The 144,179-nt window shown below is 40.3% G+C and overlaps 1 protein-coding gene across 1 annotated transcript; it reads right to left on the bottom strand.

Moving 5' to 3' along the window:
* Nucleotides 1-42,552: 42,552 nt before the first annotated feature.
* Nucleotides 42,553-141,042, bottom strand: LOC147419424 (uncharacterized). The gene is made up of 4 exons (XM_086505811.1): nt 140,144-141,042; nt 43,242-43,471; nt 42,926-43,083; nt 42,553-42,678 (listed from the first exon to the last, which is right to left on the bottom strand). The coding sequence occupies exons 1-4, from the start codon at nt 141,040-141,042 to the stop codon at nt 42,553-42,555; spliced, it is 1,413 nt and encodes a 470-aa protein (XP_086361937.1).
* Between the last annotated feature and the right edge of the window lie 3,137 nt (nt 141,043-144,179).

Below are 144,179 nucleotides of genomic sequence, written 5' to 3'. Positions count from 1 at the left end.
CTATGGCTATCATATTTCTTCAAATCTCATCAATTTACACAACATATCTTGTCTGCCTATACTGCACTGACATCCCTTATCATACTTCTATAATAATACTCACTTTCTCTACTTGCTTGGAAGTCTATGTTGGTTGTGCATATATTTAAGGACACAAAGTCAAGTAGTTTGTAATAGGGATAATACCATTGGACAATTTGAAAGCAAAAAGATCTTTTACTTCTTTGCATTTTTTAATGACATATGAAATCAAGAATCCCTAAAGTTATGGCGTGTGCTTGCACTGCATGTAATTTCTATTGAGAGGATTTGACATTAAGCTATGCAGCTACTCATGTGAGCTGTGGTGCTTTGAGTTAGTGAACAAAAAATTGTAAGTACTCTGCTACTCAACTATACTCCAACGTGGTGTCACACAGGTAGTACATGTTTTGTCTTTTTATGTCTTGTCTAGTCCATTGATCACATGCACACAGATCTGCTGATTTAGGCAGTGTGTAAATGCTCACCTTGGTGTAGATTCGCCGATTTAGGCAACACCAGATCCACCGATTTAGGCAGCACACTGACAAATTGCAAATTCACAATGGTAAATACAGATCAGCCGACATAGGCAACATTAGTGCAGATTTACCGATCTAGGCAGCACGTCTTATTGGTGTAGGTTTGTCGTTTGAGGCAACACCAATCACAAAATCATGCTGCAGTGGGGTTGGCCACCACTGTAACATAATGAAAGTGATTGGATTTGGACTTATATTGTGGAATTGGAATTGGATTGGGATTTGGTATTTGATGATTATTTTATCACTGCAGTGTTTATGTGATGAGACTTGACAATATGAGATTGATGATGAGTGTGACCAATGATATCCTGATTCATCAGGGTATGACATATACTGCTTATTCTAGTGGTATGGGACACTAGAATCGGTAGTATGTGGATGATGACACGCATAGACAATGTTGTTTAGTTTAATAATTTCTTCCTTTTATGGCAGGTTTCTAACACAGAATACTAATCACTATTTTTCCCAAGTACTGTTTGCAGATTCTTATCTTTGCAACTGAGGACAATTGCTTTCCAACAGAGAGGTATGTTATGGAATTGATATTCTACTATTTGTTTGCAGCTGGCAGGTGAAAAAGGCTTGACCGAGCTAGGCCTATGCGAGAAAATATACATTTTGTACATTTTATTATTCAAGTGCTCTTTTATGAGCTTTGGCCATTTATGACCGACTGGCCAGTTTGTACTCACAATTGACCATTTAAGAAATCTATAAAACAAATACGTGCAAGAGGGAAATGGTCACTCTTGCACGGGGGGGATCGCACCTAGTGTCTGTGTACTTATTCTCTCCTCTCCTCCCTTCTCTCTTGCCGTGCCGGCATAGCACTTTTCTCTAGGAGATGCGCCTGCACGTGCTCTCTCACTCTATCTCGCTCTCTGTACCTCTCTGCTCATGTGGTGCTCGATTATGGATTTGTACGAGTGGGCAGGTACGTAGATTTATTTGTTTATGTCTTGCTATGTGCTATTTTGAGTATTTTGCAGGGCTTTCTACACTTCCGTTTGTAGCACTTCAAAGAATTCCAGGTTTGAAGTGTGATATCTTTCACATCGTAGCTCCATTTGAGGTGCCATCTAGACTAGCTTATAAAGCATCTCAAACACCACATTTACAGTCACAATTTAAGCACTTTGGACACCTCGACTTTACAACATGCTGGCCCATCGTGGAGCCTTCTTGGCCTAAAACACCACCTTAAGCATACATTCTAGCAACCACTTGACTGCCTAGGGCGTTCAAACCTACTTTAGCACTCTAGCTTTCACCTATAGCTTTCACTTATAGACACCCATAACACTACCTTATCCACTTCACTTAATCGACCAACTTTAGTTGCACCAGCGTTCAAAGTTTCCAAAGGATGGTTCAATACGGGCTACATATAGGTTACAACTTGTGCACAATGATGTTTGTGGGCCTATGCAAAATCCATCCTTGGGTCATTATGTATACTTCATGACTTTTGTTGATGATTACTCCAAGTATAGATGGAAATGATGCACAATGCTCCCTACAGTGGGGTTCTCTGCATGCAGTATGCATGTGGACTCACAAGCTAGCTCAAAACCGTCAAGTAATGTGAAACATGAAAATAGAACTAACAATGAATTGAACAAGAACAAAAACAATATACTGAAAACCACAAGCCCTCCAAGGCAACACCATATACATAGCCAAATGATCGTACAAAACTAGTATGGTTGTGGCCATCTCTGCCTAGTCCACGACTACCCAACAAGGTACAATGGGGATGTAGAAGTTGTAGTGCAATGGAGGGTGCAATGGGTGCAACGGTACAAGACACAATTTAAAACCACAATATAGCTAGACACATGACTACAAGGGTCACAGGCCTGACTTCAGACAACCAAGGTGAAGTGCTCCAAGGCTAGTTCCAAACAAAGCAAGGAGAGTGCTCTAGATGGTGACACACAAAGTGGTAAGGCTATGGCAAGACTGGCAAGACTCACAAAAATTTCCGGGCTGTCCACATGATGTTGTATATATCCACAAGCTAGGGTTATCGCACGTCCACCACATATTTGTTGTTGCTACTCAAAATATCTAGCTAAGGCAACTCTTGGCAACAAAAAACATCTATTATTGGTGGCCTAGTGAACAGGTGAGTCTAGCCATTAGTCGCCTAGCTAGCCGCTACATGGCCTAGCTTGCTTTCCCTGGCTCACTATAATCCCGGCTATTAAAGAAGTGTTGTATGATAGCTCATGAATGCTCTAAAAGGGGTTGCCATAGGCAGGCCACACTCTGTATGGTGAAAGGTACCTCTCTGACCAAGGTGGCTTGAGCTCCACCCAAGGCGATTGGTGTGTCCACACTAGGCGCCTTCCAAGTGGGCCATCCAAGGGCGTCTGGGCGCCCAGACCAAGCATGGTACAACTTAGAGATGGTGTCCTCTAGAGCACATCCACCAAGGTGGCCATGCAAGTTGAGGCTTGTTTAGCCTTGTAGCCCGGCTACAAATTCCCACCACTATTCCACTCACCGTCCTGAGAGTGGTGGCAAGCCAAAGACAAGAACTGCTAATCCAAGAACAAGATTGCTCTACTACTGAAAGGAAAAGAGTACCAAGTAAAACCAAAGTCAATTGGGAGACTTCACACTCTCCTTGGAGCCTATCAACAAGCAAATGTAACCTAAGGATGGTGGTAGGATCAAAACTAAGCAAAGGTTTACTTGCAAAATGGTGAAAATTGCAGGATTCGTTTGTCTTCTCAACAGGATTCAATGTCTCGTAGAATTTGCCAAGGAGCCAGGCAAAGCTATGAACTACAGACCTAAATCATCAGAAATCAAAACAATGATAGATCTAAGGCAAAATATGAGTCCAAAAATGGTTGCCAGAAACAAATTGGTCAAAACAGAAAAAACATGGCCATAAACTGAAAAGTGGGGCAAACTAAGGGAAAACATGTCCAAGTTATTTCACCAGTGTACCAGGAAAACCTATAGGAACAAATGTGCACAAGAACTGTATCAAAAATCTCTCCAACATGGATCGCGATCCATGTATCTTTTTGCCCAATATAAGTAAAAACCATGCCATATGATTCAGTATGTTCAAGAAAGCCAAGCCATGGAGTTTCAAGGCATTTGAATCCCAAAATCCACTTCAAAATGCCAAAAACCTCTAAATCTGCAAATGGTTTCCAAAATTTAGCCCCTGTCAAACCATTGATCCACATCCCAATTTTTTTGGACCAAGGCATAATCTAATTGAACCCTACCAGATTGTATCATCATATTTCGAAAATGTTGCCCAACATGGATCGTGATCCATGTACCTCCAACCCTACATCCACAGAAAATTGCTCAGTAGCATCCCCATATGCCCAGGAATAACTTCCCAAAGTTAGAATTTCAAAATTCTTCCCAACAGGGATCGTGATCCATGTTCCTTTTTGCCAAAATTCATATGGTACATTACCTCCTTGTGCCTATAGTAATCCTAGATGCACTGGTGAAATTTGGTCAAATTTGGAGTAGTTTTGACAAAGTTATGCTCATTTTTCATTCTATGGTCAAGTTTACACTTCTCGACAATTCTGATCAATGGCTAAAACCTATTTTCAATGCTAAAATTGACAACAAGATGCCTCGAAGGAAAGCACAAAGGGAGTGGAATGCGGAACCCTATGAGATAACCAATATCTCATTAAATGAGAAATCTCACATCATTGAACAAGTACTTGAAGCAATTCCAGCGAACATCTTCATCGGAAGGTTTCAAGCAGCAGATGGAGAAATAGTAAAGGCCACAATCTTTCCATAAGAAATCTGGACTTTGCACCAAAAACCAAAAGTGCAAGTAGGGGGCAGGTGCCTACAGCTAGACAACTTCTTACAACTACCTCCTTGGGAAATGGACTTTAGACAAGGTCACGAGCTCATAAGTTCAATCCAGTACAATGGGGAAGTAGGTATGATGGACAAGGATGGGACAGTCATCAAGGTAAATATCACAGCCGCAATTATCAATGAATCCCTCCACCTACCACAAGGGATGCACAATCTCTTACAGAAGATGAAGGCAATAGACAAGGATAAAGCGTTCTTGAAGCAACGAGGCCACAAGCTGACGTATCAAGACCTGATATACTCAAAAATTGAAATGCCACTGTGCCTTATATTGCAAAATTTCAAGGTGCCAAAGACGCCTAGATATATCGAACCTTTGTTGCACATGGCAATGCTAATGGCAATGGGCTTGGCTAAAGGCAAGGTGGTCAATTGCGATTTTGGCAACTATCTTCTTGACACTATCATGGAAGAAAATCTGAAAGGGAGTCAAAGAAGTAAAGCTTACATGAACGGGGGACCAATGCTAACATGTATTGCCTATCAAGCACTGGGAATGATCGAGGATCTACCACCTGCCAAAGTGCATATAGATCTGATCCACAGATCTAAAAGAGCTGAGACCAGTGTGGCAGGCCCTTCTACAAGGCCAAAACTAGAAGTTAAACAGACGAGGCAAAGTGCACCATTAAGGGATTCTGACAGCAAGAAGAGCGAGTCAGATGCTCGGAGTAGCCAGGAAGAAGGAAAATACGTAGAGCAAGTAAATATTCTATAGACATACCCTCTTCCCATGGCATTATAGTCCAAGACATAACCACTCCTGTATAGGCATAATGGTTTTTTCTCCAATAGATAAACTCAAATGGCATAAAACCTGTAACAGAACTGTGTGTAGTGAGATCATCCCATAAAGAAAATGGTAGGAGTTTGGGCCAATCACCAATATGCCCTATGCATGCCTTTGCTAAAGCCTTAACAATAGGCGGATGACCTCTTTCTCTTTTACCATTATCCTCTAGATTGTATGTTGTAGAGAGAGCCAATTTAATGCCCAATTGCAAAACAACTCACGAGCTTCATCTGCATCCAGCTCTCCTCTATCAACAATAGTTTTACCAACACATTTGTATATGGAGATCACATGTTCAAGCAAGAACTGCGGCATATTGAACTTGTAGCTTTGGTACGCAAATCTCTGCCTTCAACCTGATTAGTAAGATCTTCTCTGGAAAGAACAATGTATCTCATTTTCCAAGCACCTATTGGTATTGTAATCAGGTCCACCACCCACTTGTAGTGCATAGATAGGGGATAGATGGGATGCAATCCATCTTTATGTTTCACATTAGAATATTGTTGGCATACAAAGCATTTCTCCACAAATTGAGACACATCTTCATACATACCTTTCCACCAGTATTGGTCCTTGATCTTGACAAAGGTTTCCCATACTCCTCTGTGTCCAGCCCATAATCTCTCATGAAAATCTTTTATAACGTGTTGTTGAGTTGCTCTGTCACAAACAACCCGCTACGGTATGCCTCCTAAATGCTTTGGCTACTTCCATAGATGTATATCCCATAGAAAGTAGCCGTAGGCCTTTTTCCTGATCGTCTCATAATCTTGGTCACTCCATCCTTCTTATCTAGTGAGAGTGCTAAGGTAGAGGCCAATCATAAGACATTCTCCCTTGTAGAATTCTTCAAAAGCCTGAGTAATAGCACCACAATCTGCATGTAAATAAGAAGAAATATAAAACTTCAAGCCAGCATCATCAGTTGTGGTAAGCATAGCTTCTTCATCTTCAAACCTAGCCCTTTATAACATATCTACAACAGGATTATCTGTATCTGCTACAATATGACAAAATTCAGGGTTAAGAGACTTAGTATAAGCTATCCGCCAAAGCATGGCAATGTTTGGAGTAGAGAAGTTTGAAATCATCCCTATTATTGGCAAGCAATCTATCTCTACCATGACTGGAGATCCAAAAAAATATTCTTTATCAGAGCTTAGAGCAAAGCAACTCCCCAAATTTCTCTCTTAACCTGTGGGTAACCTCATTAATGAGCATTGAGCACCTTTGCCCCAAATCGAATTGCATACCGGTGTCCTTCTGCATCATCTTGATATATAGCCCACCCAATCATCGGGCTAATGTCAATTGTTAAAATTACTGGCCTTCTGCATTTGTAGTCAACCTTTCTCAAGGTAGGAGCCTCAAGAAGCATCTTCTATAGTTTCCTGATAGCCTCCGTGTGAACTTATTCCCAAACAAACAACCAAATAAGGTAGAATATACATGCACCCAAACATCAACGAACTTCAATAACTGAAGAGCAAGTTTCCTTCATCTTTTGGATAGCTTAAACTTTAAAGAGACTTGTCATTCTGCCCTATAGATTGCACATATGCCCCACAATTAAAACCTCTTTAGCACCAAAAGATAACTTTTTCCCTGAAAGTGTTTAGTTCACTTCTTCAAGCCTGGATAAAATAACATCACAGTCAGTAATATGTTGAGCAACAAACTGTTGGAACCCCCTCTAATCTTTCACATCCTTTAATTGGTAGATCATCAATGAAAGTCATAGTAACATGAGGGATAAAGTCCCTTAATACCTTATTCATGTCATTCATCATATGGGCTATAGAATTAGTAGCACCATGTGGCAAAGTGCCAATCCTTACCAAATTGAGATGTGTGCGCATCGTAGTAAGATCCCTGCTCTCCAAAGCTAATTGAAATTGATTGTATCGAGAGTAAAGATCACCCATAGAGTAAATAAATCTACCTAAAAAGACTTCATTGAATTCATCCACAATTGGGCCAATACCCATATTGCGGTGTCGTGCTGTGACACTTACATAGTGGGAACGTATGCTACAAGATCTATCTTGCAACTTTTTAGATATATAATTATATTTCCTATAATGTACATATGCATATCTAAGTATTTTTCATATAGTTCATATATTTCTTTTTAATAGCTACTAGGAAGGAATCATGTCCTAGTGGAACACGTGGATGATAAAAATATGAGCTTTCGATTTAGAGTTTTTTGTTAGAAATTTAGAGCTATTTTGATTGCGAGCTTCATTTTACTTTTTTAACCTGTGTAAAGTACTTTTCTTCCATAAAAACAAATTTTCATTTTAAGATTCCATTCACTTTTTTACGCGTGTAAGGTATTAATTTCCAATAACATTAATTGATGTAGCTACATGTTTATTTGTTTCCGTTTACAAAATTGTGATAGAGAGACATACAAATTTTATCCAAGAAAATTGAACCATGTCATACTACAAATGACGGTTTGTTTACAGTCAATTATCAAACAGACAATTACAGTCTGTTTGATCTCAATGTCTATAGATAAACTTACGTTTGTGTTACAACAAGAAGCTCATTGGATAATTTAAAGACACAAAATTGAGTGGAATTTTGAAGGTTTTACTCTTCAAACATAAGTAGAATTTTTAAATTTTCAATACCTTGCCCTCTAAACTTTCTTTAATCGCTCAACATACAGTTGTAAAAAGATTCATTCACTCAATATTTGCAGTATTCACATTGAGGGGAATTTATTACCCATTAGCTAGTGAAGAAGATTGAGCCATGATGTAAAGACCATACCTATTAGTTAGGTATATTTTGAGAATAAGCATGCCAGAGCTCCTAAAAGTGATATTAGAAGTCACTATAGGACTAAAGACCATCTCATATCTGAGAGATTTTTTAGAATTGGATAGCGATGGGTTTTCACTAGCTAGTTAGAGGTAAATCTAGCCGATCAAGAAATCTGGGGACCAACTAATTAAGGGTCAATACACGAGTAAAGGGAATTCTACTAATTGAGAGGTTGTGGGGATTGAATGGGGATGGGCTTTTAATGTTGAGCTAGAAGCAACCCCTATGAATGAATAGGGATGGGATTTTAATGTAAATAGCTAAAAGCAACCCATATGAATGGCTACTATGAGAGTAAAGGGCCAATACAAAAATAAAGAGTATTCTACTAATTGAGAGGTTTTTGGGATTGAATAGGGATGGGATTTCAATGTTTGGCTAGAAGAAACCCCTATGAATGGCTATGTGAGTAAGGGACCAACGTATAGGACCAAAGTTTTAGAACTTCTAAGGCCTTGCATAGTTGTATAAGGCCTTGGGTAATTGCATGTAAGATAAATGCAATGGTGCATGTGTGACAATGCATGGGGCACAATTATCTCAAAAATAACAAACATTGAAAGACCATAGCTAAAGGGGTGGGGTGCTAGCCTCGAGGAAAAGTACAAGGCAATGGGACAAAGTGTGTGTGATTGCTAAGGAGGGTAACATGAATCATTATGGTAAACAAATCCTCAAAACATCACTTCGTTAACATTGGACACATTCTCTAAGGGATAAGCCATGTTGTGTGTGTCGGTCCACCTCCCTTTTGGCTATCCAGTCCAAGAGCTTATATGGACGCCAACCATATTGCTTCTTACGCGCAACCGCCAGTGCACCATGGCTAATTCCTCTCGCTAAATCTTCTTGTGTAGGGATTCCTTGAAGATCCTACAATTTGTCTTCTTGGCTGCAGCATAGAGCAAGCTGCCCGGTGTACTATAGAGCATGCATGGATGCGCCTCTACTGCTGCGGACTCTGAGATTAACTGATCAGGATGCAGCAAGAGTTGCGATTGGTAGGAAGGTAGCTGCAGGCCTGCTCATTGTTTCCATTGCAACCCCAATTACGCTCGAGTAGCTACATCAGAAAAAAAGCATGCGATGCCGAGGCGATGCCCATGAATGTTTGCACCCGAAAATACTTAGGTCGTCCTGCGCGTCTCTCTCTCTCTCTCTCTCTCTCTCTCTCTCTCTCTCTCTCTCTCTCTCTCTCTCTCTCTCTCTCTCTTTCTCTGATATTGAATCTTGATGAGCCATTACAAAACTTCGAGGGTGACTTGAGAAGCTCGCTGACCGTCAGTGCGCGTGCAGACGATCACCGAGCTTATGTTATGGGCTTTTCTAGTGCTTAGCAGAGTCATTTGGTTTACAATTCTAAGCCCACACAACTTCAAAAATTGAGATCAAGAGCTCGTAAACCGTTTGCGTGCTCTCATGGGCTCTTCTTTTTATCAGCAAAAAAGAGTCTTTTTCTATATATTTTTCTTAAGCCAAAAATTAAAGACGGTCACCCTATGCGTGTGGCATATTGTGCTAGCAAGATACATGTTTGGCTAATTTAACCTCTCCTTGTCGATGCCTTCAAGAGCCCAAGTCCCTCTGCGTGCACGTTGATGGAATGTGACCTCGTGAAGACATCAACATAATTTTGACTTCGCACTATTTATATCTATTTCCATTGCAATAAGCCCCACAATTAAAAAAAAAAATAGTTTCACCAATCGTGTCCTCTTGTAGTGAGCCCCGCAACAACAATATTGTTTTTGCTCATTATGTCTTTGAGAGCTCGCAGCTCGTCCGCGCGCGCGGACAAATTGCGAGCTCTTTCCCTATAATTTTATGGTGGATATATTAGATAATGTTGGTCAATTTGTGTGCGTGAGCTCTTCTCCTACAATTTTAAGGTTGATATGTTAGATAATGATAGCCCGTCTCGGTGAGTGAGCTCTTCTCTTACAATTTTAAGCCGGGTATGTTAAAGAATGATTTGACCCAAGTTAGGACAATCCTATTCTTTTGACTTTGGAAACCTTCAGGAATGGTGTTGCTACTTGCGAGTGGAAGGATTTGAAGTTGGATAATAGGTTTGGATGCCAAGATGGTGAGAAGCAATTGAGTATGGAGTTGGTGATACACAACTTATAGACAAATGAATCGGATTAAGCTGCACAATAGCAAAGAATCTAGCACAACCATGGTAGGTTTGGACATACCCCTAAAAATGAGTAGCCAATGACATCGTTAATGAACACAAATGCAGAGGCTCCTAGCTAGCATACTCTCATTGTAATCAAAGCCTTAAATATTATTTCTTGAATCGGATTAAGCTGCACAATAGCAAAGAATCTAGCAAAACCATGGTAGGTTTGGACACACCCCTAAAAATGAGTAGCCAATGACATCGTTAATGAACACAACTGCAGAGGCTCCTAGCTAGCATACTCTCATTATAATCAAATCCTTAAATATTATGTCTTGACTCACAGACTCTAAACATTTACTATTATTTCTTGTTCAACAGTTATGCAATATATTTTTGAGGTCTCTTGGAAGTGCTCCTACAATGTAAAAATTGTTGTTTTTCTAAGAGCACTTGTTATATAGAGACCACTTGATTTGTACTTGTTTAAATGATTTTAGGATTGTTTTGACCAAATTTCCCTACACTTGCCTATAACAAGGCTATTCTTATGCTTGTCCAATATGTGCATTTCAAGTATGCCCAGTTACCCTTTTAATTTGTAAACAATGTGATGAGAGGTATGAGGCCTGATAACATGTGTGACTCTCTCGAGGGATCCATTATATTAACACCAAGTTGCTCTAGTATCTTCTCTAAATTGTTCGAAATTTGAAAAACAGAAAACCCTTTCTATCAAATTCACTTGGTAGATTAACATGAACATACAGTGGAACCCACCAAGGTCACACTTGGTAATTCTTTAAATTAGGTGCGACACTAGATAGTGCTCCTATGTATAGGTATACCTTTTTTTAATGCCTCTAGTACCTTAGGAGAATTTTTTTGTTATTACAATGTTGTTTTTTATGATGCATTACATGTGTAGGTTATGCACTAGGAGGTATTTATTTTTTTGAGCTAAGATAGCATATGTACAATATATTTTTAAATGTATAAATATACTCTAGAGTGTTGTAGGCCCCACTCCTGACCTTTATATACACTCAAAATTTAGTAAAATATTCTTGTATTTATTTTGATTTTGTTGTATGTAAAGAGGAGCTTTCTCTACCCCCAACTTGTGCACACTTGCCAATAGTCAAAACCCTACATTCAACCCCCAAGGACATGTGCTTGATGATAGTACATTTCTATTGTATTTTTGTGCAACATAGCTTTACAATTTCTATTTATCCAAGGCTTGGGCTACTGCTAAATCACATGGAAAAATACAAAGCTTGTTGATATCACATGTACTAAGATTTTACTTTCCAAACCATGTTCTGTATGCACTCTTTTTAATCCATATGGTTTAAGGAAAATATATATTGTTCAATGGTTTTGATCACATAAGATAGGTAAAGTCTTTCTCTACATCCTAAAATAGGCTAAAATAGATTACTATCAATTTGGTACCTCCCTAGGATGATGGTGTCAAAAGTGCCTAATATCCTTATTGAAATGAATGTTGACTCATATATGAGAGATGAAATAAAATGAATAAATAAAGGTAGTAAACAATAAAGGGGCTCCTATTTTTTTAAAGGGTTGTGATTTTTCCTTAGTGCGTTCACCACTTTTGTTGGAAACTTGAATTAATTGAGTAGTTTTATTAAGGGTATGTAGCATCAAGTCAATTCTACACATTCCATGTATGGGTAAGACTTGTTGTTGAGACGAGAGAGCTCACATTTGTGCATCTTGCTAGAGGGGAGTTGAAAGAAATAAAGAGTGTAGAGAGAGATGAAGATAGAAACGTAGTCTTTAGCAAAAAGCCTAGGAAATTTCCTTAGCACACATTTGAACTCCTCTCTTTCATCCTTTGTAAGTGTTGTAGATAGCATACCTTCTAGCATTCTTTCATCTTCCACTTGTTGGTTCTCTTGAGTACCTACCTCCTCCAAACCTTGACAAGAGGTCTCTTGGTTGGTTGGCTTAAACCTTACCCCCATGACTTCGATGGAAGACTCCTCTTCAGTAATGCTGCCGCTACTTTCTTCTTTTGAAGTGTTTTCAGTCCAATCTTCTCCCGTCTCACTTTGAGATGATTCTTCATGGACCTCCTCTTGGCGTTGCTCCTTCATGTCAAAGACAACCTTCTTATGATTGTCATTCCTGCAAATTAATTTCCCACTCTCCCAATCCTGCAAAGCTCGCATTTTCATTAGCCATGGTCTTCCTAGGATAAATGGGTAACCATTTCCCTTGGTAGACATGACATAGAAATCCACTGCCTTCTTAATGCCAAAGGCCTCCACAAAAACATTTTTACAAATGCCTACGCACCTAGCCTTGCTATTGTTTGCCATTTTCACTTTGATTTCAGGTGTCTCATGGATGTGCATGCCTAGTCTTTGCATGAGCCCATCTGTCGTGATGCAAATTTGTGCACCCCCATCCACTAGACCTTTCCTAACCAATCTTCCTTTTATGTAACAATCTAGCACAGGTGTAATATCCTCGTTCATTTCAGCATGTGCAATTTTTACAACAAGAAAACTCTCTTTTACCTTTCTCCTAGTGCTAACTACCTTTGTTAAATCCCTCCTAACTTGTGGACATAATGCAAGAAATTGAGGCCATGAAATATCAGGACCCTTACCTCTCATGTCTTCCAACAAGTTGTACGGAGCCATACCATGTCCAAGAGGGAAGTCTTGGAGGTTGATACGACGTCGATTCCTCTTGGTTTCCTTGGTTTCCTTTGCCTTCTTGCCTTGTCCATGGTCACTCTGTGATGTGACTCCTTCTTTCTCTTTACCTTTTCCTCGGCCACGCTTAATGCCATTGGCTTCCATGTCAACCTCATTTGAATTTGTCACCTCTACCACATGCACATTTGGATCTGGCAAAGGTGGAACTCCTTCTACCCCTTGTGGAGGTGGTCTTGGTCCATTTGGCCTTTGTAGAAGCCTTGGTTGTTGACCAGCTCCTTCTCCTGCATTCATCACTGGGTAATTCATGTTAGGTCTCCTTGGCTCTCCACGGGGCCAAGGACAATTATACATCCCATGTCCAGACTCTCCGCAATTCCAACATTGCAAGACTCTCCTAGTTCGTGGATCTCGCTCTTCTGACTTCTTTGCTTGTCCCTTTGGACCTACAGCTTGTGCAAGGTGAATTGACAGGCTGCTTAAAGATTCGTTTAACTTCTCAATTACTTCCGCCGTTACCTCAGGAAGATCTATCGATGTTAATGCTTGTGACTTACCTTTGGGTCTAAGACCTTCTATTGGAACCTCTCCCCTTAAGCACTTGAGTTTCCTATATTTCTCAGCAGCCCTAGTTTCAGCTGCATCAAAGGTAGCAGGTGCACCCGCCTCAACTTTTACCTTAAGTTCAGGAAAGAGTCCGGCTATGAACCTCTCCTTCTTTAGAAATTCTGCACCATCACCAGGGTTAGCAACATTTCGTATCCATAGAGCCCAAAGACGTAGAAACTCTTGCTTGTACAAGTAGTAGTCATCAAAGTCTTTTTGCTTATGAGAAACAATGTCTTGCCATAATTTTTGAGTGTTTTGGGGATCAAAGAAGTATTTCTTGAAACGATTCAAAACTTCCATGTAATTCCCTTTAACTTCCTCAGGCAAAGAGTCAAACCAAGTGCTAGCATCTTTCCTAAGGACCACCTCAAACATTTCTACACGTTCTTGATCAGTTACTATCCTCTTGATACGGCAAGACATCTTGAAATTCGCTAGAAATAATTCTGCATCCTCTCCAGGCTCTCCAAAGAAAAGAGGATATCCAGACATTTGGCGTTGGCTCTCCATTGAATTGATTTCAAAGTGATGCGTTTTTGTTTTTTCTTTCTTTAAAAGATTTACACAATAATATTTTCTAAATTGCAATCTATTCTACAACAAAATAAAACTATTCACATCAAATGACCTATGATAATCAATAAGAGGTAGAATGACAGGGTTTGGTGATGCGAGAATTTCTCCTACTCTTTGGGCACCAAACATGAATACCATACGTTGTTGAAAATGGAGTTTTCTACTAATTGCGATGTTTATTCTAATGTGTGGAGTGAAATGGAAGGGGGAAACCTCTATTTCTGGGCCATTATCCATGGTCTATGCATGACCTAATGCTCAAAACAAAACAAAATATAGACGTCCAAACTAAGGTCGTACCTAATCAGAGGCAAAATAAAAGGGTTTACTGAAGCGTTTATCTCGGCCAACCTAAGAGGACCTAAAATCCTACGAATTACTCGCTGAAATTGCAACTTAGTACTAACAATTATGTGTACCTTTTGCCTTGCAATGGGAATGAAAGGATCATACAAATTCTCGTGATTCATGCAACCTACTTGACTATGCTAAAGGTTGAACCTACACAAAAAGATACACAAGCCTTTCCTCCGTGGGGGCACCAATTTGAGGCGGTCCGGGGCGGGCAACAAGAAGAGCAACCTCTAGACACCCTTCAAGGCTCCCGTGCTGCTCAATGGGGCTGGGGCACAACACAACACAAACCAAAACAACAAACCCACAGCCAAATCCCAACTACACAAGGGGCACCACCTAGTTTAAGAGCGAACTAGGACGCAAAAGAGGAGAATCGTTAGAGCAACCCACAAACAAGCAAGGAATTTACACTAACCCTAACACCAATGGAACACTCACACACTAAAACACGAGAGAGAGAGAGAGAGAGAGAGAGAGAGAGAGAGAGAGAGAGATGGTGCTCGGGCTGCTTTGAAGTGTATCGTTAATGATCAAGCAAACATAAATATATATATGTAAGAAAGAGAGAGAAAAGGGGAGGGGGTGCTTGTTGCATTAATACCTTCTTACAAATCTGTCATGACAAATCAAAGTGAGATTAGTATTTGTTCAACATAGCTTGCGTAAATTTCACTACAAAACATCACAAGAAAAGCCACCCCACTCACTGTCTTAAGGCCAGGGGAGTCCTCTCCACCCTGTTGCCCTCTTACAGTATGTGGGATTTATGGCTAAATTGATGACAACACTAGAGACAAGCTATCAAGAACTTTAAAAAAAAAAAAACACCAAGACACTTACACATCATTGTTGTCCATTACTTCACGTGGGAAGAGAGACAAAGTATCCAAGCTTAGTCCAAATCCACCCTCCTTGATTCAGCAAATGTTGAGCTTACACTAGTAGGAGAAATGATAGATTTCCTACTCTCAATTAAGTGATCACTGTCTCTCTTACAATGGCATAGAGTTCCCTTGCTAATCTCCTATTACAACACATGCACATGCATAAGACAATGAGATTCCACTCAAGAGCTCCTTCTAGAGAGATTGAGCTTGGCTTCTCAAGCTATAGCATAGTGCTCTTGCTGATGGCTCCCCCTTGTTGTGCTAGCTACACCCTCCTTTTATAAAAATTTTGAAGGCTAGGGTTACTCCTCTAACCATAGTTGGGTTAGATTTTCAGCAATTTATCTAATTTCTTTTGCTTGGAATTATCAAGAAGTTGGTGGGGAAAGAGAGAGGAGAGAAATGGAGGTGATAGGACTTTTCATAGTGGGTTAGTGTTAGTAGAGTTAGTATTAATTTACAAATGGAATTGGATATTTACAATGGGAGTATCCATGTAGGATACAAATAAGGAAGAAAAACTCTTAAGAGTTAAGAAAAGGTGGATTTCTTACAAGGTTGATGCTCCAAGTGTCTTGAGTAGGGCCAATTTTGATGCTTGTTGACGGTCCACTAGCTTTGACGGTACATTTTTTCTCCACTCTTGACCTTCCTTGAGAGACAAGGTAATTGAAGCTGAGTAATCAACCACCATGATGTTGTCTTTTAAGAGAAGAGGCTGAATTTTGTGGTTTTTTTGATAGATATGGGTAATTTGGAGGAGGAAAAATGAGACTAGGTGGTCAATTTTGGAATGGAATTGTGTGTGGGAGGTATGAGTTCACCATGGTTTCTCTTATTCTTCAAGGTTGAGGAGAAGGTGAGTAGGGTGCAGAGAGGAGTGGTGAGAGAGGTGGGGATGATGAGTGGAGAAGTGTGTGTGAAAGAGGAAAATGATAAAGTGGAAGAGAGAGTGTGGCTGCATAGCATGGGAAAACTGGGGTCCACTAATAAAATCATAGCTCACAGCTCGTAGCTCAAAAAAATATGAAACAATTTGAAGAAAAAGTTCAGCCCACGAGCTACAACTTTTGTTTGTATCACCTTTTCAAATTCGGAGAGCAAGTGAACTTTAAAAATTCAGCAAAACCGACCGTTTTGTTCCACTGCACAAGGTCCTTGTGGGGTCCTTCTTTGGATGATTCTTTTGAATACCTCCAAGAGTGGGCCCTCCATAGTGCATGTATGCATGCCACCTACCCTTGACCTTATTTGGTAGGTCTATAATTGAAGATATTGTTGAGATCATGATATAAGTGAATAGTACAACTAAGAAAATCAAATATTGAGGGGTCTAAAAAATATGTACATGTCAAATATAAATAATATAAGTTGAAAAAATATAAAGGGGTCAAAATAAATCTCTCTCATCATAAGTCTACCATAAAAAAATGAATATTTTTGATGATTCATTTTTGATGGTCTAATTTATGAGAGTAATAAAGAATAGATGTAGGAAGGAAAAAAAATCACAATAGTGAAAAAATATACACATAAATAGAACTAGTTTTTTTGGTTTTTTGTTGGGATGGAGTTACACCAAAAATAAGAGAAGCTTGCATGAGATTATTTTTATATGGAATAAAGAGTATGCAAAATGGTAAGGAAAAATATGGTAATGGTGAGTCAATGTACATAGCATAAATAACACATCCTACGTAGAAATATTTAAATAAATGCCAAAATAATTACGAAAAATCTTTTTATTTAGGCCCTATATACAATGCAATATTTACACACAAATGGGCCATAATATACTTATATTTTTTATTTTTTTATTTTTTTGGCTCAACTAGCCCAATGACTAGCTAATTGAAGGGTTTTTAAGAAGATATGAGAAAAGTCCCGTGACTCACGCACGCCTATGTACAGTGAAATGGTAGGGATAGCCACAGTGTTTGGGTGATTTTGGTCGGGTGAGGTAACTCACTGTGGCAATTACAAAGAGCCGAAAAACGGCTATCATTAGCCCTCCCCCTGGATGATGGTATATTCATGTACCATCATAGAGTATCTTTTCCAAAGAGAGTGCTTCAGAGTCCTTGACGAGATCTTTATTGTTTGGCCCCTTGGAATTTTGGTTTGTGTTACACTCATACTTCATGGAACAATACTTACATGGGATAGTTGCCTTTTGCTCTGGTAGATCCTTTGGTAGAAGGCGACTCAAATAAGGCTTCAAGCGATACCCGTTTACTTTCCTTGAGTGCTCTTTACCAGTCAAGTCCATAAGTTGATAGTAACTTGAATTGAAGGCCTTCTTGACTATGTATGGCCCTTGCCATCTAGTTTCAAACTTGGCATCAAAACGATTATCGAGTCGATTGTCATACCTTAGCACCAGATCTCCTTCATTGCTGCCTTTGTCCTTTAGTTTCTTGTCAAGCTTCTCCTTTGCCTGCGTAGCTTTCCTCTTGTAGCACTCGTATGCTGCTTCTCTTTTCCACTCAAGCTCAGCTAAGGTAAGAAGTCGATCCATCCATGCTTCTTGATCATCTTGTGCTACTTTGTCATGAAGTCGCATTGTTGGAATGTTGAGCTCAATTGGTTGTAAAGCCTCTTGACCATAGTCCAAGTGAAATGGTGTAAACTCCGTGGCTTTCCTATATGTGGTTCGATACGCCCACAAGGCACCATCCAAGAAGTCATCCCACAACTTTGTCTTGTTTTTCACCATCTTTCTAATGATGCCTGCAATGACACCATTAGCTTTTTCTACCAAACCATTTGATTGGGGATAGTAGGGTGTACTGTGACGATGTAGAATGTGAAGTTCTTCACAGACTTCTGTGAGCAATCCCTTTCTAAACCCTGGACCATTATCAGAAACAATCTCCAAAGGTGTGCCAAATCTACAACAAATGTGAGTGTAGACGAATTTTCTCACTGTCCTCTCATTTACCTTTGCCACACTTTGTGCTTCCACCCACCTAGTCATATAGTCTACAGCCACTAGAATGTAGAGTTTACCATTTTTTGTCCTAGGCAGAGGACCTATAGCATTTTTTGTCCTAGGGTGAGTTTACCACCAATTGGAGTAAGGCGCACGTGATGGCTCCTAAATACCCATTTGTATCTTGTGATTAAGCAAATCAGTAAGCTTTGGCAAGTGAGCCTTAGGAACTAGAATAGGATGTAAACTCCATGGCATGTGAGGAACAATGAACATAACCAAAGGTGAAACAACACTTGGATCCACACAACCAATTTCACCCAGCTCAAAAGAAAAATATTTACCGTGTTTTTTGAGCATACCTTGAAAGCATTTAATCTCCTATTTGTTGAGGAAACCATCCTCTCCAATCTTCAGCTACTCCAATGTCTCCTTAGTAAACTTATGTCCAATATTCTTTGGATCTCTAAGCATAGGCTGTTGAGAAGCTTTTTTCATCACCCAATCACTTCCTTTTGGTAGCGGTGTAGCCACTGGTCTCACTTTCTTTGCAACAATCTTGTACTTCTTCTCTACCTGTGCTTCAACTACTTTACTCAAATCAACCTCAATATGCATAAGTGCCTCATATATGTCCAACTCTTCATACATGTCCATTGAGTGCACTTAAGAACTTTAGTTCCACTTTGTAACTTGTATTGCCTAATATCCTCAAGCTCTAACATAGTGTCAACATAAGAAATCTCTTTGAAAGTTCTTGAAATCACATCATCTGGTTCAAGCACATCATATCCCTGCAGTTCACTTACTTGAAACGTATTATTTATCCCACTTAGGTAAATCATTAAATTTCTTGTAAGATACTGCAACCTTAGATGTCAATCCCAAAAATCCTAAAGAGAAAGTTTCTTTTTGCGAGAACTCCTCCTCACTTGTACCACCACAATCCAACTTTATAGTGGCACTTCAAGAAAATCCTATGCAAACATGTGTTCTTTAAACTCCCTGCATATCTTTGACAATGGATGATCACGCATATTGTCCTTGTTCTTGGCATGGTCAACACATACAATCAAGAATTGAACCACTTTCTTACCATTTCAGTTCCAAACCCTGGCATAGGTCAAGCCATCATCTAGCACCTTGGTTTCCATTTGCACATCATTAATGTACTAGGGTTGTCCCAAAATCGGTGGGTAGGAGGAATGATCCTGTATAAAGAAGTTTTGCTCATCACATACATCCCCAATACCTACATTGACATTTGCACATGCACCATAAAGATTGCATGGAAGCATTTTGGCATATCATATTCGCCAACCGTGGTCCACATCAATAGGCCACTTTCCCTTTTGGTGCAAGCTCTTTGCCATAAGATTGATTTCTGAACCATGGTCTATAAGTGCTAAGACCGGCTCCTCAATGTTGCCAAGCATTACCACAGTTTCAATCATCGCTTTCGCCCAATGAGTACTTGAAAAATGACTCCTGGGTATAGTATCACTATCTCCCTCATCATTAAAACGCACATTTCTTACCTCGGGTACAATCGGTTTTGAAACCACCACATCCCTTGACTCTTCATTTTCAAGCTCTTCAAATTCTTATTCATAATCACCCAGAATTGCTTCAATGTGTCAAATCATCTGGATCTTTAATAATTTAGGCTCCTGCTCACTTCGTATTTGCCGCTTCCTCTTGATAATGTTGATGATCTCCTCATGGAACTCGTACTTGGCAATTTCCAAAATATCACCCAATGTGAGCTCCACTTTACTATTCAAGATGCGCTCTTCAAAAAGCTTCTTTAGATCTGTAGCCGATTCAATATCAGGTTCAAGATTATACGAGGGTCCCCTAGGCTTACCTTGCTTTTTGTCCTTTTGGGCCTCCTCCATAACCCGTTTAAGAGCGGGCTTAGGAGCAGGCCCTTCTTCTTTCTTGTTGTCGGATCTCGTTGCCCATTTTGATGTCTCGACAACTTCTTCATCCCTTTTCTGTTTATCTTCCACCACAGCCTCATTAGCTTGATACATAGCAGTAAATGCATATACTAAGAGGGAATCCATTGGATCAATCCACCCTGTGGTTTCTCGAATAGAATTCCCTACTTCTTGTAGTTTTCCATAAGTTACCTTACCCGCCCTTGTTTTCTTCAACGCATAAGGCCACAGTTGGCCCTTTGCACCTGCACCTTCATCATCTCCTTTTCCATAAACCCGTAGTCCATATGTAGCTGATTCCACAAGAGCAACATTATGTTGTATTTCTTCTACTAGCTTTTTCATGCCACCCCTACCCAAGTTCAAGTGGAGCACCTCACGTGTTTCCTTGAGTTATATCTTCTTGTCTTTCCAAAAAAACCACATTCCTTTTGTAATCTTCATCAAACTTATCATGCTCCTTAACATATCTACGGTCTTCACTATTGCACCATATGCATCGATCCCAATTTTGTGCGGAGGTTGCTGCTTAGGCTCAGAAGTAGACCCCTTTATAGATAATCCTTCAAATTTTATAGTTTTAAAATTCAATTTAACTCTTAATACCTTTTACCAGTTTGTTGAGAATTGACTTCTCCACTTTGGGTATTGTTGAGGAAGATTTCTCCTTAGTTTCCTCTTTCACAACATCCATGACATCGGCCACAATCAGCTTGTCAACCCTCATCTTTCACCACTTCAATGAATATTTTCCAATCAAATGTTAATTTCAATTCACCTGTTGAATGCTCCAACATTTGTACCAAACTCTTTTGAATTCGTGGATCAGCAACATGAATAAACAATTAAACCTTCTGATCCTTCATCAAAAGTTGCTTTGCTGAGGATAATTGATCAAATTTCTTCTTAAATTCCCGTTAGCAGCTCTCATGTAGATAGATTTTTATTCTTCTTCTACACCCACTTCATGAAGCTTTGTCTGGTTACCCTCTGTAAATCCTCAAGAAAATATTCATCCTGTAGTGCCTTCTTGAATTCCTGCCAATTTGGTACTTGAGCTGCATGAATATCTTTAATTTGGTCCCTAACTTCTGACACCGCAATTAAATAAAATCGTTCAACTATATTTCGATCATCAATTCCATTATCTTCCATTTGCTGCTCATAGATATTGTAAAATTTAGAAATATCTCAACCTTTAGACCACTGTAATTTGTATGTAACTATCTGTTGGGCTTTACAAATCCACTCTTGCAGATTACATTGCTGCTGGGTACCCTGTGGTTTTTGCATATACGCTGCAAACTGATGCATCATCTATTGCATGGCTGCCTCCAGCGGTGTAGACATCTTTCTTAGTCAAAATTTCCTACCCCGGCTCTGTTCACGTCGGGTTCACCAAGTCTGTCATGGGATATAAGGTTCAAAAGGCAAGTTGGCTGCTAGCTATGGAAAATAAGAGAGAAAGAATATATCACACTGCACAATAGAGTAATTATTGTTTGGAAATGCAAACAAAACACGAAACCAATTGAATTTGATAACACTATCAAGAACATATGCAAGTTTGTCAAGGAGTATTGTTAACAGCACAATTAACTCAATTAATTACATATTCTGGAGTTTAAATCCCTTTACAAAATCTAAACCAAATTAATTTATCCTGCACTAAGTTCGAGCGTTCATCGATGCTCGGTATTGATGAATGTAAAGTTCTTTACAATTACAAAGAAGGAAGCAACGACAAAGCTCTCTTGTTGCCTTTCTTGCTTGCAAAAACTCCTCCTTGTTTGCTTCCTTGCTGTCAAAATCTCCTTGTTGGCAAAAGACGACTCCCATCCTTGCAAAGAACATCTCTGGACTGCAAAAAATCCCTCTTTCTTACCAAAATATCTCCCTCTTACTCAAGAGAGAGAGGCCTCCTTCGTTGCCAAAAACTTTCCTTGTGACATCTCCCCAAAAGTTGTGTGTTTTTTCTCCCCTCCGGCATGTGTGTTGTTCTTCCTATTTTTGGACTTCTCTTGCTATCGTTAGCTTGCTTTTTGCATGTGCAAGCACCTCTCTATTTAGGCTTGCTTGGAACTCAAGATTATCCCTTGAAAACTCCTCATGGGTTTAGTCCCCTCAATAAAAACGGATGGCCATTTGATGGTAGGTGTGTGAACCATCACTTGGGTGGATGCACCATGTCATCATTTGCTTCCCATAGCCGTCGATGGTAAGACCGTCGGAGCTCATCCAGGTATGGAAAGACAGAGTCACAAGTAGTACCTCCGGCTAGCCCATCATAGCTAGGACAGGAGAGGACTCCCTCTCTCTCTCTCTTGCTTATCAAATGGAGGCCAAAATTTTTGTATATATCCATGGGTGGCTAGTTCTTTGTGCCACGTGGCGGTAGCTCATGGAGTGGTCCTCCAAGGCTCCCCAAAATCACCAAATATATATTAAAAAACTTAGTTTTCCACCCATCTTCAACCATCTTCATTTTAATGCTCAGAACTCCGTGACAAAGCCATCAAGCCTCCGTGAAACTCCATCACCCTGACTTCAAACCACTTGGCCTTTTCTAATTTCCAAGCTTCCCAGATGCGCCAACCGACTCGATCAAAATTGAGAAAAGTAATTTGGTACCTCATCGTTAATAAGTGACGTTGACTTCAACTCATACTTGCCGATCCTCACTCCGGTTGACAAGCCAGAAATTCCTATGGCCTTCATTTGCCACATACTTTGCATACAAACCCTGAAAAGGCTACAAAACCTCCAGATGACACATTAATGGAGGCAATCAATGTTGTAAAGAACTTGCCCTAATTGAAACTTAAAGTGGCAGTATCTTGGCAACCATAACCCCGATTGCCAATCCGAAATGATCTATGTGCTCCACAACATGAGCACTTCAGGCCCATGAACTTTCTTTATTCTCATCCCTCATCTACAATTGCTCAACCAAGTACAGATATGCAAACCGCTCAAAATTCAAATGGACATAACTTCCTCACCATAGCTCTAATCTACGAGCCATAAAGACATACATGTAGAGCACCTCGAGTACTGAAATTCTAGTCTATAAACTCCCATCTGTGATCACTTCAAGCATACTCTCTTTTAGCATTAATGAAGATATCTTTTGGCCCTTTAAAATATAAAATTAGCATAAAATTAATACATTTAGCATAAAATTAATACATTTAGCATAAAATTAGCTTGTTATCAAGCCCTGACCATTGGTCAAAAATCATGTAGACTTCAATCAAGCACAATGTGCATCCTTCTGATATTTTTTCCATCATGGAAGCGGAGCTCCACAACATTGTGATTTTCTTATACTTAAATACTCAAGGGTGGTTTACACGTGGCCATGTCCCCTAACTTGAAGTGTGAATGCCTTGTGTAGTTCCCCAATATAAATTATAAGGCAAGTTCACATGCTACCATGTCCCCTAGCTCAAGGTGTGAGTGCATGTACAATGGCCCAATATAGGGTACATCACACTGTTGTGCTCATATGTGTTTGTCTTTTAAGGTTTTTTGGGCCAAAGAGCAGTATTGTGGGGCTTATCAAGATGGCTACTCAAGGTTCTCAAAGTACATAAGTTATGATACAAAAGATGGTCTTCAAATTGCTCTTCACACTAGTCCAAATGACTTGTCAATCGAAGACGGATAGCTCAAGATAAAGGAAAAATTACTTTTTAGATTCCCACTAGGTTGGACAAGTGCAACACATTGATCGAGATGTATGTGAGTTGATAGGATTGAAGTGATTGAATTATGGAGCACTCAAGCCTTTTAAGAACAGCAATCTGGGTTTGAGTGATCAAAATATGAACTAGATTTTCCACTTTGGAAAGCATGCTGCCGGTGATTTTCTAGGGCTTGCCAGGGGTCACAAAGCTAGAGGGCAGTGTATGAAGAAAACTGGAAGTTATGGCTCATTAAATGGAAGACCAAACCCCAAGATATTGTAGTTGAAAGCTGGAGGTCCAAAGAGGAAGAGCATGTCCAAGTGTTTTTTTCAAGTTATTGTCATGTCAGTATGGGGAGCTCTAGTGCTTGGATCCAAACTTGTAGCATGGGGTTAGTAGCCAATATCACGGGTTATCGGTTGCATTTTACAAAGTTGAGAATGGATAATCTGACAAAAAAGTTTTCAAATGGAAGATGGTCAGAGAAGATGACCTTTGTGGCTCTTAATTTGCGACTAGAGCAAGAGATGCAAGTCGGAGAACTTACCTCTTGGATGTTTATGGTGATGTTTCTGGCAGTAGCACTTCGATGAAGGTGGTTAATGCTTCTTCAATCTCCTCCTCCTCCATTCTCTAATTGGAGAATTCTTGCAACCATTCGTCCATGATTGATGATGTGCATCATTTCAGTCTTGTAAACTAAAGGTTTTTGAGAAGCCCTCCTCAGTGGGGGCACCAAATGACGGGCGCAAAGTGCAAAATGGATCCCGATGGCCTCTACTCCAGGACCGTGCATGCCGAGCTTGTCATGGGAAATGAACAAGGGGAACCACCTAGGTTTTGACGGCTAGGACACAGACAACGGTAATTTAAAATAGCACAAATACTGCACATAGAGAGAGAGAGAGAGAGAGAGAGAGAGAGAGAGAGAGAGAGAGAGAGAGAGAGAGAGAGAGAGAGAGAGAGAGAGAGAGAATTAGGTGATGAAAACCCCACGGGATGTGAGGGAAACTTGGTTCAAAGCGATATATTATAGTAACCTTAGTTTTGGCAACTATGGTGATAGAGAGAGATAGAGAGTGTACAGTGCGTTCTCTCGAGAGAATTCCATATACATGGAGATTCTACTCTTGTGTGTGGAGACTCTTGGAGTCAGTGTGTGTGCATGGCTTCCTTCTCCAGTGTTGACTCCCAAGTGCCCCCCTGATAGTGACCTCTCAGTGCCCTTTTATAGGTGCAGGCTGCATTAGTTTAGGATAATCTGATTAGGTTAGGGCCCTACTGGGAGAGACAAAGTAAGGAGTTGGGTCCTAGATGGTTGACGCTTGCTTTGTCTTAGGAGAAATTTTAAAATGATATCTCCTAGTTGGGCCTTTGTGACCATCACCTAGAGAGAGATGGTAATATACAATTGGTTTTTATACAAGATTTTTTAGCTTGAAAATGGGGAAAATAGGTTACCCTATTGATATTTACTGCGGAGATGTGTCGTGGACAAGATGTGGGTGAATCACGAGCTTCGCTAGTGTGTCAGGGTAGCGCGTTCGCCAGCCGGCCGGGGCATGCCTTTGTTGTCACTTCTTGATTCGTTGTTGCCATCACGTTGTGAGCGGGATGAAAACACACACAGCGCCTCTATAACGACCCGACACACACTCTTGGGAAGATACACACACACACTATGGGGCACCACTCGGCTTACACAACACACCTAGCCGAGACAGGGAACACACCTCTGGAGTGAGAGGAGAGAGACTATCCACTTGCCCACTCCACACAGAGACACATACACACACACACACACACAAAAACTCAGCTCAAAAGAGGAGAACTTCTGATGTTTAGATACAAATGAGCTTGGGTCAACACCAATGGGGCAAACAGCTCACACAATATGGGTAAAAGATACCAGATACAATCACAAATTGGAGAAGAAGCTTCACTCACCAGAGAAGATTACACAGAAAAATAGCAGAAAAAGAGTGAGGAATTTGGCAAAATGGACAGCGCCATCGCGTCCGGAACGGCCTAAAACCCCAGTCTACAATGTCAAAGTGCTCAAATCCGACATCGGATGAGCAGTTTACGGCCAAAACAGGCTCCAAAAACCCAAAAAACACACCTGCGGCTGTTCCTCCTCTCTTCTCCACGTTTTTTCTGGTCTTCTCTCTATTTTTTCAGTTCCCACACTTAGCTTTATTAGTTGGGCACCCTTGGCCTTTTAGATGACCTCAAACAGACCCCGAACAGGCCAAAAACTGACCTCGCAGTGCATAGTTGTCACCTTTTTGCATCATTCGCACACCTGGCACTCAGCTTTTTCTAATAATGCATCTCGCAACCACGTGAAGTGGCCCCAAAAAGCGGTCCTCATGATGACCTTTTTGCATAATTATCACAAGAAAACACCCAAGCTGTGTCCGTCCTCATCTGCGTGCAAATATTGACCTCGTTCGCCCTCCTGACGCCACTAGATGCCATCTGACGCACCTGCTGACCTCATGTCGTCGGCCCGCGGATAGCTTCCTCGAGAAGTTTTACGCGCTATAAACTCCTCATTATTGTAGAAAAAACACATTGGTACTGTTAATAGTGAAAATTGATGCACTATGTACATGCTGTCGTACCTGTACACATGTGGGCCCCACGTAACCACCTGGCTCTGGAAAATGGGCAATCCTTTATTCGATGCACCATGCATGGATATGTACATATGCGCAATTCCTTGCTCCAAAAAACTCCTGACATAATTTGCCCACCCCCTAGCCTGCTAGAGCATTCATGCTCAGCAGCAGCAGTAGTAGATGCTCATTGCACCTGGATCAAAAGGCCAAAGACATATCGCCTGATTCACAAAAAGCATCATAACACCACACATATATTTGTCACCAATCAACCAAAATGCACCTAAGGCATATCCAACTAACGCATCCGCCCTGTCTGGAGTTCCAAAAGCATAAATATTGCATGCCACATTCAACCCAACCGATAGAGACAACTCAAGTGACTCATCACCTGGCATCTTGGCTTCACCAGCCATAGAAACAACCTGCAAATCATGCACCCAAGTAGCTAAAAGCATTGTGTGAAGGTAAAGTTGTTGATATCCAAAGCACAAAAGTATCCCCGCAGCACACATATCCCTAGCATAGGCATCCACATAGCTGAGATTGGACTCATATATGCCAAACCCCTTCTCCTCATCATTAGCATACTCATCATCACACATAACTTCATCCACATCATAATCATGGCTATCACCACTATCCATAGCTTCTAGCATGGGTTCATCAGTCTCCAAGAATAGAGATCCCTGCTCTAAACCACAATCATGCTCATAAATCGGTTCAATCACTGCACATACATCAAAATATGGCTTCAAAACAGGCTCCACATCCAACAAATCCACAAAATGGCTCTCAACCTTGTCCTCTTCCCTAATTTCCAAGGAACTAGTATCCAAAGATACGTGCTCATCACCAATAACCTCGACCTCACACTCACACCCAGTATCACAAGGTACACAAGTAGCCAATGCATCCTCTTCAAGACTTTTCAATCCTGTATCCAAAGAATTACTCACCTCTTTAGGCTCTTCCATAAACCTGTCAACGTGCAAGACCTCTTTACGCTTCACAATAGACCTTGGGAAGAAACGAGAAACATCATAGGATAGGCTACTTTTCACCTGCTTAGGCTTAACTTCATCTTCCATGTCAAATCCATCTTGCACATGCATGCCTGTACTGATACCATGTTCATCAAGACGCTTAAACTTCCATTCCTTGTGCTTTGCAATGCATACCGCATCTTCAAAAGACTCGGGCCTCTTCAACTCAACCTCGAACCGCAACCAAGGTGACAAACCATCAACAAAAAAACTTTTCTTCAATGAATAAGGGGGGGTCTCATCCTTAAGAGCAACACACCAACGAGTCCATAAATCTGTAAAACCTTGTATATAGGCATCAACACCTTGACAAGAACCTTGGTTAAGAGCATTGAGCTCATTCCATATTGCATTTGCATCTTCAAAAACCTGGAAACGCTCTAAAAAAGCTTCTATAAACTTGTCAAGACTCAAACCATAAGAAGAAGCCACTGCTTCTTTAGCTTCCAAATCCATGAACCAAACACGGGCCTCATCTTTCAAAAGCAATCCAAATAACCTCAAAATATTATCCTCATCACACATATTGTTGCTTATGCATGCGACCTCGACTTGCTCCAGAAAGTCTTCCGCATCTTCACCACTTCTTCCATGAAATTCCGGATAAGAGAAAGCCATGGCTACCCAAATTATGATGCTTTGAGAACCCCTTCGAACACACGTGCAAGAACCCAAAACTTTTCACTACCCAATCCCCAGAAACTTCAATGGAGCTCAGCTTTAGATAAGGACAAACACATTCACATCAAATGAGTTTTCATAGTTGATCATCGGAATTACAACAGGCAAAGGACATTCCAGTATCTCTCGTAACCTTCTTGGCCCAAACATAAAGACTATGCGCTGCTGGAAAAAGATCTTCCTGGACACATGAACATTAATCTGAATCCTTTGAGTTAAATGAAAAGGAGTGAAATGAGGGCCATTTTGATCATCCATTAAAGCCAACCATGAAGCTCCCAAGGAAGCACACCTGTCTTATCCTCTGATTTTGCCAAAATTTCAGCAGCATAACAGCATAAAATGGCTCAAAAGACCAAAAGACCAGCCATCATAACTTGGAAAAATTTTGACAGAGTTTCCCCAGAAGTAGAGCAATGAGAACCCAAAATATAGACTGTCTATGTATGCATAAACTATCAACAATAGAACCCGAGCATCAAGTAGGACTCACTAGTACATAGCCTATGGCGAGGTCACAAAAAGGGTGCTCCAGCTACCTGTATCACCGAAAGGATCTCCACATTTGAGAATCTCCCACCTCAATAAAAACCTCACGCTATCGACCCTCACACGAAGGATAATGCAAATCGCGTATAGTCAAGTCTCGAAAATGACTATCTTCTAGACCAAGTCTCAGAAATGGCTGGGACTGCCAAATACAACCAAGTATGGCTCCACAAATGCGTACAATGGCAGTTTCCACAAGTAACGTACAATCCAGCAGACAATGCGCTCAAATAGGCGCCAAGTGATGCATACCCACAACAACTGCAAGTGACATCACTGCTAGTATATCACTGTACTCCAGCTACCTGTACCTGTGTGAATAACCTATACCTGTCCCTGTAACCTGTAACCTGTAATCTGCAACCTATAACCTGTAATCCCGAAGCTCGAAGCTCGAAGCTCAAAGCTCGAAGCAGAAGGTACTCGAAGAAGATCCTCCGTGGGGGGGCCAAAAGAATGTGAGCGGGATGAAAACACACACAGAGCCTCTATAACGACCCGACACACACTCTTGGGAAATTACACACACACACACACTATGGGGCACCACTCGGCTTACACAACACACCTGGCCGAGACAGGGAACACACCTCTGGAGTGAGAGGAGAGAGACTATCCACTTGCCCACTCCACACAGAGACACATACACACACACACACACACAAAAACTCAGCTCAAAAGAGGAGAAATTCTGATGTTTAGATACAAATGATCTTGGGCCAACACCAATGGGGCAAACAGCTCACACAATATGGGTAAAAGATACCAGATACAATCACAAATTGGAGAAGAAGCTTCACTCACCAGAGAAGATTACACAGAAAAATAGCAGAAAAAGAGTGAGGAATTTGGCAAAATGGACAGCGCCATCGCGTCCGGAACGGCCTAAAACCCCAGTCTACAATGTCAAAGTGCTCAAATCCGACATCGGATGAGCAGTTTACGGCCAAAACAGGCTCCAAAAACCCAAAAAACACACCTGCGGCTGTTCCTCCTCTCTTCTCCACGTTTTTTCTGGTCTTCTCTCTATTTTTTCAGTTCCCACACTTAGCTTTATTAGTTGGGCACCCTTGGCCTTTTAGATGACCTCAAACAGACCCCGAACAGGCCAAAAACTGACCTCGCAGTGCATAGTTGTCACCTTTTTGCATCATTCGCACACCTGGCACTCATCTTTTTCTAATAATGCATCTCGCAACCACGTGAAGTGGCCCCAAAAAGCGGTCCTCATGATGACCTTTTTGCATAATTATCACAAGAAAACACCCAAGCTGTGTCCATCCTCATCTGCGTGCAAATATTGACCTCGTTTGCCCTCCTGACGCCACTAGATGCCATCTGACGCACCTGCTGACCTCATGTCGTTGGCCCGCGGATAGCTTCCTCGAGAAGTTTTACGCGCTATAAACTCCTCATTATTGTAGAAAAAACACAGTGGTACTGGTAATAGTGAAAATTGATGCACTATGTACATGCTGTCGTACCTGTACACATGTGGGCCCCACGTAACCACCTGGCTCTGGAAAATGGGCAATCCTTTATTCGATGCACCATGCATGGATATGTACATATGCGCAATTCCTTGCTCCAAAAAACTCCTGACAACGTGATTTGGTCGTCTTTCTCCTTTTTGTGTTAGGCGTCGATTGTTGAGTTTCTTTGTTTTCTCTTCTTGTGTGTGCATATGGCGTCCTCTGCATATGTTTGCAGAGGAGGTCGAAGTGATAAATCTTGAAGAAACCCTAGATTTTGAGACGGAAGATGAGATAGAGATGGAGGATAGCAATTATATGGATGCAGATATGACTCGGGAGACTGATTCATCGCATTTGAGGTATGTTGTGTTTGATATCTTGTATGTATGTAGAGATGTGGTGAATATGTGTGCATAGGAGGGAGAAGTACAAGCCGATATGCTGGTGGACATAGACCCAGTGGAGGAGCTCAGACCTACAAGTGAAGATATGTAGGTGAAGGTGATGTGCGGTGCCATGCTAATGACTATGCTCATTAAGGTTGCAATGGAGTGTGCTATGGTGGTGCAACAAGTGCAAAAATCGTCCAGAAGGGATAGAGTAGCCTTGGTTGTGAGAGAACAATAGGTGGAAGTGGTGGTTGCTGATATACCTTGTGATTGTGGAAAAATGGATCTATATTCAAGTTTGGTGGAAACAAATAGTGGTGGAGTGGGACAAAGTGAGTATACATGATGTTATGAGGATGGATATTCTATCGATGCTATGCCCCAAGGTGATGCAAAATGGGATGAATATCTCTCTTTATTAGTTGAGGATGTGATAGTAGAACAAGTGCTTGAACAACATGTAGATGAAGTGGACCTGCAAGAGGTGTTGATTGACTCTATGAGCCAAGTGATGCAGAAGGGCCTGACGATGTTGGGTTTGAGGATGTTGCAAATGTGGAGACAAGCATGGGGTTAAAGGTGGAAGAGTGTCTAGTGTATAAGGTATATTCTATGGTGGATGAAGGGGAATACTAGGATTTGATTTTATCCAAGCTCCCAAAGGAGCTATGTGAATCATGGTTAAAAGGTATGCTGGTGAGTGTAGCTATGCAGTGGGTGATCCATTGAATACAGGGATAGTTTGAGGAGGACTTTAATCTACATGGCTCGGATGGAGGGCCAGGTATGTGCCATGAAAATGATGGTATGTATCTGGAGAGGGGTGGAGTGCTTGTTGGTGTTTTGTTGGGAAATAATTGAAGATGAAGGTATGCCATGGACAACTTATATGTGTGGATGGCTATGTGCTAGGATACAACACTATGAGAAGGCATTGTAGGTGGATGGATGTGCTTAGAGTCAAGTGTTTGAACCAGGTGGTATCCATGCAGTGATACAAGGGGTTGGGTAACCCACTTGAGAAGAAGCAGCAGGAAGCGGGGACGAGACTTTGTACATATGACAGTGGGTTATGGTTTGCTCATAGTGTTGGTTTAGTTGTGGAGTTGTTAAGTTCAATAAGCATGTTTGTGGTTGAACATAGATGTTCAACAAGGGGTTTGGGCAGTGATGGTGCATACAAAGCTGGTTGGTGATATGAAGTGGACAAGGTAGTGTTATGGGTGTGTACGGATGCAAGCTAGAGTGCTGAAGCAAGTATGAAGGCCCTGTGTAGGCAAGTGGTTGCTGAAATGTATGCTTGAGGTGGGTTTTTAGAAAAGCCAAGAAGGCTCCATCATGGGCTAAGCAAGTTGGAAAGTTAAGGTGTCCAAAGTGCTAGGATTGTGCCTGGGAATGTGGTGTTTCAGGTGTTTTACGAGACGATCTAGATGGCTCCTCAAATAGAGCTACAGCGTGATAGATATTGAGGAATCCCAAATTCCGAGCGAACATTTTCAAGAAACGATAAAATCGAGCGAGTTAATGAGAGGCATTTTATCAAAACGCACAGCTGAGAATTCCTATAAGTCACTCATTTCTTCACTTGAGAGACTAAATAAATTGGACCTAGACTTCCTAAAGACGGCGGTTAAATTTAAGAATGGATATGCTAAGCAAGAGAGGAGATAGCAAGTCTAACATTGGATAACTCTTGAACTTGTTATTTCTTGTGCTTTGTGCTATAAATATAACCTTATCCCTTCCTTACTCTTACCAGACGTTCACTTGCAAAAACAAATAAACAAATTATTTACCATACAAAATTCTCTTGCACCGTAGCAATCTTAAACTATCTATAGCTAAATAGAGCATTCTTTAACTATCTAGAGCTAAATAAAGGATATTTGTGGCTAGCTTAATCATAAAAATAAACAAAATAAAGGGTATTGGTTTCGATACTAATAATACAAAAAAATGATATTGTGTGTTTAATTGTTCATTATTTCCTCTTTAGATCTTACAAAGATATTGACTCTAGCCACTTGTATTGCTGAAGATGGCTACATAGGGGTTATCAATAATTATTTTGTTGATTTTCACTTTTAAAATATCTTTACAAAATTTAAACTCAACTCAAATCATCTTTGACAAAGGGTTCTAGCATTTTCCTCTAGCCATTTTTGCAATGACACGGTTGGTTGCAACAAGTGCTTCGTCAATTATATCAAGCAAGAGATCATTGCATTAGAAATTTTATCGAAAGAAATTCTACGTGAAAGACATGAAATCTTAATGATGCACAAGGCAATGGTTTAACAACAAGCAGTGGAGCACGGAAAAATCGGTAGATAGTCATTGGTTCTCATCACACAGAGACAAACTTGACAAGAAAAAAACCTCCTACAATCACTGAGTCTATGAGAACAACAATGGTTTGACGACAAGCCGTGGAGCATGGGGAAATGGGCGGATAGTCATTGCTTGCTTATCACCACATGACAAACCTGACAAGGAAAAAAGCTCCAACGATTACTGAGTCTAAGAGAACTTGTTGGAAGAGTGTTATACACAAGGATAAAGGATGAAAGGTGTATATTAAAAGAGATTTCCCTAGGAATTATGAGTTTGCTGCAATCTATTGTTCTAGGAGCCTTTTGGTTATAATTTTAGATGCAGGTTTTTGTGTGTGCATATTGTTTGAATGCCACACCCTCCAAGTCTGACATCGCATTATTGATAGCACCTGACATTGCACAATTGTGATTTGTAGCATCAAGTTTATGAGGATGATGTAATTTGTATGAGATGAAACTTGTGAATATGGTTTTTAACCCCTCTAAAATAATTGTATCAAGGGTGCAAAATAGTGCAAGGGTGATTTGTAGCATCAAGTTTATGAGGATGATGTAATTTGTATGATATGCAACTTGTGAATATGGTTTTTAACCCAGCTAAAATAATTGTATCAAGGGTGCAAAATAGTGCAATGAAGTTTCTGTAAGAGAATTGTGTTTTCATCATCCCTTACATTACAATGAATAAGACTGTTCCAAGACCAAATGGATGAAGCAAGGGTGTGTAGCATTGCCCACTTTGCAAAGGTTATTTACACCAAGGTCCAGATCTATGTCCAGATGCACAAAGACGGTTGATAGTCCGCTAGAACTATTTTTAAGGCTGCGGGATAATGAGATGCACAACCCAATTTATTGACTAGAATCACCTGTAGTAGCGATCAGATGGCAGTGACAACATTATGCATCAAAGAATATAACCAATCCAGCGGTAGCTTGGACACATCACCACTCTTAATGTAAGCACCATGCAATGCCTCAACAGTAAGAAGGAAGGGGTTTATCCACAACATGTTTAAAAAAGAAAATTTTTAATAAGCAAAGGGTTGTTGCAGATAGCTTGTTGTGGCCATCTGCACCGCCCACAAGAAGATTTAGAAATTTTCTCACGTAGGAAAACGGAGTCTCCTACAATGTTTTTCATACAATGCACAACATCATGAGCTTCTGCTCGTGAGGCACCGCATACCTAGCTAGGTATGATTGGGGGCAGGGGACCGCTGCCCCCCCCTTTGGGCCGGCGATCCCCTCCCCCCAATCGTACCTAGCTACTAGGTATGCGGTGCCTCCCTCACCGAAGCTCATGACGTTGAGGTAAAGTCACAATGTGGGAATTATTGTGAGAATTTGTCCTAAACTTCTTGTCTTCACCCAATTCCCCCTTCCCTCATGAGTCATCTACAAGTCGTTTTCAAGCTGCGCATGCATACCACCCTTTGGTTATCCCCCTCGTGGCCAACCGTGCCGCCGCAAATGGCTTGGAGAAGGTTTAGTACATCGTGGTTGTTGAAGGCTCACAAAAAGCATAATGGGGAGCCAATGTACACACTGTTTAAGAGTTATGAGAAGGTTGTTGAAGGCTCGAAAAAAGAATAATGGGGAGCCAATGTACACATTGTTTAAGAGTTACAAGAAAAGCTACAGGCGTCACGTGGGCAAGCACTCCGTCACCTTCTTGCTTGGCTTGTAAAATTACAATTATCATCCAATTACAAAACTTTAATGAGAAGGTCTTGCTATTTTTTCAAAATGCTCCCTACTTCTAATGTCATCCCACTTCTTTAATTTGAGATTTGCCTTAATTTATAAGTTTAAAAGTGAGGTAACCTACAAAATTTAGAGAACTTTTCTGTAAAACATTTCACTATAATCAATGTGAAGGTTTTATAAAAACACGCTTGTAAGCACTCATGTGATAGACATAGAAGTATCAAAATTTTGCATTTTTAAATTATTTTTCAGGAAACTCCCAAAATAGCCCTCAAATTTCAAAAATTACCAAAATTCCCTTGTGTCTGTTTCGGGTGGGTTGCTCTTGATTTTTTTAACTTTATTCCTTTTGACAATTGAGATCCATTTTTGGCTACTTAACACGTACTAGTATGTGACCCGCGCGTTGCTGCGGCTAAGAAGAAGCAATCATGGCACTCTCCTCCCTCACCTTCCTCCAAAGGTGGCAACATGTACATATATACAATAGTATTTGACCCATGCACTGCTGTGGTTAAGAAGAAGCAATTGTGGCACTCTCCTCCCTCGCCTTCTTTGAAGGTGACAACGTATATATGTGTGTGTGTGTAAACACACACACACACACACGCACGCATGCACGCATGCATGCCCATCAATGGCCTAACCATGATCTTAGAAGATGATTCACACAATCAACTGCACTCTTGTCAAATCCAATAATGGGCTTTTCACAAGCCTCCTCTCTTTACTCTCTCTCTCTCTCTCTCCCCCCCCCGCCCCGGCCCCCACTACAAACTTAAACTCTCCCTCTCTCTCTCTCTCTCTTTACTCTCTCTCTCTCTCTCTCCCCCCCGCCCCGGCCCCCACTACAAACTTAAACTCTCCCTCTCTCTCTCTCTCTCTCTTTACTCTCTCTCCCTCTCTCTCTCTCTCTCTCTCTTTACTCTCTCTCTCTCTCTGCCCCCACCCCGACCCCCACGACAAACTTAAACTATATTTGGAGTTGGCATGTGGATAAATTAACTTTGCCATAAGCAAGCGAGTCTCCCTCTATTCATAGAAACATACTCAACCTTTGAGTTTTTCTTAGTCTTTCGCTCATGTACGCATGCATACACACACTCATCGCAACAATCAACAACTTGGTGGGGGAGGGGAGGGTGTAGCAGTATTGCTCGTGACACATGAAGGTGTCAATTTCTTAATAACTTTAAGAAAGAGTATAAGAGTGACTCTTTAGAGAATTTTTTTAAAATTTAAAAATATAAAATTATAGAATAATACCAATATTGGTCTTGAAAAAATTCCCTTGATTTTTTCTTCCCAAATATATCTTCAAAGCAAAATTTGCAGTGAGGAGCAAAATCCCCCTCAAAATTCATATTTTTTCTATGATTTACCCTAGTAGAGTAGAAAGTCTTTTGTATTTTTATTTATTTTTTGTTTGGCTTTTCATTGTCAAATTTTTTTTTATTCATATAGTCTTACCCTTTTTACTTATATATACATACATACATATATAATAATATATATATATATATATAATAATATATATATATATATATATATATATATATATATATATATATATATATATATAACACACACACACACACACACACACACACACACACACACACACATATATATATATATATATATATATGTATGTATGTATGTGTTTGTGTGTATATACACACATACATAGAGAGAGTTTTTGCAGAGTGTGATTTTGATGGAACCGCCTATTTTTCAAGGTTGTTATCATCCTCACTCCATTTAACTTACCATGGAAAACTTTACTATATTTAGGAGAGTCTTTCCATGTAGTTTTTGGTTTTTTTAATTTGTGCATATAACTATTTGTACTTGGTTCTCACAGCTTCAATTTGTTGCTTTAATTCTGTCAAATTTGTCATCATCAGGGCATTCTAAGAGATTTTTCAAGTAATACAAATAAGCCTCTTTTGAGAGAGAGAGAGAGAGAGAGAGAGAGAGAGAGAGAGAGAGAGAGGGAGAGGGAGAGAAAAAGACACAAAGCAGTTAAAAATTCCTTTTTATTGCTTACATATAGTAGTAGGTTATCCAAATTTCCTTTTAAGGAACAAATTCAGAGTCCCAGATTTATTGGAGATAGAACTAATCTTCTTCTTCTTCTTCTTCTTCCTCTCTCTCTCTCTCTCTCTCTCTCTCTCTCTCTCTCTCTCTCTTTCTATGTTTTACTAAAAGCTGAGGATACTTTGATGTGAGTAGTTGTTGAAAATCAACGTCTTTGTGATCTCTCTCTCTATCTCTCTTTATTTATTTTCATTGATTAGTGGCTCTATACTGTGTGATCTCTCTCTCTCTCTATCTATCTATATCTATATATATATATATATATATATCACACACACACACACAATCTCTCTCTACTCTCTTCTTCTCATCGATCGATGTCCTCTCTCTCTCTCTCTCTCTCTCTCTCTCTCTCACACACACACACACACACACACACACACACACACACTCACACACATACACACAACCCCTTTAGAGTAATTTTTTATAATTTTAAAATACAAAATTACACAATTTATTAAAATAATATCAATATTGATCTTGAAAAAATACTCTTTTAAAAAATAATCATAACATACTTTCAAATTCAAAAGTCAAATTTATATCAAGAGGAGTAAAATTTCCCTCCAGTTTACCTTTTTTTTATGATGCATATTTAACATGATACACTTGTTAGGAAATAAGACGTAGCTAAATAGATAATTGAGTAAATTACTTAATGGAGAGAGACAGATTTACATACACGAGATTATAGAGGAGAGAGAGAGAGAGAGAGAGAGAGAGAGAGAGAGAGAGAGAGAGAGTACACACGATATACGTGGTTCACCCAATGTGGGCTACGTCCACGGGAAAGCAGCCACTCAATGGCTTTAGTACTTCAAAACAAGAAGTAGTTTACAAAGGGATTATACCCTTAATGGAGCTCGCGCTTTGCTTCACTCTCACCACCTCATACTCACCTTGTTGCATCAACTTCACACTATGAAATGTGTGTAGAAATGGCCTCCTTTTATAGGCCAAAAGGGCTACCCTCTCTCATGAGAGGCAGCCACGTGTAGCCGCCCTTGTGTAGATAAGTCCAAATCGGACCCTTCAATCTGCCCATGTGTGGCCGCCCTTGAGAAGACAAGTCCGATTTTGAATTCAGCCACCGGCCACCAGCCATAGACTTTCGATTCACCAGCACCGGCCATTGACTACCGGCTACCAGCCAACCGACCGGTCGATTTCCGACCACTTTCTGGGCATAATATTCCGGCAAGGGGAAAAAAAGTCTCGGGGACTTCCATCCCCGAGGTCCCTAAAGTTGCCCCTGATTTTTGGCCAGTGAAAATTTTGGTTTCCAGTGAGTGATTTTCCTTCATGCACGATGGCTTCTCCTCATAATGGGGGCTTTACAAATGTGGGATTCTACCACAGAAAATAACAAGGGGTAAATCAGGCTCCATACTTAACAACACTTATCCCATGTAGAGTGAAAAGTCTTTTGGCAAAAGAAAGAAAGTAAGATATTCAAGCACTCTTATCCCTTCACTTTTGCACTTTAGATTAGATGTTTTGTAACTTTTTTGAAGTGAAGCAGTGAATGACACATGGAGGGTCTCTCCTTCCTTGAAAAATTTAAGCTGCTTCATATATAGTATAGATTTTCTTATGGAATAGCTAACAAAAAGGGGCCTTTTTCTCTAAAAACAATGAAGCAATTCATCGTCAAAGCCTACATAACCAACCCAAATTCTAGTTTTAACATCTTACAATAATAGACAATCAATCTTCTTATGAAAAGCTACAAAAAAATTTGTCTTTGGAGATGTTTGGTCTCCTATCGAGGGGTATTTTGGGAATTTTGGAAAATTTAAACAACACTTTGGGAATTTTTGACAAAATATGGGGGGTATTTTGGGAATGTCCACAAATTAGAGAGGTATTTTGGTAATTTTTCCTTATTTTAAACCCTTAACAAAATAATTCAATGAGTATTCGACTAGAGTTTGATTTGATGTTATATATTTGTGGTGGCTAACGTTGAAGTTTCACATCATGTAGAATTGTGGTACTCTTGGTAAATACAAAATAAAACCTTGGAATGTCATTGATAAAACCACTTCTCTTGGATGTTTTGAGAATTGCACACCTTTAGCATGCATGAGTTTTGGCCTAAGAAGGCCATATAGAGGAGTTGGTAGAGAAAACATGCAAATCTCTCACCATCAAAAGTTTCACTATCACATTAAATGTGATGTACCTTTTGTTTGCACTGTAGTCTTTTCATCACCATTTGATTACATACAATATGATTTTTCCTTCATTTTAGTGTTTTTAAAAGGTGTCTCTATATTGGTATTCATGTGAGTCGTTAAAAATTTATAAGGAAGATCCTCTCCCTCTCTCTAACTGATGAAAATAAGGGTAAACTTGAGGTCAAAATTTGAAGCTTTTGCCAGTAATAACACTAAAATTTGTGTAAATTTCTCAATTTTTTTAAAAGCAATCTCAAAATATAACGGAGATTTTACAATTTTAGTCGATTAAAATACATTGTATCCTGATTTTTTTCCAATACTACCCCCCCCCCCCCCCCCCCCCCCCCCCTCTCTCTCTCTCTCTCTCTCTCTCACATACACACACACACACACTCACACACATGCATGCATGCATGCACACATACCAATGTTCGATTTTTAAAATAAAAATAGAGTAAAATTACAAAAAATACCGATTATTTTGTAAAATTTCTTCTTTGAATCTACCCAAAGGAAATTTTGTATGTTTTTCAAAATGATTCTTTGCGAACTTTGATGTATCACACACACACACACACACACAATTTATTAAAAATATTGCTTTCTTGCGGCCACGGTAAAAACTTTACCTTGTTATATAATATTTCAATTCACTTTTTCTCCTTTTTACAGAGGTAGATAGTTACATAAATTTACCTTTCCTTTAATAATATTTTAGTATGTAGGAGTTGCATTAATTATACAAGGTGGATATATTTGGTGAGGACCAACCGATGTCAAGTATGGCAGGGAGCAAAAGTAATAGGGCACCTGTTCCACCCTCCTTTTGAAAATGGCCATTAACACTACTGCCACACTATACTTGAAAACAAAAGCTACGCATTTTTCTCAGCAAATGGGAGTAGCCGGGTGGTTAAAGCTCCGGCTTAGACACTATCTGTTAGGGCTCAATGCCTCTGAAATGAACTCCCGTGTGCAATTTTTGCATTTGGCTGCTCCTTGGAGAACTTAGCTAAGGGTGTGAGGCCGTCCCATTGACAAGGGGTAGAGACCAGCTTTTCCTTTTTCATATGTAAATGACTGGTTACCACCTCCGCATGGCCTTTGCTTCCCTGCCCTAGTGTGACATGGGCCAAAGACAAATCGGTCTTCTCATTCAAGAGTACTATGAACTCTCTCTCTCTCTCTCTCTCTCTCTCTCTCTCTCTCACACACACACACACACACACACACACACACATGGAGAAGAAGGCTCAACAATTAGGCCTTTGATAATTTTAAGAGTCTTAGATATGTATAGACATCAGCACTTTTGTGTATTTTAGAATTCAATATCGCTCAATAATTAAGGTTCTGATACATGGCACTTCTCAAGCCCTCATTCTTCCTCTTCTTAGCGCCCTCATTACCTGTCTCTCTCAATTGTAAGAGTTAGATACTATACATATTATAAAGATTCTCTCCCCCCCAATTTTTTTCCTAATTAATAACCCTCACCGACACGTATGTCTTTAGCCTACTAGGGTTTTCCCTTCTTCTCTAGTTGCTTCCACCTTAGTCTACGCTCACAAGCACATGTGCCATGAGAGAGAGAGAGAGAGAGAGAGAGAGAGAGAGAGAGAGAGAGAGAGAGAGAGAGAGAGAGAGAGAGAGAGAGAGAGAGAGCAATATGTGAGAGGAGACACTGTGTTATGTGCTATGGTCAAAGAGAGAAGAGAGTGAATTTGTAGCAAGAGAGGAAGAATGAGGGATGCGAGAGGAGAGACAAAGAGTATGCGGCATTTTTGTTCTCTACAGCTCATGTAGTCATGAGTCACATCTCTTGAATAAGGATGTGAAGACAAGAATCAGCACACATAGATCACTGTTATATTAGTCTTTGAGGGTGGTTTTCCACATGCTAGGGGGGGGGGGGGGGGGGGGGGGGGATCTAGAAGAAAACTATGGACATGGTCCCTAAGTGGGATACCCCCCTCTGCTTCATCTTTGATGTTGAGGATGGGGCTCAAACCGTACCACATAGAACAACATAGGTCCATGTCATATAAATATTTTATCGGACATTGATTCGCTCAAAAAATGTCGCTTGGTGTATGGTAAGACTCACAGATATCACAATTCAAATGTTGGAATGCTTTGTAGATACCTGATGGACTAGGCAAGTGCAAGTGAATGGTCAAAGTTGATGTCAATGGATAGATTTGGAGTGCTCAAATGGGAAAATTATGGGCCAACAAAGTTTTCAAGGGGGCTAGCTATGTGTGAAAAGAGATAGAGAAGGAGAGACCTTGAGCTCTTGCAAGCGCGCGTGCACACACACACACACACACAAAGATAGAGGCAAAAGACTGTATTTCTTCTTCTACAAACTTAAGATAAGAGGTCTACAAAACACAAGGGAAAATACAACATAAACTGGAAACTAGTACAATGGTCTAGTATAAACTGCTAGTAAGTGAGGTAAGTAGATAAGTGTGCCATCACTCCGGTAGATAGACTATAGTCCAACTATAGTATCACTAGCAAAGATTTGTGTATCCACAAAGGCGGCGGGCTAGTGATGAGATGATTTTCGATGATGATCATCTAGGAGTCCTACATGTTGTGCTGGACATCTCAACACTCCCCCTCAAGATCAATGCCATCTTTCGTATGCCAAGCATCACTCAAAACCGTCGTAGCTTCACCGCTCCAAGGGCCTTTGTGAAGATATCTACAACCTGCTCATTTTTCACCACCTACTCAAGGTTGATGTTGCTTGCTAAGACCCTCTCTTTGATGACGTGGGAGTGCATCTCAAATTTTGATCCAAGGGCATTGCAATTGGCTTACAATCAGCCATACCATACTTTTCAACATATCCAAAGCATATTGCCTTTGTGAAAACCATACACCTTCTTCTATGCGAATAATTTCAATACCCAAGAAATAACTCAAGATTCTCAAGTCTTTTATGTCAAACTCTTGCATAATTAGAGCCAGCACACCCTCTACGTCAGCCACATTATCACATGCAACAATCAAATCATCCACATAGATACATATTACCACAATTCCTGCCTCATTCATCCTCACATATAATGAATGGTATGCATCGAAAATCTCAAAGCCCAATGAAATGAGGAATGCCACAATCCTCTCATACCAAGCTCTAGGTGCTTGCTTCAACCCATACAATGCTTTCTTTAACCTGCATACAAGGTCACGCAGCCTCATGTTTTCATAACCTTGTGGCTGATCCATTTACACAGTTTCCTCTAAGTATCCATTAAAAAATGCATTCTTTACATCCATTTGTTTCAACATGCATTTTAATGCAGTAGCCACTGCAATAAACACACGAACGTAGCTATTTTAGCTACGAGGCTGAACGTCTCCTCATAATCAATCCCATAATTTTGTACAGAATATTTGGCCACAAGTCTAGCCTTGTACTTGCTCGCACTGCCATCAAATTTATGCTTTATTTTGTAAACCCATTTACATCCAATTTCCTTGTTATCCTTTGGTAATGGCACCAATTCCCATGTTCCATTTGCATCAAGTGCATCTATTTCTTAATCCATAGCCTTCCACCATTTTTTATCCTTGACAGCATCCTCAAAACATGTGGGTTCTACATCCTCTGTAATCTTTGCCATAAATGCACAATGACGAGCCACATAATTGTCATAAGTCAATCTCTGCACATGATTTCTTGCGCTTTCTGACCTATGTGGTCCATGATTACTTCCAAGTTCCCTGTTCCCTTCTTACATTCTTCTTGCACCCGAAGTATTCAAAGAGGGTATGCCAAACTCCTCATACAAATTTTTCTCGAAACCACTGCTATTGCCATGATCATAACCAACAGCAAATATGGAAACTTAGGGGCATCATCAAATTTTTTCTTTCCTTTCCTTCATTGATTTGAAGAGTTTGAGGACTCACTCTTTCATGTAACCTACCACTCCATGGATTCTCACCATGACTTGCACTAGCGAACCCTTGCGACCCACTAAAAACTTGTGGCTGCACACCTGTATTTTTTGCATCTGCAGTCTCTCTTACATCAGCCCCCAGATCATCCTTTATATCAGCATACCAACCTGCCATTTAATGAAAAACAACATCCTTGCTCACCCTCACTTTACCCATGACATGATTGTAACACTTGTACTCATGGGAATAGCCAACGAACACACTTTTTTTTTCTTTTGGATCAAGCTCACTTCTTAGCTCATCCCTCACATGTACATAACAATACATCCGAACACTGTAAAATCTAATACATCTGGTTTTTCACCATTGAATTTTTCTTCAAGTGTCATATCATGTACTGCAATAGTAGGGGTCATGTTCATAATGTAGACATCTTTAGCAATAGCCTTATCCCAATAACGATGAGGCATGTTCTTCTCATTCATCATAGCTCTAGTAACCTGTGCAATGTGCTTGGTCTTTTGCTCAGCAACACCATTTTGATGCGGAGTATATCTGCATAAGAACTGGCTCTACATTCCATGTTTTTTTTAGAAAACCATCAAATTCATTGGAGAAGTATTCTCCCCCTCCATTTGACCTCAGACACTTTACATCTTTCCCACTCTATTTTTCAACTATAACTTTGAAATTCTGAAAGTGCATAAACACCTCACTTTTTTGCTTCATGAAGTAGATCCATATCTTTCTCGTATGGTTGTCAATGAAACTCATACAGTATCTACATCCACCCATAGATGCAGTCTTTGTCGGACCCCATACATCTATATGCACTAAATCCAATTCATTCCTGATTGCATGCTTATTATGAGGAAAGGATTCTTTTTCTAGGTTTCCAAATTGACAAGCTTCACATACTTTCTTCATTTTAGCAACTCAAAATGTAGGTAGATTTGTAACCATCTTTTTTATCTACATCATTTCAGCCTCTACAAATTTACATGACCAATACATTTGTGCCAGATCTCTATATCTAGAACAATACCTACACCTCATGCAAACATAGAAGCATTCACTTCGGGCACATTTACATCCAAAGTAAACATTTTTCGCACTTTCTTTCCTTGTGAAACCAACCTTCCATCCTTCTTATGCTCTTTTACAAAGAGACCATCGGAGTTAAACCTGACGCCTAAACCCTACTCAACCATTTTCCCAATAGCAACCAGGCTCTTTCTAATTTTGGGTACAAGTACTTCACTTTACCATCTATCATAGACAATGACACATTTTGTGTATGCATGATAGGATGTGTAGTATCATCCCCAGTTTCTACATAACCAGGACTTTGTAAAGTCTGCATTTCCTTAAACCATTCACCATGGCTGGTCATGTGATTCGATGCACCAAGATCCACGTACTAGACATTATCACTAGATTTTGCCACATTTACAGACATAGTATTCAGCATGTGATACATCACAAATAGCCTCTTGGGCTCATTTGTTAGTGGTTACATAATTGGCTGCATATTATCTTGCTAGTGGTTTCATAATTGTTTTGCTGCCTCCTGTCTGGACAATCACGTTCAAAATGACCATGTCTTCCACAAACCCAACATACTACATTTTTGTGTTGACCCGCATTATTACGCTATGCATTTCCACGACCTCTTGGAATCCCCGTGACTCTAACGTTTCCTTGACCACTACCTCTATTTTGACCATGATTGTTGTTCTTCTGTTGTTCTTGGTGGTTGTCCCTTCCTTGGTCTTATCCACAACCTATACCACGTGCTCTTCCTCTTCCTCTGTTGTTGAAAAGGACTTGTTCAAAATTGTTTCCACACTGCATTGAGGAGTCTTCCTCAAGTTCCTTCTCTTCCACAATCAATAAGGACACCAAATCTATAAATGAGGGAATGTTCTTTCAAAGATGGATGCCAGTTTAAAGCTATTTTTACTCAGGACCCAAATCTTGTAGATAAATTTCTACCTTATCATCATCATCGACTGTAACACCAATCAATGTAAGTGACTCACATATGTTATTTTTCTTCAACGAATAGTCATTGATGGACATGATTTTTTTCAGAACAGTATTCAGCTTAGTCTTCAACTGCAGCTTCCTTGCCTTTGTGTTGATCACATTCAAAATATGACGATAAAGTGTCTTAAGCCTCCTTAGAAGATTGAGCATCTTGTATATTCCTAATCATAGTGTCTTGTACATTGACAAAAGCCAATACACGACCTTTTGAGATCCGTGATTCCAATCTTTAAATGTCTTAGTTTGTGCATCATGAGCACCTTCCTTTGGTAGTAGTGGTACTATCTCATGCTCTCCATCAATGTAGCCCCAATAACCTTTGCGTATAAGGAAATTGGTCATTCTGAACTTCCAAGCATGGAAGTTGTTCTTGTTTAACTTCTCACTGACAACCTAGTTAAGCCCATCATTGTTGGATGCCATGTTTCCAACCCTTCACACGATCTTTAGGCAGCCTGTTAAAAATAGTCGGCTATTATCACCTATCACCTATAACCATAATCTACGTACATACACCTATTTCACTCTACTAAACAGTATCTGTGCACACTGTAGCCAAACCAAATATTTTTTCACCACCTATATGTAGATATGTAGAATACCGAACCTTAGCATTTCTGTATGCGAAGGAGCTCTAACTCCAAAACGAGGTCGAAACACGTCCAAAATGGAAATCTAGGTGCACAGTCTTAGTTCAAAGGATGTTATAGAAACCTGAGATGCACACTCTCCGAAAGAAATCACCTCAATTGGATATCATTGATGATTGCTCTCGCGAATATCAAAGCCGCTTCCTAGACTTCTCTTGCTTGCTTCTCTAAGCTCCTCAGACACAACCAAGCTTCGATACCATGTCAAGAGATAGAGAAGGAGAGAGCTTGAGCTCTTGCAAGTGTGCGCGCATGCACACACACACACACACACACACACACACACAAAGTTGGAGGCAAAAGACTGTACTTCTTATTCTTCACAAACTCAAGATAAAAGGTCTACAAAACATGAGGGAAGATACAAGTTCATAAAATGGGAGCTAGTACAATGGACTAGTATGAACCGCTAGCGAATGAGGTGAGTAGATAAGTGTGCCATCACTTTGGTAGGTAGACCAACTTGATGTAGTCCGGCTATAGTATCTCTAATGAAGATATGTGTATCCACCAAGGGGTGCCAGTGATGTGATCTTGACATCTCAACTGTGTGGCAGTCTGCTGACCACCTTGATAGGCATGCCCTTTGGAGTTTTTTTTGTTGCTAGCTAAGGTTCCAAGGGACAATGTGCAATGTGCAGAGTCAACTAGAGTTAATAGTTTGCTGATTGGAGTCACGATTGGCAAGATATGCCCAGTCAAAGTCGAGTACAGTTGCCAAAGGCATGATGTCATATACTTTTTTCATGTTTTCAAGTCAACGGTTTGTGGTCCCAAGAGCTTCAAAATGTGGATAAAATTGATGAATTTAGAGCTGGCATAGAGGACTTTCTGTCGGCTTTTGCAATTTGGGCATTGGGTTAGTGAGTAGTGTATGAGGGCACTCTCGAAAGGTACAAAAGAAGGATTTTATTAGGAGAGTTCAAAGGGATTTTCAACCCCTAGGAGGTGCCTCCACCACGGGCTACCACATGGAGCCCCAAAAAAACCCACATACAAGCGTAGTCTTGTAATATTCATGGTATATATGTAGGACCATTGGCCCCATTGTAGACAAGGAGAGAGAGAGAGAGAGAGAGAGAGAGAGAGAGAGAGAGAGAGAGAGAGAGAGAGAGAGGGAAGGAACTCGCTCTTATGGTGAGCAATGGCCCCTGGGAGGTCACCTAAGAAAAATGTAACTTATCACGTGAGTTCAACAGAAGGGTATTTAAAGTTCTTGAAACTTACAGAAATATATATACAGAAGGATATTATATTTTCAAATCTGATCAAAACTTATAGATTCTAAAAGAAAAGGGTACATTATATTTCTAACAAAATCCATAGATAAGGGGTTTTAGAAACATGTCTTGAATGCACATGATATGGTAGTTTTACTCATAGTGAACCCCCCGAGGCAATGGCATGGGCACCCTGGGTGCTGCATGTAGCATAGTCGGTGGTCGTTGGGGGTGATTTTAGTCATCGATTGGTGTGGACGGTACTCTGGTAGTCTTATGTGTTGGCAATTGACAGTGATGATGTGGAAATCCCCATAAGAGCCGGTTCTCGCGATCCCATGGGGATCCAAATTTTTTGAAGTCAAAGGATCTCCCCCAAAGCATGGCAAAGGGCTAGAGAAGCTATGAAGATCTTGAGTAGGCAAGTAGCAGCGGATATGTATGGTTGATGTGGTTTATAGGCCGAGAAAGGCTTTCAAAGGGGCTAATTCGGGGAGCAGATGAAGGAGGTGCAAGGTGCAGTCTTTGGGTCTAGGAATGTAGAGCTTGAGGTGCTAAAGTAAAAGGAGTTGATGGCTCATCAAACAGAGCTATGGAGCCCAAGATATTGGAGTTTGAAGGTGCAGAGCATTGTAGATCCTTGCCAAGTAGGGCAGCTAGGGATAGGTGGCCCGAGTGCATGTTAGTATATAGACGCGTAGTGCTCGTGTTAAGAGCATACTCGTCTTTCTAGATTGTAGATCAGAGCTATGTATTATTGGATATGGCCATTTGAAGTTTTACCGGGAACCGGGTTGGTGCCCACTTGATTGCATGGGGAGTCATGTCATTTGGAATTTTTTGGGCCTCGACAGAGTTTGAGAAGGTGCTATGCAGTGTATGGCACTAGCGAGAGTTGACTACTTGTAAAAGTTGTAGCAAATGGAAGGCTGGGTGCAGTCGCTCAGAGTTGGTTACATATGATTTTCTCACTTTTGGCAGCCTCGGTTTGGGGTCTCAAAGAATCTTGAAGTGCGACAACAGACGGGGGAAAAACTTCACTATGTCGACTTGAAAGCCCCCGGCTCTTGCCGCACTAAGATTTCCAACAAACAAATGAGGTGGGAAAATTTTCCGAAAAGCTTAGTTTGCTTTGGCTCTTGCCGCATTAAGATTTCTGACAAACAAATTTTCCAAAAATTTTCCCACCTGATTTGTTTGTCGGAAATCTTAGCTTGGGGGTCCGACATTGGAGCCACAAATGGAAAACCTTGGAAATTGGAGGGCACCCAATGAGGTTTTTTAAATCGAATGAATTGTTTTACTAAGGCTTGGAGGTGAGGGCTCCATAGGCTGCCACCACGTGTCCGGATAAAACCCACATGGGAAGCTTGAGGTAAGATATAAGGATATAAGAGTAGGGGCGTGACCCTTTGAGGGATATTCAAGCGAGAGAGAGAGAGAGAGAGAGAGAGAGAGAGAGAGAGAGAGAGAGAGAGAGAGAGAGAGAGAGAGAGAGAGAGAGAGAGAGAGAGAGATTGTTGGCTATGGCCGACCCGTTGAGTGGCCTAAGGGGAACTGTGTGCGCACCTATACACGACGGTGTAGACCCATCAATCTACACCAAAATTGTAAACTTTTAACATTAATTTGGGAACCTGCATGGGCATATTAGGAGCATATGCATGTAAATTACTGCATCATAATGCTTGTTTAGTATGATTTTATGACTGTTGCATATAAATGTCATTGAAATTTGAATGCTTGGTCATTGTTTTGCGGGAAGCTTATAATTAAAGTGCCAAGCGTGAGCGCCATATTGACAGAGAGGACTGTGGCCTGCAAGGTTACTGAATATGAAGTTTAAGGAGAGAGCAAGTGAAAGAAGCCAACTTTGTTTTGGGCAGATAATGAGAGAGAAAGACGAGCCGTGAAGAAGGGTTTTAAGTTTCTTTGCCAAGTGGGTTGAAATTTAGAGGAAAGGTGAGCCCTGCTCTGCAGTGAATCGAGGTGAGAGAAGAAAAGAGTTTTAACGTCCTAGGAAACTATCCCAAGAGACCTTAAAGATCTAGCAGACGAGAGTTGAACTCAAGATGAGAAGAAGTCGAGAGGGGCCGAGTGCAGTAGTTTAGGAAATAGCCAAGAATTGTGAGCAACATGGGAAGCAAGAAAGTTTGGGGACCGCCAGGAGGGGCTGAGTCGAGAAGGAAGGCGAGTCGAGGTTGCTCGACAGGAGTTCGAGAGCAAAGGTGAGAGTAGGTTTTTAAGGTAAGAAGTCATTAAAAAAAATGATGAATTTGAAAAACGTTTTTTGCTGATCTGAAAAACGACGATGCAGTTGGGAGGTGGGGTCGCCTGGAGGAGTGGAGAGTCGCAAGAAGTAAGAGGAGTTGGTTGGGTAGCGGTTCTGGCCTGAGGGGAGCACTCCAGACAGAGATTAGAGAGAGAGAGAGAGTATAGCGATGGTTGCTTAGAGAGAGAAAGTAGGAGAGAGAGAGAGATTTCGGTTGATTGCCTGTGTGTATTGAATGGCTTGAGAAGGTCTCTCTATGTGTGAGTGTGTGTTATCCTTGCTTGCATAATATAGCAATACACAGAAAGAAAGTAGAGAGAGAAATGGGTAGCTCTGAAGAAAGACAGAGAGAGAGATTCTGTTTTGTGATTATTTGAGTGTGTGTGTGTGTGTTGATTGCATGGAGAATGTATGGAGAGCCGCCTGAAGCAAGCGTTGCCTGGTGAGGTCGCGAGCCCGAGGAGGAGGGAGTCGAGGAGGCTTCCCTGTATACTGTGACTGTGTGTGTTCCATAATTAGTAAGAGAGATAGAGAAGGCGCTACAGGCCAATCCGAGTGCAATTGAGATCAAGAGGAGTCGCCAACGGGAGCCATGAGAGGTGAGGAGTTCTAGAGATTGAGTCTGTGTGTATGTGCCGAGTGAAGAGAGTCAGAGAGAGAAAATCCTATTTGTAGCGCTAAGTGGAGAGAGAGAGAAATAGATTTTGTTTTCAATCTTCTGTGTGTGAGTGTGTGTTATCTTTGCCTGCATAATATAGCGCTGCAGAGAAGATAGAGAGAGAGAGAGAGTAAGTTTTCTGTTTCTATATCGCAAGATTAGTGAGAGAGCTAATATGTAAGCTTGCGAGAGGAGCCGCAGAAAGGGCTGCCATCACCTTTACACTACAGGCATAGCGCTACAGTAAGCAGGCGCTAAATATCAACCGAAATGTAAGCATTGTGGTATAGAAAGCCATATTGCTAGATCGTGTGAAAAGAAGAAATTATCCCGAACAGATATCGGTGCAAGATAGGAGATAATGTGCGTTGTGGATAGGGCATTTTACATGTAGGACACTACATATTTCCAGTGGAAAGTAAGTGTCTGTAGCATGTATATATGTTTGGAATCCATAGCATAATAGAAGAAAGTGGATAGGGTTTGACATACATGTAGGGAGCTGTAGCTTCTTGATAAAAGTAAGTTTTTGGACCTTGTATAAATGTCTTTAACCAGGTCATGGTTTACGAGTAGGATTCTGAAGCTTTTATCGAAAGTAGGTAAGTGGACCATGTATGGATACCTGTAGTCCATAGCGTGTAGCACCTTTTGGCTTAGCCAATGCACCTGCACTATTCCATCATATGTAGCGAAAGGGTTAAAAAGAAAAACAAAAACAAAACCACAAAAACATAAAAAGAAAAAAGAAAAAAAAAGTTTCACAAAATCCAAAAAGAATCATTTCTTTTATGCTTGATTTCTTTGGTTTTATTGAAAACAAAACACTAAAAAGGAAAAAACACCAACAAAAGCAAAACAAAACAAAAACCCATAAAAATTAGGAGTAGGATAACTACATTCCTTTAGGGGGAGTGTAGTCTAATCTTTTTGCAGAACCGAGCAATTTTGCGGAGAAGTACCTGTTACAAATTGGAGCTGACTATCAAAGCTATTTCTGGGGAAGTAGCTCTAAAGTGGAGCATTTTCAAGCAGATTAACCAGGTGGTTTACTTCTACCTATACTGTTCAGTTATTTAGTTTTTATTATTTGTGTGCTCGCTGTAATAGATGTGTCAGTGACAAGTTAGTACAACACTATTCATAGTTATATTAGACTTGTTAGCTTAGGGGGTTTATATGTTCTTTTTAACTTTCCTTTATCTAGACTTAGCAATCATTGATCGGTGACCAAGCTGTAGTGGCTGAGAAAGGTAGTCAAGGTGATTATTTAATAGAATCACTTTAGCTAAACTAGTTTTGGGCAATATATCTATGCTCTTAATGGTGATCTAACGATCCCTTATAAGTGATGTAGGTCTCTGTGGTTGGGACTATAGACCTTTAAACTCTAGATTATGGCCGGTATGCTAGATTATTTACACTAGTGATGAGCCAAGGGAAGAATAAAACAAAACTTATATGTTATATGTTGTGTGACCGTCGCCGTACAAGTTTGGTAGGCGGGTGGGTCCACTTTGTCTCTAGTGACAGAGCCACGAGCGGTAGCCCGGTTTTGTACGGGGTGGAAGTGTAAGAGCTAATAATTCCTGCTCAACGCAGCAGTGAGAGTGGAATGTGTGAAGAAAAAAAACAATCAAGTCTGATGTGACTTACTTAAAATCAAAATAAAAACAAAAACAAGAAAAAGAATGCATGAAAAAAAAACACTAAAAACTTGGGAATTCAAAAGAAGGGAAATAGATTATAGGCGATGAATTCCACTTAGATGTGAATACTGTATAGTGTCTATAATATCGTGCTTAATTGGTTTACCTCTATAGAGATCTAGCACCATGGAGGGGGGTCATTCTTGCTATTAAACAGTAATAAATTTATGGTCTTGCCTAGGGCAGTTTATAGTTATTCCATTAACTAGTCACTTTATTATTAATTTTAGTTGCTATTGGTGAGGTTTAGGTTTGTGATTTTTAAATCTTTGTAAATGCTAGTTAGTGAGGGTATATACGTTTCCTGGGCCCAACATGTTTATATAACTAAGTCTAGTGTTTATTAATTTGTCACTGAGTTGTCACTGACTGACTGATTAATGGTTTTATTGTTGAAGAAAATCCTTGTTTTAAATCAAGTAAAAATGGACAGACTATTGGTGTTAGTGTCATGTGTTTCAGATTTTATGCTCACGAGGGCGTTCACAATTAAGGAGAGGGGCCACTTATTTTTCAAAGTGTAGCTGCCAAGCTGGGGAATTGCAGCAAGTCAAGAAGGTTTTGGCAATGTCCAAGTTGTTTACTTTTTCGTCAAGGACGACTTCAAATTTTAGTGTGGGGGAAATGTAGACCCATCAATCTACACCAAAATTGTAAACTTTTGACATTAATTTGGGAACCTGCATGGGCATATTAGGAGCATATGCATGTAAATCACTGCATCATAATGCTTGTTTAGTATGATTTTATGACTGTTGCATATAAATGTCATTGAAATTTGAATGCTTGGTCATTGTTTTGCGGGAAGCTTATAATTAAAGTGCCAAGCGTGAGCGCCATATTGACAGAGAGGACAGTGGGCCGCAAGGTTACTGAATATGAAGTTTAAGGAGAGAGCAAGTGAAAGAAGCCAACTTTGTTTTGGGCAGATAATGAGAGAGAAAGACGAGCCGTGAAGAAGGGTTTTAAGTTTCTTTGCCGAGTGGATTGAAAATTAGAGAAGAAAAGAGTTTTAACGTCCTAGGAAACTATCCCAAGAGACCTTAAAGATCTAGCGGACGAGAGTTGAACTCAAGACGAGAAGAAGTCGAGAGGGGCTGAGCGTAGTAGTTTAGGAAATAGCCAAGAATTGTGAGCAACATGGGAAGCGAGAAATTTTGGGGACCACCAGGAGGGACTGAGTCGAGAAGGAAGCCGAGTCGAGGTTGCTCGACAGGAGTTCGAGAGCAAAGGTGAGAATAGGCTTTTAAGGTAAGAAGTCATTTAAAAAAATGATGAATTTGTGTTGTGGATCAGGTACATACGTCTTGAGCAAGCTTACGTGAAAAACATCATGTACTTTTATGTGTTGTGGTAGCAAGAGTCTGTAAGCTTGATCATTAATCCTTTCTTGTGATTACAAAAAGTCCACAGTATCAAGCACTCAACTTTTTTCATTTATCGATTGATAAAGAGCTGCGTTTGGGTTTCACTCTTAAAAATACCATATCTCCCTCTTCAAAGAGTCTGATAGGTCGTTTAGGGTCAGTATAACTTTTATGTTTATCTTGAGCAGTCTTAATATCTTGCCGTATAAGATGGGTTTGTATTTGCATGTCATCCAACAATTCTTTGGATGCTTGAACTCGTATGAAAGGGTATGTCTATTTGAGTGGAGTAAGACACTCTTGTCTGAAGAATTATACGTAAACTTAACCAAATACAAATATCTATTCCATTTACCTTCCTCATGCATGCAATAAGCTCTTAACACTAGGTTGGTAACCTAACAGGACATAAAAGTGTCCTTTTAGGGTTTTGAAAAAAACCTCCAAAACCATAGTAGATCCACTCATTTTGTAAAATCCTTTCATGAGGTTATAGTTCAAGGCCTACTACACATGGAAAAAATAAGAAACTTGTAAAATTTCTCATCTTTTGGTCACACCAAGCCTCCAAAGTTGATGGACCAGTGCATTTTCATCAAAACAGTCTTTTCTTACGTTTTGTTGCATAAAAATAAGATTATGGATTTTTGTAGGACTTGAGATAAATTCCCTAGTTAACCTCAATGGGTTGGTGATCAGAACATATGATTGCTTCTCACTCACTATTTTTGGTTTTTCCAAAATAAACAGGTACAAAAACGTTGAATTTTTACCATTCTGCAAACCTATCATCAAAGTTTCTATACCCACGCTCAATACAAATAATATATGCATGTTTTCTTAGTTCCCTATTGTCCTTTATGTTCATAAGGAGCCATGGAGCATGTCAAAAGAATAATACATTTCTTACTAAGGGGAATCTTGGGGACAAAGATGAAGTGTTAAATACAGCAAACATGAAAAAACTGGGTTCAACATTATGAGTTGTAGAATCCCATAGAAACTATTCAATATCTAGCCAAATTTGATCCTTATGACTAGATATGGTTACTACCTACAAATGCATGTAGTTGTCACAAGAAACTAACAATATTGAAAAGGCTATACTTGATATACTAGAATGTTTCGTTTTCTTCTATAATTGAAAAAATCAACCATCGTTGTGTACTATGCAAAATAGGGTATTAGGTGCCCCAAAACTCAAGGAATATTAGCTTTATGTTACAATATGCGACATAGAAAATCAAAAATGCATTTGGATATCATGAAATCCACCAAAAAATCATAGAAGAGCTAAAATTGGCTAAAAAACAGGATTTGACAATTTTTGTAATTTGGTCATAACTTACAACTTTAATATTTATTTCTCCCTAGAAGCATCGGGACATGTTGAGGACTACTAAAGATAGTTCTCTAGCACTATAGACCTCACAAACATGAATTCTAGAGTGTTATAGTTGCAAAAAGTTGAAAAACGCCAAAGACAGGGCCCGTTTTTTCACACAGTTTAGGTTGTGAAATGTTGTGCAAGGACAATGTTAAAGATGGAATTGATATTCCAAAAAAATGTCGAGTTTCTTTCAGCTCATGAGACAACTTTCTAGATAGATAGCACCTCAAAATCCTATTTGAAACTCTTGACATAATTCATGGAAAATGGTCACTTAACAGGACATAAAAGTGTTCCAGGACATAAAAGTGTCCCATTACCAACCTAGTGTTAACATGTCTTCAATGATTTGATTGGTCCTTTCTGGTTACCCACCATCAGTTTGAGGGTGATAAACGGTACTAAAGGCCAACTGGGTTCCTGTAGCTGAGAATAAAGCTTTCCAAAAATCTGAGGTGAACTTTGCATCACGGTTTAAAATTATCCGTCGAGGTAGATCATGATACATGAAGACATCTTTCATGAAGACTTCAGCTATATCCTTAGTTGTAAATGTTGTCTTGACTGGAAACAAATGGATCATTTTTGTAAGCATATCAACAACCACAAAGTCATATCCTAGAGATGTAGGAAGTCCTGTAATAAAATCCATGGATATGTATTCCCATTTCATTTGTGGTGCATCAATAGGTTGAAGCTAGCTAAGTAGATTGCTCAATGAAGAGAGATAATTTTCACACACAAGAGATTATAGAGTAGAGAGAGAGAGAGTACACACGATATACATGGTTCACTCAATGTGGGCTACGTCCATAGGAAAGCAGCCACTCAATGTCTTTAGTACTTCAAAACAAGAAGTAGATTACAAAGGGATTATACCCTTTTGAGCTCCCGCCTTGCTTCACTCTCACCACCTCACATCAACTTCACAATGCACCACAATGCTTCACAATACGTTTTTGTGTGTAGAAGAGGCCTCCTTTTATAGACCAAAAGGGTTGCTCTCTCTCATGAGAGGCAGCCGTGTGTAGCCGCTCTTATGTTGACAAGTCCAAATCAGACCCTCTAATCCGCCCATGTGTGGCCGCCCTTGAGAAGATAAGTCCATCTTTGAAATCGGCTACCGGCCATTGACTTCCGACCACTGGCCACCGGCCAACCGATCGGTCATTTTTCGACCACTTTTCGGCCGCCGTCCGGCCATAATATTCCAGTGAGAAGAAATATTTCGGCCGTGAAAATTTTGGTTTCCGACGAGTGATTTTGGTTTTCGGCGAGTGATTTTTCTTTGCGCACGATGGCTTACCCTCATAACAAGGGCCTTACAAATGTGCGCTTTTAATACGAAAAATTACAAGGGGTAAATCAGGCTCCATACTTAACAATCTCCCACTTGGAGACTGATCTTCACACCAAACCTATGACTACTTTCCATCGTGTCTTCTTATTCTTGAATGCCGATTGAAGATACGTAAAAGATGAGCTTCTCCTTGTTGACCACTTTTGTAAACATGTCTGAAAGATTTTCCCTTGTATGCACCTTTCCTAGCTTTAGCTATCCTTCTTCCAAAAGAGTGTGTATGAAATGATTTCTTACCTCAATGTGTTTTGTCCTTGAATGAAAAGCTGAGTTCTTCCAAAAATGGAAAGCGCTTTGGCTATCACTGTACAAGACACAATTGTCTTACTTGAATCCAAGCTCTTCTAAGAATCTGTGAAGTGACAGAATTTGTTTTCTTGCCTCTGTTTCTACATACTCTATTTCCATGGTAAAAAGTGAGACCACTTTTTGAAGCTTTGAAGCCCAGTTTACTGCTATGACTCAACCGTGAAGACATAGCCAGTAGTGCTCCTTTGAGTATCTTTGTCACCTACCATATCTGCATCAGCATACGCTTGAGGAAAAATATCAGTTCCTCCATAATACAAAGCATTTGTTGTTGTCCCTTTCATATACCTAAGTATCCACTTCACAACTTGCCAATTCTCTTTACCTGGGTTGTCCATGAGCCTACTTACAACTTCCACTGCATGTGCAATGTCTGGCCTTGTCCAGACCATAGCATACATAAGAAAAGGTACCACTGCAACATATGGAACTTTAGACATATAGGCTATCTCCTCTTGTGTCTTTGGACACATATCCTTGGTTAGTTTAAAGTGACGAGCCAAAGGATATGTGTCTTTGGACACATATCCTTGGTTAGTTTAAAGTGACCAGCCAAAGGTGTAGAAACCGTTTTTGCATTTCTCATTGCAAACCTCTCTAGTACCTTCTTGATATAATCCTCTTGAGATAGTTCTATTGTCTTCTTCATCCTTTCCCTTGATATATTCATACCAAGTATCCTCTTTGCAACACCTAAATCTTTCATTGAAAAAGACTTAGATAGCTGTTCTTTTAGGTCTTTGATGTCCTACATGTTAGCACTTGCAGAATTAGCATGTCATCAACATACAACATTAGGATGATGAACTTCGCATCTCCAAAATTCTTTGTGTAACAATGATCTGAGTTGCACCTTCTTAATCCATGATCAAGCATCCATCGATCGCACTTCAAGTACCATTGTCTTGATGCTTTCTTTAAACCATACAAGCTCTTCTTTAATCTGCAAACCATTTTCTCCTTATCTTTTACTTCATACCCCTTTGGTTGAAGCATGTAGATTTCCTCCTCTAAGTCACTGTGAGGGAATGCCGTATTTACATCCATTTGCTCGAGATTTAGATCATGAGCAACCACAAGGCTTAAGACAAGCCTAATTGAGTTCATTTTTACAACAGGAGAAAATATTTCATTGAAGTCAATACCTTTCTTTTGAGAAAACGCTTTTACCACAAGCCTAGATTTGTACCTTTTCTTCCCACCTTATTCTTCCTTCAGCTTGTACACCCATTTGTTTTGAAATACCCGCTTACCTTTAGGCAGCTCAACCAACTCCCATGTTTGGTTGTGATGTAGTGAGTCCATCTCCACTTGCATGCTCTTCGTCCATTCTTCTTTGGATTCATGTTGCATAGCTTCTTCGTATGATTCTGGCTCTCCAAAATCTGAGATCAAGAGATGGTTGAAGGAAGGAACAAACCTTTCTGGAGGTCCACTTGCTCTTGTAGATCTTCGGGGAATAGGTTGAGGCTCCTCATTTGGTTGACGTTGTTGCACATTGTCACCGTTTGCAGTCCTTGAGTCTTCATTGTCCTCAAGCTCCATGTACTCATCACCTGTTTCTTTTGTTTGTTTTCTTTCCAAGTAATCTTTGTACATATTTTTTTCGTTAAAAATTACATCCCTACTCCTTAAAATTTTACCATCTTCAGGATTCCATAGGCGATACCCAAAGTCACCTTCTCCATAGCCAATGAAGAAACACTTTTTGGACTTTGCATCTAGCTTTGATTTTTGGCTTCTATCTATGTGCATGAAAGCCTCACACCCAAACACTTTGAGAAATGCATAATTCAGCAGTTTACCTGTCCATGCCTCTTCTGGAACTCCCCCATCCAATGCCGTTGAGGGTGACCGGTTGATTAAGTACACAGACGTACTTACAACTTCCGCCCAAAGCTCAAGCGGTAGGCCTGCATGTAGCCGCATGCTTCGTGCTCGCTCCATGATTGTCCTGTTCATCCTTTCCGAAATCCCATTTTGTTGAGGTGTCCTTGGGGTTGTCCTTTGCCTCCGAATGCCATTGCTAGCACAAAAGCTTTCAAAATCTTGGTTGCAATATTCACCTCCATTGTCGGATCTGAGGCATTTAACCGTGGTACCTGTTTCATTCTTCACAAAGGCTTTCCACTTTTGAAATATGGAAAATACATCGGATTTATTCTTCATGACATAAACCCATGTTTTTCTAGTCACATCATCTATGAATGTTACATAGTACAATGAGCCACCAAGTGATGGTGTACTTGCAGGACCCCAAACATCAGAATGAACCAGCTCAAGTTTTTATTTTTTCTTTAATTTCCTGATTTTTGAAATTTTACCCTCTTTTGTTTACCATAAACACAATCTTCACAGAACTCTAAGTCCACTTCTTTCAAACCTGGTAGAAGCTTCTTTGTTTGAAGGATTTGCATTTCTTTGGCACTCATATTCCCAAGTTGGTAGTGCCACACCGCACTGTCAACTTTTGTAGTTGCTGCACAAGCTGAAGGTTGCGTGCTAACAGTACACAAGTAAAGTGTACCGACTTTTTCTCCCTTGGCAACCACCAAAGATCCCTTTGAGATCTTCCACCTTTTGCTTCCGAATGCAATGTTGTGACCTTCATCATCCAATTGTTCTGTAGAGATCAATTTTTTGCGAAGAGAAGGAACATGCCTAACATCTTTAAGCTTCCACTCATTTCCATTAGCAGTTTTGACAGAAACTATACCTTTGCCGACAATCTCACAAGCTTCATCATCTCCCAAGTATACATACCAAAAATTACCTTTGGTGTAGTCTTGAAAATGTTGCTTGTGTGGTGTCGCATGGAATGAAGCCTCGGAATCTACTATCCAGGAATTAGACACATTGTCTAATGAGAGAATTAGAGAATCTTGCTCTACTTTACCTGCCACATTGGCCTCCGATGTTGGCTTGTTGTCTTGAGATTGTGCCTCCTTCTTCTTCTTGGACCAACAACCCTTCTTGACGTGGCCCTTCTTGCCGCGGTTCCAACATTCAAGAACTGACTTTGTGCGTGACTTGCTTTGCCTTGAGCGATCACGACCCTTTTGGTTTTTGAACCTTTCCTTAGGCCTTCCTCTTGTTTCCACTGACAGTGCAGCACTTGATGATTCTCATGTGCTTCTCCTTCGTGTTTCCTCACTTAGGAGAACACCCACAACATCATCAAACTTAAGAGTATTTGTGCCAGAAATAGAATTACTTACAGCCATCACAAGGATGTCCCAACTATCCGGTAGAGATGATAGTATAAGGAGAGCTCTCCCTTCGTCATCAAAATTGATTTTCACCGATCGAAGTTGACTTATGTTTGTGTTAAAGTCATTTAGGTGTTTTGCAACTGAACCATTCTCTGCCATCTTTAGATTGAACAAGTGGTTCATAAGAAATACCTTATTGGATGCCGATGGTTTCTCGTAGAAGTGGTCAAGTGACTTCATCAAGTCCTCCGTGGTCTTCATCTCCGAAACATTGAAGGCCACCGTTGACGCCAAGCTTAACCGGATTGTTCCCAGTGCCTTTCGATCAGGGACAATCCATGCTTCATTTGCCATTGTTGCGGGCTTCTTCGCAAGACCTCCTAGTGGTAATTAGAGATCCTTCTGGTAGAGATAGTCTTCAATCTGCATGTTCCAATGTTGGTAGTTTTTTCCGTTGAAATTCTCAATCTTGAGCTTCTCTTCCTCCGCCATAACTACCACCCAATTCAAGGAATCCTTTCCTTGAGATAATTTAGCTACGAGCAAACCTTGCGCTGATACCAGTTGTTAGGAAATAAGACGTAGCTAAACAGATATTTGAGTAGATTACTTAATGGAGAGAGATAGATTTCACACACAAGAGATTATAGAGTAGAGAGAGAGAGAGAGAGAGAGAGTCATGAGGAGAAATATGAACCTTGCATGGGCCTTGTAAGGAATCCTAATTTTTAGGGATTAAGGCTAATGTTGTGTGGGGTCTAGGGGGCAAGGGCATTGAAGAAGGTAGTTTTGAGTAGGCTTTTCTAACCTTTATTTTAGACAAATGTAGGATGTGGACCTAAAGGGTTGCTTTCTCTCTCTAGCTTTTTTTAAAGTGAAGGAAGCATAGGGGTGTGTCCACATCAGCAATTCCGTGAGTCAAAAAGAGTCAAAATTTGACTTTTTTAAAAAAAAAATCATTTTTATTTGTTTTTTACTTAAAATTCCCTCCCAACATATATACATATCCAAAAATCATTTTTTGACCCATTTTTTAACCCAGAAGCTTAGAAAGTCCAATTTTTCAAAAATCTTTTCCCCCAAAAAGTAATAAACATTTTGTTCTCTCCTCCTCCTCCCTCCTCCCTCATCTCTCCCTCCCCCTCTCCTCTCCCTCTCTACCCCTACCTTCCTCCTCCTCCCCAATCTTGAGGGTAGTTAAAAGTCTTGAACAACAAATGCAAGAAAAGGAGTCCCACATCCAGAAGCTTACCAACACCATCACATACTTGAAAGAAACGCCCCTTGGTGCAAGGGAACGCAAACGCCCGTATTCATCCATTAAAACTCTTGCACATTCCGGAGGAGTACGTAAACGACGAGTTACAGCCACAAGGTGATTTGGTCTTTACTTGCATGATGCATTCTTACTTCACACTATTTTCTAACATTTATGTTTATTTGTTGCCAGAAACTTCATCCAGGAGGCATGCGGTGGAACAAGCCAAGATAATCGAGTCAACCTTCTCACTAGTTGTCTCAATACCGAGGACGTGATTTCTATCTTACAATCACCTGGAGGTAAGCACATTAAGGATGCAGTCACCAAGGACCTTATGCGTAAATTAAGAAATGTCGTTAGTGATGATGATATTCAACAAGCTTGTGATGAGGCTGGAATCAGCACCAAAGCCTATCAGGCTATTTTCAACTCCTAAAGGATGCCCTCAAAGAACATGGCATTGTGGAAAACCTATTTCCCGTTCCTCACAAGGTCAAGCTTGCAAAGAAGGCCACAAACGAAGATGTGTTCTCCCGCATTGGGACATACCTACACATTGAGGACACAATGCCAACTTCCCTTTATGCTTCGTGCGCAACAAAGACAAGGGGAAAAGGTAAGAAACAATCCATAAGACCTTCGGAGAAGGGCTTTCCTTACACAATGTGGAACAATATTTTCGTGGATCTTAGAAGGCTTCAAGAATCCATGCTTAGATTTTACGAGTTACCTGAAGAAGGTGACACACTTTACTTTTTTCTTTGGTATTATTCTTATCATAGACGCTGAAGTTTAAGGTCTTAGCACTATTTATTTTGTAGTGCTTGGCACAAAAGTCGCTTTTGTGCTGAAACTCGATGAGTGTCAAATAGTGAAAGGCCGAAGGTTAGAGAGGCTAAGTGTCACTCTAATGAACGAGGCTCTTCTGCAAACCAAGTGAAGGGATTCAGTCGAGATATCCCACCCTATCTTTTAGCGTGCAATGAGAGAAAGACATTTGGTGGTTGGGTGCTATTGAGGTGCCCAAAGAGACCAATGGAGTACTTTCATGGATTTTTGAGAGAACTCCATGGATCACAGAAGTAATACACTCCCAAATTGTAGGTCAGAAGTTGGAGATTGAGGGCTTTCGTAGTTATGATGTGGAGTGGCACTTAGGTCGGGATTTGAAGACCATAAAGTGTTTGCTTGGCTGCAAACAAGGGGCTTCTTCTCTCATGCCTTGTCCATTTTGCACTCAAGGGTACAAACCTAATGGACAAAAATCACATAAGAGCACTGCAAAGGCCGGTTATATGCTTCCATGGCAAGGGCATGGAGAACAAGGGTTAGATTGTCGTGATGTCGGAGATGAAGGTAGAGAATGGGAAGCATCTATTCTGAGATGTCCCATGCTCAATGCCCTAGACCGTGATCAAAGGACCACGCTTGGAATCCAATCTTTTGATTTCCTCTATCGAATGTACATTTTTGTACATTACACGCATTCATGCACATTTTTGATAGGCTATTGAAGCTCCACATTGACTATGTTTTCACAATGAAACCATTGGAAAAGTCCCAGGAAGCGATCGAAAGAGTGGAGGTACACTCTTGAATTCCATTGGCTATCACGGTGGAAATGTGTCTATAGTTGCTGCAAAGAACATAGGGGAGGCCCATGAAATTGCTCAACAAGTGTCAATGAGTGGACAAAAAGCTAGACACTTTTTGAAGAGAGTTTCGCAAGGAAAGCCAAGTCGATATGATACTCAAAACAGCTCCAACCAGCAGACAGGTAACCTTTGGGAGCTTTGGAAGGAGTTATGCAAAGCTACTACTGACAATGATTCAAATGGCGAGCTTGCAAACAAGCGCAAGAAAGTTTGGGCCCATTTTGATAAAATGGTCAAGCTTATGGGACTTAACAACACAACAGAAGAACAACATCAATCATTTCAAGAAGCTTTGGCGGATTTTACCAAGGTCTTCACCCTTTCTTGGGGTGAAAATAACATCACACATTACATGGTAAGTCATTCATGGTGTATTCATTACTAGGGATTGTTTTTATTTAATAATGTGGATCGTTTACTCATGTGAACAGCATATCTTGTTTGCGCATGGTGCATTTTTTATGCACAAGTATGGATCGCTTGAAATTTTTAGCACTCAAGGCATGGAGAAGTCCCATTATCGAGCAAGGGGAGTATACTTCAAAAATACTCCACATGGTGGTGGAATGGTGCAATCCAATTATTTGGAGGAGATGTTCAACTGGTTTTTTCGCACAACATTTGCTCGTAAGCTCACAATGGAGCGTGCACGACAATCCAAGATTGCTATTGAAGTGCGCAAATGGAGTCCTCAAGAGCATAGCAACAAGTGGCAAATGTCGCAAGGTCCCACCAAGCATGCTGCATGGCGGCGATGCAGAGTGCGACAAGGATCAAAGTGGATACTGCGCGAGTCACTAAACGTGAACACAGGGTCCAACTCTTAGCGACATGTTTATTTAAAAAATAATACTTCTTTTAAAAAAAATAGTGTGAACAGGGCCCTTTTTAAATGGGCCCTTATAAATATTGCATGCTCTCATAAATCACTCATTTCTTAAGAATAGGTGAGCTCTTACCAACGAAATGGCGCGCACCAAACAAACCGCGAAAGAGAATCCGCCTGCCAACAAAAACACCCTCCAAGGATGTGAGAATCCGTCATGGCTTAAAGGCAGAAGAAAACGGCCACGAACACCCGGCCGTTCCAGGAACTCTTCTGGTAGTGGGCATGGTGGTAGGGCACGAGAGTCATCAAGGACTGTTGAATCTCCACCTCCTCAAGATATAACACCTAGAAAGAGAATGAAGCAACGTGCCCAGCGCTGGAGAGAAGTAGAGGGCCAGCAAACATCAGAGTCCGATAGGGAGCAGCCATCGCGCCCCCAATCACAAGCAGGACCATCGAGGACTCGGGTGGTCCATACAGACACCGAATCAGAGAGTGAGCCACCATGGATGCGAGAAAAAATACCGCGCACACATCGGGTGGCCGTTGGGGGGAAGACATTGCCTCAAGGCCACGGAGCTCTCCCCACACGACAAGATCGACAACCAAGGGAAGAAGAAGAATCAGAAGAGGCTGCAGAACCAGCCCCTAAGCATGTAAATAGGCGCAATTCTAAGTTTTTCAAGAAGCCTAAATGTCGCCCGCCAGCAAATGTGCAAGTGCCCCCAAGACAACCGCAGCGGCGCCGAAAAATAGCAAGGGAATTTGCAGAAATCCGCCACTACCAGAAGACGACAGAGATCTTGATTCGACGGGACCCCTTTGCTAGTACTGTGAAGGAGGTGCTTCAAAGCTATGGAAATCAGTATAGAATGCAAGCAATAGCGCTAGAGGCTATTCAAGAAGCTGCAGAGGCCCACATCATTTCGGTGTTGGAAGATACCAACCTATGCGCCATTCATGCAAAGCGAGTGACAATACAGCCAAAAGATATGCAGCTTGCACATCGATTGCGACGAGACTTCGAGCATTAGCCGAAGTTATCCCTCTTTTTGTATTGCACACCTTTATCTTTGTAATGATTTGACTTTCCAATGACAATATGATCAACAATTGTGTTTACTCTGTCTATTATCTTTGTAATTTCAAGTTCTGTATGTAATTGCAGTCAATTTGTGCATTTTAAGTACCCTTGGGGGTAGATAAGCCTATAAGGGGCCAAAAAAAGCCTGGCCACAAGGGCGCGCAAATGGCCCATCCAAAACTGATGGATGGGCCATTTGCGCGCCCTTATGGCCAGGCCTTTTTCTGTCCCTTTTAGGCTTGTCTACCCCCAAGGGTACTTAAAATGCACAAATTTACTAAAACCTATTGGTTTTGCATCAATATTTTATATGGATCCTTGTGGACACCTTTTTTTGGTCATTTCAAGCTTTGAATTCCTTATAGGATATCAAAACAAATAACGTATTGTGATACCAAGTGTCTATGCAACATTAATTTGCATTTTTTAAGTATCCAATGTAATTGGACTTTTTGGTAGAGGGGTGTACTAGGTAGAGCTAAAGCAGGTGATAGTGTTCTGGAAAATTCATTTCATAATTGATTTCAGCTTTTCTAGTGTCCTTGAGTCTGAACATATGCTGGAATTGCCATAAAAAGAGTGCATTTAAATGAATGATGCAAAACCAATCCATTGCAGTATATTTGTGCTTTTTAAGTACCCTAGGGGGTAGATTGGCTTATAAGGGGCAAAAAAATGTCTGGCCACAAGGGCGCACAAATAGCCCATCCAAAACTGATGGATGGGCCATTTGCGCGCCCTTGTGGCCAGGCCTTTTTCTGTCCCTTTTAGGCTTATCTACCCCCAAGGGTACTTAAAATGCACAAATTTACTAAAACCTATTGGTTTTGCATCAATATTTTACATGGATCCTTGTGGAAACCTTTTTTTGGTCATTTCAAGCTTTGAATTCCTTATAGGATATCAAAACAAATAACATATTGTGAAACCAAGTGTCTATGAAACATTAATTTGGATTTTTCAAATGTCCAATGTAATTGGACTTTTTGGTGGAGGGGTGTACTAGGTAGAGCTAAAGCAGGTGATAGTGTGCTGGAAAATTCATTTCATAATTGATTTCAGCTTTTCTAGTGTCCTTGAGTCTGAACATATGCTGGAATTGCCATATGAAAAGGGTGCATTTAAATGAATGATGCAAAACCAATCCATTGTAGTATATTTGTGCTTTTTAAGTACCCTAGGGTCTAGATTGGCTTATAAGGGGCAAAACAAATGCCTGGCCACAATGGCGCGCAAATAGCCCATCGAAAACTGATGGATGGGCCATTTGCGCGCCCTTGTGGCCAGGCCTTTTTATGCCCCTTTTAGGCTTATCTACCCCCAAGGGTACTTAAAATGCACAAATTTACTAAAACCTATTGGTTTTGCATCAATATTTTACATGGATCCTTGTGGACACCTTTTTTTGGTCATTTCAAGCTTTGAATTCCTTATAGGATATCAAAACAAATAACATATTGTGAAACCAAGTGTCTATGCAACATTAATTTGGATTTTTCAAATGTCCAATGAAATTGGACTTTTTGGTGGAGGGGTGGATTTTTCAAATGTCCAATGCAATTGGACTTTTTGGTGGAGGGGTGTACTAGGTAGAGCTAAAGCAGGTGATAGTGTGCCGGAAAATTCATTTCATAATTGATTTCAGCTTTTCTAGTGTCCTCGAGTTTGAACATATGCTGGAATTTCCATAAAAAGGGTGTATTTAAATGAATGATGCAAAACCAATCCATTGCAATATATTTGTGCTTTTTAAGTACCCTAGGAGGTAGATTGGCTTATAAGGGTCAAAAAAATGCCTGGCCACAAGGGCGCGCAAATGACCCATCCAAAACTGATGGATGGGCCATTTGCGCGCCCTTGTAGCCAGGCATTTTTTTGCCCCTTATAGGCTAATCTACCCCCTAGGTTACTTAAAAAGCACAAATATACTGAAATTGACTGCAATTACATACAGAACTTGAAATAACAAAGTCACCAATCAAAAAACAATTCATATCACCAATTGAAACAATTTTCAAGATTGACAAATCAGATTCAAAAGAATTCGCAATATAGAGAGACAATTTCAAATATTTTTTATTCCTTCCAGCACGGTGATTTTACATCATGTATCTGAGGAGTTCATAATTTTTTTGACCATTTCCTGCGCCTATTTTGCGCGTAAGGAAACTCCCCAGTCAAGAGGGACTGCGCTATGGCATTTGGGTCAGTTGAGCCAATGGAAGCATGTATCCCTATCTGGGCAAGCACTTTACCACGAAAGCCAGTGCCAAACGCTGTGCATACAAGGGATCTACGCACTAGGAACACTTGATGCGCAGTTTGAGCAATGGTGCTCAAACACAAAAACTTGCTCAAAGCTTTTAACGACCAAGTCATAAAATGGGCTTGGGGAGTAAATTCATTATGGATAATGGCCAAATCGCTAGGGGGGGGTTTTCCTAGTGAGTAGCGTTAAATGGTAACCTTGCATTTGCACTACATTTCTACTCAAATGTATATATTTTTTATCAAAGTTTTAACCTAGTGTTCATTCTCTCTTTCCGTAATAGCCTTTTTCCATACAAACACCTTACCCTTCTTAGATCTTTATGCATTTACATCATATTTCTCTCTTCATGCTAAATGTAAATAGTAAACTTAATTCTACTCTCCTAGTTTTTTTACTGTATAGTCTTTTAACTAATTACCTTTACTAATTTAAATAGCTATCTACATCCCATAATTTGTAAATAAATAATTTATGGGCACTTATCTTACTCATCTTCTCTCAAGGGTAGGGTTAACCTTGTAGGCCTTCCCTTCCCCACCACTATATGACCCAAGTCTTGGATCATTTACTTGTGTTGGTCAACAAATCTTAAATATAATGTATATCCCCAATAAATCAAAATTTATTGGATCCTACCTCATTTGTTTAAGGTGGTTCCCTTTTGAAAAAAGCATGCTACACCTTGGATGCATGCTAAAGGGTCCCCTACAAGGAGACTTGGTTCAAAAGGTGTTTTGGATGCATCTTGAACGCCTTAGCTCATGGGTATACTTGAGGAACACTCCAAAATCAGCTTAAACACTTTGAGAAGGTCAACTTTGCCTTTTACAGCACCCAATTCTGAGTTACAGGCTGAAAGTTATGGTGAAAACAAGGTGCTGCGGACACCGTTACTGCAGGTCAAAGTTACAATCAGGTAAACCACAAAGGTGAAAAGTTTTCTTGACTTCTCCAACATTCTAAAATACCAATGGGGAGTTAAAAACCACTTGCATGTGGAGGGTTCGGCTCAAGATGCTTCCAGAGACACAACAAACAAGATGGGGACACTCTGCAGGAGCCACTGGAGGGACGTCATGGTGGGGCCCACATACATTATCAACCCTTATGGAGCCTCCACGACCTAAAAGGCTATTTTTAATAAAAAAATTAGTCCCTTATTTGCATAATTGAAGGAATGGTCAAAAGGGAACCTAACTATGGTTAATCACGTACCCTAGTCAAGTTTAACCTAACCCAAGGTCTTGTACAACTATAAAAAGGCCCTTTGGCAAGCACAAAAATACACACACCTACTCCATTGCTGCAAATAAGCTCCTCTAAGGTTAGGGAAGCCCTAATCTCTCTCTCCTCTGGTCTCGCTATCCATTTCCTAAGCTCGCTATCATAAGCGGCACCATAGAGAGAGCATCAATATGCTATTGCTACCATTCTCTTGCAAACATTTCTGTTATCATACTCATCCCTAAATAAGGATTGTAGATTCTATATGAGAGCAAGGATATCAAGTTCAATGATCTATCTCATGGTTTGATCAACAAATTGTTGCAATTGGGGTGTCGTCGTCACACTTTTGCTCTAAACGCATGTAAAATTGGTAAGCCTATCTTGACAGCTTCTCATATTTTGTGCTCATTGGGTTTCTTGTTTGTTGAGAAAGTTTTTTGTGCACCATGGTGTCTATTTGCTTGGCTTCTCTCCTTATGTTGTGTGTAAGTAAGTCTTGGGGCTGCATAGATGGAGAAGAGCTCTCTATGCATGCCGCCTTATGTGTGTAAGTAGTCTCTTCTTTTGGGAAAGGAAAGGAGTTGTCAAGTATTTGTGCATTATGGTGTTTTGAGTTTTGAGGTTTTGTGCTTGCTTTTCTTAGAAGTATATGAGCACTAATATGGTGAAGATCAATCTTTGCATGTGAGTTTGTGAGTGTTCAAAGGGATTGCTTAAGGAGTGTGTGTTGAATGGTTGAAGGGCATTTTGTGTTGAAGCACATAAGGAAGGTGTGAGTGTGTGTGTTGTATATGGTTTGTTTTTGTTTCCTTCTTTCTCCATAAAAGAGGGTGGTGCCCCTAAGAAATATGCGTGTGTAGGATCTCACGGAGTGGTTGTCTGGTGGGAGCCTTGAGTTGAGCCCCATCTCAAAAAATCCGCTCTCATAAAGTGGTGCCCCCACTAAGGAGCTTTCCTAATTGCCTTCTATTCTCCTCATGAACAATAGAGTTGCACCATATGCTTTTCATTTTTCACAATGCATCAGAATTAACATTTGTGTAGATCGCAAATTTTTTTACCAACAACGCATTGTTTTTATGTTTGGAGCAGAAAGAATTGGTGAAATCTTGGCATCTCCAAATCCCATCATTCTTCCATTCATTAATTATGATGATTCATTTGATGTCCATGTTTTTATTTTGTTTTGAGGCAGGGACAAGAGGCGCTTAGATAGCGATCCACTCAAAGGAAACTTTCTTCAAGAGAAAGAAAAAGGAGAACACATTGTCACATGAACCGACCTGGAGCTGCTTCTCCTTTTACACCCATAGCTCGTCAATCTGTGCAGATCATAATTGCTACAAAATTTAGATTTCAAGCAACCATTAGGAGAATTTTTGGACCCACTCGCCTTAATGAAATTAATGCCTCAATCAACCCTTTTATTTTGCCTATGATAAATTATGAACTAACACTTGATGTATATATTTTCATTTTGATGTGATCACTCATAGTAGTCAAAACTTTGTGGTACACAAGCCTCCTTGTATTGTAAAAATGTCAAGCACTTTTCCTACCTTTCATTCTAAAAATGGTGAGGATGCACAAGAATTTCTGGATAATTTGGAGATGGCACACCTCATCTCTGGGAGAGATCAAGAAGAGGTAAAGTTGCGTGCTTTTCCACTCGTTCTCAAAGGGGAGGCTAAGGCATGGTACGAGGCCTTGCAACCTCAAAACAAAACCAATTGGGAGAGGCCTCGTGCAATTTTTCTTTCCAAATTTGGGCAAGGAGATACTCCAGAGGGTCTTTGGAATTGTCTACTTCAACATAAACAGGTATTCCTTGAAGACTACCCATCTTATGAGGCCGTTTTCCTTAACCTATGGGATAGATGGGAGGCTACCTTACAAAACCAAGGTGGTGCACCAAACTTTCTAAAGAAAGATAGGTTCATGTCCGGCTTGTATCCAATTTTGAAGACCAAGGTAGAGTTAAAATTCCCATCAACATTTGAGGAAGCACGTGAGGTGGCCATGGTCAAATTCAAGAAGTTAAATTTTCAAGCACATAGAACAAGAGACCTAAATGAAGTCATTGAGAGGGATTCTTCACCAAGCATGGGAGCACAAGTTAGGGGCTCTCTTGCCCAAACTTCACAAATAGGGGAAGGATCACAACAAGAGATCTTGCAAAGATTAACTCAACAACTAGAGAGTCTCACCTTCAATCTAGTGCAGGGCCTACCCCAACAACGACAACCAAGAGAAGGGAATCGTAATCAACGACGTCAAGCACAAGAGTTGAGATGCTGGAATTGCAACGAAGTTGGTCATGGCATGTATAATTGCCCTCACCCTCGAAGGCTCCCAGGGGACATATACCCTCCTAGACCCCCTCCGCTCATGGTGCAGCAAGAGCATGCTCAAGCCCCGCAAATTCTTCGTCGACCACCACCACCTCCAGTGGCAAACATCCCTCCTGTCCCACCAGTGGAGGAAGAGAGGGGAGTAAATGTCATAAATCTGGAAGAGGAGATAGAGGTGAGCCCTATACATTTTGATGTTATGCCAGCAGAAAAGCGCACAAGAGCACACAACAAGGATGAAGACACAAGGAATGAAGAGTCAGAACCTGCAAGGAAGGAGAGGAAGAAAAAGTCAAAGAAGGAGGAAGGAGGCAAGAAGCAGAGGTCAAGGCGAAGGGAGATCGGCATCAACGATTTTCCATTAGGAAAGAATATGGAACCCTACAACATCTTAGAAGATCTGCAAACTCAAAAGCCCAATATTTCTTGGCCTCAACTCCTACATCTATCACCCAAGGTGAGAAAGCACTAGTCCAAACTTGTAAGCACAAGACTCCCAAGAAAGAAAGAAAAGGTGACAGTAAAGGCATTGACTTCAAAGCCACAACAAGATGTGGAACCTATTGTAGATGCTTATGTAAGGGGTAGGAAGGTATCCAATGTGTATGTTGATGGTGGAGCACAAATGTGTGTGATCACGGAAAGAGCCATGAATAGACTAGGGCTTGAAATCACTAAATCCTCTAATTGTCAAGCTAGGCTGGCCAACAATGCAAGTGTAAAAAGTGCCTAGGGATCATCGAGAATGTAAAAGTTTTTGTATGTAATATAGATGCACGTGTGGACATGTATGTTATGCCAGCCAAGGGGGAGGGCTATCCCATCATCCTAGGGAGGCCTTGGCTCATTGCTGTAAATGCAGATAAAAAATGGGGACGAGGACAATTGATTCTCAAAAAGGGGCAACATGTAGTATACGATTGGCATGAAGGAAAGCAGCTCGACATCAACTATGAGACCACGGCTGATGAAGAAAGTGAAGAGAGTTTTGGCTCAAGCGACGAGGAAAGTTCAACCACTACATCCAATAGCGAAGAAGAATCATCTTTGGAGGTAATGGGAATCATCTTCAACACATCAAAAACTCCATCAATAGAGGTTGACCCAACAAAGGAGCAAACAAAGGATGACAAAGGTGACCACAAGCACTTTGAAGACTTTGAGAGGATGCTTGCAAAAGATCTTACCCCTGAGGAGAAGCGGTCCTACATCGATATGCTCAAGAGGTATCCCAATTTTTTTATCACTGATTACTCACAAATTAGAGGTGTGGATGTTATAGAGCATGGCATAGAATTAAAACCAGGTACTAAACCTGTGGCTCAAAAGCTAAGGCGCCTAGGAAAAATACAACAAGAGGCACTTTTGACAGAGGTTAACCGACTCCTCAAAGCTGGTTTCATTTACCCTGTGTCTAGCTCTGAGTGGGTGTCCCCAATTGTAGTAACTCCTAAAAACAACGGAAAATGGAGGGTCTGTGTTGACTACAAACCGCTCAATGCTGCAACAAAGAGGGATCATTTTCCTCTTCCTTTCCAAGATGAAATCTTAAACGAAGTAGCCGGCTATGAATGTTACACAGTGTGTGATGGGTATTCAGGGTATTTTCAAATCAGAATAGCAGAAGAAGATCAATTAAAAACCACTTTCATCACACCTTGGGGTTGCTTTGCCTATAGAGTGATGCCATTTGGGCTCACAAATGCTCCTAGTACCTTTATAAGGTTTACAACTCTTGTCTTTCAGCCCTTCTTTGGAAAGTCAATTAGGGTTTTTATGGATGACTTCTGTATCTATAGTAGCCAAAGACTTCATTGACAAAAAGTTGAGGAGGGGCTTAGGAGGCTTCATCAATTTGGGGGACAGCTTAATCCTGAGAAGTGTCACATTGCAGAGTCACAAGTGGTATTGCTAGGTCATGTGGTTTCTTTGCAAGGAATTCAAGTGGATCCATCAAAAGTAAATGCTCTCTTGTCACTACAACCACCAACGACAACCAAGGAGCTCATGACTTTCAACCACAAAGTAAGGTACATGTCTCGTTTCATTCACCTTCTAGCGGAAGCTATTGCACCTTTGCACAAGCTAGCAAACAAACCCACATTTGAATGGAGAGAGGAACACGAATTATGCTTTACTGAAGTAAAGGGTATTCTCAACTCTCTTCCAACAATAATGCCACCAAATCCAAAGGATACATATTACATCACGCCAAGTGTAGGAATGGAGGCCATCGGTGTAGTTCTAATGCAAAAAGACCCAAAAACATGCTACATGAGGCTAGTATACTTTGCAAGCAAAGTCATGACCGCTGCAAAGAAGGGCTACACCGATATGGAGAAGGTGGTATTCACAATTATGTTTGCGTTAAGAAAGTTCCGATCATATCTCTTACCTGCACCATTTGTCATTCTCACCATGGAAAACAATTTACCATATGTTGTGCAACACATGAGCCTCTCATCTAGGATAGCCAAATGGGTTTTAGAACTTCAAGAGTTTGAATACACTTTTCTTGTGGAAGATAGCACAAGGGCAGGTCTTGCAGACATTCTCACATACAAAGTGAGAGAAAGGAAAGAGTCACCAAAGGCAGGAGACAAAGCTACACCACAAAATAATGAGGAGAAGATGGACAATGCACACATTTTGTGCTTTGATGGAGCTTACCGACGACAACACGATCAAGCAGCAGGGGGGGTTCTTATTCTAAGTCCACAAAGGGAAGTTCTTGTTAAGAAAGGTATCACCTTGGAAAATGTTCATTCTAATAATGAGGCTGAGTATGTCACCTTAAAGTTGGGGCTTGAAGAATGCAGAAAACTTGGCATCGAAAGACTTATAATAAGAGGTGATTCCTTACTAGTTATTAGGCAAATCCAAGGGATATGGAAGTGCAAGAACCCTACTCTAGTGGAGTGGCTTAGACAGGTGAAGGCTTTGATAAAGAACTTTGAAGCTACACAGGTACAGCATGTTGTGAGAACCCTCAACAAGGAAGCAGATTATCTCGCCAATGAGAAACTTCAGATCATGGTGGGAGGTGTGAAGCTCTACGAACCAAAGTACCAAGGCCAAGAGAAATTGAAGGACATCATATTTTTCCTCCAAACTGGTGAGTGCCCTAAACACTTGGATAAAGTGCAAAGGCATAGGTTGGTAAAAAAGGCAACTCCTTACCAACTCATAGGAGATGATCTGTATCATAAAGGGAAAGATTTGGTGCTAAGAAGGGTGCCCTCTGTTCAAGAAATAGAGAGAATCCTCTTTTCATGCCATGATGATGTCTGTGGGGGTCAGTTTTCTCATGATATTACAAACAGGAAGATTTTACAAGCAGGGTTTGTTTGGCCAAGTCTACACCGTGATGTCCAGCATTGGTGTAAGTCATGCAAAGGTTGTCAGATGGCTGGAAATCGATGACTCACTTACGAACCTCGAGTTCCAATAATTTCGTATGGTCCTTTTGAGAAGTGGGGTGTGGATGCAATAGGCCCCTTACCTCGCACATCTACCGGGAAGGTCTTCATCATTGTGGGAGTAGATTACATGACACGATGGGCAGAGGCAGCAAGTACAACACGAATTACAGCTGAGGAGGTATCAAAATTTATCTTTGATCATATATGCAGTAGATTCGGCACACCACTAGAGATTTTGTCAGATCGTGGTCCAAGGTTTAGAGCAGAGCTCCTAGATAATCTTTTGGCAAAGTTAAAAGTCAAACATTTGCATTCTACACCTTACTACCCTCAGTGCAATGGGTTGGTTGAAAAGGTGAATGGAATGATATGTAAGATCATTTCTAAGCAGGTTGCAGATCGACCAAACGACTGGGATCATCATTTGACCGCAGCTCTATGGGCATACAGAACATCTTTCAAGGTATCCACTCAATTCACTCCTTTTCATTTGGTATATGGACAGGAGGCACTCCTTCCTATTGAGGTGGAGATTGCAAGCCTACGCATTCTCTCACGGGGAGCAAAGAAGCCAAAAGAAGCTTTGTAGGAAAGAATTTTAGATCTTCAACGACTTGAGCTTGATAGAGAAGAGTCCATCGACTATTACATTGCCCAAGCCACAAGCCAAAGGGACAAAATCAACAAGAAGCTCAAGGGGAAAAGATTGAAGGAAGGTATGTTGGTTCTTCGCTATGATAACCGACTTGATACTCGATTTGACAAAAAGTTTTTGCAAAGATGGGAGGGACCTTTCATGATAAAAACAAAGTTTGGGAATGGTAGTTACAGATTAGCAGATTTATTAGGAAAACTCCACAAGACCAGAGTCAATGGATGGAGATTAAAGCCCTACTTTCAACGTATCAATCCGTTGATAGGAAGTCATCTACCTACATCGTCTAAGCTCCAAATTGGCATGGCTCCCTTCGGCTTGGCAAATGCTCCACCTATTTTTAAAGCTTTGATGTGCAAAGAAGAACCAGCCTTGGAATCTCAACATACCCAAGGCAACCCTCCCATCTCCGATTTATGGGATTGAGGTAATGAAAAGCAGGTCTAATGGAGTAAAAGAGTGTATATCACTCCTCCTTTTTTTTTAGAAAAATAAGAAAAAAAGAAAAAAAAAATAACGAAAAGAAGAAAAAAGAAAGAAAAGAAAAAAAAAGATGAAAAAAAAACTCTTTTGTTTCATCTAGGAGCATGAATGATCCTAGATGAAGGGGGAGGGCTAATATGAGTAGCGTTAAATAGTAACCTTGCATTTGCACTACATTTCTACTCAAATGTATATATTTTTTATCAAAGTTTTAACCTAGTGTTCATTCTCTCTTTCCGTAATAGCCTTTTTCCATACAAACACCTTACCCTTCTTAGATCTTTATGCATTTACATCATATTTCTCTCTTCATGCTAAATGTAAATAGTAAACTTAATTCTACTCTCCTAGTTTTTTTACTGTATAGTCTTTTAACTAATTACCTTTACTAGTTTAAATAGCTATCTACATCCCATAATTTGTAAATAAATAATTTATGGGCACTTATCTTACCCATCTTCTCTCAAGGGTAGGGTTAACCTTGTAGGCCTTCCCTTCCCCACCACTATATGACCCAAGTCTTGGATCATTTACTTGTGTTGGTCAACAAATCTTAAATATAATGTATATCCCCAATAAATCAAACTTTATTGGAGCCTACCTCATTTGTTTAAGGTGGATTCCCTTTTGAAAAAAGCATGCTACACCTTGGATGCATGCTAAAGGGCCCCTGACAAGGAGACTTGGTTCAAAAGGTGTTTTGGATGCATATTGAACGCCTTAGCTCATGGGTATACTTGAAGAACACTCCAAAATCAGCTTAAACACTTTGAGAAGGTCAAGTTTGCCTTTTACAGCACCCAATTCTGAGTTACAGGCTGAAAGTTATGGTGAAAACAAGGTGCTGCGGACACTGTTACTGCAAGTCAAAGTTACAATCAGGTAAACCACAAAGGTGAAAATTTTTCTTGATTTCTCCAACATTCTAAAATACCAATGGGGAGTTAAAAACCACTTTCATGTGGAGGGGTCGGCTCAAGATGCTTCCAGAGACACAACAAACAAGATGGGGACACTCTGCAGGAGCCACTGGAGGGACATCATGGTGGGGCCCACATACATTATCAACCCTTATGGAGCCTCCACTATCTAAAAGGCTATTTTTAATAAAAAAATAAGTCCCTTATTTGCATAATTGAAGGAATGGTCAAAAGGGAACCTAACTATGGTTAATCACGTACCCTAGTCAAGTTTAACCTAACCCAAGGTCTTGTACAGCTATAAAAAGGCCCTTTGGCAAGCACAAAAATACACACACCTACTCCATTGCTGCAAATAAGCTCCTCTAAGGTTAGGGAAGCCCTAATCTCTCTCTCCTCTTGTCTCCCTATCCATTTCCTAAGCTCGCTATCATAAGCGGCACATAGAGAGAGCATCAATATGCTATTGCTACCATTCTCTTGCAAGCATTTCTCTTATCATACTCATCCCTAAATAAGGATTGTAGATTCTATATGAGAGCAAGGATATCAATTTCAATGATCTATCTCATGGTTTGATCAACAAATTGTTGCAATTGGGGTGTCGTCGTCACACTTTTGCTCTAAACGCATGTAAAATTGGTAAGCCTATCTTGACAGCTTCTCATATTTTGTGCTCATTGGGTTGCTTGTTTGTTGAGAAAGTTTTTGTGCACCATGGTGTCTATTTGCTTGGCTTCTCTCCTTATGTTGTGTGTAAGTAAGTCTTGGGGCTGCATAGATGGAGAAGAGCTCTCTATGCATGCCGCCTTATGTGTGTAAGTAGTCTCTTCTTTTGGGAAAGGAAAGGAGTAGTCAAGTATTTGTGCATTATGGTGTTTTGAGTTTTGAGGTTTTGTGCTTGCTTTTCTTAGAAGTATATGAGCACTAATATGGTGAAGGTCAATCTTTGCATGTGAGTTTGTGAGTGTTCAAAGGGATTGCTTAAGGAGTGTGTGTTGAATGGTTGAAGGGCATTTTGTGTTGAAGCACATAAGGAAGGTGTGAGTGTGTGTGTTGTATATGGTTTGTTTTGGTTTCCTTCTTTCTCCATAAAAGAGGGTGGTGCCCCTAAGAAATATGCGTGTGTAGGATCTCACGGAGTGGTTGTCTGGTGGGAGCCTTGAGTTGAGCCCCATCTCAAAAAATCTGCTCTCACTAGGTAATGCGCAAGGGAAGCTTGAGGTCCAAAACCCGTCCGCTTGCCACCCGTCCTTGTAGCAAAATCATCAACCTCCACAACATCCTGTTATAAACCTATGAAGGTAAAGAAAAAAGACAATGAAGGATAAAATAGTAACATGAAAATTAGGATACAGTTTACCTGCTCCTTGTCGTCCTCCTCCCTGTTGCCCTTTGCATCCAAGTCAATGCTCCCATGTACCACATATACAAGCTTTGGATCATCAGATGGGAGGTCTCATAATGGCATAGGCATCCTAGCAGCCTCAACCTTGGCTTGGGTGGCTTGGAAATCTTTATCAGCCACCTGCAACTGCTCTGCTGCCAGGACCTCCGCACATACAACTGCAATAGTGTCAGCAACAGAGTCCCCATCTGGCAAGAGCTTGCTTTCTAGGGCATCTGGCGTATTGTCTAAGGGACATTTTTTGCTGTTGCATAGCACGCTCAAGCATTCATCCATGCGCAGGCCAAAGATTTTTCCAAATCATGCAGGAACACATACTCCTCCCCATCCACTAACACTGAGGAGAAGCGGTTGATTTCTACCTCTGGGATTGCCACATCCGTCAGTGGTAGTGGCACTGGAGTGTCACTAGGGCTAGCCGCAACTATGGATTTCTCAACCACTTCCTCAAGACCCCTAGGGTACTCGAGTCGGTGTGCTTTTCCTTCCGCTGCAGGGTTCATGGGGATAATCTGCTGCTCCTTTGTGTCCTTGATAAAGGACCCAACTTGAAGGTGTGGTAAGCGGAGCTCCTCCAAATCAGGTTCCTCGCTCACCAAGAAGATAAATGTTGCAAGCCGAGAAAGGTACTCCATCCCCAACTTGCGCTTCTTGAGCGCTAACACCCCAGGGGCTTGCTCGTCCAAGTAATGGCCTGGGCGATCACCCTTGTGTATATAGCGCAAAAGATCGCAAGGCACCCAGATCCCTGCATGTGGGGGGATAGATACAGAATATTTTATGATGTGATCCTCCATGAACGCAAAAATCTCCTCAAATGCATCCATGTGAAGGGCAACTATGGCGTCAAGGTCAGGGAGACGAGTAAAAAAGGTGTGGAGGTCCAACTTCCCTTTGTATTTGGTGTCCTCTAGGAAGAGGATGAAGCGTGACAAAGGGGTGGATGTGGGTGCAGATTCAGAGGCTGTGGTAGCATCCATGTCTAACCTTGGGTGTGGATAGAGAGTGGAGGAGCTCAAGAGTTGCAAAAGTAAAAATAGTGAATGAGTTAGGTGGCCCCCCTTTTATAATGGACCCTTTTTTTAAGACATAAAAAAAAGGCACTTTCACCAAAAAATGATTTCTCATCCCAATGCAAAAAATTATATTCAAAGGCATGATTTACGGAAGCAAATCATGTTGATTACAGCGGGGATCAATATGAAAATTGCAAGAGTTACAAAGTTATAAGATCGATAGCATAGTTCCATCTATCCCCCAGCCCTCCTCGACCTTCAATTTGTCTTCCATTCTCTTCCCAATATGCAGACATTCATTACAATAAGCATCTAATGATCGACAAACCATGATGTATTGAAAATGTGGTGGAAGGATTCTCACCTTGTGACCTTGTAAACGAAATTGTGCTTGTTGAAGGGCTTCAAAACCCATAATAACCAAATGTTCTCAAACATTACTGAGAGTCCAATGCTTGTTCACTTGGACTGCCTCCAAAGCATCGTTGGGCATCTTCACTGCAATGTCAAAGCTTGCAATATCGCCGTCTACACTCTGTAAGGGAGTCCACACTCCAAGCTTGCACATCCAACGATCATAGTGAAATCGTATGTACAAGGAGGTGCGGGATTTCAAATAGAGCATTCCAATACCTGAAGCTCCAACCTTACAACGGCACCGGTCCCCGTTGTGCATGCCCTCCACAAAACCCCAGTCCTCTTCTAAAAGCCTTCCTAATTCCTCGTAATGCGCATCTTTACATACAAGCATTATGGTAGTCTCCACAAATCCAAACTCTTTAAAAATGTGCACAAAACAATGAATAGGCAAACACCAACTCAAGCCCACAGACCTAGAAGCTTTAGAGTATTTCAAAGAGTTTTGGACATCCATTATCATCTTTTGCTTGAAAGATGCTACCGACCACAAATCTGGGACCGGCCACTCCATACTTAATAAGGAAGTTACTTTGATGGGTTCAAGCGTTCCAAATGCTTGTGTAGAAGTAGGGACAATATAGGAGTGATAATAGAAGAAAATCCTTCTTTGAACCAGTTTGGTTGGGCAAAGATATGAGAACATTATTGCTCCAATATCCGCATGTATAGCATTGAATGTGCCGGAGAGACTATGTAGTGGCTGCTCCTCCACCAACGTGGATGAAAATATGACTATAAATGCATGACAAATGTTAAGTATGAATCCATAATAACATTACACTGTGATTTCACACCTAGCTTTGTATTCTCAAAACATGTACTTATAATGTGTTGGAAATCAAGGTGGTTGTTGCAAGTGCGTGATTGACATTGAGAAAACATGTTGCACAATGGCTACGGTCCCCTTGTCTTTGCGGTTCTTGAAGCCAAGGAGCTTTCCTTTCCAATGAAGATCCAAGTTTGCACAATTCCGCACACGATGAGGGCCAACAACAGATGGTTGCATGTATACCCAAGCACCTTTGGTGAACTCTTGTGGCACCCACTCATCATCTACACCTCTAGTGTTGTGGCATGCAAGTGCTGTGACCTCATCCTTTGGCCGCCTTTGCGAAGTAGAGTTGGCCATGGTTGAGCAAAGCAAATTGGAGAAGGAGAAGAACCTTGCTTGTTGCTACAATGTAGGTGGGATAAAGTTATATGAGAAAGTGGTTAACCCTTGTGGCAATGGGAGGAGAAGGTGGACAACCCTTGCTTGGTGTGGCACTGGGAGGAGAAGGTGGATAACCCTTGCTTGGTGTGGCAATGGAAGGTGGTAGGGGAGGAGAGAGGAGATTCCTTGCTATAGCAATGGAGATGGTGTAGAGAGAGAGAGTGTTGGAGTAGAGGATGAGTGTGATGGTTACAACCAAGGAGGGGTTGGAAAAGGGGTTCTAGAGAGAGAAAATCACTTTTTGCCTAATAACTACTTTTGGGGGAGCTCTGGATAGCAAAAAAAGATTTTTTAAAAGTTTTTTTAAAATTTTGAATTTTAGGGTTTTTGGATGCACGTTTTGACTTTTTGAGATCGAAAAATGCTTTTTTGATCATAAAATAGCTTTAGGGGGGTTTTCAGAAGATGAAATTTGAGTTTTGAAATTTTTGAAAAATTTCAAATTTTTGGGATTTTTTCAAAACCGGATCAAAAAGGAGGGAAGTTGGAGGTTCCATATGGCCCACCCCCCCCCCCCCCCCCCCCCCACCTTCTCACTAGGTAAGAGCCCATTTAAGAAGTGTAATACTACTTTGTCTCCCTACATTTTTGAGGGCATAGAGTGTGTCCACCACCCTCTTCTCATTGGCTGGCCTCTAATTAACCTTAATCCCAAAGGGCCCCTAGAGGGTTCATATTTTTCCTAATGTACACACGATATACGTGGTTCACCCAATGTGGGCTACGTCCACGGGAAAGCAGCCACTCTATGGATTTAGCACTTCAAAAGAAGAATTAGTTTACAAAGGGATTATATCCTTAATGGAGCTCCCGCCTTGCTTCACTCTTACCACCTCACACTCACCTTGTTGCATCAACTTCACACTATGAAATGTGTGTAGAAATGGCCTCCTTTTATAGGCCAAATGGGTTGCCCTCTCTTATGAGAGGCAGCCATGTGTAGCCGCCCTTGTGTGAATAAGTCCAAATCGGACCCTCCAATCCGCCCATGTGTAGCCGCCCTTGAGAAGACAAGTTCGCTTTTGAATTCGGCCACCGGCTACCACCGGCCATTGACTTTCGACCACCGGCCACCGGCCATTGACTACTACCGGCCGGCCAACCGACGATTGTTTTTCGACCACTTTCCGGCCGCCGTCCGGCCATAATATTCAAGCGAGGGAAAAAAAAAGTCTCGGGGACGGAAGCCCCCGAGGCCCCTAAAGTTGCCCATGATTCTTGGTCGTGAAAATTTCGGTTTCCGGTGAGTGATTTTCCTTCACGCAGGATGGCTTCTCCTCATAATGGGGGCCTTACAAATGTGCACTTTTACCACAAAAAATTACAAGGGTAAATCAGGCTCCATACTTAACATCATTTTCTATAAGTTCATCATATTTTGATTACATGACAACCATCCAATTTTTTGAATTTTATTTCATAAAAAGAAAGAGGTTCCTCTTCATCACATAAATTAGAAAAATCCAAAGCATAGCAATCTAATGCATAAGATGCATGGCAAGAACCTGAACGAGTACGACTAGCCATAGGTGCATCCAATTTACTAGCACACAAAGTATGCACCAGCCATTTTGGCATACCTCTAGTCTCCTCATTCTCAGCCCTTTCCACATCAAGTACATCATGTACATCTACATCAATAACAGGCTGATCTAGTAGCATTTTTAGAAACCCCCATAGGCTGTAAACGTGCCTCATTTTTACATTCAAGTTTCCACCATTAAAAAGAGGTATGAAAGTTCCATAAATATCCTGTGAGCTGACATTATTGTCTTTGGTACATGATAACAAAGGTTGAACAGAATCTTCCACAAGCATAACAACTTGTGCAACCAAGATATTTTTTTTTGCAGATGGTATGACCTGTAACCTTTGCTTTTACCATGTTAGTTTCCTTTGCTCTAACCATTTTGATAGTTTCCTTTTATGATTTTATTTTTTACTACTCTGCCATGTTCTTCATCCCCTTCTAAGCCCCCCCTTTGGCAAGGTTGTAACTCCTCACATTGTACCACCTCAAAGGTTGATGGATTACTCTTTGATTTTGTGAAAACTTTGGCTTCTTGCATGATAGGTTCCTCTATGCTTAACATATATGGGTCATACCCTTGCTTTTCAACATCCTCAAACACTCTTTGAAGATTATCCTCACATGGATTCAACTCACACTCTTCTACTTTGTTTTGGAGTTGGCATTCCATGTACACAATCATCTCTTTATGATCAATGTGGTCTATGATCTCCCCGCCTATGATCTCATCTTCTTCTTCACTCTCTTCTTTTAGACAAGATACACTCTCAAAAAATTCCATAAGATCAAGGTTACCTTCAAGTTCTTCATTCTCCATAGAGTCATGTTGCACAAAAGCTTCGTCTGCTCGGACTAGAAATTGATCCTCCGCCAAAAAGTTGGATGTATCGATTATTGAATCATCAATGCCATTTGAGATATCTTGTGTAAATTTTTGCATGCTTGTGATAAAGGTAGAAGAAAGAGATTCCACATTTGAGTCTTGGCCACATACTTTAGCACTTGAATAATCAGTTGGCATGTAAGTAACTTCTTCAACATTTGTCGGAGTAGAAGGAGACAAGTATGGCAAAGGAGATGACTCCTTGATAGAAACACTTTCATGATGGTTGGTTCTTCAAGAATGATGGAAACCATTTTTGATGTATAAGTACTTGTGAAACTTCCTTCAGGCAATAGTGACCGCTTCTTCAAAGGTAGAGGGTCCACTACAAGTAACCTTAGTCTTTAGGAAAGGAGACAAACCCAAAATAAATTGCTCCATTTTTACATAATCTGGAAATGTAGAACTAAATCCACATCTTCCCCATTGACGAGAAAAAATATCCTCATAAGCATAGTAGTCTTCACCATGTTGTTGAAGTCTCCCTAATGAAGCCCATGCTGTCTCTGTTGTTGGAAATTTAGAGAATCTGGTCCTCAAAGCTTTGGAAATTTGGGTATATCCATCTTCAATCTGAGAAGACATACTCCAAAACCATTGCTCAGCGTTGCCTCTAAGGCATAGCAATAGAAAATCCCCTTTTTCAATGTCATCCCTTTTACCAAGGATACGGCAAACCATTCTAAAATCAGCAAGAAAATCATCAACATCTTCTTCTAGATTTCCGAAGAAGATTGGGATATCATCAAAGGTATAGCGTGTCATAGTCTCTCAATGCTAGAACCACACAAAGATTAGTTCCAAATAATCATTTTCTCTCATGACATCAACTAACTACACAAAGTTTTGAAAGGTCTTTCAACATGAATTCTAGATTCTTATGTGAAAATGTTTTTTCCTTTCTTATGTTATGCTAATCCAAACCATATTCTAGATCAATTTTTGTTGCCTTGAAATTCAACTCGGTCATACAAGTTTTCATGATTCATATAATCTACTTGATTATGCTAAAATTCAAGCATGCATGAAATACAACAACAATAAGCACAAAATCATTCCTCAGTGGGGGCAGCAATTTGAGGCAGTCCGGGGCGGGCAACAAGAAGAGCGGCCTCTAAACACCCTTCGAGGCTCCTGTGCTGCTCAATTGGGGCTGGGGCAAGCACAATCAGAGACAACAACAACCCACAACCAGAAACCAAACAAGAAAAGGGGCACCACCTAGTTGTAGATGCAAACTAGGACGCACGTGATATCTCCTTGTACTCAAACACACAAAGAGAGGGGAATGCAAGATAGCCACACACACCAAACACAAACATTCACCACGCCGGAGCGAGGTAAAGAGCACAAATCAACTTGAGCAACTCAGTCGTAGCCTTAAAGACTAGATGCACACAAAGCTTGATGAGAAATAGAGGGACAACACAAAACTTGACCTTGTTGCCAATACACAAATTGTCTTAGGGTCACGGGAGCCCTCTCACCGAGCACCCTCTTACAATTTACCTTTTAAGCAAACAATTCAACAAGCCCTCAAACCATCAAGCATGAAATGGCACAACAAACTTCAAGGACAATATACCTTCAACCACCTGATGAGCCACTTATCAAGTCAATTTGGAGAGAAGAGTCGTAGTTGCAACATACAACTGCACCCAAAACTATAAATCTTATTTATGCACAAGAGTAAGCTACAAGTGTGGTGAAGAGTATACTATCACTCAACTCCTCTAGATGGCATAACTAACTTAAGGCTTCTCCATGCACCTATGTGTAGTGATGGAATAGAGCACTCACAATGCACACACTCTACACAACTATGCTTGAAGAGTGGTGTTTTATGTGTTGAGAATGGTGTGGTGTAGTGTGATCATGTGATGATTTACAAGGGAGAGAAGGGCTCTATTTATAGGTTTTAGAAGCCCCGATTTGGATTAGACCTAATCAAGTTTATTTGAAGGAATAAAATATTATGCATATTTTTATTTATTTTTAATGAGGGTGGGTCTCTCTTGTCCTTTGAGTCACATGGATGTGGGCTCAAGGGAAGAGAATTATTGAGGATGAAAGGAGAGAGGATGGAGTGAATAATTTGAGAGTGCCTACTCTAGTAGAGGGTGCATTTTACAATAAGGTTAGTGGTTAGTAGTAAGTAATTATCACTAAAAAATATTTACAATATCATTCACCAAATGGTGAGATATATGATGAGAAACGTTAGAGGAGGGATGAGCTTGTAAAGAGAGGTTGAAGCTTTGACATTCACATCTTTACAGCACCGGAAGAAGAAGCGGTCAGCATGGCGACGTAGCGCGTGTCGGTGAAGCTATGTTATCTTCAAACCTTGGAAAATTCATGATAAAAGCCTTTATTTGCAAAGGTTATCCTTGGACTTTTGCTGATTTTTTTGAAGTTCTTTACAAAGCTGAAGAGAGTATGGTAATATGGACATATATGTAGAGAGAAAGGGGGACACATAGGGTGTAGAAAGGGAGGATGAAGGCTATGGAGGTGTGAGAGATGTGGCAATGGTGAAGAGGGTGAATTAGGAGACAAGAGTTGCAGGTTTGGGAGTGGGAAGGAGAGGGAGGAGTGTGTGTGAAAGAGGAAAATGATAAAGTGGAAGAGAGAGTGTGGCTGCATAGCATGGGCAAACTGGGGTCCACCAATAAAATCATAGCTCACAGCTCGTAGCTCAAAAAAATATGAAAAACTTTGAGGTAAATGTTCAGCTCATGAGCTACAACTTTCGTTTGTATTACCTTTTCAAATTCGGGGAGCATGAGATCTTTAAAAATTCAGCAAAATTGACTGTTTTTTCCACTGCACAAGGTCCTTGTGAGGTCCTCTTTGGATGATTCTTTTGAATACCTCCAAGAGTGAGCTCCCCATGGTGCATACATGCATTACACATACCCTTGACCTTATTTGGTAGGTCTATAATTGAAGATATTGTTGAGATCATGATATAAGTGAATAGTACAACTAAGAAAATCAAATATTGAGGGGTCTAAAAAAATATGTACATGTCAAATATAAATAATATAGGTGGAAAAAATATAAAGGGGTCAAAATAAATCTCTCTCATTATAAGTCTACCATAAAAAGATGAATATTTTTTATTGTCTAGTTTATGAGAGTAATAGAGAATAGATGTAGGTAGGAAAAAATCACAATAGTGAAAAAATATACACATAAATAGAACTAGTGTTTTTGGATTTTTGTTGGGATGGAGTTACACCAAAAGTAAGAGAAGGTTGCATGAAATTATTTTTATATGGAATAAAGAGTATGCAAAATGGTAAGAAAAAATATGGTAATGGTGAGTCAATGTACATAGCATAAATAACACACGCCTAAGTATAAATATTTAAATAAATACCAAAATAGTTATGAAAAATCCTTATATTTAGGCCCTATATACAATGAAATATTTACACACAAATGGGCCATAATATACCTTTATTTTTAATTTTAATTTTTTTTTTGGCTCAACTAGCCCAGTGACTAGCTAATTGAGGGTTTTTAAGAAGATATGGGAAACGTCCCCTAACTCACACACACCTATATACAGTGAAATGGTAGGGATAGCCACAGTGTTTGGATGATTTTGGTAGGGTGGGTTAACTCACTATGGCAATTATGGAAAGCCAAAAAACGGCTATCATTAGCCCCCCCTTTAGATAATGGTACATTTATGTACCATTTATCCGATCATACAACATGTAGATTGTGTAACGTCTGTGTTTGTCTGCTCTCATCTTTGAAGAACCTTTGTTGTATGATTAAAAAACCTTGTGTGATATGAAAGGTTCTCAGAGCCAATAGCAGGATGTAATGAAGTGAGGGAGTAAACCTCCTCCATTGAGAAAGTTTCCATAAGCACCCCCCAGGATCAAAGATCTTGAAATATCTTTCCCAAAGAGAGATGTATGGTATGGAATCACTTACTAATTTCGGTTGAAGAAACTTGTAGATTTTACTGTTGTCCATCATTGCATCTATCACTATGAATGTGATATAAAAGATTGGTTTCTCTTCCTCCTGTGTAAAGTTGATGTATCTACTACGATCTTCAAGAGCTTGTATGAGCAAATTCCTGAAGTGTTGCTCATAAATTTCATTCAACCTGGGTAGGCTCATCAAGTCAAAATTTCTATGATCTTCATGATTTAGGAAATCTTGATCCATGCTTCCAACTGCTATTGGAAAATATTGCAAATGGTTTACCACATAAGTAGATAATAGACGAAGGTTTCTATTGCTTCCAACACATTGGAAGAGAATAGATTTTGGTACTGATTCATGAAATATCCACATGTAGCAATCAACAAGTTTTTTATCTATGATGAAGACCAAAAGCATCACAATGTGCAACCTCCATACACCAAACAAAAAAATGAATAAGGTTTGGAAACATTCGTTCATAACCAAGTATTCATGTCCTCTTCCACTTAAGAAGGTATGGTGCCCCCGATGAAAGGTATATGTGAAGAGAAGAGAAGTTGACTTTGAAGAGGTGAAACCCAATGTGAAGATGATTGGGGCTTCAAAAACTTGGATTTTCTTGCTAAGAGATTATCCCATGAATGAAGAGCCACCCACTAAAACACCATTGGATAGAATGATACCATTCTGATAGTTTCCTTTTATGATTTCATTTTTTACTACTCTGCCATGTTCTTCATCCCCTTCTAAGCCCCCCCTTTGGCAAGGTTGTAACTCCTCACATTGTACCACCTCAAAGGTTGATGGATTACTCTTTGATTTTGTGAAAACTTTGGCTTCTTGCATGATAGGTTCCTCTATGCTTAACATATATGGGTCATACCAATGCTTTTCAACATCCTCAAATACTTTTTGAAGATTATCCTCACATGGATTCAACTCACACTCTTCTACTTTATTTTGGAGTTGGCATTCCATGTACACAATCATCTCTTTATGATCAATGTGGTCTATGATCTCATCTTCTTCTTCACTCTCTTCTTTTAGACAAGATACACTCTCAGAACATTCCATAAGATCAAGATTACCTTCAAGGTCTTCATTCTCCATAGAGTCATGTTGCACAAAAGCTTCGTCTGCTCGAACTAGAAATTGATCCTCCGCCAAAAAGTTGGATGTATCCATTATTGAATCATCAATGCCATTTGAGATATCTTGTGTCGTTTTTTGCATGCTTGTGATAAAGGTAGAAGAAAGAGATTTCATATTTGAGTATTGACCACATACTTTAGCACTTGAATAATTAGTTGGCATGTAAGTAACTTCTTCAACATTTGTCGGAGTAGAAGGAGACAAGTATGGCAAAGGTGATGACTCCTTGATAGAAACACTTTCATGATGGTTTGTTCTTCAAGAATGATGGAAACCATTTTTGATGTATAAGTACTTGTGAAACTTCCTTCAGGCAATAGTGACCGCTTCTTCAAAGGTAGAGGGTCCTCTACAAGTAACCTTAGTCTTTAGGAAAGGAGACAAACCCGAAATAAATTGCTCCATTTTTACATAATCTGGAAATGTAGAACTAAATCCACATCTTCCCCATTGACGAGAAAAAATATCCTCATAAGCATAGTAGTCTTCACCATGTTGTTGAAGTCTCCCTAATGAAGCCCATGCTGTCTCTGTTGTTGAAAATTTAGAGAATCTGGTCCTCAAAGCTTTGGAAATTTGGGTATATCCATCTTCAATCTGAGAAGACATACTCCAAAACCATTGCTCAGCGTTGCCTCTAAGGCATAGCAATAGAAAATCCCCTTTTTCAATGTCATCCCTTTTACCAAGGACACGACAAACCATTCTAAAATCAGCAAGAAAATCATCAACATCTTCTTCTAGATTTATGAAGAAGATTGGGATATCATCAAAGGTATAGCGTGTCATAGTCTCTCAATGCTAGAATCACACAAAGATTAGTTTCAAACAATCATTTTCTCTCATTACATCAACTAACTACACAAAGTTTTGAAAGGTCTTTCAACATGAATTCTAGATTCTTATGTGAAAATGTTTTTTCCTTTCTTATGTTATGCTAATCCAAACATATTCTAGATCAATTTTTGTTGCCTTGAAATTCAACTCGGTCATACAAGTTTTCATGATTCATATAATCTACTTGATTATGCTAAAATTCAAGCATGCATGAAATACAACAACAATAAGCACAAAGTCATTCCTCAGTGGGGGCACCAATTTGAGGCGGTCGGGGGTGGGCAACAAGAAGAGCGGCCTCTAAACATCCTTCGAGGCTCCCGTGCTGCTCAATTGGGACTAGGGCAAGCACAATCAGAGACAACAACAACCCACAGCCAGAAACCAAACAAGAAAAGAGGCACCACCTAGTTGTAGATGCGAACTAGGACGCACGTGTATCTCCTTGTACTCAAACGCACAAAGAGAGGGGAATGCAAGATAGCCACACACACAAAACACAAACATTCACCACGCCAGAGCGAGGTAAAGAGCACAAATCAACTTGAGCAACTCAGTCTTAGCCTTAAAGACTAGATGCACACAAAGCTTGATGAGAAATAGAGGGACAACACAAAACTTGACCTTGTTGCCAATACACAAATTGTCTTAGGGTCATGGGAGCCCTCTCACCGAGCACCCTCTTACAATTTACCTTTTACGCAAACAATTCAACAAGCCCTCAAACCATCAAGCATGAAATGGCACAACAAACTTCAAGGACAATATACCTTCAACCACCTGATGAGCCACTTATCAAGTCAATTTGGATAGAAGAGTCGTAGTTGCAGCATACAATTGCACCCAAAACTATAAATCTTATTTATGCACAAGAGTAGGCTACAAGTGTGGTGATGAGTATAGTATCACTGCATGTTGGAATTAGGGTTGCAGAGAAACACACACAGCTTGGAGAAGACGAAGGAAGCTCAAGGCACACAATAGAGAGTGTGTTACTTAGTGTGCAATGGAAAGATTGTTAGCCCTAGAGTGATGGGCGTATATACAATGCACGGGGGAAAAAACCTCCTAAAGAGGGAAAAAGTGCCCCGGCGGTCCTAGTGTGTTCACACACATCACTACCACATGTATATGGTAACAAATCCCCCCTGGAGTGATGCGGTGAACGAGAGCTGGCACATGAGTAAAGGGAAGTGCCATGCCCTGAGGACAGGATCAGTCCACAAAGGGGAGTAAGCCCAAAGCTTTGCGGAAAGCTTCAAGCTTCTCACGAGACAATGCCTTTGTGAAAAGATCTGCAAGGTTGTCCTGTGTTGGCACATAAGCCAAGCTGATCTCTCCTGCTGAGAGCCTCTCCCTGACATAGTGGTAATGCACCTCAATGTGCTTTGTGCGAGCATGAAAACCTGGGTTCCTCGCAACTGCCAATGCGCTCTGACTGTCAGTGTAGATAGTGTTGGCAGTGTCCTGTCCAACACCCAAGTCAGCCATAAGGCGTCTGAGCCATACACACTCAACCGTAGCTGTGAAGACTGCCCTGTACTCAGCCTCACAACTCGAAGTGGCCACAGTAGGTTGCTTCTTGCTCAACCATGATATACATGAACTGCCAAGCATGAAACAAAAACCACTTGTGGACACTCGCGTGTCAAAACAACCAGCCCAATCTGAGTCCGAAAAAGCATGTAAGTCTGGAGGCAATGATCCCCCCTTGGGATAAAACAAGCCAAGATGTAAAGTGCCACTAAGGTAGAGGAAAATCCTCTTGACAGCCTGCCAATGCTTAGACCCTGGGCTATGCATAAATCTGCTGACCTGCGAGACTGCAAACTGAATATCTGGCCTCGTGTTGCATACATAAATGAGGCAGCCAACAGCAGTTTGGTAAAGAGTGACATCAGCAGGATCGCCAGCATCATGTAGACTCAATTTCAAACCTGTTTCCATGGGAGTGGCAATAGGTTTGCAATCCTCAAGTCCAAACTTACATAGCAATGTCTCTATGTAACTTTTCTGACACAAGGCAATACCACCATCACACTGCTTAAACTGTATACCCAAGTAATGATGCAACAGCCCCAAATCTTTCATCTTGAAAGTAGCATTCAAATCAGCCTTAAATTCAGCAATATGTCTCTCATTTGGTCCAGTGATCAGCAAATCATCAACATAAAGAACCACAATGAGAAATACATCATCCTCACGCTTTACATACAATGTGCTTTCTGTTGGACTGTTACGAAAGCCTCGTTTAACCAAATGAGTGTCAGCTTTCTCATACCAAGCACGAGGAGATTTCTTCAACCCATACAAAGCCTTCTTACATTTGCACACTTTGTCCTCTTGTCCTTTTATGACAAAACCGCGAGGCTGCGTTACATAAACTTCCTCAAATATGTCACCATTCAAGAAAGCAGTAACAATGTCTGATTGATGTACATCCCAACCAAAATGAGCTGCCAATGCACATAGAAAACGCACAGTAGTCATACGACAAGTGGGAGCAAAAGTCTCTTCATAATCTATGCCTTTTTGTTGTGCATAACCCTTTGCAACAAGTCGAGCCTTATGGCGATCGATCTCACCATCCGACTTGCGTTTCAATTGTAAACCCACTTCGTACCAATGGCCTTTTTGCCAGGAGGCAAATCACATAAAGTCCATGTGTCATTCTCTATAAGTGCATCATATTCTGATTTCATGGCAGCAATCCAATTTTCTGAATTCTATGCTTCATCAAAAGACAGAGGCTCCTCAACATCATGTAAACTAGACACAGCCAAAGCATAACAATCTGATGCATAAGATGCATGGCGAGAGCCTGAACGAGTATGACTAGATAAAGGTGCATCCAATTTACTGTCACGCAAAGTGTGCACCAGCCATTTTGGCATACCTCTAGCCTGCTCATTTTCAGCCCTTTCCTCATCAAGTACATCATGTACATCTGCATCAGTAATAGGCTGTTCTAAAACATTTTCAGAAACCCCCATAGGCTGTACATTTGCCTCATTGGAACTTACATTCGTATTTCCACCACTGAAAAGAGGCAACAAAGTGTCATAAATGTCCTGTGAGCTTACATTACTGTCTCTAGTACATGACAGCAAGGGCTGAACAGAGTCTTGCACAAACACTACATCCCGTGAAACCAGAATACGTTTTGTTGACGGATGATACAACCTGTAACCTTTTCTTTCAGCACTATAACCAACAAAAATACATTTGACAGCCTTATCATCCAATTTTCTGCGCTGCACTTGTGGCACCAAAGCATATGCCAAACAGCCAAAAACACGCATGTGCTCAATAGAAGGTTTTCTATCATGCCATGCTTCATATGGAGTAATAGACTGCAAAGCTTTTGTAGGACACCTGTTAAGTACATAAGTGGCACACATGATGGCCTCAAGCCAAAAAGAATGCGGCAAAGCTTGACTTTTGACCATACATCGTGCCATTTCCGTTAGTGACCTGTTTTTCCTCTCAGCAACACCATTTTGCTGAGGTGTATAAGGCACTGTACATTGGTGTTTTATCCCACGACTAGCCAGAAATGCATTAAATTCATGAGACATATACTCCCCCCCTCAATCGGAACGGAGGGTGCCCATAGTACATTTTGAGACATTTTCAGCCATAGCCAAAAATTGTTTGAAGCACATAAAAACTTCGGACTTCGCTTTAAGAGGAAATACCCATGCATGCCTGGAGTAATCATCAATGAAAGTCACGAAGTACAGGTAATTGCCCAAGGACGGAGTTTGCATGGGCCCACAAACATCACTATGCACAAGCTGCAACCTGCATGTGGCCCTAACTGAACCATCCTTTGGAAACTTAGAACGCTGCATTTTACCCAGAATACAGCCTTCACAAACATGTTTGATAGGTGCTTCAAGAGGCGGCAAAGAAGCAACCATATCAGATTTCTGCAAACACAGCAAACTGGCAAAATTCAGATGACCAAAACGTGCATGCCAAAGTTTTGCATCTGAAATAGCCCTTGAATCTGCAACAGCATTTGCAAAATTTTGTCCACACTTGTCATACAAAGTGAGCTTATACAGCCCACGTCACAAAAGCCCAGATGCAACAATTTCATCACCAAAACTAAGATCATGAACTGTACATCTGTCATCCACAAATTTGACTACAAGTCCAAGTCTAGCAAGTGCAGATACAGACAAAAGATTCTTCTTGATCCCAAGTACATAAAGTGCATCAACAAGTGTGAAGGAACTGCCATTAGCAGCAGTGAGCACAATCTTTCCAACTCCCTGAACTGGATAAGAGGCGTTGTTGGCACAAGTGACTGAATTCCCATGAGGGACAGACTCAAGAGAGGTAAACAATTCACGATGTGAGGTAATGTGCTTTGTAGCACCACTGTCGAAATACCACACATGTGAATCTGCAGCAACTGACAAGCATGCATCATGGACAGCAGGATTGTAAGTGCACTCTGCGCTAAAAGCCCATTCTGCATCAACATCAGCATCACAATCTCCTTTCACAGAAGACTCAACAATGGCTGCATTTGTAGTGGAACCAGCATTTGCAGTGGAACCACCTTCTTTCTTCTTAGCCTCTTTGGCCTTCAACTTAGGACACAACTTGATCAAGTGATCATTGGCTTTACAATAATGGCAACGCATCTTCTTTTTGCCCTTATCACCAGAATTTCCAGACGAAGTGCTGCCACCAGAAGCATTAGGAACAGAATTTTTGCCACTCACAGCAGAACCATAAGAAGTGGCTGCATTACTCTTACCACCCTTTCTTTGAGAAGCAATAAAAGCCTGTTCAACTGCACGCTGCCTAGTCCTATTTTTTCTAGAAAGTGACTCTTGCAACAGCAATGTGCATAATGCATCAAACTTGACAACTTCAGGATTTCCTTGGGTCATCAGTCTCCAAGTACTAGCAAAAGTCTAGTAGGAATCTGGTAAGGCATCAAGAACAGTCTGCACAAGGGAACTGTCCGAAATGACTTCACCTGCAGAAATGAGTTGCTCATTGATATCCTTGACACTAGCAAGGAAAGTGTCCATATCATCTTCCTCATGCATAATCTTCGACTCTAGCTCTTTACGCAGCAAAGCAATTTTAGCCTCATTGCGGCTTGCATAAAGACCTGCTAGAATATCCCAAGCCTGTTTTGCAGATTTTGCTGAACGGATGTGAGGAATAATGGTGCGCTTCACAGACAACGCAATCAATGCATGAGCCTGCGCATCCTTAACATCCCAACGAGCTTGTTCTGCCGTAGGAAAAACAACTCTAACAGCTGCAATCCTTGCAGCAAGACCTGCAACATCCTCAACATCGCCTACATCTTCAGAACCAGGACGTACATCAATGCCCTGCACAATGTTCCAGACACCTTTTGACACAAGAACATGTTGCATCATATAAGCCCACATAGGGTAGTTGTCCCCATCCAACCTGTCCTCAGCAGCAAACATGTTGAACACATCTGTGTTGTTGTTTTCAGCCATGGTAAATGCTGCACCTGATGTGAAAACTGCCCGAAAATAGGAGAAATGGAGCGGGAACAACTTGTGCTATATAGCACAAACCGTAGAAGACTATAAGGCACCTGTTATGCAGAAAACGGCACTGACAGAAAATCTGCACAAAATGACGACATAGCCTGTGCAGTACTGCCTGTAGTGGAAACGGAGGCCAAAATGAGCCCAAATCGAAATTCTAAGCAGACCTAGCTCTTTGAGCTTTCCCAAACTATTTGTCGACCTGCGAACACTTGCCAAAGCTCACTGAAATCGGAGAAAGTGAGCAGGCGTGTGCTGGAGCAGCTGGCGACTAAGCCCGGGAGGACGTGACCTGCTCTGATACCAATTGTTGGAATTAGGGTTGCAGAGAAACACACACAGCTTTGAGAAGACGAAGGAAGCTCAAGGCACACAATAGAGAGTGTGTTACTTAGTGTGCAATGGAAAGATTGTTAGCCCTAGAGTGATGGGCGTATATACAATGCACGGGGGAAAAAACCTCCTAAAGAGGTAAAAAATGCCCCGGCGGTCCTAGTGTGTTCACACACATCACTACCACATGTATATGGTAACACTCCACTCCTCTAGATGGCATAACTAACTTCAAGCTTCTCCATGCACCTATGTGTAGTGATGGAATAGAGCACTCACAATGCACACACTCTACACAACTAGGCTTGAAGAGTGATATGTTATGTGTTGAGAATGGTGTGGTGTAGTGTGATCATGTGATGATTTACAAGGGAGAGAAGGGCTCTATTTATAGGTTTTAGAAGCCCCGATTTGGATTAGGCCTAATCAAGTTTATTTGAAGGAATACAAGTTTATGCATATTTTTATTTATTTTTAACGAGGGTGGGTCTCTCTTGTCCTTTGAGTCACATGGATGTGGGCTCAAGGGAAGAGAATTATTGAGGATGAAAGGAGAGAGGATGGAGTGAATAATTTGAGAGTGCCTACTCTAGTAGAGGGTGCATTTTACAATAAGGTTAGTGGTTAGTAGTTAGTAATTATCACTAAAAAATATTTACAAAATCATTCACCAAATGGTGAGATATATGATGAGAAAAGTTAGAGAAGGGATGAGCTTGTAAAGAGAGGTTGAAGCTTTGACATTCACATCTTCACAGCACCGGAAGAAGAAGCGATCAGCATGGCGAAGTAGCGCGTGTCGATGAAGCTATGTTATCTTCAAACCTTGGAAAATTCATGATAAAAGCCTTCATTTGCAAAGGTTATCCTTGGACTTTTGCTGATTTTTTTGAAGTTCTTTACAAAGCTGAAGAGAGTATGGTAATATGGACATATATGTAGAGAGAAAGGGGGACACATAGGGTGTTGAAATGGAGGATGAAGGCTATGGAGGTGTGAGAGATGTGGCAATGGTGAAGAGGGTGAATTAGGACATGGGAGTTGCAGGTTTGGGAGTGGGAAGGAGAGGGAGGAGTGTGTGTGAAAGAGGAAAATGATAAAGTGGAAGAGGGAGTGTGGCTGCATAGCATGGGCAAACTGGGGTCCACCAATAAAATCATAGCTCACAGCTCGTAGCTCCAAAAAATATGAAAACCTTTGAGGTGAAAGTTCAGATCACGAGCTACAACTTTTGTTTGTATCACCTTTTCAAATTCGGGAAGCATGCGATCTTTAAAAATTTAGCAAAATCGGCTGTTTTTTCCACTGCACAAGGTCCTTGTGAGGTCCTTCTTTGGATGATTCTTTTGAATACCTCCAAGAGTGAGCTCCCCATGGTGCATGCATGCATTCCACATACCCTTGACCTTATTTGGTAGGTCTATAATTGAAGATATTGTTGAGATCATGATATAAGTGAATAGTAGAACTAAGAAAATCAAATATTGAGGGGTCTAAAAAAATACGTACATGTCAAATATAAATAATATAGGTGGAAAAAATATAAAGGGGTCAAAATAAATCTCTCTCATTATAAGTCTACCATAAAAAGATGAATATTTTTTATTGTCTAATTTATGAGAGTAATAGAGAATAGATGTAGGTAGGAAAAAATCACAATAGTGAAAAAATATACACATAAATAGAACTAGTGTTTTTGGATTTTTGTTGGGATGGAGTTACACCAAAAATAAGAGAAGCTTGCATGAAATTATTTTTATATGGAAGAAAGAGTATGCAAAATGGTAAGAAAAAATATGGGAATGGTGAGTCAATGTACATAGCATAAATAACACATGCGTAAGTATAAATATTGAAATAAATACCAAAATAATTATTAAAAATCCTTATATTTAGGCCCTATATACAATGAAATATTTACACACAAATGGGCCATAATATACTTACATTTTTTTTTTTTTGGCTCAACTAGCCCAGTGACTAGCTAATTGAGGGTTTTTAAGAAGATATGGAAAAAGTCCCCTAACTCACACACACCTATATACAGTGAAATGGTAGGGATAGCCACAGTGTTTGGATAATTTTGGTAGTGTGGGTTAACTCACTATGGCAATTACGGAAAGCCGAAAAACGGCTATCAGTATCATGGGTAATATGAAAGGGTTAATAGATGAGTTAATGGCATTCAATCTTTGTTGACCAACAGGCTACAAATTGTTCTTTGGAATTGTAGTTTTGTGATTACCATAATATACATGTTTTGTCTACTGATTGGAATTAATTGTGTGTGCAAATCCTCTTCGTTCATAGCAAGATAACTACATCTACGTCAAAAGAAAATTTATAGTCTATAAGGGGTAGTATGATGGGATCCGGTGAAAAAAGTATTTCATTGAGCCTTTTTGGGCCAAAGAAAAACACTTTACATTGTTCAAAATGTATTTTATGGTTAATCCATACGTTAATTACAATAGATCGTACAGAGTAAAAGCGATAGAAATTCACATCATGTGGATTATTCATCTATAATAACTCTAGTATGTGCAAATGTAGATATGAGAGAAGTGAAGAGAAGAAAAGTTTCCCTCCCAAGCCCTATTCTTGCCTGTAGGCAATAAGAATACTTCAGAAAGAGATGTACTTGTAGCAAGGAGTACCTAGAATTTGTAGAGAGAATGAATTTCTAAGAGTGCGAGAGATAAGTTTGGTTAGAGAGGGAGATGAACTAGAGATATACGTTGAATTAGAGATGAAAAAGAAAACAACACGAAATCAACAAAATATCAAAGTAGAACAGATCGTAGTTAACAAACCCCTTCAGGAGTTATTCATCATTTTTTATGGAGAGAGAAGAAGAGGGAAGACTTCAAGCCTTGATTGCTGCACTAAGTTCAAGTCTTTCTTTGATAAGAGCTTATATTCCAAGGATAGCTTACAAGATTGGCTAGTCTTCCTCTAAGAGTAAGTGTAGGCTTAGGCTTATGTTTATGGGGCTAAGTACAATTAGGCATTACTACTCTCACTCCATCATGAATTCATCTCATGAAATCATCTCATGAATGGTTTACAAGGAAGAAGAGGTCCCCTTTTATAGGTGAAGGGAACACCCAAGGGTTACACAAGAAAGAGAAGAGCTAGTATAAACAGGAACTGACAAAGTTTGAAATGAGTTGTCCCTGCATGATGTGGATAGAGTGGGATCCAATATTTTGATCATATCTCCTTAACCGTAGAAAAATCTTTAGCTTATAAACTATGACTCCAATTTTTTATACTTTTTCCAATTTGGATTGGAACTTTGTGTTAAAAAATCATCAAAATAGGATACAATTTTGGCAGCAAAAGTCTTCTTGTGATCCTTTTAGCCTAGACTTTCATTTGACTCCAATGGACACCTCATGCCATATGAAAGCATGGCATTGCTCCTTGACAAAGTTTTGTAATAATGCATTAAAATAAGTGTATCTTTGAGAATCATGCAAGCTAGTGTCCCACTAGGATTTGATTCCTTTGTAGTAGCTATTAAAAAGAAATATAATAAAAATATGAAAATACATAGATTATTTATATATTGAAAGTAACCCTAGATATAGGATCTAGCTAGGGTGTGAGATCATAATGAGATAGTACAAAGAAAGAACCAATGCTTTTTGCGCTAAGCTAAAGAGGTGGAGCTATTTACGCTTTTCCCATATTATTTTTTGATGGTAAAGTAAGAATATGTTACCTTTGAGATAAATAATAAGATGAGAAAGCTTATCATTATACTTAAATATGCATATGTACCTTATAGAAAATCTACTTATGTATCTAAAAAGTTACAAGAATAGATCTTGTAGCATTCGTTCCCACTATGTACGTGTCACAACACGCCAATGTTAAACATCTTGCAACATAATTTAACACATCACGCTTTAGTCCTGGCCAAAAGAAACTCTTCCTTATAGTAGTGCAAGTCCTAATATATCTTGGGTGTCCTTCTATAGGTATATCATGAGCTTCCTGTAGTATTTGAAGGTTGATCCCACCTTGTCAGTATTGAAGAAGGTGCATTTACTACTGATAGCCATTTTTGGCTCTCTATAATTGCCATAGCGAGCTACATAACCCTATCAAAATCACTCAAACATTGTGGTTATTCTTACCCTTTCATTGTACATAGGCGTGTGTGTGTTAAGGATTTTTTTAATCGTATTTCATCTAAAATATTTTTCTAGCTTATCATTAGGTAGGAGAGCCAAAAAAATAAATGGATCTATATTATGGCCTATTTGTGTATATAATCGATTTTTATCCAAGGACCTATGTATAAATTTTTTCTCACGCATTTCATTTATTTTTAAAAATATCTTTAATTAATTATGTAATTACTTGCAATTAGGTGTGTATTTTATCAAACCAACAATTCATGCCGTACATCCTTATCCTTTATCATACTTCTTGTATATAATTCAATGTAATAAATAAAATTTCTCCACGTGAGAAATATTCGCAATTTACTATTTCATATGAATGACTTCTATCCTTGCCGTCACTTATTATTTCTCAAAACTCTTCACATTTCACATACTTTTTCTTTATCCTAACAATTAATATCAAGGGAGGGTCCTCTCATTTGACTCTATCATGTCACTTGTGTCTTCTTCTTTTTTTTGCTTTTAAATTTTTTTTATACTCAAGGTATCTTGATTTATTTATACACTACTTTTTTTCTTTTTATCACATGCATATCATATAATTGTGGAAAATCCTTTTCCACATGTGGATATTAATATCTTAATACTCCTTTGTCACTCTCCTAGGCATCAAGGGTCACTCTCTTGAAAGCTAAAGGGAGTCAAAACAAAGAAGGGACCCAATCAAAGACTTTTTGGGCAAAAAACACATGTTTTTCTATTTTTTTAAAATTAGCTCCCATCCAACTCTAAAAATGTATACAATGTAAACAAGTTGACCGCGATTACAAAAATGTACTCAAATTTTTTTAACCTCATTTGCGTATTGTTTTTAAATTTTTTGTGACCTCAATCTGTCTACCTCACACACTCAATTAGAGCTAGGTTCCTTTCTACCTTTTCCTTTTTCACACATATTCACACACTCACCCTCCTCCTCCATCACCAAGACCTGCACCTTTCATGCCTCCTTTCATCTTCTTCACCATTTCTATCTCTCCCTTACTCCACAGCTCAAAAATTATCGTCTCTACATACATATAGCTTAATTTCTCTCTCTATAATCAAACTCATATTATCATAACCTCTTCATCATTTCACAAAAAGAGAAAAAATGAATAAATAACTAATCTCAACAAGCTCTTCAAAAGGAGGAGTTTGATCATGGAAAATTAAACTTTTCCATGGTCAGAAAAACTACACCGATACAACCGCTTCATTCACTGGAGGAGATAGGTGAAAAATTCCCTTTTCATCTTGTTGTTTCCATCAAATTGTGTATATTTTCATCCTTCTCTTACTTTTTATCATTTTATAAATCATCTAGAGTGCATATGCCATGTAATTTTAACCCATCCTACTAAGTACAAACTAGTAACACATAAATTACAACTAATCCTAATTACTAAAGCACCTCACATTAAAGTATGTACAAATAATGAGATGCATTAATTCTCTCTTTCCTCTCCAGTTTCACCTCTTCTCATCGCAAATAATTCCCCTCTTGTGCCCACATTGATGACTTAAAGGGATAAGATAGAGCCACTTTGTTTGAATATTAGAAGAAAATAATAAGTTTGCTTAGCTAGCTTACTAATTAGACTTAGAATTAATTATAATAGGGAGGTCCCCAACCTATAAATAAGTTCTTTGGCTTCCTTTAAGGCAATCTCTCATATCACCAATGCTCTGTGTGACGAGAGACTAGGTGTAACACCTTTGGGCGTGACCAAAGACCTAATCCTACACCTTGCATAGGAGAGAGTGTGAGTGTTTGTACTAATCCTCCCTGTTGTACATGATTTCAATTTCATCAATGGAATCAACAATTTGGTGCAGCAAGGTGTAATCAAACTTAGAAACCCACTCGTGCCATTTGTGCAAATCGGCATCAGTATTTGTGAGGTGATTTGTACCTTTTCAGTTGTCAAATTTAGTTTGCATATTTGAATTGTTTGTTTTTTATTGTTTGCTTCATTGAAAAAATTCATGCTTTGTAAGAGGTTAAACGGTGAGAGGGCTCTCAAGTATCCTAAGATAGTGTATGCATGATGGTTATGTGAGCATTTGGTTGGTGTTTGTGTAGCATTCATGCAAGCTTGATTTGTTTGGAAAGTATATATTCATTATGCATAGAGAAAACCAAGTCTTGATCAACACTCTCCCTCTTTCTCTTTCTCTTCCTTGCATTCTCTTAGTTGAGTGTGGGTGTGTGTACAAGAGAGTGTCTCCTGTTTTTGAGTGCTTTTTTGTTGTGTTTTCTTGGGGGTATTTTCAAAGAATTTTTCCACGGCCTAGTTTGCATCCCATAACTAGGTGGTGCCCCTTCACTTGTGTGACTGTGAGTTTGTTGGTTTTTTTTCTTGATTGTGGTTGCCCTAGCCCCAATTTAGCAACACAGGAGACTTGAGGGGTGTTTCAAGGTGGCCTCTCTTGTTGCCCGCCCCGGACCTCAATTTTGGTACCCCCAATGAGGAGGGCTTGTGTATGTTTTTGTGTAGGTTCAACCTTAGAATAGTCAAGTAGTTTGCAAGAGTTTGTGTGATCCTTTCATTCCCATTGCAAGGCAAAGGATACACGTGATAGTTAGTACTAAGTTGCAATTTCAACGTGTAATTCATAGGATTTTAGGTCCTCTTATGTTGGCCGAGATAAACGTTTTGGTAAATCCTTTTATGTTGCCTCTCATTAGGTATGATATTAGCTTAGACATCTATATTTTTGTGCTATTCTAAGCATTAGGACATGCATAGGCCATGGATAATGGCCCAAGAATAGAGTATTTTCCCTTCCATTTCCCTCCACACATTAGAATAAACGTTGTAATTAGTAGAAAGAACCATTTTTAACAACGTATGATGTTCATGTTTGGTACCCAAAGAGGAGGAGAAGTTCTTGCATCACCAAACCCTGTCATCGTGCCTCTTATTGACTATCATAGATCATTTGTTGTGCATATTTTTATTTTGTTGTAGAATAGAATGCAATTTAGAAAACATTGTCGTGTAAATCTTTTTAAGAAAGAAAAAAAACGTCTGTACTTCACTTTAAAATCGATTCAATGGAGGCCCAGCGCTAAATGTCAGGATATCCCCTCTTTTTTAGAGAGCCTGGTGAGGATACTGAGTTATTTCTAACAAATTTCAAAATGGCATGTTGCATAAAAAGAGTGATAGGAGATTATGAATTCTTAGAAATGTTTGAGGTAGTTTTGAGGCAGAATGGTGGCACTTGGTTTGACTCTCTATCTTAGGACGTTAAGGGAGAATATAAGGAATTCATTGAGCACTTTAAGTGATACTTCTTTGACCCCCAAAACACTCAAAATCTATGGCAAGATATCTTTTCTCACAAGCAAAAAGACATATATGACTACTACATGTACAAGCAAGAGTTTCTATGTATTTGGGTTGTATGGGTGAGAAATATTTCTAACCGTGGTGATGGTGCATAGTTCCTAAAGAAGTAAAGGTTCATAGCTGGTCTCTTTCCCACACTCAAGATAAAAATCGAGGTGGGTGCTCTTGTAACCTTTGATGCAACTAAAACTGGGGCAACTGAGAAATATAGAAAACTCAAGTTCCTAAGGGGAGAGATTCCAAAAGAGGGTCCTAGACCCAAGGGAAAGTTTCAAGCATCAACATCTAGAGAGATTCTTGAGGTGATTGAGAAGCTAAATGAGTCCTTGAGCAACTTGTCAATTCACCTTGCACAAGTTGTAGGTCCCAAGGGACAAACAAAGAAAGCTGAGGAGCAAGAGCCATGACCCAGGAGAGTACTACAATTTTGGAAGTGTGGGAAATTTGGGCATGGGATGTATAATTCACTGGGAGACCTAGCTTGAATTATCCACTAGTGATGAATGCAGGTGAAGGAACTAGTCAACCGCCAATGCTTCTGCAAAGACCAAATGGGGCAACACCACCTCTACAAGAAGTGGAAGGAATTCCACCTTTGCCTGATCCAAAAGTGCATGTAGTAGAGGTGACAAATTCAAATGAGATTTACATGGAAGACAATGGCATTAAGCGTGGCCGTGGAAAAGGTAAGGAGAAAGAAGGAGTCACATCATAGAGTGATGCTGGACGAGGCAAGAAGGCAAGGAGACCAAGGAAGCCAAGAGGAATTGATGTCATATTAACCTCCAAGACTTCCCTCCTGGACATTGTATGGATCCATACAACTTGTTGGAAGACATGAGAGGTAAGGGTGTTGATATCTCATGGCCTCAGTTTCTTGCGTTATGTCCACAAGTTAGGAGGGATTTAACAAAGGCAGTTAGCACTAGGAGAATGTAAAAGAGAGTGTATCTATTGTAAAAATTGCACAAGATAAAATGAATGAGGACATTACATCGGTGATATATTGCTACATCAAAGGAAGGTTAGTAAGGAAAGGTCTAGTGGACCGGGTGGCACAAATTTGCATCATGACAGAGGGACTCATGCAGAGACTAGGCATGAACATCCATGAGACACCTAAAATCAAAGTAAAAATGGCAAACAATAGCAGGGCTAGGTGCCTAGCATTTCTAAAAATGTTTTTGTGGAGGCCTTTGGTATTAAGAAGGCAGTGGATTTCTATGTTATGTCTACCAAATAAAATGGTTACTCATTTATCCTAGGAAGACCATGGCTAATAAAAATGTAAGCTTTGCAGAATTGGGAGATTGAAAAGTTAATTTGCAGGAATGAAAATCATAAGAAGGTTGTCTTTGACATGAAGGAGTAACACCAAGAGGAGCTCCATGAAGAATCACCTCAAAGTAGAATGGAGGAAGACTGGACCGATAGCAATTCAGAAGAAGAAATTAGCGACAGCATTACTGAAGAGGAGTCTTTTATCAAAGTCATGGGGGTAAGGTTTAAGCCAAGCAACCAAGAGACCTCTTTTCAAGGCTTGGAAGATGTAGGTTCTCAAGAGAACCATAATGTGCAAGATGAAGGAATGTTAGAAGGTATGTTGTCTACAACACTTACAAAGGACGAAAGAGAGAAATTCAAACGTGTGCTAAGGAAGTTTCCTAGGCTTTTTGCTAAAGACTACACAAATTCTTATGGAGTAGATGATGTTCAACACAAGATTGAGCTAAAGCTTGAGGCCACACCTAAAGCTCAGAAGCTACGAAGGCTAGGAGTTATCAAGGAGCCAGCTCTACTCAAGGAGATAAGAAAGCTTCTAGAAGCAGGTTTCATTTATCTAGTGGAGAATTCAAAGTGGGTCTCTCCCGTTGTTGTCACTCCCAAGAAGAACGACAAGTGGAGGGTGTGTGTGGATTATCGTCCACCAAATGATCCAACAAAAAGATATCCTTTTTCCATCCCATTTCAAGATGAGATACTAAATGAGGTAGTTGGTCACCAGAAGCACATTGTGTGCAATGGTGGCTAATCAGGTTACTTTTAAATAGGTATCACATTAGAGGACCTATTAAAAACATCTTTCATCACTCCTTGGGGTTGTTATGCTTTCAAAGTCATGCCATTTGGCCTGACAAATGCTCCTACAACCTTCAAATGCTTCATGAACATGGTGTTTCAAGCAAATTTTGGAAATTCAATTAGGGTGTTCATTGATGATTTTTGCATTTATAGCTCAAAATTGTTGTATCTACAAAGGGTGGAAGAATCTTTATGACCATTGACATGGGAGGTCAACTCAACCCCGACAAGTGTCCCATAAATGAGGATGAAGTGATCTTGCTTGGTCACAAAGTTTCTTTCAAAGTCATCGAGGTAGATCCTTCAAAGGGAAAGTCTCTTATTGAGTTACCATCATGTAAGAGTCTTAAGAAGGTCATCATCCATTCACTTAGCCTCAGAGTTACTTCATTCTTTGCAAAAGTTGACAAAACAAGTAGAATTTCCATGGTCTAATGAGCTTGAAGAGTACTTTTGTAACAATTAAGTCATTCTATCATATCTACCAACACTCATGCCTCCTTGTTGAAAGTATACCTTCTTTCTTAGCTCTAGTGTTGGGGAGAAAACAATTGGTGTTGTTTTGTTACAATAAGATCCCAACAGTACCAGGATGCAACCCATCTACTTTGCTAGCAGGGTCATGAATGCCTTGGAGAGAGGCTACACATAAGCAAAACTCATGATTCTTGCTCTCATGTTTGCAATGAGAAAATTTAGATCCTACCTATTACCAGAACCTTTTGTAATTCTCACAAGAGAAAATGTGTTTCCTTGGGTGTCTTCTCAAATGAACCTTAGTACTAGGATTTCAAAGTGGATTATGGAATTGCAAGAGTTTCAATACTCTTTTAAGGTAGAAGATAGTGTGCATGCACAATTGGTAGGATATCTCACTTATAAGGTGCATGAGAAGGACATTAAGGTGCTGAAAGTAAAAAACGTACCATTGCCACCCCCTAAAAGTATCCCTAATGCATTTACTTTGTTCTTTGATGGAGCTTTTCGACGAGCTACAGGTAAATCATGGGGAGGGTTGGTGTTGCTCAACCCAAGTGGAGAGGTAGTCATGAAAGAGAAGGTCAATATATTAGGTTCAACAAGCAACAATGAAGCAGAGTACGATATACTACTTCATTGTTTTAAGATGTGCAATAGTCAAGGTATACAACATCTCATGGTAAAAGGGGATGCACTTCTCATTGTAAATAAACTCTTAGGTATTTGGGCATGTAAAAGAGAAAAGGTTCAATCCATACAAAAACTATGCAATCAGTTTGAAGAAGTGCAACTGTATCATATTTCTAAGAAACAAAATGATGATGCAGATTTTCTTACACAAAAAGCAGTTGCATGTGTTGACAAAGAAGGGCATGTTATCATGGTGGCATCAGCTGTCGAGCAACCAAGATACCAGGGATTAGATTCATTGGCCCCCAATGTGAGCTACATTCTGGAAGGCGAGTTTCCACAAGGCTTCACTAAGGCTCATAAGAGGAGGCTCATAAAGAAGGAAAGTGTCTATCTCTTCCTAGAAGGCTCCCTGTATCAAATAGGAAATGATAAGGTGTGTAGAAGAGTACCAACAATGGAGGAAATTCCAGCCATTCTAGAAGGTTTGCATGAAGAAGCATATGGTGGTCATTTTGCCCGACAGTTAACTATGAATAAGATTTTGCTTGTGGGGTATGTTTGGCCAACCCTACATGTGGACGTCCAACATTGGTGTAAAAGCTATTACAATTGTGAGGTAAATGGAAATAGAAGATTGATACATGGTCCAAAGAAAATTGTAGTCGCAAATGGACCCTTCCATAAGTGGGGCATTGATGCTATGGGTCCTCTACTTAGAGAAAAAAATGGTAAAGTCTACATTTTGGTTGCAGTAGATTATATGACTAGGTTGGTAGAAGCACAAGTGTGGCAAAGATAAATGAGAGAACGGTGACACTCACATCTGTTTTAGATTTGGCACACCTTTGGAAATTGTTTTGATAATGGTCCAGGGTTCAGGAAGGGTTTACTTACGGAAGTTTGTAAAGAGCTTCACATTTTACATCATCATAGCACACCCTACGATCCACAATCAAATGGATTAGTAGAAAAAGCTAATGGTCTCATTGTAGGCATCATCAAAAAGATCGTCAAAAACAAGACAAAGTTATGGGATGAATTCTTGGATTGATCATGGTGGGCATATCGAACCACATAAAAGGAGGCCACAAAGTTGACACCATTTCACTTGGCGTATGGTCAAGAGGCTTTCGAGCCGATTGAGTTCAACATTCCAACAATGCAGCTTCACGGAAAAGGGGTACAAGATAATCAAGAAGTATGGATGGATCAACTTCTTACCTTGGACAAGCTTGAGTAGAAACGAGAAGCAGCTAACGAGTGCTACAAGAGGAAGGCTATACAAGCAAAGGAGAAGCTTGATAAGAAGTTCAAGTTCAAGGACAAGGGTATCAAAGAAGGTGGGTTGGTGTTAAGGTATGACAATCAGCGTGAGAATAGGTTTGATGCAAAATTTAACACCAAATGGCAAGGTCTGTATGTGGTAAGGAAAAGGGTATCAAAGAAGGTGGGTTGGTGTTAAGGTATGTCAATCAACATGAGAATAGGTTTGATGCCAAATTTAACACCAGATGGCAAGATCTATATGTGGTAAAAAAATCACTTAGTTCAAGTTACTATCACTCATGGATTTAGATGGCAAGGAGCATCCCAAGAAGGTGAATGGGTACTCATTAAAGCCCAGCCTGAGTCGCACCCTACCAAAGGATCTGTAAGAGCATCCCCATGAAGCTATATCATCATGTAAGTCTTGTAGCTTGGTTTGCATCAGACATGGAAACAACCTTATAATACTGTCAAAAAGGCATCTTAAATCAAAATCTGACAGAACGAACATTGGAATCTATTTTTCTTATTTTTAAAAGAGATCCAAATTTCGAGGATCTTACATCCTCCTAGAATTGAAAAATTTGAGGTGTCCTCACCTCCACATGAATTGTGTGATATTTAGTCTCATTACATCATCATGTTTCCAAGTGGCATCTTCCTCGAGATATGTTGATCATTTAACAAGGTGCTCAATAATGGTCCAATTACGTAGAGGCTTAGTTCTACTTTTAAATATCACTTTGAGATATACTTCAAAAGTCAAGGTGCTCAATAATGGTCCGATAACGTAGAGGCATCTTTACTTTAGAACCTTATAATACTGTCAAAAAGGCATCTTAAATCAAAATCTGACAGAACGAACATTGGAATCTATTTTTCTTATTTTTAAAAGAGATCCAAATTTTAAGGATCTTACATCCTCCTAGAATTGAAAAATTTGAGGTGTCCTCACCTCCACATGAATTGTGTGATATTTAGTCTCATTACATCATCATGTTTCCAAGTGGCATCTTCCTCGAGATATGTTGATCATTTAACAAGGTGCTCAATAATGGTCCAATTACGTAGAGGCTTAGTTCTACTTTTAAATATCACTTTGAGATATACTTCAAAAGTCAAGGTGCTCAATAATGGTCCGATAACGTAGAGGCTTAGTTCTACTTTGAAGTATCACTTTGAGGTATACTTAAAAAGTCCCATGGGTCGAAATAGATAATAGAGAATCATCAAGAATGTGTTGTGGATTATGTACATACTTCTTGAGCAAGCTAACATGGAAAACATCATGTACTTTTATGTGTTAATGTGGTAGCAAGAGTCTATAAGCTTTATCATTAACCCTTTCTTGTGATTACAAAAGGTCCACAGTATCAAGCACTGAGCTTCTTACATTTACCCACCATTGATAAAGTGCTACATTTGGGTTTCACTCTTAAAAATACCATATCTCCCTCTTCAAACAGTTTGATAGGTCGTTTAGGGTCAATATAACTTTTATGTCTATCTTGAGAAGTCTTAATATCTTGCCGTATAAGATCGGTTTGTAGTTATATGTCATCCAACATTTCTTTTGATGCTTGAACTCATATGAAAGGGTGTGTCCATTTGAGTGGAGTAAGACACTCTTGTCTATACAATGCTTGAAAAGGAGACATCCCAATTGAGCATTGGAATGAAGAATTATATGAAAACTCAACCAATACAAATATCTAGTCCATTTATCTTGCCTATGCATACCATAAGCTCTTAACATGTCTTCAATGATTTGATTGGTCCTGTCTGTCTGTCCACTGTCAGTTTGAGGGTGATAAGTGGTACTAAAGGCCAACTAGTTTCTTTAGCTGAGAATAAAGCTTTCCAAAAAATTGAGGTGAACTTTGCATCGCGATCGGAAATTATCCATCGAGGTAAACTATGATTAGCATGAAGACACCTTTCATGAAGACTTGAGCTATATCCTTAGCCGTAAATTTTGTCATGACTGGAAACAAATGGATCATTTTTGTAAGCATATCAATAACCACAAAAATAGATTCACATCCCAAAGATGTAGGAAGTCCTGTAATAAAATCCATGGATATGCATTCCCATTTCATTTGTGGTGCATCAATAGGTTGAAGCTTAATGGAGTATCGAACTTGTTCAACTTTAACGTTGACACGTTAAACATCTTGTAACATAATTTAACACATCACGCTTTAGTCCTAGCCAAAATAAACTCTTCCTTACAATAGTGTAAGTCTTAATGTATGCTAGGTGTCCTGCTATAGGTATATTGTGAGCTTCCTATAGTATTTGAAGCTTGATCCCACCTTGTCAGTGAAGAAGGTGCATTTACTATTGATAGCCATTTTTGTTTTTTTTCCATAGCAAGCTACCTCACCCTATCAAAATCACTCAAACATTGTGGTTATCCTCACCCTTTAACTGTATATAGGCGTGTGTGTTATGGATTTTTTTTCTCGTACTTTTCTTTCTAAAATCCTTTTCTAGCTTATTATTAGTTACGAGATATAAAAAAAGAAGTGGATCTATGTTATGGCCTTTTTGTGTATATAATCCATTTTTATCCAAGGGCCTATGTACAAGTTTTTTCTCATGTATTTTATTTATTTTTATAAATACCTTAAATTAATTATGTAAATACTTGCAATTAGGTTTGTGTTTTACCAAACCAAAAATTCATGCGATGCATCCTTACCCTTCATCATACTTATTGTATACAATCCAATAAAATGAATAAAATTTCTCCACTTAAGAAATATTCACATTTTACTATTTCAGAAGAATGACTTCTAATCCTGCCGTCACTTATTATCACTCAAAACTCTTCACATTTCACCCTAACCATACCATGATTGCCATACCATCATTGCAAAACCATAACCATAACTTGATTGCCAAACCATGATCAAACCCTCTGTGCCATACCATAACCATAACCTCTGTGCCATACCATAATTGCAAAACAAATCATAATCACAAATGAAATGCAAAACCATAAGCATAAGCACTACAAAACTATACATGCAAACAATCATGAGTAAGATAGTATTAAAAATACCACAGCTACAAAAAAGACTGTACAAAGAAGACTGTATGAAGATGATTGAGTAAGACTGTATCAAGAAGTACTTCATGGTAATGCCTCCCAATCGACGTCCTCTCCCTCCTCTTGCAGCTGGGTCAAAAGGGCCACAAGTCCATGCTTGTAACCATACTTCTCCTCTTGGGGTGTCGGAAGGCGCTTCAAGGCAACTTCCTACAAAATTGTGGTTTAATCATGAGATAAATCTTCAAGCTTCATATATATTTTCAACAATGTAAAGCATACATATAATACTTACAAACTCATGTCAAAGTGTGTCATAGCCTCCACTCCCAATATGTGACGCTCCAGCAGATTTGAAACGTGCTTTAGCTGCAGCTCTCTGCTGCTGCAATCTGTCTGGATTGTCTTGTGTCTCTTGTGTAGTCCCCGCCCACTCCTCTACGTCCAACCATGCCAGCTTTGGACTGCCAGCATTGTACCTGTCTCTTGCCTCTGACTGACGGTGTGACATTGTGGCCTTTGCCACGCCCAAAATCCAACTATTTGAGACTTGATTGTACCCCTCCGCCGCCGACATGTACTCTCTTTGAATGGCCTCGACAATGTAACTCTTTCTTTCATTGTCAAGATTATCCCAAACCTCCATCACAGAGTGACCAAACTAAACTGTGCAGAGCTGTTGAATCCTCTGTCGCATGGCCTTTCCAATCCTATCTGCCACAACAGCCCCATACCTGCTCTTGTACACCTTGCTAGGATCATGTTCGTGTTATCCCAAAGGTATACGTGCTATGCCAATCAGTGAACTATCTACTGAAGAGAGTGGGAGACCAGACGCTCTCTCGGTGGTGTGGACACATTGGTAAAACCGCTACCACAACAACCACTGCCTCCAGAACAAAACCTACCTCGTCATGAGGACAGACCACCCATCGGTGTAGGGGGCACACTAGTCCTAGGAGTAGGGGGCACACTCGACTGAGGTGTGGGGCCGATCGATGTAGGGACCATACTAGTCCTAGGTGTAAGGTCGACCGTAGTAGGTCTAGAGGAACCTGTTGCCCAAAGGTTCTATGCCATCGCGATCTTCTCTGATATGAACTGTGTAAAAAAGAGACCCATCTTCTCGGGTGACATGCCTGTCGCAGTGACAGGAAAACTAAAACTAGGAGAGTATGGATCATCGTCATCAACCATGGCTATTGATACACAAATAACACCCACAAAATAGGTTAGCTTATAGAAGAAACGCTTAATCAATACAAATAACAAATAAATGAATCGCCAACACAAATGAATGAATCTAAAGTGTATTGTAGACTAATAAAAAGAGTTTTACAAAAGATCTCCCAAAAAGTTAAGCTCTCGTCTTCTATGAGATCTGATGCACCAAAGATGTCTACCTGAATATGTATGTCTACATCTTCGTCATCAAACCCTACTTCTTCGTCGCTGTCCGTATCAGCTTCAATATTTGACACTTCATCTCTAGGTTCAGGCATATGCTCACCACTGACCTCCAGCTCAAAATCCAAACTTATATCATCCGATGGCCCTACACTTTGTTCATGAATCACCTCTTCAACCTCAACGTCCAATCCTTCACACACTTACTTGCTCCATGGAGCAACTTGAACAACATAGAGCCAGCGCGGTTTAGACTGATCATTTTCATCATTTTCTCTCCACAGTGGATCTATTGTGAACACAAATTGTTCATAATGCTCCGGAAGTACGAATGTACTCCGCGCATCTGCCTCGAGTTCCCTTGAATCAATCCATTCTTGTCTTTGCGTACAGTTGCATTAGAGCCACTGGTAATAACTTTGAGCCACTTGGCATCAAAGATAAAAATATCAAACTTTCTAAAGCTAATCTTCAAGATTTCTTGGATGTAGCCAAAGTATTCAAGTTGGCTAGTCTCTGTGTTCTCATCCCTTGTACTACTCCTACTTTCTTGGACGAAGCTTTCCCTAACACCACTATTGAAAGTGACCCTTTGTTCGTTGATCCGTTGCACTCTGAAGTGTTTCCTATGCGACCACAAAGCTGCATATTTGTGATACTGCAGCCACAAAATTGAAACACACTTAAAGTTATTAAAGTAATGTTATCATGTGGAGCTCTAAAAGAAAATTTTGAAGATATACATGCCAATGGCAACCCCTTGACATCTCCTCTTCCTCTTCAGTAATCAAAACTCCATTCCTCTTTGCCTCTGAGATTGTCGCATCTAACCACCGCCCAATTGGAAAGTTAGGCAATTTTTGAAGATGATCTAGAAAAGGAAGGTTTCTAGTGGCACAATTGCGCTTGAATTGTAGGCGATCTATCAAGCGTTGTTGCTTTTCCCCTTCGTACCTCTCTAGACATTTTTGCATGATGTACGAGTTGAGAAGGAAAAATCTCATAACCTTTTCTCGCATTGTGATGTCCATCTTCCTAATGATGCCTTGTCCCTGCCGCTTGTCCCTTGTCACCTTTGCGTTGACCTCGATAATCTACATACGGGGCATCTCTAGATTAATTGAGACAAAAAATTCACTGATGAGGTCTTGAGACTCCTGTACAAGCTGTCCTTCGGCCATGCTACCCTCGGGCCAAGCCCTTTGATGAACGAGCCCCTTTAAAGTCTTCATGAATCTCTCCAAGAAGAACATTCACCTACTATGGACTACCCTAGCAATTGCAACTTCATCTACCACAGGCACAAGTACATGCATTTGGATGGTAAGAATATTTGTTGGAAAGTGCTTCTCCACCATGCACACCGCTTCAATATCATTTAAGCGTGTTGCATTGATGCTGTCTTCTCTTATCTCTTTTGAATTGATCTAGCATACCAACTCACTGATTTAGTAGATTGTTCTTCTCATGTCATCTATCAAAAAATCTTTTGTGGCAATTGGTAAGATAAACTGTAAAAATTTGTGCCAATCGTGGGACTTAAGACCACTAAGATTTTCATCTCTCGTAAAGGCCGTTTTCAAACATTGCATGCACCCAATGTGGGTCTTGAATGAAGATATAGTCTTCTTCACTTGTTTCTCTTCTGTATTACTCAAAACCCATGGTCCTTTTGGTATAGAAAACTTCCCATTGGGTTTAAGTCGAGGCCACATCTCTGGCATTTGACCCATAGCCTGTAGGTCATCTCTTTGGGCCTTGCTCTCCCTTTTTCCAGTGATGGTTTTCCATATAATCTCCCCACATTCTTGAAGATGTGCATTGGGTCAAGCAGATGATTAATAATTAGGTCACTCCATTACGAGAGTTCATATAAAATAGAAATCCTTTTCATTCCAGGTGGCATGAAATCTTCCCTCTCCAGCTACATGTTTTTCCAATTGCTCGCTTTCAGTGGATGCATGTCATGTCTGCATGTGTTTGGTCCATATAGCTCATGTCCTTCATGCAAAAATCTACCATGCTCCTCATAAACTGTCTTGCTCAAATGCTCAGAGTGGCAGAAGCCAAATCGAGGAGCACATTTTGGACATGCATGATTGCCCGAGTAACTCAAGCCTGAAACACAACAAAATTAAAATATAAAAGCGTTGGCATAGCCAGGAATAACATGACGTTGTTGAAAAACAAGCAAACTAAAACACCTCTATAGCGATGTCACCCAAGAGCGTTGAAAGAGAACTACAAGACACCAAAAGCTTTGCAAAATCCCTTTGAAACACCACAAGTCCATTAGGAGTAGACCCTTGGGAATTTACTAGCCGTCGCCCACCCAAAAGACTGTGTCAGATAGGAGCAAAACCCTGTCAAAGCACGGATTTACAGCACACGCCGACCAATTCATATGAAGACAAGGGCCTACCCTTTCACAATTGAACATCACAAAACCACAACTTCAACATCAATTCCACAATTCATAGATACATGCCCTCCGAATCTGTCTACACACAATTTGCCACTAGGCTGCCATAGCCATAACCCTGCAAAGAACTAGTCGTAACCTGATGAGCACAACTCCAATTGGGGCACTTTAAAGCTTGGAAAAATATTGAAAAATGACTAGCGAGAAATCTGAAGATGAAAAAAATTGATTCCATACGCCGCCATGAGAAAAATTGACGCGAGCAGAAAGCTGTCCCAACACGACTACACGTAGAGAAGGCTAGTCGGGGCAAAAAATTGCATCCAAGAGCACCAAGGAGACACAATGAGCTAAAACCTGAAAATTTATGATGTTTGGCTGAAATTTTTTAAGTTTGTACATGAGTTTAAGTTATATACAAGTCTCTCTTCAAAAAACTCACTCACGGGCCCTTATAGTAGCCCGACAGCTGTCTCTAGACTAGCGACTTGCAGTGCATGTACATGTGCTTGCTAAAGCAAGATAGAAAACCCACAAAAAGAAATCCCATACACACTTTTGTTCTTATGTACAAATTTACAAAAAACGGGGTGTCAGAAATGCGCCCAACAACGTGTGTGAGGGTTTCAAAGGCACTTACTTGAGCACTCACCTAAGCCTAGACAATCATGCATGGTCCACATGAGAATGCCTTGCACATGTACATTCCGTCATTCGATTGGTTGGGATGTATCAACCACATTGATTACTCTCCACAAGATTTGGAGCTCCTCTATAAGTGGTGCTCAATAGACATCCATGTTATTTGCTTTGTACTTTCCTGGGACAATCAATGACAACAACAAATGGCCCTTCTTGATAGCTAGCCATGGTGGAAGATTATAATTAACCAGAAAAATAGGCCATTTGCTCCATGACAAACCTCGTAATCCAAATAGGTTACTCCGTCCATTGCTAGACCAAAGCAGATACATCAAGGCTCGTTCTTAAATGTAGGCCAACTTTCCTCTATGTGCTTCCATGCATGAGAGTCAGCAGGTACCCGCATCACATCATCTATCGATCTAGTATTTGAGTGCCATGTCATCAAATCGGCTATGGATTTGCACCTGAACATGCTCTTTATTCTTGGGATGACAGGAAAGTGTCAAAGGACCTTTGCAGGGATAAATTTTCCTTGTGTGTCCTCTCTATACCTGTTTGATTTACAATTAAGACACTGTTTTAAATTTTCATACTCATTGCAAAAACGTATACAATCATTAGGACATGTATGTATTTTGTGATAATCCAAGCACAAATTAGTAAGAAGCTTTTTAGCGTCTAGATGGGTAGGGGGAATGTGATTCCTTTTTGGCAAGATTTGCTCGCTGAGAAACCTGTTGTTACATGAACAAGTCAGCCCTTTGATCACATTATTGAAATATAATTTGCACTTTAGCATGCTTAGGATACAATATAGTTACCTGTAAAGCTCTGTGACTGAGGCGTTGGACCACCCATAGACAGACTGCAAATTAAACATTGCCAACGCGGTATGGGGAACTGAGATTTTTGCACCATCGTAAAGCGGCATGTGTGCAAGAGTTTGCATCATCTCACTCTCTTTATCGTTGTTGATATCATGTTGTCGATATGGACGGGATGGTTGAGGTTGGTCTGAAGTATTGCATTGAATGTTGTTGTCTTCTATGTTTTCAATGATGGGATCCATGTCAAAGAACGCATCTAACATCTGCTCCATCTCTACTTCTTGAAATGTTACATCAGGAATTGGTTGGGAGGACTCAGACGATGGCTATTCATTTGAAAATCTTCTTATCTGGATTGAAGTTAGAGCAATATCTACTTGCGGATTTTGATCTATTGTCTCTGGACCATGAGATCAATAACGCAGGTCTTATAGTTTCTCTACTAGAAAGAGACCGTGATTGCGAATGTGCTGGTCGCAAATTTTTTGTTTTCAAAAGATCTGATGATTGCAATGCACACAATGACATGCCATCCTATTGTCCATACTTTATCTACCAATGATACAAAAAATAATTAAAACACTCTAGTTGTTGTAACTACACACTACTAACTACATGACAATACATGACAACCTCACATCCTCTAGCCAGGTCCAATCCCCATACACCTTGGTCTAGAGGTGCACGGAGATTAGGACCACAGGGTAAAAATCTCGTCTTTATTGGTCAATGACTATATATTAAGCCTGTTGATGTCCGTGTGTGCTTTTGAAGTTCGATTGCGTTATTTTACTTTGTTTATCAATTTCCGTTTGCATTTTGAAGTACACAAGGCGCTTTTGAAGTCCAATTGCATGTATTTTTTCAACTACTTTCCGCTAGCTCTAACAACCTCACATTCTTCAGATAGCCATGCCTAATCCCCGCATACCTCGGTCTAGAGATGTACGGAGATTTGGACCATAGGGTCAATGACTATATATCAGTGTTTTTAAAGTCTGTGTGCGCTTTTGAAGTCCAATTGCGCCAACGCTTTTCAAACCCATAACCCATAACCTAACCTTATCTAGCATAACCTAGCCTAGTCTATAACCTAACCCACAACCAAATTAAACCTAGCCTGTAACCTCACCTATAACATAACCTAATTGAGGTCCATTTTTGTTTTTTGAAGTACACAAGTCATTCTTGAAATCCGTTTGCATTTTTTCTACTTTTTGCTACTAGTTCTTACGTAACTTATAATCTAACCTAACCTATAACCTAAACCTGACCTAACCTAACATAACGTAGAATCTATAACCTATAACCTAACATATAAACTTAACTTAACGTATAACCTAACCTAACCAAAGTTTGTTTGCATTTTTAGAAGTACATGAGTCATCTTCGACGTCCGTTTGTAATTTTTATACTATTAATTTGCCGTTAGCTCTAACCTAACTTATAATCTAACATAACCTATAACCTAAACCTAACCTAACCTAAAATAACCCTAAACCTAAACCTAACCTATAAGCTAACCTAACCGAAGTTCGTTTGCGTTTTTTGAAGTACACGAGTCAGCTTTGAAGTCCGTTTGCGTGTTTTTTACTATTAATTTTCCGCTAGCTCTAACCTAACCTATAATCTAAACTAACATATAACCTAAACCTAACCTAACATAACCCTAAACCTAAACTACAACCTAAACCTAACTTATAACCTAACCTAACCGAAGTCCGGTTTTTGAAGTACACTAGTTATCTTTGAAGTCCATCTACGTTTTTTCTACTGTTAATTTGTCGCTAGCTCTAACCTAACCTATAATCTAGCCAAAGTGTAACCTAAACCTAAACCAAAACCTAAACCTAATCTATAATCTAACCTAAACCTAACCTATAACCTAACCTAATCGAAGTTCGTTTGCCTTTTTTGAAGTACACGAGTCATCTTCGAAGTCCGTTTGCATGCGTTTTTTCTACTATTAAATTGCCACTAGCTCTAACCTTACATAACCTATAACCTAAACCTAACCTATAACCGAACATAATCAAAGTCCATTTGCGTTTTTTCTACTATTTGTCGCTAGCTCTAACCTAACCTATAACCGACACAATCTTGCATGGTAAAATAATCCAACCATTGTTGTCAAGGTGTTATCTTAAATAGATCTTCCTTTGATGAAACCTTGTGGGTGAGGAGTGATACCCTTATTCAGAGTGAGAGAGAGTCTTAGGGCAATTCACTTGGCAATAATTTTGTAAGATTTTGACATCATGGTTATGGGCCGCCAATGTTTCAATTGGGAGCATCATATTTTTTTCAAACCAAACCTATAACCTAAACATTAGTTAACTTAACCTATAACCTAACCTAACCTATAATCTAGCTAACCTAGTCTATAACCTGTAACTTAACATAACCTATAACTTAAACCTAGCCTAGAACCTAATCTAACCTAATTAACGTCCTATAACCTAACCTATAAGCTAGCCTAACCTAACCTATAACCTAAACCTAATCTAACCTTACCTAGCCTAGAGTATAATTAACCTGACTTATAACCTGTAACTTAACATATAACCTATACCCTAGCCTAACCTATAACTTGAACTAAACCTAACCGAAACCTATAACCTAAACCTCATCAATTGTATAATTTCAAAAATGACATTATTCAGACTGAAATTTCTTCAAAACATAATTTCAAAACAAGATGTTTTTATAGCCTGATTTTGAAACAACATAATTCCAAAACAACATGACGAGATGGTAGCGTCATTTCATAACATAATTCCAAAGCATAATGTCGAAATAAAATTACCCCAACCGTAATTTCACAACACAAACCATAATTTCAAAACAAATTTTTTCCAAAGAATTATTTTTAAACAAGATGGCATAAAAACTTAAAGCATTGAAAGCCTAAAGCATGCAATTTTATTTTGTCAATATACAAATCAATTTAATATGCATTAAAGTTTTGAGCACTCACATGCGGCCTATTTGAGAAATAAAGGGTCTTGTAAATGTCCTTGAACCTGCAAAAATGCACACACACACACACACACACACACACACACACACACACACACACACTATGTTAAACCCAAAACCCTAAAACTACAAGCAAACCTGAAAAAAATCTCACCTTGGTGCTAGAGAGTAGTCCACAAGCTAGATTTTCACCTCCAGCAGGTTGTTAGGCACTAGATCTGCAGTAGGTGAGGAGGAGGAGGGCAAGAGAAGAGGCGCAAAAACTAGAGAAATGCACAGGGAAAGACCCGTGGGTTTGTTTTTTGTAGGTTCCGTCGGTACATGCATCAATCTAGGCATCGAAAAATGCATATATAGAGGCATCGGAAGAGACATCGGTGTGTGCCGGAAGAGACATTGGTATCTGCGTCAAAAATTCAAAAATGATTTTTTTATAAAAAAATCATCTCCCTCCATACTTACCTACACATATGCCGACGCCCGCCATTGACGTCGGTAATTTGGCGCGGGAATTTAAGCGACCGCTTGTAATGATCTGATTTCAACCCTAACTCCCCTACGGGATCCTCGATGAGATTCACTGAGCTCTTTTGCAATTTTGCGTCTGCAGCCTACACAAAAAGTTATACTTTCTCCAAATTAAGAGCAACATGTTGGTTACAGATAAATCTCTTTTCAAATTCTCTTAAGTCAGCAGCAGATAACCCCTTGTTATGTTCTGTACCGACTTAAAAAACTCTTCTTTGTAACGAACTTGTGCTCCTTATCTTCAGGAAATTATTAATATTTGAGAGCTTGTTTAAACACTGCCCACGTAGCACCATGTGTAGTCCGCACTCCCTCAATCCGTGCATGTAATTCAGGCATGACAACCAGTACAAAATTCTTCACTACAATATGCTCCTCTTCTCCCTTGTCTTCCATAACCTGTTCATCTACTTTGCAAAAGTTGGAAATATCACGGGTTCACCAAATTTGTCAGAGTGCACGCATCTCTAGGGTTGACCGGGAAAGTCTCAAGCTCCTGGCTATAGATGGATAGTTTGTGTATCCTCAAACCAAGGAAAACTAGTGTGGTTAGGGCCGATTTAGTGTTAATAAGACAATATAGAGATGCTTAGAGGGAAATTGCAAAAGAATATCATGACTCAGAACATTAATAACAGTGAAAATTAAATAAAAAATATTTTATCGACACTTAATTGAGACTGGCAATCAAAAGATGCTTCCAATAAATTGATATCTAAAACCCTGTTACAAATTGGTTAAATACGCCATCGTCGGTATTCCTGTTGATATGCAAACCCATAATCAAAAATCCCCAACCCCTCAAAAATAGTTTGTAATCGCCAAGCAAACACCCCCATGTATAGCTTCCTTGCTCATCATTTCCCAAAAAATTCCCTTTCTCACCTCTGCTTGGTCGATTTTTGCATGCTCTCTAACTTGGAGAGAGAGCCCTTCTTTGCCGTGGATCGAGAGAGAGAGAGAGAGAGAGAGAGAGAGAGAGAGAGAGAGAGAGAGAGAGAGAGAGAGAGAGAGAGAGAGCTTATTTTCCATGGCTGAGTCCGAGAGAGAGCCCTTCTTTACCATGTGTGCGTGTGAGAGAGAGAGAGAGAGAGAGAGAGAGAGAGAGAGAGAGAGAGAGAGAGAGAGAGAGAGAGAGAGCGAGAGAGAGATCTTCCTCGCGATTTTCGAGGCCTTCTTGAGAGAGAGAGAGAGAGAGAGAGAGAGAGAGAGAGAGAGAGAGAGGGAGAGAGAGAGAGAGATCTTTCTCGCGATCTCGAGAGAGATTCCGAGGCCTTCTTCTCTTTGATTCCCCTCTTCTTTTATCTTCCTATTGCTCTTCTTCTCCTATACCCTAATCCCACCTTGATTCCCCCACGCTATATCCCCCAAAATCCTCTAAAAAATCCCTCTTTTTGTCCCTCCATGGTAGTCACGGCACCGTGTGACTGACGTGGCATGGGAGTGGCCTCAATGATGTTGCAGGCTGAGGTTCAAGGTGCGTCAAATCCGCTGGAATTAGTACCCAAATGGGGCACCTAGGCTTGCTGAAGAGATCATGTTGCTCTTTTGATGGCATCTGAGCTTTCCATGAGCCTCTACGAGCATCTCTTCCCTTTGCTTGGTGCCCTTGCTTGCCACCGCTGCCATGCTCTTCTTATTCCCACCTCCCTTTTCACATGTATTGGTGAACACACCCTCTTTTACCTTATTGGGCGGCCATTGAATAGCTTTGGGCCTCTGGTTCCCCCTTGGGGTCATCTGATTTACACTTTGGGCAGTCATTGTCCTCAATTGAGCGGTCTTGGCCTCATAATACACCACACTTGGCATGCACATCTACCAAGGCATTGCTAAGCATGGCATATCAACCAATCATTGCTCATCACAACATTTAACACCAAGACCCTACGAAGCACAACATATTTCCAACAGCCCCTACTAACAATATCATGGAGCACATATTTAGGAATTATGGGGAAAATGCACAAAAATGGGACAATTCTTCTCGTTCTCTATTGCTTGAGGGGAGGTAAACAATGTTCTAGGATGCTCATTGCATTTGTATCTAGTTTTTAGTGGTTTGCATGCACTAGTAAGATCACATATGAAGTTAATCTTTTGAGTCTCAAAACTACAAACTTGTTCAAAAATGACTGCTCTTGAATCTATGTCCTCAAGTATGATTCTCTATGAGTAGACATTGTGTCAAAACACAACTTCAGGACCAAACTCTAGGCTGAGCCTTGTCAAATGTACATGGTATTCAACCATGTGCTATCCTTGTCGTGCTGACAAAGACAAAACAAGAAGTTTTACAATATAGATTCATTGGGATTAGCTTCTACACAATGTAGAAACTATTATTGATGACAAAAATCCACAGTTCAATCCTCCTACTATCTAAAGCCAGATTGTTCTGACAAGAAAATTTTGAACTTCCGCCTCAAGCTTGCGATGAAGGGCCATTGTAAAAGCGTTGTAGCATAGAGAGTCCAAAGTCCAGAGCATGCTCCAAAATTCTAGAGTCCAAAGGCCACATCACACTCTCATAGTTGAAAGGTTGGCTTGAGATTGTTTGAAACTAGAGTCCATGTACAATCATTCTTCCAACATGGCAATAAGTGATTAGAGGTGCACCATTGGTTTCTTTTTCGGACCTACCACGAGCTTGGGCAGGTGTAATGCTCATAATAGGACTATGTCCAGGGACTTTGTCACCTAAAATCACGTGTGATCGTTGATCTTGCAATCTGCAACTTTTGACAGTGGTGATGTAGCCACGTCCTTGCTTTCATTTTGTTGTCTCACCGTGCATATTTACAAAAATGAAGGTTGGCCTCCTTTTTGAACTGTAGTGAGACAAAAGAGTTGGAGCTGGCATGCAACTCAAGGTAATGTGAAGTTTAAACCCACCCTAAGGTTTGCACATTCAAACTTAAGGCCAAGCATTGGACACCTTGTGATAACTATAGTGAGGCGAAAAGGCTTGATGTGGCATGCACGGTAGTGCACTATGAAGTTCAAAGTTCAAACCCACCCTACGGTTTGATCACTCATACTTAAGGCCGAGCCCTTTCAAAAATCTTGAGCTGGCATGCAACGCAGGGAAGTCTGAACCCGCCCTTTGAACCCTCGTCATTCGAACTCGAGGCCGAGCCCTTTCCAAAAATAAAACTGTTATTGGAATGGCATACGAAAACATGATGACTGATTGGTTCTCTTAAATTTGAATCTTAAATATGAAGACCTGAAGCGGGGAACGCCGTCACTGATCGCCATTTCCAACCTTCTGATACTTTCTCATGGAAATGGAGATGGGGTGGCTCATGCCGTGCATGTGGAAAGGGGAGAGGAAGGAGTCTCTGTGTATAATGTGGGCATCATGAGTAAGAGTGTGTGTGTGTGTGTGTGTGTGAGAGAGAGAGAGAGAGAGACTCAATGACAGTTTTACACTGCACTCACACAACTGATACAAGCAAGCTCTTCTCTTCACAGGGGTGCAGACTGCATGATGCGAGCTCTTTCAACTTGTGTGTGATGCCACACGGCTTGTGCTCTTCATAGTGCACACTTGTTTGGGCTTGTGCTGCGTGCTGAGAGAAGCCTGTCAGTACACTGAGAGCACTCACATAGGTGCAACCTTGTGTATAGCCTGTGTTTTCTTGCTAATAGCATACAAGAGCTTGGATTTGAAGGTGCTCAGGGTAGTCACAGATTGGATTATGAAAGGCATCATAGATTGAGGTCAGTCACAAATCGGATTTTCTAAGGCGTCGATCTTCTGTCAAAGGAGTAGCCTTGTGCATAGGAGCGTAAGGGTGTAGTTGACATGGCGCATAGGGAATCGCAGGGACAGAGGACCGATAGATACTCCTCATAGGAGCCCATATTCCACCTGATGGTACTTCTATACATCTTGTGTTTAAAGTGCCACAATACAAGCTATCCTCACACTCAGAATAAGGTTAGAAGAAAAGCCGGACACAAAGCACAAATATAAAGTCTACAAAGCGAACTTGCACATGGGAGCGAGTGGGTGTACTTGACATGGTGCATGAGGACATCGCAAGGGGAATAAAGGCCGACAACCACTCCTCGTGAGGGTCTAATGAGCCCGTCTGCTCCCACCACCTTCGCTGCAAAGCCAGCCTGGTGCAGTTGCTCGTCTTCCTCACTTCCATTTCTATTATACTATAGTCTATATTATATTATGATCTAATTACACTATTATAGTCTTCCACTTCTCTAGCTACTACCATTTCTATTATTATAGTCTATACTATGCTACAATATAATCAGACCATAGCACACAAGAGATTGGAAGGCGCTCATGTAAGGCACACCAGGCTTGAGAAAAATCATAGTATGAAGGCCACTTTACGACCTCTTTGTGAATGGATCACACCAAGGGTTTGCTTTGCTGTTAATGCTTGTCATGCGTTCCAAGCCCCCATCCATGCCTAGTGTCCAAGGCTTTGTGTATAGATCGTCACACGCCGCCTTGCATGGTTTCTTAGATAGCATGATTGGAAAGAAGCTCAACTATTGCATCTTGTCTTGGGCTTCTCACATGATTCCACTCATATTGTGTGAGAGAACTTGTTTAATTTGCAAATTATATAAGAAAATAAGTTGATATTGTCATGTTGACCTACTTGAGTCACACTATTTCTTATGATGACATGAAAAAATTATCCCATTGATAACAAGTTTCTGCAAGCAAATGGTGTAGGGGGTCAAAGCAAATGGTGTAGGGAGTCAAAGCAAGATATTTATAGTAGAAAGAAGCTTCACCAGACTCTCTCTCACCTTTCTCGTATTTTCCTTTCTATATCTAGCAAGGATAGAGGCTCAAACTTAAGTTCGAGCCTCCATGTGTTCTTCTATTTGGTAGGGATTTAGCCTCTACCATTTTTGTATCTAGCAAGGGTAGAGGCTCGAACTTAAGTTCGAGCCTCCACGACTTCTTCTATTTGATAGGGTTTTAGCCTCTACCATTTTTGTATCTAGCAACGATAGAGGCTGGGACTTAAGTTTGAGCTTCCATGCCTTCTTCTATATGGTAGGGGTTTAGAATCTACCATTTTTGTACGTAGCCATGGTAGATGCTAGGTTTGGAATTAAGTTTGAGCCAGGTGTGTGGAGGCTCGAACTCGAGCGTGCACACATTTTTGTAGTACATACCATGATAGAGGCCAGATATTTTTGAAAGTGCTTGTCATATCTAAAATCTCTATGTAGGTAGCTTGTTTCCACGTATAAATTCATTTTTCCATCTCTAACTGGAGCCAAATGTATGTTTCTTTCCTCCATAAAGGACACTAATTTTAACAAATTCTTAACTTTGCATTCAAAAAACTTGTTTAAAGAGGAGTTATTTCTAGAGGTAGCAAGCATCTAACTCCTTTCAATAGACCTCAAAGTGCCCTAGATTGAACTCATTAACGAGCATCAAACTCCTTTTAGATGACCTCCAAGTGCTCTAAAGTCCTCATTATATTATGACTAGAGCAGAGTTCATCACACTATTTAGAGAATATTATTAATTGATGGGCTTCTTGAAATAGCTAAAGTATATCAAAATGCAGATGCTATTAGAAAAACAAGGGAAATGAATTGAGTGTGTCTGCGAATAGATGATAAATCAAATTGCACAAAAATACTAAGTTTACGAGTGAAATTATAAAAAATGGGACTTGAATAATTCCCAAAATTCCTAAATATGTCTTATGGTGAGTTTTGTTGCCCATTTCAATTTCTCGGACCACTTGCCTTCATGATGCAAGTATAAGTGATTGCATTGAGGGAAAGGCCTTCCCTTTGCATTCGATTAAAGACACCCAAGGTTCTTTGCCACAACCCTATTGAGCAATGGAAAATCACTACATTATGCATACACCTCACCCACGGTAGTGCGGATCAAAAGTCCACCAGCATATACAATCAATGCGCTACAACAGATGACATTCTAGAGAAGATTCTTCTTGAGCACTTATTTCCCTTTTAACTGCACCATATTTGAGTACCTAGTTGAAGCAAGAAAATTGTTAGATGGCACACTGACTAGGACGACCAAACTGGTAGAACTGGCCCCAGGTGAAACTTCAATGGACAATATCTTGGCAACCAGGGCTCCAAATGGCGATTAGAAAAGACCAACATGCTCCACATGATGAGCACTTCAGAATGATGCATTCATGTGAATTTTGACCCTTCATCATCAATTGCCCAATCAGGCTCAGGTGTGCAAACCATCTCGACTTCAAACTGCCATAACTTCTTTACTATAACTCCAATTGACGAGCTGTAAAGAATAAGCATGGAGAGCACATCAAATGCTACAACTTTAGCCTATAAAACTACTTTTTGGAAACATCACTGCAACTCATCTTGCAAGAAATAGATCCATTTTTAGGCACCAGAACCCACATTTAGCATACATTTTGATCCTCTTACTGACATAACATCTGCTGACATTTTTCATAATTTTAGCAAACCTTGAATATGTATGCAGATTTGAATCTCACGCTATTCCCACAAAGCGGCATGACAATGCTTCCTTTGCTTGTCATGATTTCCACTAGCCACATACAGGAAATCTAGCCACATACGCATCACGATGCCCACTCGCATCAAGAGATTGACATTGAATCTCTTCGGTGAGAAACACACCAGCAACATCATTGAAAACTAGCTTGCCATTGGGTGCAGAATTGCTTATGGTTGTGTTGAAGGTATCCCATCCTATAGCAAACATAGCAAGAAAATGGCCTTCATATCATCATTGAAATTGAGACCTTTTGAAGTAAGCTGTGAATACATATTTTTGAACTCGTTCAAGTGAAAACTATCATTACTGCCTTCTTTCATGTTCATGTGCATCAATTTATTCATCAAGAAAACCTTGTTCAAGGAGTTGTTTCTATCCCATGCCTGGCATAGAGGATCCCATAAGTCTTTGGCGTTGGTCTTATCCATTATGGTAAAGTAAAGGGATTCACCAAGGTGAAGGTGAATGGTTCCCATAACATGCTTATTCAAGTCATCCCACTCATCATCAGTGTACGCATTCTCTCTTCTTTCATGCAAGGGTGCTATCAAGCCTTTGTTGATCAAAACATCTTGCATACGTTGTTGCCAACTGGCAAAGTTTAAACCATCAAACTTTTTGATGTAGTAATCTTCTCTTTCGGAAGCACTACTTGCAGCTATGAATCAAGAGAATGTAGCCAAAAACTTTATGGGCAAATTTCTCGAGATAATTTCAGTAGAGTTTCCCCTAGAACAAGAGCAAAAACTCAAACCAAAAGTAGTAAAATAATTATGTAAGAATAGCTAGAAGTGCCCAAAACGCAAAAAATGGACTCTCTGGGAAAATCCAACGGAGTCTCCTCTGTGCAGGGAGCAAACTCTCAAACCCAATAGGCCAAAATTAAGCACATAAACTGTTGAGAACAACCACTAGGCATAAACTGCTCAAAACCACTACTATGTGACTGCCAACTCGGCATCAAAATCACAAGAAACTTCCCAGATACTCATTCAAGTCGTCCCATTGATCATGAGTGTATGCATTCTCTCTTCTTTCATGCAAGGGTGCTATTAAGCCTTTGTTGATCAAAACATCTTGCATACGTTGTCACCAAATGGCAAAGTTTGAACCATCAAACTTTTTGATGTAGTACTTACTCGCAGCCATGACTCAAGAGAATGTAGCCAAAAACTTTATGACAAATTGCTTGAGATAATTTTGGTAGATTTTTCCCTAGAATTACAAGAGCGAAAACTCAAACCAGAAGTAGTAAAATAAATGTGTAAGAACAATTAGAAGTGTCAAGAACGCATAAAATGGACTCACTTGGAAAATACGACAAAGTCTCCTCTATATGGGGAGCAAAATCTCAAACTTGATAGACCAAAAGTAAGCACATAAACTGCTGAGAGCAACCACTAGGCATAAACTGCTCAAAACCGCTGTTGTGTGACTGCAAATTCGGCATCAAAATCACAAGAAACCACCCAGATACATATCCTATGGCAAGGATATCGTAAGAGGGGAACTCCTAACTATATCACCAAAGGTATCTCAAAATTTGAGAATACCCTAGCTCAAAGAAAACCTCATGCAACGACCCTCCAAAGGCTAATGCAAGCACAAGATGACTAGCCATAGTCGCAAAAAGGGCTCTTCCGGTCCAAGTCTCGAACTCTATTGTTCTACGTAAAAGACCTTCTTTACGTGAAGCCAATGGACCCTCAAAAATTACTTTCTACTCTCTTCTCCTTAGTTTCTCTCTCTCTCTCTCTCTCTCTCTCTCTCTCTCTCTCTCTCTCTCTCTCTCTCTCTTCCTCTCTTCCTATCTCTTTCTTCCCACCAAATAGGCATTAGGTTGGACATCTTTTAACAATACCGTATGAGACATGCAATGTGCAAAGTAATCCCTTGAACAAGGAGATATTATGAAGAGATGCTATGCAAGCACTCTAAAGAGCAACGAGCACTCTCGCACTGTACACAACAAAAAACAATGGCTACATTTACAACCATAACTATTTATCTATACTCAAAATGATGGTTACATTAGGTAATTGTATATATATTTATGTGTACACCATATATATTTTTATGAATGTATGTAGGCACTAAGTATGGGAGCACAACACTCGAAGGTTAGACGCTTCCTCTTGGGTATAGTCCTTTTCCAAACGTGGCGTTGGAGTCATTGATCCACTCATGCATGGATTATTGCAATGTACCTTTGGTTTTACCACGGTTGCAATTGTGATGATATCTAAAGAAGTGCCACTTGACCTTTCGTACTACTAGCCTCTACTTAGGTCTACTAGTATGTATATGCATCTACGTGCTTGCGTGCTAATATATTTGTGTACGTATTTATAGATGAGTGAGTAGAGGGGAAAGCTAAATCTCATACTTCTCTTTGTAATGTAGATGTCAGATAAGAGACCAACTGGTGGGGAGCATCCATCTGGCTCCTCTTTTGGTTGGTTCACATCTAGGTGGGCTCCCACCCGGGATGGACATCACCTGCAGTGGACCTGAGTCTTGAGGCAGTAAGAACAAGCAAATAAACAAAGATTTTTTCTAGCTAGTTATCCCTAAACCATGAGTGTCATAGGTTTATTTTTATTATTTGCAGGCACGGCCATCCTACACCTACTCTACTCAGGTTCCTCCACCGATCATAGATTTAGACCTACAGTGGGCTCTCTCTTTACAAGACTAGTACCTCCGTTAGATGAAGGGATTGTTTGGCAGCTACTCTTCACAACAACTTGCGACCTACGATCTTTCTCCACATTCCATACCATGGGGGAGTCAATGAGGGACTCCTTACCGCTAGAGCCTCACACCAATGGCACCTCAGTCTACAACCCCTTATAATCATCCTACTCCCCTTCCATCATAGGGTCCTACTCCCCTTCCATCATAGGGTTCCACTCCCATGGAATCACAGGGCCCTATGCCACTCCATTCCACTCATGCTTCATCAGAACACCATCAACGAACTTCCTCTAGCGGTGCGCGTCGACTCTCTTCTTAACACTAGAATGGTAACCTAACAAGACATAAAAGTGTCCTTTCAGGGTTTTGGGAAAATTTTCCAAAACCATAGTAGATCCACTCATTTTGAAAAATCCTTTCATGAGCTTATAGTTCAATAACTACTACATATAGAAAAAATGAGAAATTTGTAATTTTTCTCATCCCTTGGTCACTAAAAGCCTCCAAAGTTGATGGACCAGTGCATTTTGCCCAAAGCAGCAATTTCTTATGGTTGATTGCATATAAATAAGAGTGGGGATTTTTGTAGAACATGAGATAAAATTCCCCGTTAACTTCAATGGGTTGGTGACAAAAACATATGGTTGCTTTTACCTAACGAAATTTTTTTGGGCAAAAACAATACGTACAAAAAAGTTGCATTTTTGCCATTTTGCGGACCTATCATCAAAGTTTCTATAGTCACGCTCAATACAGATACTATATACATGTTTTCTTAGTTCCCTTTGGGCCTTTGGATTAAAAAGGATCCATGGAGCATGTCAAAAGGATAATGGATCTCTTACAATTGGAACCTTGGGGGAAATGATAAAGTGCTAAATACAGCAAACATGAAAAAACTGGGTTTAGCATTATGACCTCTAGAAACCCATAGAAACTACTCAATATCTAGCCAAGTTTGTAGTCTATGATTAGATATGGTTACTACCTACAAAATACACACAATTGGCTTAAGAAACTAGCAATATTGAGAAAGTTATACTTGCTACTCTAAAATGTATCGTATTCTTCAGCAATCAAAAAACTCAACCATCATCATATACTATATTATATAGCATAGTAGGTCCCCCAAAACTCAAGGAAGATTAGCTTTATGCTATACATTACACTTACACAATCAAAATTGAATTTGGATATCAGGAAATCCACCAAAAAAATCATAAAAGTGCTAATTTTAGCCAAAAAACAGGATTATGCAATTCTTGTAAATTGGTGATAACTTTCAATTTTAATACTTAGCTCTCCCTACAAGCATCAAAACATGTTGAGAACTATGAATGCCTAACCTCTAGCCATCGTAACGTCACAAACATGAAGTTTAGAATGGTATAGTTGCCAAAAATTGAAGAAAAAGCCAAAAACAGGACCCGTTTTTTCACACAGTTTAGGTTCAAAAATGTTGTGCAAGAGTAAGGTTAATGGTGAGATCGATACTCCAAAAAAATGCTAAGTTTGTTTCAGCTCATAAGGCAACTTTGTGGATATATAGCACCTAGAAATTCATTTTCATACTCTTCAAATAATTCAAGGAAAATGGTCACTTAATAGGACACAAAAGTGTCCAGGGACATAAAAGTGTCATGTTACCATTCTAGTGTTAAGGAAGCGAGCGCTGGGAGAGACAAAGCGGTGGTGGATCTTGTGGCTTTACTTGTTCTGATAGTGCTGGGAGAACAAAGTCCCCTATTTCAAAGCGTACCGCCCTTGACGTAGAGGACAAGGATACTGACGCACCTGTGCCAGACACTCATGGGCTCTACTACAGGGTGAAATATGGTAGGAGAGGTGGACTTCATTACATCACAGGGCATGGCATTTTGACTCCATCATCAAATTATTATACATTCAACATATAAGATTTGTTTTGTAAACTTTAAAGACCAACTACCCGATCATGCATGCTACATTGAGGATGTGCTGCATGCTAGATTTCCAAATGCCCCCAATCAACGTTTTTCACAACAATGGTTGGAGTGCTATATAAAAAAATTTGCAAAAAAAAAGCAGTCCAGTGTACGACACGCAGCAAGCAGCCAACCAAGTTAGAGATCCACACAAGAGCTATCATGGTGGTAACATGGCAGACGCGGCGTGGGAGTGGGCAATGCAAGAAAAGAGTGATCAGGCTGCAATGGACTCATCCTCCAGACAACAATGCAAAGCTCATGCCAGGAAAACTCCCATGCACTATAGCTCAGGAGGCAAGGTAAGGCTAAAAGGACAAATATGTAAGATCGACAAAATTATAACCGAAATTGGTGATTATAAAGATTATAGTTGACGATTTGTTATTTTTATTGCTAACTTAGGAAATATCACTCTTACTCGACCAACCAGAGAGATGGTCAAGTATCGGGAGCGCCATGCAAGATTTGATATTTTGTATCAATTGTTATGAGCTATTGATAAGTGTTTAATTTTGTTTGGGTTTATGTAGAGTCAAAGTGATCAAACGTGTGTGCCTCTGCACGACGACAAGAACGAGGAGGATTAGATGAAAAATATTTGTCCAAACTTTCCTAAAGTCCCAATGTGGCACAATGTATATACAACTATTTATATTTTATTTTTAACTTTTTTTAAATAGTTGATCTTTTTCACATTAAATTGTCAAGGTAATGTAAACTCAATTTCAATTCTCTGGTTTTTTTGTATGCTCTATCAAAAAACAGTTCATGTTTCATTGTTTTATGCAAGTATAAAATAAAACTGGGTGGCCCAAATGAGCACCTTTATTTTTGAATGGCCATTTAGCGATAATTAGCGTGATAATATTAGCGGCAATGACATGGTAATACCAATGGGTATATTACCGCAAATATTACTGTGATTATTGCTTTCAAACCACTACCGCGTTATGAGCTGCGATTATTGCCGCGCACACAATTTTTTCTCTCTCGATTTTCCTTTGTTTTTCCGTGGGAATGTTAGAGGTTATAGACTACTCCTCTTATTGTGAATGAGTACCATAACATTCATCTAATGGATTCATTCCTTGCATTGTATCCACCCTCATAATTACTATAATTATATAATTGTAAGCACTCTTTGCGATGGTAAGTAATTAACTGCCAATTTCTATGCAAAAAACGTATTATGTAATTATTATGTTCATCGCAAAGCTATGTTTGTGTGTGTGTGTGTGTGTGTGTGTGTGAGTGAGAGAGAGAGAGAGAGAGAGAGAGAGAGAGAGAGAGAGAGAGAGAGAGAGAGAGAGAGAGAGAGAGAGAGGATGCTATGCAAGCAACTAGAAGAGATGATGACAATGACGATAATGTTGATCATGGTGTTCTCATGAATGATATAATCAGCTAGTGGCCTATAATCTTGTGGGCATGTACAAATGGTTACATCTTTGAGGACATATGGACTTCACTTAGTCCCAAATGTTCCATGCCTCAACAAGTATACAAACACCCTTGCAAATTGTTACAATGGTTGGAACTTGCTGCATGTGTGGATAATTTGTTGCATTTAAGAATTACCTAATAATACACATGCTACATAGATGTACACACATATTTATGCAAGATAAGAGTTCCTTGGGATGATGCAAGATAGGAGTTTTATTGGAAATATCGAGCGATAGTGCTTTGAGAGGTTGAGAATTATCAGCTATTGAAAATATCACTATTATGCTTTTATGTCCAATCAAAATCTTGAGCTCAAATTATTGTGATCCTTTGCATGCTCTAATGACCACAAATTGCACCAATGCCCGTCAAGGCATGGATCATTAGCTCCATCATTAGGTATTATGCCACATCTTAGGACTCCATGCTTTGAAGGATATACTCAAGAGGCAGAAAGGAGGCTATTTTCAAAGAAAGTGAAGCCAGAGTTTGTCACAAAATTTTATCTTCTTTAAGGACACTTGTACAAGGATATGCTCAAAGAGAGAGTCAACAAAGATTTGTGACTATTTTCAAGTGCAATAACCTAAGCTTGCATCTACAAGGAATTTGACCTTATGTAAGGAGATGATACATGCAAAAAAACCTATCACAAATCACAAGTCAAGGGTGACCAAATAAAAATATTTTTTTTGATAATGTGATTGAAGGTTTGTTGTGTGGTATGATATGCATGTCATATTGCTACTTGGAATCTAGTTTGGTTTTGAGGTCTCTTGAGTTTATTTTCTAGGTTACTTTGAGACTATGGAAGACATGTTTTTTGCTATTCTTTAGAATATGATGATCAATCAAAACTAATTAGAAATAGTGTTTTCTTTAAAGTTATAGTTTAGACTAATAAGAGATGTACATGAGCATGCATTCCCACAAGCAAAGATGTGTATACATCCTACATTTGATTGTTTGTTGGTGATTAAAGGAATACACAATCTAATATAGACTTTTCTCATGCCACACTAATATTTGAAGATATTGTTAGTGTAATACAAGAGTTAAAAAGCTCAAAAATATGTTTCACTTCCAAAATCTCAAAAACAAAATCTCGCAAATATAAAATCCCCCCTGTGAAAGCACTCCCAAGCTCCTCTAAGCTTGACTCCTTGCAATGCTGCTCGATTTTTTGCATTCGGTTCTTCTCGCCTTGCTAAGCTTGTAGCTCTCTTGCTTGATTTTTAGTGCTCAAGCTTCTTTGCTCGGCTCCTATAGAGCTTGCCAAAACTCCCAATCCCTTGCTGGACGGGGATCGTTGTGCATGCAGGAAAGCCGGGGCTCGGGTGCCATGCTCCTGAGCACTAATACCACTTGATGGAGATGGGAGTGCAGGATGCAAGAGAGGGAAGGAGAGAAAGGGAGGAAGGAGAAGAACATACATGATGTTTTGGTGGATCTCTATAGAGCACGTCTCACTATCTCCTTATTGACATTATGACAATGAATAAGAGTATGGGGAGTCGGCCATTGCCTTTAGGAGATCACTTGCCCCAAAACCCTTACAATTCCCATCCCATGGGTCTAAATGACACAAGGAGTAATTGTCCCAACGGCGAGGGGAGCACTCATATGTGGAAGAGAGAAGGGATTGGAAAGGTGAGGTTGGCCAAGTGTTAGTTCATATACAAAGTGGACATGTAACTAGTTGAAGAGGGGGGTTTCTAAAAATAGGAGATAAGAAATTTTTTAAACTAGTTTTGGAGTAGGCTCAAAAAATGAGGGAGAATGTGTTTTTTTTTTTTCTCTTTTTTTATGGGAAGGGGGACACTATTTGTGAAGAGGGGAGGATTTCCTCATGTGAGGAACACGTGCAGAGATATGTGCATGTGTGCATGTGGGGATGGAGAGATGTAGGAGAGACTGTGTGTGGGTAGAGTAGAGGGGCCATAAGCAACCCTCACTCCTATTTGATTTAAATGTGTATAAAGAATAAGGTAAGGGTCAGTGGGTGACAGTCAGTAGATGTTCGTCATGGGACCTACTAGCTAAACTAGTATTATGTACAAGAAAATAGGTGAGAGACTCTCTTAACCTATGCCCACTAGCGCGGTCACTCAATCTACATGTAGTCATATCAGCTCTAGTGATAGATGAGCATATGTATACATGCTAGAGCCTGTATGAAAATTTTATAGAAAACTTTGTATGGTTTGCATATCTCCTCAATGCATCATGCTAGTGTCAGTCATCATACAACTGACACTCCTTGCTGCAAAGTCTCCCATTCTAGTTGCTAGGTTGGGCCTTGACACTAGTTAGTCATACATGAGATACCTAAACACTGAGAAAATCTATGCAAACTTGGCTGTACTAGCCTCTTTTAGTGCTATTTGCATACATTACATCATCTACATTACTCGTCAAGTATGGATGTGCGGCTACGTCCCTCTCATCCATAGGAAGTATCCACTCATCGACCTCTAGCATGAGCATATCAAATAACTCCATCTTTGTCAAAGTTTGCATGTGTCTCTAGGGAGCATACCTGCTCTACTACTATCGGTCCAAACTCTAATTACACATTGTGTCTTACTAGATCTCTTTCTCTCTGCCTTTACCTCTGCAAAGTCCACTCACATGTCTTGCAAAACATTTCTCTCATGATCATGGTGGAGATCATTCATGAGCGAGAGACATGTCTTGTCTCTCGCTCATCGCATGCCAACAAAAAAATCAGTACTATGCCATCTTATATCTCAAATACATGTGTAGGTTATACCAAGCCACTCCGGGCTCCCCTAGAAATCACTAGTGATCAAGCAATGAATCTAGAAAGACTGCTCTCCAAGACGTATTTGACACCCAAAATCTGCTAACTATCTCAATAAGATCAATCTCTATCTCAGTTGAGAAAAATACCACACATGTTGTAGTATATAGGATCCAACACTAGGTAATGGCAAGCAAACACCTCCTATAGCTGCATGTCCAATGCCAAGCCATTGGCCAAGTGCACACAACCAAAGAGCCCACTAGACAAAGCTAAACCACAATGTGTTGTGAAAATTGCACCCTCATCTAGAAACCAATGGGAAGAAGTGCCACCTCTTGAAGACACATAAGCAAGAGGAATGCTAAAGGTAAATGTGACATCACTATCATTGGCATACTGTCAAAGCCACATTTTCATCTTGCATACATCACTCTTGTTGCCTCGTATGCTGAAAGTCATGATGGCTAATGTGCCCTATGTGACCACAATGCCAACAACACAAGTATATGGATGAATGAGACCTCTATCTCTCACAAGTCATGTCTATAGAATGTGAAACATTAGAGAGTTGGAATGGGGGGCACATACAATTACCTAGATATAGCTAAGGGCATTCATAGCACCCCTATCCTCTCAAAAACACCTTCAAAAGACGGTGAGAGAGGATTTTTTGAGATGGGGCTCAACTCAAGGCTCCCACCAGACAACCACTCCGTGAGACCCTACACACGCATATTTCTTAGGGGCACCACCCTCTTTTATGGAGAAAGAAGTAAACCAAAACAAACCATATACAACACACACACACACACACACACACACACACACACCTTCCTTATGTGCTTCAACACAAAATGCCCTTTAACCATTCAACACACACTCCTTAAGCAATCCCTTTGAACACTGCACAAACTCACATGCAAAGATTGACCTTCACCATATTAGTGCTCATATACTTCTAAGAAAAGCAAGCACAAAACCTCAAACGTCAAAACTCAAAACACCATAATGCACAAATACTTGACAACTCCTTTCCTTTCCCAAAAGAAGAAACTACTTACACACATAAGGCGGCATGCATAGAGAGCTCTTCTCCATCTATGCAGCCCCAAGACTTACTTACACACAACATAAGGAGAGAAGCCAAGAAAATAGACACCATGGTGCACAAAAAACTTTCTCAACAAACAAGAAACCCAATGAGCACAAAATATGAGAAGCTGCCAAGATAGGCTTACCAATTTTACATGCGTTTAGAGCAAAAGTGTGACGACGACACCCCAATTGCAACAATTTGTTGATCAAACCATGAGATAGATCATTGAACTTGATATCCTTGCTCTCATATAGAATCTACAATCCTTATTTAGGGATGAGTATGATAAGAGAAATGTTTGCAAGAGAATGGTAGCAATAGCATATTGATGCTCTCTCTATGGTGCCGCTTATGATAGCGAGCTTAGGAAATGGATAGGGAGACCAGAGGAGAGAGAGATTAGGGCTTCCCTAACCTTAGAGGAGCTTATTTGCAGAAATGGAGTAGGTGTGTGTATTTTTGTGCTTGCCAAAGGGCCTTTTTATAGCTGTACAAGACCTTGGGTTAGGTTAAACTTGAATAGGGTAGGTAATTAACTATAGTTAGGTTCCCTTTTGACCATTCCTTCAATTATGCAAATAAGGGACTTATTTTTTCATTAAAAATAGCCTTTTAAGTCGTGGAGGCTCCATAAGGGTTGATAATGTATGTGGGCCCCACCATGATGTCCCTCCAGTGGCTCCTGCAGAGTGTCCCCATCCTGTTTGTTGTGTCTCTAGAAGCATCTTGAGCCGACCCCTCCACATGCAAGTGGTTTTTAACTCCCCATTGGTATTCTAGAATGTTGGAGAAGTCAAGAAAACTTTTCACCTTTGTGGTTTACCTGATTGTAACTTTGACCTGCAGTAACAGTGTCCGCAACACCTTGTTTTCACCATAACTTTCAGCTTGTAACTCAGAATTGGGTGTTGTAAAAGGAAAAGTTGACCTTCTCAAAGTGTTTAAGCTGATTTTGGAGTGTTGCTCAAGTATACCCATGAGCTAAGGCGTTCAAGATGCATCCAAAACACCTTTTGAACCAAGTCTCCTTGTAGGGGGCCCTTTAGCATGCATCCAAGGTGTAGCATGCTTTTTCAAAAGAGAATCCACCTTAAACAAATGAGGTAGGCTCCAATAAAGTTTGATTTATTAGGGATATACATTATATTTAAGATTTGTTGACCAACACAAGTAAATGATCCAAGAGTTGGGTCACATAGTGGTGGGGAAGGGAAGGCCTACAAGGTTAACCCTACCCGTGAGAGAAGATGGGTAAGATAAGTGCCCATAAATTATTTATTTACAAATTATGGGATGTAGATAGCTATTTAAATTAGTAAAGGTATTTAGTTAAAAGAATATGCAGTAAAAAACTAAGAGAGTAGAATTAAGTTTACTATTTACATTTAGCATGAAGAGAGAAATATGATGTAAATGCATAAAGATCTAAGAAGGGTAAGGACGTGTTTGTATGGAAAAAGGCTATTACGGAAAGAGAGAATGAACACTAGGTTAAAACTTTGATAAAAAAATATATACATTTGAGTAGAAATGTAGTTCAAATGCAAGGTTACCATTTAACGCTACTCAACGGAATCAACACTCAGAGGCTACAACTTGCAGACCCCTCAACACACTCATGCTAGTAAGAATGCCAATTAACTCACACACATAATCAATGCTCATTTTGACACACCCAACACACACCGTAACTCATATTTTCACTCCCTTTTCACCACAAAACGGGTCGTGGGCAGACCTCTGTCGACACTGACACACGCAAAGAGCAAGAGAAAAGAGAGGGGAAGGGGAAAACAACACTAGAACAGGGGAAATGACGTTCAATTTCTTAGTCAGCACAGGTACAATCATCCAAGTGCCACAAATCGAGAGCTCATACAAAAAAAACCACCTCCAAAACTCGCACTTGTCTCTTTGTACTCCACTATTCAAGAACCCGAAAGAAGCCCTTCAAATGACTACAAAAAGGGGGGTTTATAAGAGCCCATGGCCCATTTTTAGAAATTTTTAATATGATTGGGCCCTCTAGGAGCTTTATTTAGCCACTCTCACTAGCTTGGAACTCTAGAATCAACTTCTCTCACTCTCCTTCACACTACACCATACTTGAGCTTGATGAGAGCGGGGGAACTAGCCCTCCTCCCACTTTGTCCTCAAAAGTGTTGGGTGCCAATGGCCTGTGTGAAACGGCCCTGAATCAAGTGCACTCTACAATTTCATCACTGTGTGCCACCCCACTTGTCCGCGAGCTCCACACGAGCGTGTGCCACCGGCGCCACCAGGGATGGCTGCATCGCTGCCTGTAGGCTATAGCACCTACCCGAGGATGACAAAGGCGCCCTCCATATCCACGCCAATGGAGAGCTTCCCTCACTCCTTTGAGTTTCTTATGAATGCTACTTTCTCTAGGATATTTAGTGTGCTCCATTGATTTTAAGTAGCACCTACGGGAAAATTTCACCCGCCACATGGAATTCTCCACTTGCTTGGCCCCTTTGGGTTACTAAAAACTACCATAATGAACCTTAGAGAACCAATTTTTTCCCTACAACTTTGGAGAGCCACCATCCATTGCTTGGATACCCGCTATTTGAGCCAAAAAATGCTAGCAAAAGCCCTTAACCCGAACGCGGCACTACTCAATCCTCGTTACACTTGAACCTTGCCGAGGTCACAAACGGAGGGTACGAAAGCCGCAAGAAATCATCTACAACCGCCCCTAAGACAACTGTCTCAGTATTGACCAGCCATAACTTGGCAGCCACATCTCCGATTGTCAAGTCATCAAATCTTGTCATCTTTGTACAATGCATACTCCCCTGTGGAACCTGGTCGAAGCTCAAAAATTCGCCAGATGACATGACTTCCAATGCTACCAAGTGGGCACAGACGGGGCCTCCTTGCAATTATTCAATTGACCATAACTTACCCTGTAGATCTCCGATTGAAGATCCAAAAACACGAACATGATCCACAACTTGAGCTCTATAACCCTATCCACTTTCACCAGCTCTAACCATATGCCCATACCTCCCTTGTCAGTTGAGAATTTGCAAGACCTTCCAAATTTGGAGAGATCTATCTTTCACATTGTGGCTTCGTTTGATGAGCCATCTAGACAAGCATCTAGAGCATCTCAACCACTGCATTCACAAGCATTATCCCTGCACTTTGGACACTTTAATTGACCATCCCATTTGGCACATGTGGATCCTTCTTGGCCTAAAAACCCGTATTAGACATACATTCCCGTCAACAATTTCTTCCCCAGGGCCTTCATACTTGCTTAGTCCCTTTGCCCTACACCTCTATGCACCCATAACACTTCCTAGCACCACTCCCACATTCAACTAACTTTGCATGTACCATTATTGCCCACCCCCTCTTTGATCATTTATGTTTGACTACTTGAAAAAATTGCCACCGGAACAAGCAACTAAAGGCATTCATATAGTCATAACCATATGTACAGGCTATGTACAAAGGTTCAATTCTATGCTCACTGCATGCTCAAAAACCACTCCTCTGTCAAAGGATAACTTGAGTTGCACACCATTTACCTTGTTCCTAAGAAGCTTATCATTGGGTCTCACCAGCAAATAGGTCCCATTTAAAAAGTCCTTTTTCACTTTGCATGGACCCATCCAATTCTTCTTGAAATTATTCTAAAAGGTGAAGTCCAAGTAGCTCTCATACTTCTTCACCTGGTATCCTTCTTCTATCTTCTTGTCTGGTAGACTCTTGTTGACTTTAGCCACCTAATTCTCTCGTTGCTTCACATTGTAGCCTGTTGCTGCTTCCCTATCCATTTGCAATGCTTCAAGGACAACCATCCTATCATGTAAGACCTCCTATGGATGTTACCATATACATGTGATAGTGATGTGCATGAACACACTAGGACCGCCGGGGCATTTTTTCCCTCTTTAGGAGGTTTTTTCCCCCGAGCATTGTATATACGCCCATCACTCTAGGGCTATCTATCTTTCCATTACACACTAAGTAACACACTCTCTATTGTGTGCCTTGAGATTCCTTCTTCTTTTCCAAGTTGCTTGCGTTTCTTTGCAACCCTAATTCCAACAATTGATATCAGAGCAGGTTACGTCCTCCCAAGCTTAGTCATCAACTGCTCCAGCACACACCTGCTCACTTTCTGCGATCACAGTGAGGTTTGGCGAGCGTTTGTAGGTTGACAAATATTTTGAGTGATCTCGTAGAGCTCAGTGTGCTCAGATTTTTGATCCGGGCTCATTTCAACCTCCGTTTCCACTACATGCAGGTTTGCACAGGCTATTTTGTCATTTTGTGCAGAATATCTGTTAGTGCCGTTTTTTGCATAATAGGTGCCTTACAGGCTTCTAGGGTTTGTGCTATATAGCACGTGTTGTTCCTACTTTGTTTCTCCTCTTTTTGGGTAGTTTTCAGACCAGGTGCAACATTTACCATGATTGACAACAACATAGATGTGTTCAAGATGTTTGCTGGTGAGGACAGGTTGGATGGGGACAATTACCCTATGTGGGCTTACATGATGCAGCATGTTCTTGTGTCAAAGGGCATCTAGAATATTATGCAGGGCATTGATGTACGTCCTGGTTTTGAGGATGCAGGTGATGTTGAGGATGTTGCAGGTCTTGCTACAAGGATTGATGCTATTAGAGTTGTTGCCTACGGTAGAACAAGATCGTTGGGATGTAAAGGATGCGCAGGCTCATACATTGATTGCGTTGTCTCTGAAGCACACCATTGTTCCTCACATCCGTTCAGCAAAATCTACACAACAGGCTTAGGATATTTTGGCTGGTCTTTATGCAAGCCGCAATGAGGGTAAAATTGCTTTGCTGCGTAAAGAGTTGGAGTCGAAGATTATGCATGAGGAAGATGATATGGACACTTTCCTTGCTAGTGTCAAGGATATCAATGAGCAAATTATTTTTGCAAGTGAAGTCATTTCAAACAATTCCTTTGTGCAGACTGTTCTTGATGCCCTACCAGATTCTTACTAGACTTTTGCTAGTACTTGGAGACTTATGACCCAAGGAAATCCAGAAGTTGTCAAGTTTGATGCATTATGCACATTGTTGTTGCAAGAGTCACTTTCTAGAAAAAATAGGTCTAGACAGCGTGCAGTTGAATATGCTTTTATTGCTTCTGAAAGAAAGGATGGTATAGCAATGCACTTTACATGTTGGCTTGTTTTATCCCCAGGGGGGATCATTGCCGCCAGACTTACATTCTTTTTCGAACTAAGATTGGGCTGGTTGTTTTGACAAGCGAGTGTCCACAAGTGGTTTTTGTTTCATGCTTGGCAATTCATGTATATCATGGTTGAGCAAGAAGCAACCTACTGTGGCCACTTCAAGTTGTGAGGCTGAGTACAGGGCAGTCTTCACAGCTATGGTTGAGTGTGTATGGCTCAGACGCTATCGGGGGATTTGTGTTCGAAAGGTGAGCCGAGAAGGCGCGGTGCCTCTCTCTCTGAGAGGTGTGAGGAAGACACTTGCAGTAGACACAATGAATGTAGACAAAGCTTGAAATTAACATCTTGAACAAGATCCCGAATCAAGACAGATGTGCTGCTTACATTCTTTAAACTCCTTCCATGATTAGAGTGGCTAGGAAGCTTGGATGAGAGTGGGCTATGGAAGCTTTTTTTTTCCTCCCCGCTAATAGAGCCCAGCACAAAAACTTAAATATCTCATAATCGGTGCAGAATTAGCCCCTGTGCGTGAGACGCAAAAACGCTCAAAACGCGGCCCGTTTTGTCCAGAATCCTGTTTTAGAAAACTTTTCCAGAATAGGACATTTTCGGCCTCCCTCATGCAGAGATGTGAAGTCTCTCACACACTTTCCTTTTTACCACTGACCACATGTCTTCCTCTACCCAAGTTGCCTTATATGTCCTAAGAGCCCTTTCACATGTAAAACCTTTTCTTCAAGCATAAAATCTCTACGTTTAAGCCTTCATAACCACATAAAGCATACACTTTCTGGATCTTCTTGCTTGTTTTTGAGCCCTGGTCATTGCTCAATAAATGTGTGAGCTTCAAATAGACTTCTTCTACTTTTCTTTACTCTTTTTTTCCATCATGGAAGCGGAGCGGCACGACATTCACCCCCTCTAAACCTGCACAGCCTCCGGTCTGTGCCAATAGCACTTAATCGGCTTCATTAAAATCATCATCAGACATATCATCTGATGTATACATAACATGATCCTCTAAAGGTGGATCTGAATGGGAATCTTCAAGAACAATCTCGCCTTCTCGCTTTTTGAATAGCTTGATCCGTTTCCCTGCAATAGGCACTTTGAGCATAGTGCCATCAAGTTCACATAATTGATATGTTGCATTATCAAAAACATGTAGAACCACATATGGTCCAAACCACCGTTTAACCATTTTTCGCATAGCAGTATATTGGTTCTCCAAGCTACTGTCATAGACAAGTACCCAGTCACTGTCTTTGATAGCATGTGGTCGTAATCTATGCTTACCATCAAATGCTGCCTTATTCTTCAATCTTGCTTCTTTAAGCTTCTCTTTAGCCTGTTCAATGTCCTCTTGACGCCTCTCAAGCTGGTGAATACGTAGAGCAAGCAAGTCTTCATTAGACATACCTTCTTCCCATGGCATTATGGTCCAAGTCATAATTGCTTCCTCTATAGGCATAATGGGTTTTTGTCCATGCATCAATTCGAACGGCATAAATCTTGTAACAGAACTGTGTGTAGTGCAATCAGCCCATAAAACAAATGGCAAGAGTTTAGGCCAATCACCAATATGTCCTTCACATGACTTTGCTAAAGCTTTAACAATAGGCGGATGTCCTCTTTCACTTTTCCCATTACCTTTTGGATTATATGCTGTAGTGAGAGCGAGTTTAATACCCATACGAGCAAAAAACTCTCGAGCTTCATCTGCATCCAGCTCTCCTCTATCTGCAGTAATCCTGCCAGCACATCCATACCTGGAGATAACATCTTCAAGCAAGAACTTGCATACTGAACTGGTAGCTTTGGTGCGCAAAGCTCTGCCTTCAACCTGATTAGTAAGATCTTCCCTGGCAAGAACAATATATCTCATCTGCCACACTCCTACTGGCATTGTAATAAGGTCCACCACCCACTTATAATGCATAGCCAGCAGATAGGTGGGATGCAATTCATCTCTATGTCACACATTAGAGTACTGTTGACATATTAAGCATGATTCCACAAATTGAACCACATATTTGTACATACCTCTCCACCAATATCGGTCTTTAATCTTGACAAAGGTTGCCCAGACTCCTCTGTGTCCGGCCCATAGACTTTCATGAAAGTCTTTAATTACCTGCTGTTGAGTTGCTTTGTCGCAAATAATTCATTGTGGTACCCCTCCTGGGTGCTTCGGTTGTTTCCATAAATGTCCATCTTTCAGGAAATAGCCATAGGCCTTTTTCCTGATCTTCTTGAATTCTTGATCACTCCATCCTTCTTGTTTAGTGAGAGTACTTAGGTAGCGGCCAATCATAAGCCACCCTCCATCATAAAACCCTTCAGAAAAGACTTCAAAAACATGAGCAATACTTTCACAATTGGCATGTAAATAAGAGGACGTGTAGAACTTCAAACCAACATCATCACTCGTGATCAACATCTCTTCTTCACCTTCAAACCTAGCTCTTGATAACATATCTGCAATAGGGTTATCTCTACCTGCAATATGACAAAATTTAGTGTTAAGAGACTTAATATAGGCTATCCATCGTAGCATGGCAATGTCTGGAGTAGAGAAGTTTGCAATCATCCCTATCAATGGCAAGCAATTTGTCTCTACCACAACAGAAGCTCCAATAAAGTAGTCTTTATAGGTCCTTAGAGCGATAGCAACACCCCAAAGTTCCCTCTTAACTTGTGGATATCCTCGTTGACGAGCATTGAGTACCTTGGCTCCAAATCTCACTGCATACCTGTGTCCTTCAGCATCATCTTGACCTATAGCCATCCAATACTTGTCGGGCTAGTGTCAACTGTTAAAATAACTGGCCTGTCGCATTTATAATCAACTTTCCTCAAGGTTGGAGCCTCAAGAAGCATCTTCTTAAATTCCTTAATAGCTTGTGTTTGAACTTCTTCCCAAACAAACCTCTTACCTTTTCGTAACAATTGATACAGCACCTCTACAACATGAGCAAAGTGTGGCAACCAAATACGATAGAATACACATGCGCCTAAGAATCGACGAACCTCAATAACTGAAGAACATGTTTCCTTCATCTTTTGGATTGCTTCGACTTTTGCTCGACTTGGCCTTCTTCCTTTAGAACTGCAGATATGTCCCACAATTAAGACCTCCTTAGCACCAAAAGTTGATTTTTGACCTGAAAGTGTTAAGTTAACTTCTTCAAGCCTCATCAATATAGCATCACAGTCAGCAATATGTTGCGCAACAAACTGTCCGCACCCCCTCTGGTCTTTTTCTTCATGTTTTGAGCTTTCTTCACATCCCTTAATTGGTAGATCATCAATGAAAGGCATAGTAACATGTGGGATAAAGTCCCTTGATACCTTATTCATGCCGTTCATCATATGAGCTACTGAATTAGTAGCACCCTGTGGCAGACTGCACATCCTTACCAAACCAGGAGGAGTACGCATTGTAGTAAGATCCCTACTCTCCAAAGCTAATTGGAATTGATCATACCCTGAATAAAGATCACCCATGGAGTAAATAGATCTACCTACAAAGGCCTCAGCAAATTCATCCACAATTGGGCCAGTACCCACATTGCGGATTGTTACCTTGTTAACTGGTTGCATATCCTGAATGAACCTTAATGTACCATTTTTCTTCGGAACAGTAAACCATCGATTAGAATACGGAGCACATGATGGCTCCAAAATTCCCATTTGAATCTTTTCATTAAGCAAATTGATAAGCTTTGGCAAGTGAGCTTTAGGAACTAGAATAAGACGCAAGCTCCATGGCATATGTGGAACAGTGAAAATAACCATTGGTGAAACAACACTCGGATCCACACACCCAATCTCACTTGGCTCAAAAGCGAAAGATTTACCATGTTTTTCGAGCATACCTTAAAAAAATTTGATCTCCTCTTCATTGAGGAAACCGTCTTCTCCAACCTTCAGCTGTTGCAATGTCTCCTTAGTAAACTTATGTCCTATGTTCTTTGGATCTCTGAGTATAGGCTTTCAAGAAGCCTCCTTTATCATCCCATCACTTCCTTCTGGCAGCGGTGTAGCCACTGGCCTCACTTTCTTTGCAACAGTCTTGTATTTTGTCTCTACCTGCGCTTCAACAGTTTCACCTGAATCATCTTCAATATGCATAAGGGCTTCATATATACTTAACTCATCATACATGTCCATTGAATGGACCTTGACCACTTCAGTTCCGCTTTGTAACCTGTTTTGCCTGATCTCCTCAAGCTCTGACATAGTATCTACATAAGATACCTCTTCAAAGACTCCTGAAATCACATCATCTGATTCAAGCACATCACAACTTTGCAATTCACTTTGGATACCTGCAACATACTATTTTTCCCACTTTGGCAAGTCATTAAATTTTCTAAAAGATACTGAACCTTCAGATGTTAACCCCAAAAACCTCGAAGAGAAAGCTTCTCTTTGCGAGAACTTCTCCTCACTTGTACCACCATAGTCCCGCTTTATAATGGCACTCCGAGAAAATCTTGTGCAAACCTGTGTTCTCTAAACTCCTTGCGTATCTTCGGCATTGGATGATCACGTAGACTGTCCTTATTCCTGGCATGATCGACACATACAGTCAAGAATCATACTTCTTTCTTACCATCACGGCTCCGAACCCTAGCATAGGCCGAGCCATCATCCAACACTTTGGTTTCCATTCGCACAACCGTAATGTATGGTTGCCCCAAAATTAAAGGATAAGAGGAATGCTCCTGTATAAAGAAATTTTGCTCATCACAGACATCCCCTACAGTTACCTTAACATTGGCACAAGCACCATAGAGGTCGCCTAGAAGCATATTGGCAGCTCGAATCCGCCAACCACGGTCCGCATCAATAGGTAATTTCCCCTTTTTGTGCAAGATTTTATCCATCAAATTGATCTCCGATCCATGATCTATGAGTGCTAAGACCGGTTCTTCGATGTCACCAAGCTTCACAACAATTTCGGTTGTTGCTCTTGCCCAATGAGTCCTTGAAAAGTGACTCCTTGGTATACTTTCATTATCTTCATCTTCATTGAAA

Source organism: Adiantum capillus-veneris, chromosome 29, assembly GCF_014529385.1.
Source record: "Adiantum capillus-veneris isolate H3 chromosome 29, ASM1452938v2, whole genome shotgun sequence".
Taxonomy (NCBI): Eukaryota; Viridiplantae; Streptophyta; class Polypodiopsida; order Polypodiales; family Pteridaceae; genus Adiantum; species Adiantum capillus-veneris.
The sequence above is the reverse complement of the archived record's forward strand: the minus strand, read 5'-3'. Positions and strand labels throughout refer to the sequence as shown.

Bases quoted from the DNA above. Each gene is read 5' to 3' on its own strand.
- LOC147419424 (XM_086505811.1), bottom strand. From the start codon at position 141,042: ATGCCAGTAGGAGTGTGGCAGATGAGATATATTGTTCTTGCCAGGGAA. The intron at 43,472-140,143 runs GTATACATCAGA...GTTCTTATGCAG, and splicing joins CCTTTAGAGGATCATGTTAT to ATATACTCCGCATCAAAATG. The intron at 42,679-42,925 runs GTGAGTCCTCAA...AATCATGTGCAG, and splicing joins GTGGTAGGTTACATGAAAGA to AGATTGACTTATGACAATTA.